The 122676-nt window shown below is 50.3% G+C and overlaps 3 protein-coding genes and 2 non-coding genes across 11 annotated transcripts; 4 read left to right on the forward strand and 1 right to left on the reverse strand.

Moving 5' to 3' along the window:
* Window positions 1–9278: 9278 nt before the first annotated feature.
* Window positions 9279–31390, forward strand: FBXO47 (F-box protein 47). Of its 7 annotated transcripts, XM_025186191.2 has the most exons (13): window positions 9347–9375; window positions 11559–11596; window positions 12465–12489; window positions 14253–14290; window positions 14913–15083; window positions 18708–18784; window positions 20136–20213; window positions 22528–22636; window positions 23747–23923; window positions 25519–25665; window positions 27642–27784; window positions 28222–28381; window positions 31150–31390. In XM_025186191.2, the coding sequence occupies exons 5-13, from the start codon at window positions 14927–14929 to the stop codon at window positions 31260–31262; spliced, it is 1161 nt and encodes a 386-aa protein (XP_025041976.1). In that variant the 5' UTR covers window positions 9347–9375; window positions 11559–11596; window positions 12465–12489; window positions 14253–14290; window positions 14913–14926; the 3' UTR covers window positions 31263–31390. The 7 variants fall into 7 exon arrangements, with proteins under 7 accessions (XP_025041973.1, XP_025041979.1, XP_006126273.1 ...); XM_025186188.2 differs by lacking the exon at window positions 11559–11596 and having other exon boundaries at window positions 9279–9375; window positions 14253–14459; XM_025186194.2 differs by lacking the exon at window positions 11559–11596 and having other exon boundaries at window positions 9291–9375.
* A 10833-nt stretch (window positions 31391–42223) lies between these two features.
* On the reverse strand, window positions 42224–105018 carry LASP1 (LIM and SH3 protein 1). Its single transcript, XM_075911465.1, has 7 exons — window positions 104861–105018; window positions 97272–97366; window positions 68999–69083; window positions 56348–56455; window positions 47361–47511; window positions 46978–47078; window positions 42224–46233 (listed from the first exon to the last, which is right to left on the reverse strand). Exons 1-7 carry the CDS (start codon window positions 104927–104929, stop codon window positions 46060–46062), a joined length of 783 nt encoding a protein of 260 aa, XP_075767580.1. The 5' UTR covers window positions 104930–105018; the 3' UTR covers window positions 42224–46059.
* A 2407-nt stretch (window positions 105019–107425) lies between these two features.
* On the forward strand, window positions 107426–107497 carry TRNAC-GCA (transfer RNA cysteine (anticodon GCA)). The gene has a single exon. It is a non-coding gene; the product is annotated as a tRNA-Cys (tRNA).
* A 7944-nt stretch (window positions 107498–115441) lies between these two features.
* RPL23 (ribosomal protein L23) lies at window positions 115442–120810 on the forward strand. Its single transcript, XM_075911262.1, has 5 exons — window positions 115442–115573; window positions 117195–117278; window positions 118383–118511; window positions 120291–120404; window positions 120679–120810. The coding sequence occupies exons 1-5, from the start codon at window positions 115561–115563 to the stop codon at window positions 120759–120761; spliced, it is 423 nt and encodes a 140-aa protein (XP_075767377.1). The 5' UTR covers window positions 115442–115560; the 3' UTR covers window positions 120762–120810.
* Window positions 118193–118325, forward strand: LOC112546305 (small nucleolar RNA SNORA21). The gene has a single exon (XR_003089968.2). It is a non-coding gene; the product is annotated as a small nucleolar RNA SNORA21 (small nucleolar RNA).
* Window positions 120811–122676: the final 1866 nt, after the last annotated feature.

Raw genomic sequence — 122676 nt, forward strand, 5'->3', positions numbered from 1 at the left:
TCATGATACCATCTACATGTTTTGTTAGTCTATAAAGTGCTACCAGACCATTTGTTGTTTTGAAATAAAAACTTGAGCAATGCTGAGTAAATCTTCTAGTAGAGCATAAATGTGTACTCAGTCCTCCAAGATGCAGGCTTCAGAAATGGAGACAGGCAGCTGCTCAGAATTAGGCACATGACAAAACATAGTTGAACAGGAACCTTGAAACAGTAGTGGGGCAATTTTCTTTAATCTTTATGACATTCCTTGTTGTTATTTTACTCTCTCGATTCAGCATTTTTAGTATCAAGATCCAGAGGACAGGTTCTCTTCTGCAGCCTCATTGGTGTACTTCTCTGGAGTTTCCCTGTGGTAATGTGGAGAATCTCCATCTGGTTCCATGTCAGACTATGAGAAACTTGGGTTTATAATGAATCAGGAGCCTATTGTTCAAGTTTTGGAGTCATGAGTGTATGATTGGAGGGGGTGGAATACATTTAATTGTTAAGAAGTTACATGATAATTTCCTCCTCCCTTTGTTATTTACATATCAAGAAATCCTTCAGGAACTCAGTTTTTTCTGTATCTCTAGAAAACTGAAATCCTACCCCCTTAGTATGAAGATCGATATCCTAATACTTCTAGGATTTGGTGTTTTTTTTCACTAAAAAGGAACATTTCAAAATCAGGTGGTTTCCTGCAATCCTGGCTCTCCCTACCTTTCACTGGAAAATGTAAGATATTTTAACAATTATGTTTAGGATTATCACATTTTTACAGCATCTTTCATTCCAAAGGATACCAAAATACACTACAAATGTTAGATATAAATGTATCACTGAAATGCATCAAACTCTGATGTGGAACATGACAATTGCTTCATTGTGCAAAGCAGCATTAGACAATAATTCAGGGTAGGAGTAAAGAAAACTGCCAAGTTAGTGGGGATTTAGGTTTTCAAAATGCAATCCCCCCATTGGAATTTGATAACGATTGTAAGGGGTAGCATTCTCACTTTTGCAAAGAATGCCATGGTGCATTTAATCACTAATGTAGTCAGCTCCTTGATTTTCTATCACCATCCAAAGATCAGCAACCACAAGATTTCTTAGCTAAGTTCTGTGTTAACGTTCTGTAAAGACCTAGAGACAAAATCTCCAGGCTCCTGGCCAAAACTTTGGAACAAAGAAAGAAGAGAGACTGCTGCTGAGAGAGATCCCTTCTGCAGTTTATTGCAGTGCTGCCCAGATAACACACGCAGTGCCGACATGATCTGTACAGCTCATAGTTACATACCAGGCTGTCAAATCTAAGTGCTTTGATATATGGAACGCCTACTGACTCACCAGCAATATTACCTGCAGAAACAAGATTTGCCTTGGATATGTGTCAACAACAACGATCAGGTCTACCAACCTGCCTAACTTGGGACAGTGAATAAGACCACAGGCCATGATGGTAATGGCTGCAGTAGACTTTTTTATCTGTCGAGAAGCTTCCCATTCCGTGCAGGAGTGATTATCTTCTCCATGTAGTGCTGATACCGGTTCCTGTCTGTTTAAGAGTTGAACGCTGCATCTTAAAAAGCATCAGAGAAGGAAAGAGCAGCTGTTACATTTTGGCAATCATGCTTAAGACATCCAGAGGAGTTTGATTGGAGAGGTTAATGAAGTCTTAATGTCTCTTTCAATCTCCCACTTTCTCCACTGAAATATCTTAGCGTTAGGGACAAAGGACTCCTGGATTACCTGTTACATGATGTTCAGGAAGTCAGCCTCTCTCTGTTTCACTTTGGGCACGTCGACGCAGCAGGGCTAAAGCCGAAATAAGCTACACAACTTGAGTTACGTGGATTGCGTAGCTTAAGTCAAAATAGCTTATTTTGGCTTTTGACACTGTCTACACAGCAGGAAATCCGAGTTAGAGCACTCTTCCTCCGACTTCCCTTACTTCACATAAAATGAGGGTTACAGGAGTCAGAGTAAGAAATCCTCCAGCTCAACATTATTTCGACATTATGTCGACATAACTGCTTGCTGTCTAGACACGGACTATATTATTTTGGGATAACATCAGTTATTCTGAAATAACGCTGTTGTGTAGATATAACCTTTGTGTCTTAGGGTATGTCTACACTGGCTCATTAATTCGAGTTAGGTAGGCAAATGAGGTGACCGGAGTTGCAAATGAAACCTGGGATATTTAAATTTTATTTGCATGTTCCCATCTGGTGGCCATTTGAAATTTCACTAGCCCGAACTCTCTGCTGCGCGGCTACACGTGGCAGTGAAATGTTAATTTGAACTAAGTCATTAGTGAAATGAGTAGTAACAGTTAATTTAAATCCCAGCCATCATTTTCAACTCTGGTAGCCTCATTTGCCTACCTAGCTCGAATTAATGAGCTAGTGTAGACATACCCTTACTTACTTCCCAGGGAGTGTTTGAGGCTCTGTTCAATATATCCATAGCATTTAGAGATCCTCAGATGAAAGGAACTTCAGAAGAACAAAGTATTATTAATATCTAATAACTCTGATCACCTTCAGAAAAGGTGGGAGAGATCATTAATTCCATTTCTGCTTTCCTTTAGACTCAGTCTCTCTTCTGCACTGGTGCCAAGAGGAATGAAGGACATGGGGAAACACCTTTAATTGCCTGCATGCTGGTGAACATCCCATTATGTCCTTCTGATGCTTTGAGGTTGCATGGTGCTTCAAAAGAATACAGCTCTGTTCTGCTGCTGCAGAGGGGACCAGCAGTAAAGGGATTAATATAGCACTACAAAAACCAAGATTAGGAACACTACTGCAAGGGTTAACCTGATGTAATGATCTCCATGAGAGGCCTACACTGGAGGACCAAATGGATCTTCAAAGAGGAGATTAATGCTTTGTCTTTCCCTCTAATTATTTTGTGCTTAATTTTCCATGGTTTTTTATTCCTCCTACTGCATCTGATTCATGTTTCCCTTCTTTCAGTACAGCAGAGGAAAAGCAAAAGCATGGTATGGAATTTCTGCTACTCAAATATACCAGGAGTCAGACCTTTCTTCCTCTGAGCACATTATCAGGACTTAGCTGGTGTTTTCTTTGAGCGCCAAAACCTGGGTTCTGTGGACTCCTACTCCCTCTTAGATCTGAGCCATACCACTGATCTCCTCTTCTTACACAGGAGACTCTGGCTATATGGAAACTCTAATCAACTAGAACATTATACTTCGATCTTGAGATCTCATTAAGGTGATCGTATGAGGCAAAATAATAACCTTAATTTGTTCCTCATGCTAATACAATGAATGGCAGAGCTGATGCTGACACAATCTAAGGCTTACTGAAGATTTCCGTTGTTGCATAAAAAGCTTTAAACTGCTCTGTTCAAGTGTCAATGAAAAAAGACATTGGAACAGTTTAACAGCATCACAGAGTTCCATTTAAGTCTCAGGAGAAAACAAGTGTTTGGCAAATGAAGAAGAATTTTGACTTAGAGTTAAAATAAGCACTGAGAGGCATTTAAGGTTATTTAATGCCTCTCGAGCCTCTGTGTGGAATGCCATCAATAGGTGTATATTCCGTTCTTTCTTCCAGGTGTTAATCACTGTTATTTATTTTCATTGTGGTGGTGCCCACAATGAACTGGGTTCTGTGTGCACATATAGGAAGATACTAACCATGCCACATATCATTTTATTGTGAATTTGACCATATGTGGTATTTTTCCTAAAGCCCCCACTCATGGAGTCGAGACCATAAGAGAATCTCAGCTTTTTAGCTTTCTGTTATGATACAGCTTTCTAGCTATTCATTAAATGTAGAGTCCTCAGCTGGGATGAAAGACATGAAAACATGAAACGAGTGTACCTTAAGAAGGCAAATAAAAATAATGCTTTTCATCTCATGATTTTTGACTGCTTGGAGGTGGCAATATTTCAAAGTCCATCCCAAAGCAGTCAGAATCTAGTGATAGGGCAAGCCAAATCAGGGATGAAGAGACGTAGAATCTATGGTCACAGAAATTCTTCCCCTGAAAAAAATAAATGGTGCCATTTGCTAATTTGACCTATGTAACACCGACTAACTAGACTGCACATTAGTTTCACTGAACCTATAATCAATGCCGGCCCACAACATTTTGGCACCTGAGGCGGGGAGCTCAAATGATGCCCCAATGCCCCCTTTTCTCCTGCCTGCCTGTTATGTCTCTTGTGCCCTCCTTCCTCCAGCAGAGCACTCCACCAGCTCTGTGCATCTAGAGCAGAGAGAATACAGATGCACCAGCAGCAGACACAATTTTCTACACTCTAGGTCCTAGTGGCACCCCTCCCTGCAGTCTGGCATCTGAGGCGGCCACCTCAGTTTGCCTTATGGTAAGGCCAGCCCTGCCTATAATCATCTGGGTTGGAAGAGACATGGAATGGCTCCTCTAGTTTATCACACTGTATCCTAGAAGGCTGACTTTTTTTATTTGTACACCATTCCTCACTGATTCGATGACAGCTCTTAATTCCTTTTCTTCCAAGGTAAAGACCCATGCTAGTTGAGTTAAACCTATTTGCTGCTGCTGTAGGAAGGTTCTAGCATGTTTTCCCTGAGCAGTATAAAAAAAGATTTTTAGTTTCTGAGAACTGTGAAATCGTAATGGTGCTAAAAATCCAGGTACCTGTCTCTACTGTCCTTGCAGCTGAGTTTAACAACCGCACTTAAATAAGGTTGTAGCTACCCTTATTTCATAGAACAGTGTTTCTGAAAGTATACCACAAAATCACTTTGAGAAAACACATTAACTGGCCTCCCCGGTTTGTTTATTTACTGGCGCCGTGGCCATGGAGCCTCACGGCTCCCACTGGCTCCGTTTCATCCTTTGCAGCCAAGGGGCACCGCAGGAAGTGATGGCTCAGCCCACGCCATTTCCCACAGCTCCCCTTGGCTGCAATCGGGGCTGGACTACGGGGTGGGCTAGCCGGGCAGCTGCCCAGGTTGCCAACTTACGGGGGCTGCCCGGCGCCCGGCTCCCGGCGGGCTGCAGCGGCCGCCCGGGGTGGGGGGGCCGTGTTAACCCCCACAGCACTGGCCAGCAGCGCCCTGGCTGCAATGGACAAAACTGAGTGAATGGCAGCCGTGAGGCTGCGGTGCCAGTACATAAAAAAATCAGGGCAGCCAGTTAATATGTTTCTCAAAGTGATTTTGCGGTACACTTTCAGAAACACTGTCATAGAACACTAGAACTGGAAGGGACCTCGAGAGGTCATCGAGCCTAGTCCCCTGCCCTCATGGCAGGACCAAATACTGTCTAGACCTTCCCTGATAGACATTTATGTAACCTACTCTTAAATATCTCCACAGATGGAGATTCCACAACCCCCATAAGCAATTTATTCCAGTGTTTAACCACCCTCACAAAGTTTTTCCTAATGTCCAACCTAAACCTCCCTTGCTGCAGTTTAAGCCCATTGCTTCTTGTCCTATCCTCAGAGGCCAAGGAGAACAATTTTTCTCCCTCCTCCTTGTGACACCCTTTTAGATACTTGAAAACTGCTATCGTGTCCCCTCTCAGTCATCTCCTTTCCAAACTAAACAAGCCCAATTCTTTCAGTCTTCCCTCATAGCTCATGTTCTCTAGACCTTTAATCGCTCTTGTTGCTCCAATCATCCAGTGCATGCAAAGCACCTAGCCCGTCTACATACTTTTGAAAATTCCAATAGGCATCTTTCTGTATCTTTAGGCACCTAAAATAAGAATATAAGAACAGCCATACTGGGTCAAACCAAAGGTCCATCTAACCCAGTATCCTGTCTGTCGACAGTGGCCAATACCAGATGCCTCCCAGGTAATCCTCTCATGATTCCTCCCCTGTCGCCCACTTCCAGAGAAACAGAAATATCTTTGAAAATCTCACTCTGTGTTTTTAACCTAGACTTTTCGTCTTAAAACTTCCCACTATTGATAGCCCTGGTGCAGCTCCACCAATAGTAGGATGATGGGAGCACTATGTTAGCCATCTTGCTTGTATTTAACCACAAAACCATGCAACTTTGCTTACACATACAAAAAAAAAATAAAGCAAGACAGATTAGAAATATAACGGCACTCATGTGCAGCATGATATACTTAACACTTCAGTAGGATAAAGACTTTTCTGTCAAGTAACTTGCCTGATAGAGAATAGCATAGGTTGCTGTAATAAAATCATATGACCAGCAAATGTTTAGTATTTTTAATTACGTTGATGGTCTCATAGTGCACCTTTGCTTATAATATATATATATATAAGGATTATACTTTGCTTTCTTTAGCAACTTTCATCCAATTATCTCAAAGCAGTTTACAAACATTAACTAAGATTTCAGTGTGATTTCAAAGGAAGATATGAATAGGCATCATCCCTTCCTCCATGGGAATGCAGCTATCTCTGGGGTGGAGCACAGCAATATAAAGGAACAATTCACACTAGTACAGGAAGTGGGGAGAAAAAGAACAGTGCACAATTGAAAGTGCAAGGGGAATTTAGAGAGGAACACTATAATTCCACCAGGTAAAATTTAGTCAGAATACAACGTTAGCAATTTCACTCTTCGGAAAAGAGCTATGGGGTATTTAATAAGCACAAGTGGTTAGGATATTAATCAAGAGAGAGCTGGCTTGCTGACAGCAGAAGGCTTAATGAGGTCCCTGAACACAGCAGGTGGGAAAAGTCAAGCTGCAGAAATCCCTAAATCTTCCAATTCTTTACCTTCATTTGGGTCCTTCGTGCATTACTCCCTGCTGCATCCCAAGTGAATGCTCTCCATGCCCCATCAAACACAGCAGTTTATAGTATTAGCAAAGCCTCTTTTAGAGTGAGGGTAAACACACGTTGCCTTTGGAAGACTCCAGAGAAAATCCCAGCTTTCAGATGTAAGATTTGCTTTTAAAGTGCAAGTTGTCAGCCTACTTTAACTATACAGACAGTGCATATGGCAAAATATAAGAACTACTAGTTGTTTTTACATTATCCAGTTTTCTTATGCAGCAAAATTTCTGCATCAGAGTAGCATCATCATGGCATTCCCATTCTATGGAGTTGATTATTCTCTTCACTGGACAGCTCTCAGAAGCCATTATGGTTTGATTTTAGTTTTTGTATTGTGCTTCAATTTCTAGGAGAATAAAAACAGAATACCACCCCTTCCCCAAAAACCTCCCACTGACTTTACAAACCTATTGAGGAAAGCTCTATAAAATCTACTGCAGCCCTCTATTGCCATCTTCTGGAGACTTTTTTGAGAGCACCAGCTGGTATACCAAGGAGTTTATTTGGAAAATCAGTTAATAGTGATTTTCATTAGAAGCTAAACCAGTTGCAGCTGGAAAAAAACATTGTTTTTAAAGTTCATTTTTCCAATGGCTTAAACCTAATTACTAGTCCTATTAGTTTTTCTTGGCCTGTTCAATGTCTCATATCAACAGTGTGACTTTGTTTTACAATGTCTCAGAGGGGTAGCTGTGTTAGTCTGTAATTTTAAAAATAACGAGTCGTCCCATTTTTTAAATAACAAGTAGGCACCTTATAGACTAACAAAAATATATAGTATCATGAGAACAATGAAGTGGATTTTACCCATGAAAGCTCTCTCTATATATTCTCTCTATATATATATTTTAGTCTCTAAGCCCTGGTCTATACGAGGGAGTTATTTCAAAATAACCCCCCCTTATTTTGAAATAAGTGGAGCGTCCACACTACCAAGCCCGTTATTTTGAAATAACAGGCTAGTTATTTTGAAATCTGTACTCCTACTCTCCTTGGGGAATAATCTTATTTTGAAATAGTTATTTCGGGAGTTATTTCAAATTTAGTTATTTTGAAATCATTTCCTAGTTGCAGATATGCCTTCAGGTGCCACAGGACTGCTCATTGTTTTTGTTTTACAGTGTAAGGACTGTGTGGCAACTTGTTACTTCACATTGAGGCACAACTTCCATTGGAAATATTCTGGGTTTATGTGGTTCAATGCCTTTGTTGAACAAAACGACAATATTGCTTCAGGACATTGATATTCTGTGCCTTGACATTGTGGTGCAAGAACCTTGTACAATGACAGAATGACCCTATCTCATGCAGCCCATTAAGTTATGTCACTACAGACTGACTTTGCATGGCATAGTGTTCATCTCTATTGCTAGTGTTCATATTGCCTTACATCAAAGTGCAGTAATTGTGTGCAGCAATACAATTTCTGAGATAATCCTGTATTTATGAAAGGTAACCAAGTGCCTGTGTTATGGGGACATTTTGCAATGACAGAGTGACCTTACATCTCTGGCCAACTGATGGCTTATAGTGTCCCTGACCTAGTGCTTGCAAGATGATGATGATGTATTGTGGTGTCACAGCAACCCTATAACCATAACATGGTGCTGTCTCCTGGAGACTGTGTGCTTGTGACATTGGACAATGTTTTTTCTAATCTTTTCTAACCATGTGTGCATTTTTTTGTCTATGTGCAGAATAAATTTTGTATGTGCACTGCAAATCTGCACCACCAGTAGAAATAAAAAACCTAGTTGTCAGAGCTCTGCTACTCAGCTGGGTAGCATTTGAATGTCTCCTGAGTGGCCACACAAGCGCACAGCTAATGCAGCTTGTGGAGTCACAGTAGTCTTGCCCCTGTGATGCGGTAGTGCTTCACGGTGCAGCAGTCAGCTCTCTCCTGTGGCATCATGATCTCTTGCATTGCCATGACAGCCATGCACCTGTAACATTGGGCTGGAGCACCCTGCTGTCTTTTGCTGCCCATGGCAACCGGGTGCCCTTAAATTGATGCTGCCTCGTGGTGACAGGGTGACACCCTGCACTGCCATGGTCACTATGTGTGATGTGGAGCTGCCTTATGGTGACCTGGCCAGGTCGCAGCCCTGCACCAGCCCACAAAGCTGGGTAGCTGTAGGTGTGGTAACCAGTATGGTAGAGGCACAGCCAACTGAGGGGGGGGGAGGAACCAGGCATGAAGGGCTCCCACCCTCCCCCTCCCATTGCTGGGCTGGGGTGACTCCCCTCCCCTCAGCCAGCAGCCCTAGCTGAAAGGGAAGGTGAGCCTTCCCCCTCATTAATTATTCATAAGGGGCGGGGCTGTTCAGTGCAAGTCGCGGGGATTCCAGGGAGGGAGGGGCGTGGTTCTCTGGGTTGGAACCCGCAACGTGAAGGGGGAGGAGAGGTCTCGTTAATTATTCATGAAGGGGGCGTGCCCTGAGTTTGGCGGGCAGCCTGTCTCGAGCCTTATAGCCTCTCCTGTCCCGCCCCCCTCCCGGCGCTTAGGCTGACGGGCACCTCCCCCCAAAAAGGCGGGAAACGTGAGGCGATTTAAAAATGGGCAGTTAACAAACATGAATAAAGCAGCTCTGAAAACCCCCTGAAGTAATTGCCACCAGCATAAAATGTTCCTTTTCTGTGGTAACTTCCTGCCTGCAAAAATGTACATTGGCCACTTCCCCCTCCCAGTGCCCATGAATTAATTAGCTTATCAAATGAATTTATCAAGTATGGCTGGGATGAAAATATGTTATCGCTGTCACAATTCTATATAGAGGGGTTCCTGTTCACACACATACCTAGATGTTTTCCCTTGAGGAAAACTATTAAAGCCTCAAACCAAATGTGGTACATTAAAAAAAAAAGCCAACCCTGTATACAACATATACTCTTTCCTGAAGTTTATCAAATTCAGCCAATTTAATGCATTTTTTTCTGTGGTTTCTTGATTGGTTGTTTTGTTTAGGGGAAGTGGGTGCCCTAACAAATCTGGAGAGCAGGGTCTGAGCTCCCTTTTTTTTAATTGTATCTATATGGTTGTGACTATTTTCTTCCACTATTTGATCGGAGGAAGTGGGTCTGGCCCACGAAAGCTCATCATCTAATAAACCATCTTGTTAGTCTTTAAAGTGCTACATTGTCCTGACATCTGTCAGGGATGGTGTAGATGGAGCTTGGTCCTGCCTTGAGGGCGGGGGGCTGGACTCGATGACCTCTTGAGGTCCCTTCCAGTCCTATGATTCTATGATTCTATGATTTTGCTTGAGCTCCCTTAGTTTCCACCACGCTCCCAGGACTTTCCCCAGGGGTGAAACAGGGTTTATATCTGTTTGATATCAAATGGATATAGAGTTATTTGGAGGCATCAAATCATTTTTGTAATCTATTATCATTGAGGTGTGGCAGGTTTTGGAGAGGAAGTGCATAGAACGGAGGTCAAAATATAACCCATAGAACAGTTCTCAACCTGGGGTACGTGTACCCGCAGGGGGTACGAGAAGCTTGTCAAGCGGGTATGGGGAATATTTTGTAAATAACTAGATTATCCTAATTGAAATATTCCAAAAGTAGTAGTGTTAGTGAAAAAAGTTGTGGATTCTAGAGTCTAGAATTTATTTCCTTTCATATTGAATAAGGGGTACAGGAAGCTTCGCCAAGGGGGTACGGGGACCGAAAAAGGTTGAGAACCCCTGCCATAGAGTCTTATCATCCGGCCAGAGGATTAACTACAGCCTAAAGTGTTTATTAGGACTATGTATACACTACACAGCTTTTAGCAACAAGGCTGTTTCAATACAGCCCTGTCACGAAAAGTTGGTGTGTGAGAACACTTGTCAGCACTTTTGCCAACAAAATACTTCTAGCTTTCACGAGCGGATTCGGCTTTGTCGGCAGACAAAACTGCATTCATATTTGCACTTGCCACAGCTAAATTTCTGTCATTATGGGCGGGGTGTGTTTGAACCCCTTGACGGACAAAAGTTTTGTTGATCATCTGCAAGTGTAGACAAAGCCTAAGAGAGGCCCAAGGTACAAATGCAGCCTAAGGGGTGTGCAGTGCAGCCCAATGATCACACCGAGTCAACAGAGTCATGACATGCTACCCAAAGGCTAGTAGTGAGTGACACAACTAAAAGGCCATAGATAACCCATAGTGGTTTCTTACAGGTGGCCAATGGGGCAAACATAACTTGTATGATAACAAGCAGATGTTAACATCCCTTTCCTGGGACTGCAGCATGGATCAAAGGACATAAACTTTGGCATGAAGCCAAAAAACCAATGCCTTATAGCACATGGAAACAAATAAGTGCAAATATTAAGATTATCAAGGGCGGTTATTTTTTAATCTGTAATGTTAGGAGACTTATGTTATTTTAGATACCTTTGGGACTTATTCTCATTTCCACTAAGACCTTTTTACACCACTCACGCAGTTAAAAGCATCCTTAAAACGTAAATAAATCATACTGCATTTCATCTACCTTAAGGCACTGCAAATCTGGTGTGAAGAGGCTTTAATGTAAATGTGAATCAGTTCTCTTTAATGGCAAATTAGGTGCAGCCTATGGGCAGCTGGCATGCTGCCACTTCAGTCACCCATATCACAATCTTTGGTCACTCCTCCCTGATTCAGAAGCTTCCATATCTTTAAGTGTTTGCAAAGGGAAATGGAGTCACCCCTGATTAAGAAATTCCCATATCTTTACGTGTGTGGAAAGAGAAACAGAAAGAAAAATCCTATCTATGTCCATGGTAATTCATTTATTTATTTGTGAAATGCCTAGGGGAGAGAGAATACAAAGTCCCAAAGCTGCAATCTGAGGTAAATAACTGTATTATATAATTAGTAAAATGATAATGCAAATCCCAGAAAAGCTGTAATGATTGTGAAAAATATATGGACTATTTATAGATAGAAAACAGCATAGAAAGAATGTTGATTGCTGATGTCTTCTGCCCTATAAATAAATATGCACAGAGTAATTAAGAAAAAATCACTGTTATTAATTATTATAATTAATTTGATTTTATATGATTAACATTTCCATGTCCCTCTTCCATTCTTGGTAAGTAATTTTCCAGTCAGGAGGGATCCACATATAGGTTCGAGGCTGAACAAAATTGTTAAGTGAAATTTAATCTGATCATGTTTTTGCTGATCTCCCTGAGAAACATGAAATACATTAAACTTAAAAAAACAACAAATAGTCTGGTAGCACTTTAAAGACTAACAAAACATGTAGATGGTATCATGAGCTTTCGTGGGCACGGCCTGCTTCTTCAGAGAACCAAAAATGGAAATTAAACAGAGCTTTGAATAAAGGGCTCTAAAATGTGGTCCATAACGTAAAACTTCTGTCACCTGCTCAGTTTTTATTTAAATTGGTCTCTCTCTGTCCATTGTGAAAATAATAGGTTTACCAATGACTTTAATGGAAGCAGTGTTGAGTGCTTTTAAAAATCCCACCCATCATGTATAAATGACTGCTTCTGTACACACTATTTCAGCTGTGCTCTAAAATCCTGTTAATTTTAATGGTGCAGAGTTAGACCAGTGCTGACTGCTTTCAAATAAAAAATACCCTGAGATTGTAATTCTATTTAGGTTTGAATCAGTAGAATGTATTGGACTTAACCAGCCTTGAAAGATTTTTAATGGTAAAAGTTATATTTTTCTTTTACTAAAACAGGCCTTTAACTGCCTTTATGTACAAGGTAAGGCTTTTTATTTCCCTGCACCTGCAGTTGTCTACATAAAACTCTCACTGACTTCAACTGTGGATTTCAATGCTTTTCAAGGGTGCAGTTATATACATCTGTGATGTTATTTAAATGAATATTTTTGTTACTTTTAAATTACAAGTATCAAATTCATTTTCTCTCCCTTCTTGCTTAAGTAGTTGAAAATTGAGTAAAACACTGTAATTTTAAAAGTAATTAAATTTGCTCATAAGCCATGTAAAAAGTTAAGCTATTGCTTTTTCCAGATAGCATGAATTATTTCATAACTAATTTAAATATGCATTTTATAAAGTGAAATTCCCTCTCGTGAACAATTGAAACATTGTCTTGGGCACAGAGGAGAAAATACTGTTCATTCAAACATATTTGTAATGCTTTAATTAAATGGCTCATAATTTGTTGAATTCACTCAGTGTACACATCTCTTCCATTGGGATTGTATTAATTCACTATATTATGCAAAATGGTTCAGTGTTAGAGAAATGTGGCTTGTTTGCTTGATGTTTTCAAATTGTTTTTTGCTTAGGTTATGTAAATGTAACCTGTCAACTGACTAAGGCACATCAGCACATTTTCAGTGCTTCAAACGATGAGTATAATTCCTACTGATTGTAACTGATACTGCATTGATGGGAGAAAGGAGTCCACTTGTGTTGTTACCATTGTTGCCAACACTTACAATTTTACTGCAGGTCTTGCAACATTTGGTGATTGCCTGAAAGCCTCAGTTGCTAGAATCAAGCAACTGCATTAATATAAAAAAGAAGAGATTGCATTAATTTAAAAAAAGAAGTTACTAGCCCTCACAGTTACAGAGAAAAGCTTTAACATATTAAGCAACTATACCATAAAAGCTCAGAAACCAGAAGGAAAATATAAGAACACAGTGTTTATTATTCTCTTCAATTTAAGAGCCAATCTTAAGAACGTTATGAGACTTTTCTCATGATTTCTAAACTCTTTGAAGTTGGCAGCAATGTGCCATGTTACAATGTTTTGCATATGCTCTACTGCGATATTTGTTATTATCAGGAATTAAGCTACCGTATGCCTCAGTTTAAATACTTCAGGGAAAGTGCTTACTTACATTACTTTTAATCTTTTTATTTTTATTGTCATGTACAAGAATACATATAAGTAGAGAGCTTCGGACAGACAAGAGACATACAAATCTTTTGAATGGCCTCCTTAATTTTTAATGTTGTTATATGGAAGGGTAAAGTACCATTAGGGTACTGAATGTGTTATAATAGCTCCTTAATACATTTTGAAGCATTTCATATACCTCTTACATTTTTTCTTAATTATCTTTCAAACCACCTAAAGCCCTCCTCACTGCACTACTAGCCACTACTATCTCCACCCTCTCTTCACTTTTATAACTTGTAATCAGGGTATTTTCTTCCCCCAGCACTGAATTAGAAAGCAAAAATAATTTCCCAAACACACAGTATATGTACATTCTCTCTTTTTGTACTCTGTGTTGTGGGGGGAGGAGGGGAGATTGGCTTTATTGGTTATATGGAAAAGAAAAGAATTATGGAACAGGAAACTATGAATATGTATTTTGGAATGTATTTAGATGACACTTTGTTACATTTAAAGTAAAATTGATCCTTCTTATCTATTTACTAAGATTTTCATATTCCATTACTGTATCACTCGTGAGTTATTTCATTTTATATCCCTCATGGGTTTAATTTCCTCCCCTGTATGCCTTCATGTTTTCTCTCTAGGAAATATTTATGGGACTAGTAGAAAGATGACATCCACTGTAAGTACCAGCTTCACCTTGATTCCCAACCAGAAATACAGACGCAGTAGCCGTCGCTCCAAACCATTCTGCCACACTGTGGACACAGATTCTGAGTCACTGTCCACGCTTGGGAATTTTAAAGCATTGCCATTAGAGATCTTTCAAATGGTTTTGAAATATCTCTCAGGTGAGAAACTGAGGGAAATTATGATACTGTCTATAAATGAAAATGATCACAGGCAAAAATTCTATTTAGTTAAATGCCAAGTTGAGGCCTCTGGGCCTGACTCAATAATGCTTCACTTTACTGTGAATTTAAGGGATTTTCATTTGGTTTGTTCATTTTCAACTTGGGTTCCTGAAGAACCTCATCAACAAAAAAAAGGAATGATAGTACTTGGGGAACTCTTTGAATTATTCTTCTGCTTGCCATATATACAGATTGCAATTTAACAAATATATGCAAAATCCAGAATGACCATAATTTGTTGATAAAGGAGTCCAAAGAACTGATACTTGTCCTTGTTACTGAAATCTCTTGGCCTGCTTGTACTGAGATATATAATAAAGTTCTTAACTACTGATAAGTAGTGTTTTTACAGTAAAGGTTTACAGATAATATTGGGTTTTGCTTTTCCAGTGACGGATATTAGCATGCTAAGCATGGTATCGAAAGCCATCAGCAACCGCCTTATTAATTACATCTCAACCTCATCAGGAAACAGAAGGCTTTTACTGCAAGATTTTCATAACCTTGAGATATCTGGCAAGAGAGAAGGATCCTGTATATTAGAACACTACAGATCTCTAGGTGACATTATAATAAGAACAGTAACAATCAGTAGAGAACTAAGATTGATTAAAGAGATTCTACTGTGATATTTAGTGATTGATAGCAGTTTAAAATGGTGAAGATGTTTTCTGAAATGTATAGGTGTTTGACTGTCATTGAGGCTGAAATTCATTCTTGTGCAAAGAACCAGCAACAAAGTGCATATCCACCTAAATCTCAATTAAGCTCTGCATTAGGTGTGTTTCATCCTGAAAGAATTATTTCAACTCCTCTGAGAATTCTTTTAATCCTCTAATAATAATTAATATATATTATATAAATATACACAAGCTAGCAGATGTTTTGTTTCTTCCTTGTTTAATTTTTAAAGAATATAAAAAGGCAAGGTGAATGAATATCTCATGGGCATAATAATGGGATAAAAGGAGAGTATTTCACCTCTATCAATGCTCACATCTGACCTAATTCTGGAGTGATCAAGAATCATTACCATCAAAGACCTGATTGACAATTCACTTCACAGAGTATCTTGTTCCAGTTCCTAGATGGGAAGTAAACTTATCCCAAAAAGCACCATGACAACTGCCACTGATTAACATTCTCCTTGCCAGCCTTATATCAGAAATGAAGAACTGAAGTGGGCATGATGAATAAATTTTCCTCTCATCCGTAGGTCAGGGTTCAGATACAATGCAAGAAGTGTGTTGTTGCTGCCCTATTCTCACCTGCACAACTATGTCATGGCACAGCAAAAAATAAATGTAGGTCAAAATAATGTGAGTAGTGAGTAACACTGCATATTTTCATTTAAAAATAATTATTTTATTTTTAACTTTTGCACTAAATTACTACCAAATCTTGGCAGCAAAATTCCCCTTTATCTCCCTCCCTGTCTATCAAAAGCAATGCAGTGTTTCTTCCCTGATGCCACTTGGACTATCATTTATCTCCCTCTCTTCATTCTTTGTAATCCTTCTAGAAGAGAAACAAATGAAATCCCAATTTGAACAATTAATAGTATAAGCCTCCTTAACTGATAAGGTCTCATAATTAAATTGATCCTGACAATAAAACAAAATTAAGTCAAGGTTATATTCAGGAGTTAACTTTAAATCAAAAGATTCCCAAGTTAAAGAAACAATGTCAAAGTTATTTAGGTCAAATGTGAGTTTCCTTCCCATTTACATGGATTGTTTACTATATATTATTGATAATTTCAGTGTTTATTTATTTTAGCTATACAATTAAATCTGGCTAACTAATTTTTTTGCCAAAAAAACAGTCAGCACAATTTTGCACACTGTAATAACAAACTTGGAATTAGAAAAGACAACTGTTATTTAACTACAGCTGTATGAACTCTTTATTATAATAAGTACAGTCATTAAAACATGACATACTTAGATATTTGGACTGACTTACATTTTACTAAATTATAAAATATGAAAGGGCCCAATCCTGCGCCCATGAAAATCAATGCCAAAATTCACATGCACTACATCAGGGACTGGCAAGATCTGGCCTGCAGGTCGCATTTGGCCTGCTAAGTTTTTTTGATCTAGCCCACACCTCACTCTTGCAGCAGACCGTAGTGCCAATCAAAGCAGCAGAGCCGGTCCTAACCAATTGGCAGCCCTAAACAGGGGAAAAAAAAAAAAAACGCCTGAGAAAATTTGTCTAACAAAAAAAAAAAAAAAGATGCGGGAAGGATTCAGGAGGTTGGGCTGACATGCGGTCACGGCCTACCCCTAAGGCCAGCTCTGCAAAGCAGCTAGCTGCTCTCTGTGGCTCTCTGCACTGCTGGGAGGAGGATAGAGAGAGAGGCTTCAGCACATTGCCCTAATCCCTAGCAAAATCTCTCAGTTCCTATTAGCCAGTTTCTAAGAGATTTTTCTATGAGCAGGGACAGCACATGAAGCCTCTCCCTCCCTCCCCTTTCCCAGCAGTGCAAAGAGCCACATGTACAGCCAAGCAGCAGTCTGGGGCTGCTGGCAGGGAAGCCTGTCTGAGAGTGTTGCTGGCTGGGAGCTGCTTAGGTAAGCATTTCCTGGCCAGAGCCTCTTTCTGGCACTCCAGACCCCCTCCAACTTCCTCTCACACTCTGCACCCCCTCTAAAACCCTCCCCCAGGTGAGAATCCTCTCATGCACCCATGCCCCTGCACCCCAATCCTCTGCCCCAGGTCACAACCACCTCCTTCACCCAAACCCATTCTCAGACCCCACACCTTTCCTGCACCTCAGTCCTCAACTCCAAGCTCCCTTCTGCACCCAACCTCCATCCCAGACCCCGCATCCCCTCCATAGAAAAGTGTGGTTCTTGACCACTTACCAAAGTCTTGGAGTGGACCCCATCGAAAATTATTGATCATCACTGAACTACAATAATGGCAAGTCTGGACTCTATCTACACAAAAGTCAATTTTTCCTTAGATAGCCAGCACAAGGCTTATCCACTGCATTAATCTCACTTAAACACACACAGTAAAATCCTGGCTACATTAAAATCAATAGCAAAAACTCCCATTGGCTTCAATGGGACCAGGATTTTTCACCCTCGGTGCTTAAATTGTACTTGGGTAACACATAATTTTTGTGCTGCCCCTTTGCTTTTATCTAGTGTGAATTTCTCCATATAAAAGCAGGCCTAAACCTTTGCACTGGTAATAACAATCATCTGCATGTTGATGGTGACTTTACTCATGTTTGTATTCAGACATTCATCTACTCTTTAGGAGTCTGATCACAAGTCCCAGTCAATAGAAAGTTGATTCTTTGGAGCTTTGGATCAAATACCAGCTTAATAAAAAAAAATCAATGTCTGTCATTTAAGAATGTTAACAACATACTTCTATATTGGGAAAATAGTCCATTCAAAATCACAGGAAGTATCTAAAGCACTTTCTGACACCAAGGAAATAACATGATATTTAGGAGATACTTAGAAAATATTTGAGTACTCTTCTGTGGATTTCTTGCATGATTAACAAAGAAGGGTATATATAATATATGTTGTTCTACCAGATGTTTTTGAGGGGAAAGATTTGTAACCCTTTGGCTTTCCAGTCTCATAGAAAAACAAATAGCTGTTCTGCGGTATAATGAACTCCAGCCCTTTATATCATAAGCTCTTCTCTAGCTTTGAATCTCATGTAGAAGAAAAAAATTCTGCCTCCTAGCTATGTTTTATATTATCATCACAGTTCAGAATAACTTCTGTTTGACCATGTGGTTGGCTTAAAAGATGTTGGAGGCTCAGCTTTTGACGATGTAATTAGAAAACCAGTGTCTCTTCAAATGTTACTCTTTGTGCCTCTATTAATTGAAATATTTCAACAGCTGTAATTCAAAAAACAATATAATAATTTTGCAGGGCTCCAGCTGTGATTCGCATGGAGTTTAAAACAACTTAGTAAACAAATTATATCATGAGAGCCTTATGCACTCCCCATCATGCTTTCTGACATAAAAGGCATCTCTACTACAGAGGCTAGCCTACCGTTTTCCAGTGCACAGCCCACTGTAATGTACCATTTTCTTCTCTTGAGGAAATAGCATGGTATTGCACTGCCTGTGTAGTGTATGCTTCATCTGGCCAAATTATTTACCTCACCTGAATGATTACATATGTGTTTCTGTTTCAGGTTTGTTGCTTAAAAGGTGCACGCTATTACTGCCCACAAAAGACAGGCTAAAGTACATACACAAGATACTCTCAGAAGTAAGCTTACACTCATTTCTCTGTATTTAACACTTCTAGAATTTTGTTCTGAAGTATTACTTGCACCTATATTAATGTTTCAATAAAACAATTTTGTTAATGTAATATATGTAAATTAATTTATTAACGCATCTGTGATGCTCATCAGTGTAATACGAATTTAGTAATTTGGAATCAGTCTCTTGGTTAAAATTCTTCCTTAGATATTTAGGCTATGATTTCCAATCTTGAGTACCTGAAATTAGGCATTTAAATCAATAAGTGGTTTATTTTTCCAAGATGCTGAGCCCCCACAGATTTAAACTGAAGTCAAAGTGAGTTGTAGTGTTCAGAACCATCTCTAACTTTAGGCACCCACTGTTTGAAAATTATGGCATACATCTAGGATTTTCAAAGGATATCTAAAGGGGTTAGTTGCTCAACTCCTATTGAAAATAATTTCCTTCAAATGTTTTTAAAACTCCACTCTTAGGCCTGGTTTACACTAAAGGGGAAGGTCAACTTAAGATATGGAACTCCAGCTACATTAATTACATAGCTAGAGTTGATGTATCTTAAATCACCATCCACACAGTGGGAGGTCAACGGGAGTAAACGCTCCCATCGGCTTTCCTTACTCCTCATGAGGTGCAGGAGTACCGGTGCCAACAGGGGCACCCTCTCAGTTCAAATTAGTGGGTCTTCACTACACCCACTAAATTGAATCCCAAAAAATTGACCTCGGTATTGTTGATCTTCTGCATAGTGTAGACATGGCCTTCGTGAATATAATCTGCTATAAAAATGTCTTTTATGTTAATTTTTAAAGCACATCACTCAGCACAAATAATATTTGCCACTTTGTAATAAAATGAATGTAGGTTGAAATTCAGCCCCATGAAGAGATCCTATAGAAGACCTATATCCCACTTAAATTCTGCTTAGAAGAGAAAGTGGTGCATAATGCCTTGGGCAGGCTCTCTGCACAGGGATAAAATTTTAACCATAATTAATTCAAAACATTATGTTGTTAAACTGTATTGGTTTCTGAAGGGCTAAATGATTATGTATAACAGACATTATTAATAAAATATCACATCTGTCTGAAGACTAAGGTGGACTGAGTGAAAGTTCTGAGAGGACCAATGGCCGCATCATAAAAACACAATCCAAATTGGCAATTTTGTCTCAGAAGAGATGCAAGGGTTGAGTGAATGTAGTGTAGAGAAATCCCTTATTTACCTTGGAAAATAGCCCCTTGGGTCTGCATTGCTGTAGATCAGTGATGTGGGAAAGCTTCAAGCATAAAAGTGAATTTATTTCCAATTACTCTACATTGATTAAAAGAAGCAACAATGTTTTGTCTTTGCAGGTTTCCTGTTTTAAACTCAGTGGTTGCCCAAGCCCATTGCATTGCTTGGGATTACAGTGCTATGGTGTGTTTTTACAGGTATGGTGTATTTTCTCAAAGAGAAGGCAGGTATCATTAGTATAAGAGAAACCAAAGTTTGTCTTTTTTTAAATCTATCAAGGCTGAAATACTCAGCCTTTTTAAAAAGTGCAGATAAACATAATCACCATCCAACTTAATTATACTTTGAAAAGCAGTGGGCTAAAACTGCTTAGCAAGACATTTCAAAGTTTAACATGGCTTTCAGGTCCCAGACAATGCATTTATTCAGTTCCGCATTTCTTTCTGACTTTTTAAAAATATTTAACTTAACTTTAGAGAATTTATAATTCTGGATCTTATTATTAGCAAATTTATTACCAAAGAAGAATACATATATGGCCTTTTCATTACATTACTTCAAATATCAAATTCTCAACACCCTAACCAGAGATTCTCTGATTTAAAGGCAATTAGCCCAAGGTCTTTAATTAAATGGAGGAATTGTTCTAGCTATTTGAGATGCAAAGAAAGAAATGACAAATCTGTTATTTCAGCAGTCAACTGTATTTACTATAATGACTACCAAGATTGCAAATATGTTATAAGGGACAAGGATAGGGCTTCTTTAATACTAACTGAGGATGGTATTTCATTGTCAAATGGATAGGATCACCATTATGGGTCGCTTTACTTGAGAGCTGCTTTGTCTAACTTCCCGAAAAAAGCTTATATTCTTTGTTGAAGAACAAGCATTTTCTGAACATTTTAAATTAAGCTACATTGTGTTTTAGAAGAACTTACTTGTTCAGACACTCTCTGGAAATATACCATATGAAAATATCTTTAGTAATGACAAAGATACTGTTCAGAATCGCATGATTGTCTGGTTTATTCCCTGCCCTAGCTAACTATTATAGATAATTATTTGCATCAGGATATTCATGTTGTTAGCAACTGTCTCTTGCGTAGTCACGTCCAAAGATCATAAATTATCTTTGGCCAGAAGGTGCAACCCCAATGCAGTTCAAATTTTGAGCTATACAAAGGCCCATGAACCCCTTTGTCAGGGCCATCTTTTGGCATATGCAGAATATGCAGCTGTGTAGACCACCACTGAATTTGGGCCACCACTTTGCCCTAAATTAAGTTGTGCCCTATGTTGCATATGCCCCAGTCGAGGACAGTGTGAGCTTAAGCAGCCCCAATCCCCCGCTCCGCTGCTCCTGTTCCGCCTCCCAGTCCTGGCAGCCCAAATCCTCAGGTTTCCCACTTCACCTCCCAACCCCAGTGGCTGAATCCCTCAGTCCCCCACCCCCTGTTCTGATGGCCCTTCAGTTCCAGTGGCCCCAATCCTCCACCTCCAGGTCTGCCTCCTAGCTCACAGCTCTGGTGTGCTGCACTGTTTCCCCTTCCGCCTGTTCCCCATCAGTGTCCCTGCCTTGTTCCTGCCCACACAGCTCCTGCCCGCACAGCCCTCTCCTGCAGAGTTGCTGCCCCACTCCCCAGCAGGGGTTAGGGGATGCAAGTCCGCAGGCTGTGCAGAGTACCCGAATTCATAAAGACAGCCCTTCCCTTTGGTATGAATTAGAGAACCCTTCATGGCAGCTGAAGCTAATGGTGCTGGAAGGCTTTGCACTCAAGACACTCTCCCTCTTCCTCTCTCTCTCCTGACACCATCAGGAACAGGGGGCTATGGGCTTGTGTGTGATGCGTAGGGTTGCCTATGTCAGACTTATGCTGGCCCTGCAATGAGGAAATTCCTCGTGAGTCATTTCACTCACTTTAGATCACTAGAGTTCCATGAAGAAACAGCAGCAGGAGCAGAACTCTCCTCCTCCTCTTTTTTCAGAATTTTCATGAGTTGCTGATATGAGACCATCTGTCAAATAATGACTACTGATATCAGTTACACATGTAGAAATCTAGAGCAATTCCAATCTGTGGGATTATCATCTAGCTCTGTATTTCTAAACTGCTGTGTTTTGTTTTGTTGAGCCGCTATGTTACTGCCCAAAGTGTCTGAGGGCCTGATAGAATAAAAGAGCTTATATTAACATTTTTGTTTTCCCTTTTAGACTTAGCAAATTCCTTTATGCAACAAGTGTGTGTGACATGATTATTTCTGATTTCAGTGACATATAGATATAGCCACTGGGGGGAGAGGAGGGCATTTATAATAATAATTTGCACTTTGCAAGAAGTCCATTTTGAATGATAAGGATTAAAATAATACACAATAGTTCAGATGCACTAGTCTCTGCTGAAATGTGTCCTTTCCATAAATACTGAAAAATTGATTGTACTTTTATGGCTATAATAACAGGCATTGTGATTTAATTCTATATATCTGTCCTTCATTTGGTGTTGTCAGACCCTGACAGCAGGCTGGGATGAATTAGAATGCCATCGTGTTTATAACTTCCTCTGTGAGCTGAGCAATCTACCCCGCAAAGTACAGACAGTTGTCAGCAGCAAACCAGGTGAATACCTGAAACAAAAAAATCCTAGAAAATACAAATGATAATGAAAGAAGCTGTCATGGTAGTTATAGCATTCTTTTGCTGCCAGTTCAGGAAATGGATTCACACTATTACAGAGAAAATGCACCCTAGATTCAAGGATGATTTGAGCCTTGTGATCCCTGCAGCACTTGATCCTTCCTTTATCCATATGTATGGTGCTTTAGCTGCAGACATGCCAAAAATGAGTACTCTGAAGTTGGTAACATGTTGAATATAACTGAAGGAAATCTGCACTATTAACTGAATTTAGTTGTTTTCTGATGAGAACAAGCAATTGACTTATCTTTGGGTGTTCTGTGTGGCGAAGTGTATCTCTTTGAGAGGCAATTGATTTTGTTGGATCTTATCATTTCATTATCAAATGTATATATAATTTACATGCACTAGGCCTAATTCTCCTCTGCTTTACACCAAAACTTGTGCAATTAATAGTTACACCAGTATAAAACTGATGTGGTACAGTAGAAAATCAGGACTAATATTTTATGCATATCCTGAAGCATCACTCTAAAACCAAATGTAGCCCCTCCAGAAATTGTCCAGCACAGTACTCAGTATTTCATTGGAAATGTTCACATGTGGGTTCCCACCTAAGAGGTTGTAGAAGGCAAGCATGCAGTCAACTTTTTCTACTTGTTCCTTTAGGCACCATTTAATAGAATTACTGGCAGAAAGAAGCACAGCAATGCCAAAAATAATGGCGTGACCCTGAAACAGAGCATGAGAAGTGGCAAAAAATTAGCATTGGGCAGGCAGATAGAATCAGTGGTTTGAAGCAATGCACGAAACTAGTGCAAGCATGGGATAGTTACAGCTTAGAACTTCGGACCTTATGGTCTGAGTTACTCCAATTTGACACTCATTCAGTGGGAGTTATGCATCTGGAATCTCTAATATCCTAGTAGGCACCTATCTACATCTGTAGGGAGTTTAAATACCTTTACAAATCTAGCATTATTTGCCAATATAACCTAAAATCCTTTCTCCCTCTCTCTACCAATCTTTATAAATATATTAAAATTGCCAAAGTGATTATGGATTCATAATATACAAATTCTCTTATCTTAGGAAGCGCCCGAAAGCTGGAATTACGGATAAGGTTATTCTGTCGCAGTGTCCTGCTAAATCACTGGATTCATCGAAGTGATTCTGCATTTTGGCTGACTCGTATCTTAAAACCGTGGCCAATGGTTAATCAAGCCCGGTTGTTATACATCATTTTTGGCCCAGTCTCCTCTATAAATGGTGTGTAGATTTAACATAATAGCCTGTTTTCTGAGGGAGAAATTCTGATCTATGCCCTTTCAGGAGAGCAATGCAAGGGTTGTGTGGGATGGATTCCTCCTCAGTCAAGTGGTAGGATTATATATCTGAGATGTCTGTGGACACAACTGTAGACCATGAGTCATAGTCAGAACAACAACCTTTTTACCCATCATTTTGAGCTTTTGGGCCAAAGCATACACACAAGTAATGAACCTGTTGTTCCCTCCTCTGGTACGCTACTGCCTGCTCCACAACAGCTCTTCTGAGTTCCTATAGAGAGAGTTGCTGTGGAACTTCTTAACAGTGTGCAGGGAGCTTTGGGTGTAGATTCTCTTTGTAGATTCTCTGCTTTGTAGCTCCATGTATGGCAGAAACTCTGTGGTACACTTTGTTATGGGCCTTCCATATGCCAGGAAGATTTCGTTCCAGGTGGGAAAGCACTTTGTGCTTATTGCATTTCTCTTTTTATAAGGGAACATTTACCTCTTTGCAGACTTATCATTCCTAATAAACTTATTCTTTTTCAAGATTTGACCACACCATTCATATTAATTTGTGAAGACTGTAAACTTCCAGGTAATTGCTTGGACATTCTACTGAGAATGCTTATATTGGTGCTCATTACTCCTAATTTACACCAGTGTGAGAGGGGAATCAAGCCAACTAATCTCATAAATGAAGGACATACAGAACATCTTAGCTATTTCACAATACTTTTTGTTTTGTTCCAGGTGCAGCTATATTACTGTAAACTTTTGAAGACAAAAACTCTGACTTTACTTATTTATGTGCGGCCAGCAGCACCTCTAGAAAGCAGGCCTTTTCTAAATAATAAAGTATAGGTTGAAACTCTGTAGTCTGGCTCTCTCTGGTCTGGCAACATCCGTGGTCTGACATGATTTTAGCTAGCTGGCTGTCCCCTTATCATGAGTGTGGTCAAGTTTTCTGTGATCCTATAAAGTTTGTTTACGGCCACAGGTCCTGGCACTCAGTGTTCTGTGCTGTTATTTAGCTTTAATTTACCCCTAAATGTTTTCTAAGAGCCCAGTAAGCAGTGGAAGTGTTGGCAATGCTGCTAGACAATATTGACCTCCCTTGGTTTGGCAAATTCTCTCATTTGGCACTGGTCAGATCCCGAGGGTGCCAGAATAGAGAGGTTCAACCTGTATAATATTTAGAATAATTGACCCCTTACCTGTTTAACATGGACCTTCTAAAGAAATTACAGAGGCAATGTTTTTCCTCTGTTTGCCTACACCCGTGGTGTGAAGGTCGCCTCAGCATTGAACCACAAGCAAGTGTATCACCCTCTGAAATCACACTGTTTTCCTCACTTAAATATTAATTCTGTGTTTCCCTAAAGTACCCAATAATTCTAATTCACATTGTAGTCTACACTGCCTCTTCTGCCACAAATGAGATAAAATAAAATGCTCTTGTGCAAATAGGGACTTTTGCTTTTGCCTGAATCACCTTTTCTTTTTTCAAGCCATCCTTTGAGGCCCCAGTATAATTCTTCCTTATTTAGCAAACTACATTGTTATTTAGTGGTGATTGTGACTAATGTTACCCAGGACATGTGGTTTGGCAGAAAATGATAGACGGACCAACTGATGAGACCAGTTTAAAGGGTCTAGCTGATGCTATTAAACTACTGTATGACACAGAAGCTAAAGAGTGGACAGCAGATGATGTTATCAGTCTTGTGGATGAATTGTCAGGTATATTTATATTTTATATAACTGGAGGTTGTGCAGTAGTCAGAGATAGAAGATACCAACACGGCTTATAAAAAAAAGTAAAATGTTTTAAGTAATAACACATGAAAATCTTCAAAAATAAGTGTTCTGTTATCAAGTGTAAGGGACACTGAGGCACAGTTCAGGTCCAAAATTTAGGTTTTGTCCAAAACAAAAGTTTTACAAAATTACCATAGTAGTACAATCATGTTTTCATGATTTTTTTTTAAATATCCAGGAGACTCTATCTTAGTTTGATTTTTACCATTTTTCCTATAGTGTTTGTACCCTGGGCATTCTTATTCTTGGGGTTGAGAACCAAAAAGTGATAAGCAGGAAAAAAGAGAACTTTCCAATGTATTTGCTCTCAAGTACAAAAAGGATAAATAGGAAGAAATACATTTGATTTTTTTCCAAATCTAATGCATGGGGGTTATTGATAATCCTGATAAAGATAATTTTTGATTATTAGCAACACTTTCTCCTGAACTAATGTTAAAGGTATTTGGATATTAACTGATTGATGTGTCATTTTTATTGGCACCTTTTTGGAAAAGAGGTTCCACTTGTAATGAATTTGTTGTTGTTGAGTCCTCAGCCTGTATAAGCTCAGGGAGTGGTACTCCACTGTCCCTTGGGTCCTCCGTGTTCCCTATAGAAAGCCCATGCTGCAGGCATGTTTATAGGGATATAGCCAGGGAAGGGAAACACAGGGATGTGCTGGGCTCACCATCAGTGTCAGGACAAGACATAGCATAGAATGTGTAGAGAGTGGTACTGAGCAGCCTGGCAGGACCTGACTGCTCTCTCCCCATGGAAAGCCCTGGCTGCAGGGATTCTGATTGGGGCTTCCCATTAGGCAAGGATGTTAGCATCACAGCCCATTATTTCCTGTGTGGGCAGTAGGTTCTTAGCTGCCCCATGCTATTGTCTCAGGCAAGGGCCATTTGTTTATTACTGAGAACTTTTGGGGTACGTCTAAACTACATGGTTCCGTCGACGGAGCCATGTAGATTTGTTGTTTTGTCAAAGTCAAATGAAGCCACGATTTAAATGATCGCGGCTTCATTTAAATTTACATGGCTGCCGCGCTGAGCTGACAAACAGCTGATCAGCTGTTTGTCCGCTCAGCGCGCTAGTCTGGACGCTCCCCTGCCGACATCAAAGCCCTTTGTCGGCAGCCCTGGTAAACCTCATCCCACGAGGAATAACGGGGCTGCCGACAAAGGGCTTTGATGTCGGCAGGGGAGCGTCCAGACTAGCGCGCTGAGTGGAAAAACAGCTGATCAGCTGTTTGTTGGCTCAGCGCGGCAGCCATGTAAATTTAAATGAAGCCGCGATCATTTAAATCGCGGCTTCATTTGACTTTGCCTATGTGTCTAATCTACATGCCTCTGCCAACAGAGGCATGTAGTCTAGACACAGCCTTGGATAGTGGAAGCTTTTAGTTGGCAACCAATAATTTGCTAATAACTGGTATCCATTGTAGTTTCATTTTTAATCGTCTAAGCCTTTGTTGGAGCTATAGGTAAGTTTTTGATGTGTTTTTGACCTTTTTAAATAGAAAGTATGGTGGCCTTTACTGGGAAAGAAGCTGGTCTCTGGAAAGGAATCCATAATTTGATAGTGTTATACTTTAAGTTTGGTTGGAGTTTGGAGAGATTGTATTATACATTTTATTATCATCAGCCTTAACACAAACAATTCCCATTGGGACCATAGTAATTCTGTAGCTCCCAGCTGTGTTGTAGGTGTGTTTGAATGGGCTTTCCTCTCAAGCGTGTCAGATGGCTGTCAAATGCAGTGATTCATAAATTAAAATACATTCAGAATTTTGTTCAGATAATTTTCTTTTAGTTTAATTGTAACCTACATTTTCTAACCTATATTTGACTAAATTATGTACAGTGTGTTGAATCATAGGTAATGAATAATCCTTTGTATTTGTATTATAAAAGTGGTTCCCCGGGAGTGGCTCATGGAGAATAATGCTCGCCTCCTCATATTGAGTGGAAACAACATCTGCTTCACCTTCATGGCTAGTAAAGCTGTGAATGGGCGGGCTGTTGAGTTGGCCAGGCTAGTAGTCTTTCTGGCTTTGGTGAGTATCACTGAATAGAAGTTTTTGGCATTTTGCCACTAAATCTGCATCTCTGCTTTCTCAGGGCTAGGGCCTGATTTTCCTTACACTAAGAACGAATAACAACATTGGGCAAAAGAGAGTCAGGCCCATTGATTTCAAAGGCCCCTATACAGAGCTTGAAGGTATCAACTCTGTCCCTAGGGGAAAATAATTCTAGCATAAAGTGGAAATGGAGTTCTCTCTCCTTCATTGCATGGACAGAACAGCTCTACAAGAGCATCCTCTCACATAGGCCCTGGAATAGATTCCACAGTAAGATTAAAGCCCATTGTATTGTGGAATAGTGCCAGAATTGTCTACTATGAATTTTAGTACATCAACATGTTGTTTTCATGGGATTTTTTTAGCTCATCTCCACTATGAATATGTATTGTAATATTTCTTGTATGTTCTAGGTCTGTGAAAAGGACCTATACTGCATGGATTGGGCAGTAAAAATGATGCAGAAAGTCTGTAAGGTTTTCAGCACTCCCGGCGAAAGGAATAACTTCCTGCAGAGCGTGGAAAATGCATTTGCTCACATGATCATGGACATGTTACAGTCAGTAATGTCTGGTGAGTATCTATGCCTGTCTGCAACAGGTGAGCTCTTTCAATGGGACATGCCCACTAGCCAAGACTCTAGCAGAACAGGGGATGGGCGCTCCTGGATCATCACAGCTCCAGCCAGGCCCCCTTCCTAATCAGTTAGAGCTACCCTTGAAGGGAATTAATTGAAAAAGATGGGATATTCTTTTTATAATTAATAGTATTACCCATCCTGTTGTGATGGTAGATGTACACTCAAGTTGGCCTGGCGCGGGGGGCAAAAGCAGACCTGGCTGTCATCTAGCCTGTGAAGGACCTGCTGCTGTCATGGCCGTGTCCCTGCTGCTCCACCCCCACCTTGCACCATCCACACACGCCGTGTACTCACACCCACCAGAGAGCGCCATGGGCCTCTGGAGTCCGTCATCCAGGTGCCAGCAGGCTGGGTCCTGACCAGCCTGCCCGGACCCGCTAGCCGAACTCCCTGCATTTCTGGCGAGGTGCAGCCTCCATTCCACACGCAGCCCATGGGCCACTAACTCATTCCCTGTTTGGAGCAGCAGCTGGCTGCCATATGGGAGTGACTGTTACAATAAATAAACCCTGTTACAGACTCTGGAGCTGGAGTTTGGGAGTCCCTGCTCTGCAGGCAGAGTTCTGCCCCAGTGGGATCAGCCTGGGGCAGGGCTGGTCTGGTCTCCTGTCCCTTGTGGCCTGGCCAGAGCACTGGGCAACCCTGTCCCCAACATTGTCCCCAGCTGCAGGAGAAAGTATGGCTGGGGACGGGGTCCTGGGAGCTGGGATCTGCCCAGAGCTGGCGGCGGGGTGGCACATTGGGAGCTGTCTTGGCTGCAGGGAGAGGGGAGCTGGGAGGAGCTGCCCTGGCTGGGGCAGAGGGAACAAGCTGGGCACTGTCCCACAGGGAAGACGCTGAAAGCAGGGAGTGACATGCTCCCTCCACCAGGATTGGTAGCCCCATGTGCCAGTATCACATATTGGGATCTGGAGTCCTTTTGGGCTGTCCTTCCATTCAAGATCAGAGTGGCTGCATCAGGAAATTTATTATTATTAAATTCCTTGGGCTGCATTCCCTCCATGGTCCAAACTCTGTCACCTCTGATATAAACTCAAGACTGTTTTATAATTGCAAGAAGTAAAGATGAACAGGTTGCTCAGTTAGGACAGATTTCTATCTTAAAGCAAGATTGTTCTTGTTCAATCCTGGACAAACTGTTTATGAGAGTCTGTGATGTTATTTCATAGCTGTCCCACCATCAGATTCTATATCTGATGTCTAATAGATCTAAATGGAAGTAGTTAATTTGGTGCCATGCTTCCCAGTGGTATCCAGGGCTGTGAGGCACCTCACTACCACCAGCTCTTAGCGTGAGGACATCTTGTCGGTGCTTACCATGGGTCAAGTGCCTGACTCCACCATCCACAGGCAGCACAACTAAATATTCACCTTTTGGCCTAAGCAGGCTCTGCTGTCCCTCGTCAGGTTAGCAATAGACAAGCATACCCCAAACCCTGAGCCATCTAATCATCTTCCTGGAGTAGGGTTGCCGGGTAGTATTTGAGCTTTCTGTTTGGGAAACAAATTGAGAAAATATAAATGTCTGGTATTTTCTAAATTAGATATAATATAGAATGTGATGTCAAGTGTGTCCGGTATTTTTGTTGAAACCATCTGGCAACCCTATCCTGGAGTGTCTAGCCTGTTTCATTGGACACTCACAGTATTCCTACAGTCACTGCTCCCAAAGAAGCAACGCACTCCAAATGATCAGTTACACGTTAGATAACCTAAGTGATCCATTTGACATGCAGCATTTAGCTATGTTCAGAGTGAAAACAAGCAGACATTTATTTAAAAAAGAAAAGAGATTCAAATGATAGCAAGTAGAAGTATTGGACACAAATGACTGCATATATAATAAAATCATAACAGACATTCTAGAGTGTAGACTTGCTTAACAAAATACTTTCATGGCTGATAAAGTATTGCTCAGCAGTGCTTTCTAGCCTGGCACGCTATGATCTCTTTTTCGTGAAACAAGACATATTGCCAACTTGCCCCTGCGGTAAAGGATACAAGTGTGTTGTTCTGACTTCCCAGAAATAAAGATATACAAGTTCCTTCATTTGTCTTCAGAAATGTGATGCCCCCACGTGTTGTTTTCCCTTTATACTCCTTTCTTGCAAATTTTCGATTTGCTTGTCAATTTTTCAATCTTGATTAGACAGTGGCTCAGTATGTAAATAGACTTACATTGAGAGAGACACAATACAGAGCCAGAAAAATAAACATCTGCTACAGCTTCACAGGTGGTTAATCATCCCTGCCCAGTCAGTTAGCTCCATGCATGGAACATCATCTGTGATGCTGTGCTGCTGAGCAGCTTAGGGAACACTTACCATCTACCTGAAAAAAATCTGTCTAGTATATCACCTCTTGGTGATGTGTTTTTAACACCAAGGCTTTAAGAACATAATTTTCAGTACAGTATAGATACATAACGTCTCAAATATTGTCAATGTATATATTTCAATGACTTGTGGGCTACTAGCTTTTTGTAATGATTTTGCATGCCATGCTTTGGTGAATTATTGTGGGTATCTAACATGGGATCCCTGTTAAACTCTATTCTCCCCATCCCTCTGCCATTTGGTGTCAGGAGGTACCTGAGTTATACTTGGCCTCTGCTAAAATACTAAGTAGTTTCTAAGTTCTTCTTACAGATGAACCCTTTGTTTTCATTAGCTATTTTTAATGTTTCCCTTCTGGTGCTTAGGAGATCGTGAGGAAGAAGACAGCAGCTTTTTGAATTTATTTCACCTGGTGAATGCACAATCTAACTTCCATAAGGAAATTCTATATCTCACCATGAGAAGTACCTCTACTTAAATACTCACAATTACTACAGTGATTCATATAGGTGTCCACTTATCTTTTAAATTCATTCTCCAGCAGCTTCTTGCCAAGTTTTAACAGCTACTGATCACACTATCAAAAATAGAAAATATAATAACCCGTTAAATCTGGAAGTATAACTTTTGCAGAAGCAGCAGAAGGCTGACGGGAGATGCTAGTGAAATACAAAGCAGAAGAATTACTTAAACCTATAAAGATGTAGTGAGGCAACTATAAGAAACTACAGCACAATCTGTGCAATAAACTTGCCAAAGAGTGTGTGTCAAGATGTGCTGAGGAGCCCATCTGTGACATTCCATGGTTTGACTGTTATGGGTGGGAATACACACTGCATTCTTCTCCCACTGTGTATGTTTGGATACAAAATAAAAATGACATGGTGTTGAGATTTGATGTACAACCACAAATTAAAGAATGTTGTTTTAGTTCAGAACAGAAAATATTTTGCTCTTTTAATTTTGTTTTCTCTTTGGAATCCATTAATTAAAAACCAATATAATGAGAAAGGCATTGCCAGGTATCTCCAGTTCAAGTTACACTTGGGTATCTATAATTCACTCTGATATTCTTCGCTCCTGAACTCTGCCGTAGGTATCTGCATGGCTTGGGCATTAAGTTTCAGTACAAAGGCTCTCTGGAAAAAGCCATAGTTTTTTAAGGATGGAAGGTTGGTTTTTTGTTTTGTTTTTTGTGGTTTTTTTTTTTTTTTTTTTTTTTTTTTACAGAACATGCTTTTCATCTATAAAGCAGAAGAAACTTCAGAATGCACCTTTGTACTAAATATAATAACTGAATAGTTAAAAAAATTATGTCTGCTAAGTTGAACAATGTTTAATGCATGTAGATATTAATTCATGAAGATCACTGGTTTTTATTAAAGTACCAGATATGTATTCTAGTCTAAAAAAATTATATTTATGGTACATTGCTTTAAAAAATGAAAATATTTAATATGTGCTAAACAGTATTTATTACATTTTGGGTTATTTATAGGATGGCTATTTTCTTCATATTATTAAAATACCTTTTCCCCCAACTGAAATATTTATTAATTATTCAAATATGTGCCAAATTTTGCCCTCAGAGACTGTTATTCTTCTCTGAGTGTTTGTTCATGTGCATTCCAAATCAGACGTTTGTGTGCACACCTGCATGTTAGCCAGAAGACTTTTCCCCTAGCAGGTAGTTGTAGGATTGGCCAGGGCGCCCACTGGAGTCATGCCTCCATGGCACTCAATATAATGCCCCGCCAGCCACCTTTCCCCTTTCAATTCCTTCTTACTGCCAGTGACAGTTAGCTGGAACTCCCTGTGTTCTTGCTCGCAAGTGCAACAGCTCACACAGTCACAGACAGAGATCAACACCTGACGGAATTGCTCATGAGGCAGCACTCCAACCTCAGCCAGACCACACACTGACAGACTTGGTACCAAGCATTCCTTTCTCGGTGCATGGTGCTTCCATGCCGTCAACTCAACCTCAGGCGCCACCTAAGGACTTGCAGCACCTGATGGGCTCATCTTGCAGCATGCATTGGCGATGCCATTCCCAATCCACCAGTGCCACAGAAGAAGATACCAGATAGAGGGAGGACTCCTATAACCAAGTCCAAAGACAAGCCTAGGATGAAACCCAAGTTATCACTAAGCTTTGGTACCGGCACCTGAATTGGGAGGAAGAACCCAGGAGCTGAACACCCCACCACCAGCCCAGTCAGCAAGGGACATCGTCATGCCTTTCCTGCCTGAGGCTTTTCAAGTAGCCCAGGATTTGATGTACAGTACACTATGCCCCCCTTTTCCTCTTCAGTACCAGCTCCACTGAGGGTGCTGTTGAGAGGCAAGCCAGCCATGATGGTTCGATGCTCACCCTTGCCAACACACTGCTCACCAGCACTGCAATGGGATCCAAGGAGTAAATCATCGCACTGAAATTCAGTGCCTAGAAATTCAGTTTCTTCTTGGCTGTCTGTATGGACACCTCAGAATCAGAGTCCAACTGAGCAGATCCTGTCGGCGCACGAGCAAGAGATGAACATCCACCCATGATTGGCTCTGCTTTTTGGCACCATGTCCCACTCAGTGGCATTCCCTGGCCCATTGGCCCTTTTGGACTCCCTGAGTTTGTCATAAAGCCAAGGTTAGAGCCAAACATCATGGCTGTGTCTAGACTGGCCAGTTTTTCTGGAAAATCAGCCGCTTTTCCGGAAAAACTTGCCAGCTGTCTACACTGGCTGCTTGAATTTTCGCAAAAGCACTGATGATCTCATGTAAGATTGTCAGTGTTCTTGCAGAAATACTATGCTGCTCCCATTCGGGCAAAAGTCCTTTTGCACAAAACTTTTGCTCAAAAGAGACAGTGTAGACAGCTCAGATTTGTTTTCCGCAAAAAAGTCCCGATCGCGAAAATGGCGATTGGGACTTTTTTGCAGAAAAGCGCGTCTAGATTGGCATGGACGCTTTTCCGCAAAAAGTGTTTTTGTGGAAAAGCGTCTGTGCCAATCTAGATGCTCTGTTCCGAAAATGCTTTTAACGGAAAACTTTTCCGTTAAAAGCATTTCCGGAAAATCATGCCAGTCTAGACATAGCCCATCTGTGGTATTAGTCATCTTCGTTCCCCCACAGATGCTACCAGCTGCAGTGACAGTTGAAGTGGTAGAGCCTCCAACCCCTTCAGCCATCATGCCACATGTAACTGTTCCAGCCTCAACACCATTGCCAAATCCGACACCACCGAGAGGGCTGACTTCGGCACAGATATCGGCACTGGCATCAATATTGATACCTGCAACTTTGGCACTGATATCGACACTGGCACCGACACTGGCACAAGCATCAACATCAGCTCCAGCACTGCTTCCGGCACCAGCACCATTGGCACCGTCTTAGGTGCTGTTAGTATACTCCGGTATTGGAGTACAAACAGTTATCCAGGCAGGTCCTATACAGCAGGAGATCCAACAGTCGATAGGCACCTTCTCCTCCTTTTCCCCTGATGACATGCTCATGGGCTCAACACCAGCCCTGTCCTTGAAAGATGTAAAGTCCTCCAACAATTCCTCAGAAGGGTGGCCCAGGTTCTCAATATACAGGCAGAGGAGGTGGTAGAGGATATTGACCCCCTTGTAGATGTACTGTCTTCCTCTGCCCCGACTGTATTGCTTTGCTGTGAGCAAGACACAAGAAGTCATTCTTCCACTCTACAGAGGCTGATTAGGCCTCAGTTGGAGTACTGTGTCCAGTTCTGGGTACCACATTTCAAGAAAGATGTGGAGAAATTGGAGAAGGTCCAGAGAAGAGCAACAAGAATGATGAAAGATCTAGAGAACATGACCTATGAAGGAAGACTGAAAGAATTGGGCTTGTTTAGTTTGGAAAAGAGAAGATTGAGAGGGGACATGATAGCGGTTTTCAGGTATCTAAAAGGGTGTCACAAGAAGGAAGGAGAAAACGTGTTATCTTGGCCTCTGAGGATAGAACAAGAAGCAATGGGCTTAAACTGCAGCAAGGGAGGTTTAGGTTGGACATTAGGAAAAAGTTCCTGTCAGGGAGGTTAAACACTGGAATAAGTTGCCTAGGGAGGTTGTGGAGTGCTGTTGCCTGAAATGCTGGCTGTTCCCTCTGGGTGGCCCGTGCTGCATGGGGAGTGCGGGGCCCAAACGGCCGCTTGCTCCCCCGTGGCGGCCCGGCTGAGTGGCACAGAAGTCAGCAGAGTGCTACGGCAAGAGGCGAAGGGAGGCGGGGTGGCGATGTTCACAGCCAGGGGGCAGGGCCTGGAGCCGCTGTCACGCCGCACGTTATCACACCGCCCCCCCTTCGCCTCCCACCGTGGCACTCGGCTGACTTCTGTGCCGCTCAGCCAGGCCGCCGCGGGGGACCAAGCGGCCGTTTGGGCCCCGCGCTCCCCATGCAGCACGGGCCACCCAGAAGGAACAGCCAGCATTTTTCAGGCAACAGCACCGCCCAGAGGGAACAGCCAGCATTTCAGGCAATAGCGCCCCCCAGAGGGAACAGCCAGCATTTTGGCGTTACAGACTCTCAGACACTGGGCTACTATATATATGATGTGGTGTTCATGTCCATTCCAATAGTCACTTTCCTACTCCTACTCCTCTATCAGAGCAACCGGCAAGAAGAACTGAAAGCAGGGGGGGAGCAAATGGAGTGCTATATTGCGTGCCATAGGGGTGCAACTTCAGTGGGCACTCAGGCCAACCTTATGGCTAGCTGCTTGGGGAAAAAAATCTGGCTAATGTGCATGTGCGCGCACAAACATCTGATTTGGAATGGACATGGACAACACATCTTGAAGAATAATAGTTACAAGAAGATGAGTAACCGTTTTTTCATCTCCAAGAGGCAAATGATCATCAGCACACCTAAATTGTGGGAGCTGACAATTCGCAGGAGCTGAAGATCTGCACCCAGCCAATTTCACTAGTAACGAGCTGGTAATGGCCCCTAATACTTTCCATTTAAAAAGTATTTTTTTTTACATGTATCCAAGATCAGAATTTGACTGCACGTACGGGTGGAGGTGTAAGGTGAGAGATTAAACCATTCAATTAAAAACAGAATATTAAACATACTAATACATTAATATTGTTTTTTAAATTGATGCTTTGGATTTTAAACAATATTTTAAAGATACATTCTTGTTCGTTATCCCTCACTGTTATGAGTAATAATTATCACTCTCTATATATATAAAAAAAAAATTTCCTGCAGGATGACAGTGTGACATCATCACTCCTTATCACTAGTTTATTGATATCAAATATACAGACTCATGAAACTGAGGTTATTGAAAATTTTATTTATATTGAAGAAGTTCTTCCCATAACATTTAGAGTTTCAATTTCAGCTATTTGGAAGGGGTAAGAGAAGGGTTCAGTTCCTCATTTTGGGTCTCACTCTTTTTTAAACCCTGACAGTTGGACCATGGCAGTTGGTGAGCTGTATAATACAATTTGGACTAAAACAGATGTACTGCAGGGGGAGGACAACAATTTGGATCCACAGGCAAAACTACACACACTGCACTTCTTCCTCAGGAAATGTTGTACTAACAGGAAATTGCACTATGTCAAGTACTCAGTTTGCAGTGATAACCATAATTCCAGCATTACTGAACTTTTAGCGTGCCCTTCTTTATGTAAATATTTTTGTAGATGTCTTATTAACAGATAACAAGTAACTCTTGCCACTTGTATTCCAAAAGTGCTTATCTAAACCACAAACATTACTATTCAGAGTAAATTTCCTCCTAATCACACTAGTGTCATGTGAGTTAAGGATGCATCACAATTTTTTCCATTACAAAACTTCTGTGCCAGGGATTTATTTCTTACCAGCAAGATTTAAATGCCGGAGACCAGCCATCTTACCTTCTAGGAGGATTGTTTTCATTATACAATACAATCTGAAATAAACATTACATGTGATATTTGTTACACAATAGTGGATGATTAAAACTTTCAAGCTGTTGATTTTCATTCCATTTCTAATTCCAGAAAACTGCCTATATTTGTCCAAAATAAAAAGTGTCTGCTATAATCCAGCATGCAGATAGCAATCTGGATGATGAGGAAGAAATAAATATGATGACTGCAGTGCTCAGGCAGATATGGTATGCTTGCACTGTTCACAGTTGCACAAAAGGGATGGGCCTACCAGCATTTTTACCATAATTCAAACACTGGCAGTGGGGCAAATTTTGTGGAAATAGCCACAAATATGGACTGTCCAAATGGTCCAAGATGGGCACCAAAAGTGGCCACTTTTTAAAAACTTAATGCTAGTGTTTGGGCCTCTGTTCTCTTTCCCACTAGTTAACTATTCCAGACCCCTCCTGGTCCTACACACTGAAGGGCTGAGCAAAAGGGATAATACAGAGTCTGATCCTGGTTTCATTCAGGATCACAATGGCCTACAGGGAAATTTCCCAAAAGGTCCCAGATACCCTTGCTCAAACCTCTCCAAGTAGTGGTAAATTAAGCTCTGCCCTCTCATAGATCTGACTCCTGGCTGGGTACAGTAGGAGGTTTAGACACATAACTCACTATGGCTTTATTTGGAGCTGTGGAGATGCCCACCCTCAAAACAGATGGGCCCATACTATAGTATCATACACCTTCCAACCAGGATTCTCCCTGCACATGATCACCGTATGAGTCGCTGACTATCTAATGGTTTGTGAAGCTAATCTGACTTCTGGTTGGTGCCCTGTCTATATAAACTGGGCACTCGCATTCCCAACTGGTTTAGTGGCAGAAACATGTTTTAAAGCATTTTTCAAACACAGAACCATTTGTCTTGATTAACTGGACAAGACGGTTACCCTCACATCTTTCATATGCATAAGGATTTTCCTTTACAGTCCTTGTCTGAAATCCCTGCTCCCATTCCTGAAGCATGCTAGCTCCCATTCCTGAAGCATGCTAGCTCCACCCCAGAAGCAGCTGCATGTTAGTAATGCCCCATGAAAAGCAGTGAGTGGCCAGTTAGAATGAAAGCAAGGTGACGTGCTCACTTAAGATACTATGATGACAATCAGATTATGCTCTCATTTTCTTAGCTTTTTAATTTTTTTTCTGTTTTTTTTTAATTAAAAATATATTTATACTTTCTAAAACTAAAAAACAACAACTATTTTGCCAAGGATCAGGGTAGCTATGCAGCTACAAAACAATGAACCGTTACATTTCCTTAATACTGTCATGGCAAACGAAACAACACATTTCTCCATAATGAGGTTTCAGTATAACGCGCTCTCACTCTCGCTCTGTTCCATCTTGCTGCCATGTTGCTTTGTATTTGCTCTACAGCTCAGACGCTCTGTGAAGGGCATTTATAAGTCTTGACATCTGCACCGTCCAATGGCTGCTCTTCTTGGCGCTTTCCTCTCTCCAGCTGCTTGGGAAGCAGGTTGCTTGCAAAGGGTTAACTCTTTCTCCAGAAGGCATAGCTGCGGCTGCCACTGCGGATAAGGTGACACTTGGCTGACCCAGGCCTGAGAGCTGCAGAAACCCCAGACAGGCTTAAGGAAGGGAAAACTGAACATATATAAACACAAGTGACAAAAGGCATTGGATTTTTATCACCTGGGCAGAGCAGACGGAATGTGTGGTCTGTTGCTAAAATGATGCACAAGAATGCTAGATATTGCAAGACCCATCTGCCGCCATTCACAGCATGCAACCCGACTCACTTATTTGATCTATAACGTTATATTTTACTTCTTTCTCTTTGGGAATAGAAATCACTAGGGCATGCAGCATGGTTACTAAAGGCAGCAGAAAGCCCTTGAGTGCGAGCAACTGGTAGCTGGAGCTGGAGAAAAAATAATAGATTTGTATATATTTATTCTAAGCAGCCTGATTTAAAAAAATGTTTCTTCTCCCACATCATTTGCTGAGCAGGACAGGGCTACAGCATCGCCTGCAGTATGTCTGGGTCAGAAAGCAGTGGCTGAAAACAGCATTGCGAACAAACACTAACCATTGCTTTATTCCCTGGCCGTTAAAATGGTCTGTGACAGGCAGGAGCAAATCCTCACCTGGAAGATGTTTTGATTGGCAGGATGGCTGGCTTCCCAGGCTTCATCTTTCCTCTGCACGGCAGGTGGGGCTCCTAGAGCAGGTAGATGATGTAGGAGAGGATCACCAGGCCGATGATGGCAAAAAACATTAAGATGAAAATATCCAGCATGGTGGAGGTGGCGGAGGCAGGGGCACGGACTGCCTGTTTGGGCTGCGGAGTTGCAGAGGCTGCGGCAGTGAAGGAGGCAGGCAAGCTGGCTGCAATGGCAGAGAGGAGGACTAGCCCAGATCTCCTTCCCCAACCCCCACAGTATCTCCCTCCTCTCTCAGCTGGAGGACAGAGAGCCATGCCCAGGACCGAGTGCAGATGAATTATCAGATTGCACTGTAGCTTTTAATCAAGGCTGAGAGTAGAGTTAAAAGGGAGGGGAATGGAAAGCGAGGGTTCAAACTGGGGAGGAGGTGCCTAGCGCTGAAAACCAGGCTCCTAAGGATCTGAGAGTACACAAAGGGACTCAGCCAGCAGCGGAGCTAGCAGTAATGAATGCTGTACCTGCAGGAAGTGTTGCTCTGCTACCCGCTGTTTTGAGCAGCCCAAGTCCCAGCTGGTTCAGACAGCCCATTTGTGGCTGATTTTGTCGTGGCTCAGATTTTTCCTTCTCTGGGTGACGTTGGGGGCCTGCAGGGGTGGGGCTGACTTATAAACATCAGCCATCACTCCAGCATGTCTGGAAAGTTTGGTGCCTTCCTGGGCATCCCAAGGCAGGCGTGGGCTGTGCCGTTAGGGCATCACTGCAGAACATGGGGCTTGTTGTATGTTTGCATGGCTGGCTGGAGCGGCACAGGGATGATGAGGCACGTTCCAACACAGCAGCAGTGACCATGGTTTTCTCCTCAAAGCCAGCTGTTTATAGCCTGATCCACACAGGGCTCCGCTGTGATGTTAGCAGCAGGTGGGAACAGGCTTAATGGTGGACTGAGGCTTTCTGCCCATAAAACAGTAAATAGGTTCTTAGCTCAGACACACGTGCCCTGAGCCCTGTGGAAGGGTGAGCTATATGATTATGAAAGTAACACCTAGAGGCAGCAACCCAGAACAAGACCCTGTTGCACTAGATGCTGCTCAGACGCATCATGAGACACAGAGTTAGATGAGTTCTTTGAGACTAGATCCCTCGGTTGCTATTAGCCAACATGGGAAGGGAAGAAGCCTTATGCTCTATTCTCCTAAACCTATGCTAAAACCTGGATGACAGGGGATGGATCACTCCATAAATCACCCTATTCTATTCATTCTCTCTCAAGCACCTGCCATTGGCCACGGTCAGAAGACTGGGGCAAATGGACCAATGGTTTGCTCAGTCGGGCCAGTACTGCGTTCTTACATGCCTGCCCCAAAGTGCTTATGCTCCAGACAACCAAAGACAGACTTATCTCCAGAGGGGAAACTGAGGCACAGAGCTTTAAGTGGTTGCCCAAAGCCACGAGGGAAGTCTGTGACAGGAGGAGAAATGGAACCCACAGCTTTGCAGTCCACCTCCTGGCTACAGGCGTATGTTTCCCTCTCAGTGGCTGGGGGAAAGACATAGAGCACAGGAGTGGAGATTAGCAGGCTAACGTGGTTCCAACAGGGCAGGGGGTAGGGAACCGTTTTTGGGTCGGGGGGCTGCTGACCCAGAGAAAAATCAATGGGGGGGCTGCACACAAGTGAGAAGAAAAAAAATCGAAGCCCCCTCGCTGACATGGTCCCTGAGAGGGAGAAAGACATGCCCCACATTCCTCTCGCACACCAGACCCTGGGGGGTGGTGGGCTAGTAGATTTTGTGCACTCTGTCTCCGTGGTAGGGCAACAGGCTTGCCAATGCTGGAGCAGAACCCTGAGTCTCAGGGGCTGCATCCAGGCAAGCTAGGGGCCGCATCCAGCCTGGGTTCCCCACTCCTGCAATAGGGGATGCTTGACATGCTGGGAAGTGCGGGGGGGGGGTTCTTGCTCACAGGTGGCTACATTGGAAGCTGGGAGGAGTCAAAAGGGCTCAAAGATGCAGGGGGGTGAGGACGTGTCCAAACACAGCAGGCATCGCGTTGCCATGAAAGCGAAGCAGCAAGTCCATTTGGAAGGAGTGAGCCAAGCTACCGTTAGCCCTCGTACACAGAACCGGCCTTAGGGCTCAGCATAGACCCTGAGCTTGCCCGTGGTCTTTTCTCCAGCATCCCCTGCACTGGAAGCCAAAAGCGGTACCTGGCCGAGCTCAGTCAGCGGTACATCCTTTTCAGCCCTAGCTCTCACAGGGCTTTATAAAATAGTTCCATGAGCCCCTTTGTAGCGGTGTGGGAAATGGAGGCAGAGGAGGGGGAAGTGACTCTCTCAGGCTATGTCTACACGGCCAGCGAAAACCTGCAGCAGCGCATCTCAGAGCCCGGCTCCAGTCTCACAGCCCGTCTAAAAGCAGCTGCGACAGCCATTCTGAGCCCAAATGTTTGCACAGCTCTCCTTAGCACTGTAGCACACACCCTGAGTCCATAGGCCCAGCTCAGATGCACTGCCACAGGTCAGGACTTGCAGCGGACGTGTTGCCTGTGATGCTAGAAATAGCAGTAGAAATAGACAGCCCCTGCTCGGAAGAGTTGATACTTTGTCCTGAGTGTTTATACTATGTGAGGGGAAACAAGTAGGGAGGGTAAATCATCCCATAGTTAATTCCCTGCATGGTTAACAAGGCCTGATTACTGCATGGCTGTGTCTACACTGGTGCGATCTTGCGCAAAAACTTGCTGCCTGTCTACATTGGCAGCGTGTTCTTGCACAAGTAAACTGACGTTCTAATTATTAAATCAGGGCTTCTTGCGCCAGAACTCTGACGCTCCCGCTCAGGAATAAGCCCTTTTGTGCAACTGTTCTTGCACAAGAGTCCAGTGTAGGCAGGCAACATGAATTTCTTGCGTAAGAAAGCCCGATGGTTAAAATGGCCATCAGAGCTTTCTTGCACAAGAGAGCGTCTACACTGGCATAGATGCTCTTGCGCAAAAGCACATGCCAGTGTAGACGCTCTCTTGCGCAACTACTTAACGCAAGAACTCTTGCTCTAAAGAGTTTTTGCGTAAGATCACGCCACGTTAAAATCTGCCTGGTAGCAGTTACAAGAGTAGTTAGGAATAGGCTAGAAGTATGCATGTTGATTTAGTTCCCACAGACTTCACTGGGTGTCCCACTGCCCCCTCGGAATCCAGTCACTGCAAAATCTGGATTACAAAAGGCAAAACAAAACACTAAACCTTTGACTCAAACTAGTTTCCTTTTTCTAACTTACTGCTGTCTCCCTTCCAGCAAAACTGGTAGCTTGTTTAAAACCAGAGGAAAATTAAAAACACAATTAAGACCAAAGCAGTCAGCAGGTAAAAATTATACTTTTATTTTAAATTTGAATAAACCAGAAAGCATTTGTTGATTTGTTCCATTTAATGGTTCAGTTAAAAAGGCCAAATAAATTTCATTTTCTGGGGGGCCCATCGGAAGAAATACAGACAAAAAATCCCCCACCAATAAAAAATGATCTAAGCCCGGCGCTGAAATGCAACTCAGAAAGCTAAGAGGTACAAGACTTGTTTAAAAACAAAACACATTAATGAAATGGTTACAATGATGCAATTTAGCTTTTATCTTTTTTTAAGATTTTACTTATTTTAAATACAGGTTTAGGTGCTTTTTCAGCTATGAAAAAAAGGCAAAAAAGTGCATAAGTCAGAGAGAAGGCAGAAATCAAGCAGTAAAATGTTTGTTTTCCATGGCAGGAGAAAAAAAAGGGGGAGGGGGAGAGAGGAGAAGGGGAGGATAAAGACAACAGTTTCAAGGTAGCATTAAAAAAGTTTTAGGCCCAAACTTAGTCACCTGTGTTTTTATTTGGTCCGTTACAAAAGGTTTATTCACATTGTTACGCCCATCCCCCTCCCCAGATGGTAACTGGCTAGAAGAACAGAGTATGAATGATCAGGAATGTGTCTCTCCCCATTCCCTCCACCAGGTCTTGTGCTCACACACTTCAGCAGCACCAAAGATTTCAATTTCCCCAACCCTGCCACTTTTATGCTCTGCCCAAGGCTGATCACATCCCCTTTCACCCAGGCCCACCCCATCTCCCACAAGCCCTTTGCTGAACAGGAAAGGTGAAAAACCAGAAGGTTCACTATTATCCCCAAGCCCTGCTCCCAGCTGGCTCTTCCAGGGGGATGGACCGTTCCTCACCTCTCTTAGCTCAGTACATCGATCCGAGGACAGAACATCAGAGACCCTCTTACCCATAAAAGCCTCCTCGCTGTAGCGGCTACCAGAGAGAGACTTGGAAGTGACAGGTTTTAAGGGTCCCTGCTGCTACCCACCCGTTAGGCCCTAATGCTGAACCATTTCCACCTTCAGTTCAGTGTCCCTTAGGCAGCGGTTCTGCATCACCATTGTGCTTTTGAAAAGTGAAACGAGTGTGAGAAAGAGGAGGTGTGTGCAAAGCCCTCTTCCATGTTTCAGGGGTGGCTTCCCCATTTTAAGAACCTAGCTGCCGCTTTCTCCCTTCCCCGCCGAAAGGTCAGCGAGAAAGTCAAAGTGTACGGAGGGGAAGTGGGCTGAGGGGGAAACCCGGAACAGTGCAGCACCATCGAGCAGAGGTCTCCTGTGCTCTCAGAGCAGGGGGAAGACTCCTGAAACTGATGTGCTGCCCTCGAAGCCAGAGATTAAACCATCGAGCTGGGCCTAGAGCTTACAGACCACCTCACTGCATGCACCTGCCGTGCAGCCTCAGGTCACCCTCCTGGGATAATGAGAGCAGTAAAAGTACATGGAATTCCAGTTGAGAAGGAGAAAGGCACAAGGAGTGCCAACCCAGAGGGCAGCCGGGTTGATCCACTGGGAAAACGCCCCCTGGATCAAGGCAGAGAGGGTTCACAGCCAGCTCTTTTCAATACTCGGCTTCCTTAACCAAGTGTCTTCTTCCCGGCATACTGATTTCCAGTTATAGTGACCCCTGTGCCCAAAATATGGGGGGTGGGGCAATGTGCTTTAAAGGTTTGGTCCACGATGCGATCCAATGTAGGAGCCGCCTGGAATGTCTGTCACCAGCCTGGATCCAATGAGACAATGCAGAGAAAACGGGGCCGGGTGTGTCTGTTCATTCCCTTCCTGGTCCCCTTGCTGTGGACCCGAAACAGGCCAGTTCAAAGTGGAATGGAATTGGGACTAGAACTTGCCCTGCTGCCCCTGGGAAAGGGGATGGAACTGGCTGACCGCTGGGGTGTGTGTGTGTTTCTGCCTTTGTTCTACTTCCCTGCCCCCATCCGGCTTTTCAGAACCGCAGTCCCAGGAGTGGCACCTGCAGAGCAAGGCATGTGCCGCCGTAAAGCAGACGCGCTGGATCTCAGCAGAGCCACCTCCTGGTCTTTGCCCAGATGAAACACAAGCCACCTCGCTCCTCCTTCCCACTCTCTCTGCCAGCCATCGCGTTTCCCCCACGCTCAGCTGAGCTGGTTCATGGCCATAGGACGAAAGCAGACCCAGACTGAGCAGGCAGTGGCTCCAGCCAGCGCTGGGGGAGCAGGGGGGGCAGGCTAGAGCCTAAGACCCCCCCGGACTCTGCTCCACATGGCCATGCGGAAAGCACACTGGTCCAGCAGCGGGGAAAGGAGAACGAGCAGGATCCCTGGGGGAACGTCTACACCACAGGGCTAAAGTCGAATTAAGATGCGCAACTTCACCTCCGTCAATTGGGTAGCTGAAGTCGAAAGAGCTTAATTCCACTTTTGGCGCTGTCTACACAGCAGGAAGTCAGAGGAATACGCTCTTCTGTCGACTTCCCTCACTCCTCGTGAAACGAGGGTTACCAGGAGTGGGAGGAAGAAGTCCTCCAGCTCACCGTTATTTCGGAATAAAGGCTTGTAGTGCAGATGCACAGTTTGTTATTTCGGAGTAACACCAGTTATTCCAAATTACGCTGCTGTGTAGACGTACCACCAGTTCGCAGCAGCAAATTGCTTGGTAGAAACTGACTAGAAGGCACAGGAGCCCTTCCTCTCCTCGCTACTGGAATGGTATTTGGTTCTAGAAGGGTTGTGGGTATCACTTTCATTCCCAGCCCCCTGGGGGACTCCTGGATGACCATGGGGGAGGCAGGGAGGCACCATCTGCCCCGCCCCATGGCTCAGACATAAGCAGTCCCTGGGCTACTCCTCACTCCCAAGACAGCAGCAGTCACGCCCCAGAGCCTAGAACTGGCCCTGCAAGGAGTTGGCCCCATTCATGGTAGCTCCAGTGGCCTGGCCAGGCCTGGGTGATGCTGCTTTGACCCTGTTTGCAGGACCATCACCCCCCTCCCCCACACTCCTGCCTCTCTCCGGCCCCAGAAATCCCAGCCCTCGGCAGGCAGTAGCACAGCCCCAGGAAGCCAATGAAAACCTGAGAAGAACAGCGCGAAATAGACACTTCAAAAGGGACTGAGCTTCGGTTCTGCAGCACTCGCATTTTGCTGAAGTTTTGACTTACTATGAAGGTTTTTAGAGGAAAAAATGGGAAGAGGGAGAGAGACGGGGATGGAAACATTAAGAGAGGCAATGAGGTGGGAGAGGCAACCGAGGATGGCCCAGTACAAGGTCCCTGCAGGCAATCCGGGTGCCAGCTAACCTCCCCCCCAGCTGGCTCCAGAGAGGGGGATCCCCACTAGCCCAAAAGACAGCGTTTCAACCCCCTCCCCTAACCGGGGACACCTAATCGTTGGTCCCTTCTTGCTTTGCTTCCAGTTGCTTGGCTTGGTCCCCAACAGAGAGGGAGGGGTTTGGTCCAATCAGGCAGGTCAGCTGAGATCCTGTCTTAGCGCAGGATCGCAGCGATTCCAGTTGCTTCCCTCATAGTCCCTGGGGATGGAGAGCCTGGTAGCTAGACTCCTGCCCCCAACCCTTCCCCAAGATGGGGGAGAAGGGGTAAGAGATTAGCGAGGAGGAAAGCTGCAAGGCTGGGGCCCGGGACAGGTCTCCCACCTAGTCCCATTAGAGCTGGAATAGCTACAAAACAAAATGAAATTGGCAAGAGAAACCAGGGCCCGGGGCAGAGTACTGACGGGCGAGGGGTGCAGCTCGGAGGGAGGAATGGCAGAACGCGGCAGAGAAGGGATGCTGGACAAGAGAGACAGGATGGGGGACCTCGTGTGAGCTGGGGGCTTCGGGTTCCACTCCACGCCCCCCCCCCCCCGCCAATGCTTAGATGGCCTCCACATAGTTGGCAGGCAGCATGCCGGTGTCCCCAGTGCGCTCAACCGTGCCGTACATCCAGCCGTCGTCGATCTGCTGCACGTTAACGATGGTATCCCCATCCTGGAAGGAGACCTCGTCTTCATCGGCAGCATTGTAATCGTAGACTGCGCGGAACCGCTTCTGGGGGGGGGGGGGGGCAGAGAAGTGTCAGACACATGGAGGCGGTCCAGGTCCCCTCCCACGCCCTGCTCATGGCGGCTGAGCCCACCCGAGAGCGACTGAGCTTTCCATGGGGAAAGTTTGTGATTCAGGAGAGCTGAGGGGCACGGAGCTGTGAAGGGGCCACTCCTGGGCTCTCCAGAGGGCAGGGCGCCATGGGGCTGGGCCCAGCTCACAGCCCAGCAGTGCCTGCTAATAGCTGCAGCAGGAGAACCCCGGGGGGGGGAGGGGGGGAGAGAGGATCTGTGGACCCCTCGCCCCCATGCAAGTAGAGGAGCTGACAGCCTGCATGGATCCCTGAACAAGGTGTGTGGGGGGAGTTCTGTGCTCCGGGAAGGGACGTGGCCTAAGCCAGAAGGGGCGTGGCTTGAGCTGGAAGGGGCGTGGCTTGAGCCGGAAGGGGCGTGGCTTGAGCCGGAAGGGGTGTGGCGGGGCAGCCAGCCATGCTGCCAGGAGCACGTCCCCCGCCCCACCCCTCAGAACCCAGTGCGGCGCTCCAGCTGTGATTTAAAGGGCCTAGGGCTCCAACTGCTGCCGCCCCATTTGCTCTCTGCCCGGTCAGCAGGCCTGCATGCAAGGGGAGCTGCAGCAGCTAGGGCAGGCTGCATGACCGCAGCCAAGTGCTGACCGTGCTAGCAGCCACTCCGGAGACCCCCACCTAGCATGAGCACTGGGCAGGCTCAGCGCCACTGGGGCTATACTCACTCCTCCTCCTCCTCCTCCAGACGGGGCGTTACGCTGTGTAGAGACTGGCACTGCAGGCTCCTTGAAGCCAAAGGACTGAGATGGAGGCTGCTGCTGGTAGCCTGGGAAAGAAACACGCCTGGTTAGCTGTGTCAAGCTGACCGAGTATGGGGTTAGAGAGCCCCGGAGCAGCATCTCAGGAGAGCCGTGCCGCGGCTGAAACCAGACGTGTTGGGAAGAAGTTCTGCAAGGCGAGGCATGCCCTTCAGTAGCCCCACTGAGCCCGAGAAGCGACGCCTGGCCTCGGTGGGGCACCGGAGTCAGAAGACGGAGGGAGGAGGCGCACGAGACGGACTGGGACCTGTTTAACCAGGGCTCCCTTCCCAGAGCGTGGGGCTCCTTACCAGGGCTGCTGGGCTGGGCCGGAGGTTGCTGATGCTGTTCCACGGGTCTCCTGTAGTTGGCGCCGTCCTGCGAATTCCTGCGTTCCGGTTCACCGCCCTCGCCGCTGCTCGGGCCCATCCTGCTCTTCTCAAACTCTTCATGGTACTTTATCTGCAAGAGGGAGAGGCGGAGTGAACCCCTGGCTGGGGGCTCCTAGGGCGGAGGGGAGGCTGCCCGGACCAGGCACAGCTCCAGGAGAGTATGGCCCTTGATGGACAGGTTTTAATCCATTCCGAGTCTCCTCCTCCCAAGCCAGCTGGATCACACCCATTCCTGCAGCAGAGACCGAGCCAGGGACTTTACAATCCCCAGGCTTGGCCCCGGCAGGAAGCTGCTTCATCTGGAGCAAACCTCAGTGAAAGGCTCTAGGTCGGGGTGGGGAACTTCAGGCCCTGAGGCCAGATATGGCCCCTGGCTTGCCTGGATCTGGCCCTCGAGGTTCAGCTCCCTCCCCCCAACATTGGGGAACCCGCACTGGTGGAGCACACAAAATCTCCTACGCTGGGCCCTATAGGCTCCGGGAGAGGTATGTGGGGAGGATCTTTCTCCTTCTCGGTCGGGGGCCACGGCAGTGAGGGGTTTTTTGGTTGGTTTTTTGCTCCTCACCTGTGTGCGGCCCCAGACTGATTTTTCTGTGGGTCAGTGGTGCCCAGCCCAAAAAAGGTTCCGCCCACCCCTACTCTAGGTGCTGCAGCTCTCCTCTAGCATGCCCAGTCCCTAGCACAGTGCTTCATGCAGCTGGAAATGTTATCGATCCCACAGCCCTTCTCACCGGGGGCAGCTGGACTCCAGCCAGGACGGGCTATTTACCTCCCGCCCACCTACGAGGCCACCAGGCAGTTTCTACCACGCAGCCCTCCCGAAAGGCCACAGCATTAGCGTGATGTTAGGCACTTCTCTCCCAGCCCCGGGCTGGCGTGCAGGGAATCCCCACCCACTACTGGAGAAAGGCAGCGCTGGAAAGCGACTGGCGCTGCTCACGCTGCAGGCCGGCAGGTGGCACTGCAGGCTCTTGGCAAGTCCAGAGCCAGCGGGTGTCGGGGGAGCGGAGTGGGTGGCTCTAGTCCCCTCTGCCCAGCCGGAGGTTTCAAAACCACAGAAGCCCAAGCCTCTGCCCACCCTGCGCTTGGTCTGGACAGATTCGGGCAGGTGCCAGCTGCCAGTTTCCTTGCCCAGCGTCAGCTCTGAAAAGCAGCTGAAGACAGAGGTTGCAAATCCCTCCCTGGCAGCAGTTGGCAGCTTTCTGGCCAGCTCAGCACAGAGTTTGGCGGGGGAGGGTGCGAGGGATGTAAAATCCCATGTAATGAGTTAACCAATGAAAGGTGACGTTTAACCAGTTAGCCAATTAAAGGGGGGAGTGCTCCAGCCCTTCACTCCAGCCCTGGCCAGGATGTAGGGACCCCGCCATGGGCAGGGTCCCCCTGCCTGGCCAGAGCAACCCCTGCTTGAGATGTGCAGACAGGGGCAGCTCTGGACGCCCGGAGCAGCCTGTGGGGGGCCCCATGGGTCTGGAGCAACCCCCTGCCCATCCCACCGGTGAACTGAAACTGGTCAGCATCCCTAGCGCGAGTGAGTGAGAGAGAGAGAGAGAGAGAGAGAGAGAGAGAAATCTGCTACAGGAGAGCTGTCCTAACGGCAGCAAGGGCAAGGAGGGAGCCTCTGACGGGACATGAGGAAGCCAGGGGAGAGCAGCCAGTTTGTGAACTTGGCCCCCTCTATTCCAGTCCTAGAATCCCTCCCACATTTCTGCCGATACCCCTCCCCCATGCCAACGCTCTTTGGCCTGGTATCAGAGAGCACTAGAACTGGAAGGGCCCTCGAGAAGCCATCGAGTCCAGTCCCCCGCCCTCCCAGCAGGACCAAGCACTATCTAGATCATCCCTGGCAGGTGTCTGTCCAACCTGCTCTTCTATATCTCCAGGGATGGAGATTCCACAACCTCCCCAGGCTACTTATTCCAGTGTTTCACCCCCCTGACAGGCAGGAAGTTTATTTGGATCCGGCTCATTCCCACTTGGATCAAGGCAGGGTCTGGAGCCAGGCCGGCAGAGGAAGGCCAGTCAAGAACTACCTAGCACCAGCCTCTGCTTCGGCCCCTTCTCTCGATTCCCCTCCCCCTGCATCCTTGTTCCTCGCCGAGAGCAGCGGGACTCCGTCCAGCCACACAAACGGGAAGCGCACGTGTGGAGGGAGGAGACCCCCGCCGGGCTCTCTGCGCGGCTGCTGTTGACAGCCCTACACCATGGCAACGAGCTACAAGCCTGCAATGTCCCCTGGAAAAGAGGCCTCATATCGTCCCGGTCTGCCCGCGGCTGCTGAGGACCAAGCTAGCTGGCCCTGCTTCAGCCGTGTTCCTCCTGTGAGGACACAGGTGCAGAGAACGCAGACAGCCCCGTCTCCAGTTTGCTCCACAGGCGGGAAAGAGTCACACGGTTACCAAGGCCCTGGGCCGCTCCTGCCGTGTTTCCGCCAATGCTCTCAGCTCAGCAGCCTCCCACCAGGCCGCAAATAAACGGGCTGCAGGCCACGCGCTGAGTAGCCCTGATCTCGACAGTGCTCGGCCCTGCCGTGAGGGCAGAGGACGGGACTCGATGACCTCTCGAGGCCCCTTCCAGTTCTAGGGTTCTAGGATTCCATGACCCCTGCTAGCAGCAGCTGCTTTTAACAGCTGGTGCGAGAATGGATCTGAGGGCTGGGCCACCCCCATCTTCAGGCTGCTCTGGGAGAATCCCCTGCTCCTGGCTTTGGCCTCCGGAGCAGCTCAGCCTCAGATCCCTGGAGCTGGGAATGCTCCCAAGCACCAATTAGGGCTCTGGAGCTTGGCAGCCAGCGGGGAGACTGCTGTCCAGGAAGTCGCAGGGCAATTACTCAATTCAAATGCCTGAGTATTTGTAACAAAAAGAGAGACAAACAGAGGGGGTGGGAGGGGAATCCCAGCAGAGGATCTAAACAGAGGGCTACAGATTAGAGTCATCTCACCACACCTCCTCAGTTAGATTCCCCCCCCACACACGCCCCAGTAACCCTTCGAACGCTGGCTCTCAGCCAGCCAAAAGGAGATTATCTAGCCAGCCTGGAGATGCTCTGCCGGAAAGAGCAGAGGAGACCCCATGATGTTAACTGCGACAAGAGCCCCCAACCCACCCAGACTAGAGACGTAAAAGCCACCTGGAATGGTTAACCGCTTGGCTGTGGGAGCTGCTCCGGGCCCACCACAGCCCTGCCAGTTGGGCTGCCTTGGGAGGAGGCGGCTCCGGTTAACCGGTTAGCTGTAAGTATGCCACTATGGCACATGCTTACCAGTTAACCTCTTACCCGGTTAACCTTTACCATCCTTAACTAGACAGCACATGGAGGGCAGAGCCAGGTAGGCGGCAGAGAGGCAGGGCTGGACTGAGAACACGGAAATCCTGACCCAAGTCAGATGCTTCAACAGGGCCTCTCACACCGCCCTTCCCATCAGAGGGAGCTTGGCACGACTTGTGTTCCCAGCTCTTACCCACACCAACACCACAGGCTGGGGGCAAATCTCACCAGCCCCATTCAACTCCCTCTCCAAGCACTGAGCACCTGGCATAGTGGGCGCTAGGGCTTATAAGCAAGAACAGATTGCTGGCCCAAGAGCCAGCGAGACAGAATTTGTGCTTCCCGTGCACCGACATCCTGAGCTGCAAAGCCCCCCTCGCTAGTCCAGCCCTGCGCCTTTCCTGCTTATTTGTGGGCTGCTCGGCGCTTGAGCCAAGTGCACCAAACCCACCTCCCATGGGGGCCGAAGCAGATGTGAAACCAAGATTCTATGAAGTGAAAGTGAAGCCCGTTAATGCACGTGTCAGAGACCCCGCCCTTCCCAAACCGGTTACTGCAGAGACCCCCCTCCCAAGCCAGATGCCGCATGCTCTGCCGAAAAGCACCAGAGGCAGCCCTGGGGGAGTGGAGGAACAGGCTGGCAGGGACGAGGCCAGTAGCTGTTCTCCCCTCACTGAGCAAGTTCCACAATGGCAAATCCTCAACAGAGCCCTGAACTGTTAACAGGGCCAGCGAGATTGCTGGGAAGGAACCAACCAGAGGGGACTGATGCATCTTCTAGAGGCGAGAGCGAGCCCCCCTGCCCATTAAAGCAAGGCCGGCATGTTCCTCCCTTCTGCTCAGCTTCCTGGGCCTTCACGGAAAACAAGAGACATTCCCACAGCAGAGAGTCCGTGAGACCCCAGGAGTCCAACTCCCAGCCAGGCCGGGACCCAGCCACCCCAGATGGAGCCGTTGGCTGCACTCAGCGGTAGAGTCCTGTCTACCATAGCCGTGATGCAGGAGAGCGACCGCATTTTAAAGCCGCAGTCTCACTCGGCTATTCTTTCTGGGGCCTTGTCTACGCTGGCATGTTCTGTCACCCAAACCTGCCTTTTGGCAACAAAACAGCTAGAGTGTTTTTGCTGCCCTGTGACTTGTCAGGAAAAACAACCAGTTTTGGCAACAACAAACTTCCAGCCCTGCAAGAGACTTTTGTCTTTTCCCCTCCCTTTGTTCTTGACAAAGAGCCAGTGTGGACTCTGCTGCTTGTTTTGTGGAGAGAACTGACTTCCGCCAGTATCCCACAATGCTGCCCTGATGGCTGTGCTCAGTATTTCAGGATCTCTGCTGCCCTGCAGGCATGGACCCCTCCCCTTTCCAAGCTCCGGGAAGTGTCTGACAGCGGAGTGAGCTGCTCCCTCTGGGGAACAAACAAAGAGCAAATCACTGGGATGCTCCTGTTCTGCCCTGTTAGGAACCCAGCGGCGGGCAGGCTGCTGCTGCAGGGGGAGGGCTGGAGAGGCTGCTGTGCTGCTTTGACATTCCCCAGCATGGAGAGCTCAGAGCTACAAGGGAATCCCAAGAAGCGCAGCACTGCCCTGTGGGATGCTCCACCACAATGCTTTGCTCTGTCTGTCGACAGGGGAGCCAGCCATGTGGCCATGAAATGTCGACAACAGGAGGCAGAAAAACCGGTTTGACTGGTTTTCGCTGTTGCCTGTTGACAGCACTTTGATCACCAAACCCTCCCGGTGTGGACGCAGCCGGGGACAACAGCTCTTCCAAGTCACTGATGGATCTGAACAGGTTGTAGCAACAATGGAGGTGGGGGGGAAACACCCTACTGCAAAGAGGGGCTCCCGGGCCACCTCTCAGCTGTGTGTCCCAGGCCCTCTCTACACGGAGCTGCCCCGGCTAACGGGGCCGGGGGGCGTTCAGGTCCTTGGCAGACCTACCCTCAACATCTTTGCAAACTGGCAGAGCGAGCTCACGGATGTGGGTGGGGGTCAACTGACCACACAGACCAGAAATAGTCCCTCCGCCCCCACAAGCTCCGAGAAGGTGTTTAATGCTCAACATTCGGCAGCAGAAAAGGGCTCCCGCCTCCGACGCTCTTGCAAAGGGGACGTAAAGCGGTACAGGGGCACTCTGGGAAGTCTTACCCAACATGCTCTGGGGCTAGTGGTCAGCTGACTCCCCGGCTACCTGTCCACCTTGTAGCCTGCCAGGCTACAGCAGCGCTGCCCAATGCCAATTAAAGAGTTTGGTCTTGGAGTCAGAAGGGTCCTAATCACAGAAGTGAAGCCACCAACGACCTGCAGGCTGCACACAACAGTCCCTCCCAGCCATCGCTCTGGGCAATCGGTTCCTGCTTCCCTCTTGCTCAACGGGCAGGCCAGGAGGGCGAAGGGTTAACAGACAGCCTGGGCAGGAGAGTGCAAATTAATAGCTACTCCAGTTAATGAATACCCAGCCAATGAGAAGACACCTGCAACCCATTTGTTGGCTGGTTAAACAGTTATTTACAGCAGGGCACTAAGTGCCCGGCAGGAGAGAAAACCTGGCCCAGAGTTCAGCTGCTGGGAGGGAAACTCCCCAAGCAAAATATGCTCTGTGAGGCAGGGAAAAACTGCAGCCCACTTCTCCTTCCTGGAGGTGGAACTTGTAACCGGCGGCCACCATGGCCGGTCGAGTGGTCAGAGAATCAGGACTCTGGGTCTCTCCCTGCTCATTCAGGCCGTCTGCCTGCCCCAGAGGGTGTCTGGAGCAGTCGGTGTTTGCCGGATTGTAAGTCTCTGCAGAGAGGCACAGGAGAAAGGCCAGGCTGGAGAGAGACAGAGAGCTGAGACGCTGAAGGGCGGGGGAGGGCAAAGAACGGCATTCGTCAGGGGCATCCCTCCTCCCCCCACAAAATTAAGAGAAATAAAATTCAACACGCCGGGCCCCTCACAGCCCAGGGACCCCCTCAGCTAAGCCCAGCCTGCTTGCCCCCAGGCTCTTCATTGGGGGGGAGGGGCTGTATCTTTATTTAATAACGAAGCTTATCAGAGGCATGGGGCTGCACAAGGGGGACACCTCCCAGGCCTGGGGTGGGGAGGGTGGTGGAGGGCCCTGTGTGTGAGGGAAGCAAAAGTGAACGGCCTGGTGTTGCCTTCCTGAAATCCCCAGCAAACCGCACTCCGTGTCAGGAGCCGGACTGAGCCCCCCGGGCAGAGATGAGCTGCCGTAGACTCCCTTGGTGCCGCCATGCGGCTCTGGCCCCTGGCTGTATTGACTGGAACCTGTTGCCCTCCCTCTGGTCCTGCCCCGAACAAAGCGATGGTTCCTCTTCTGTGGTAGACACAGCGCCCCGCACCACCCCAGCCCCAGCTGCTTCCACAAGGCACAGCCCCCGCCCATGCACCGCTGCAGTCAGCTGGCTGACGGAAACACACATGCGTGGTATGGGGGCCCTGCTAGCCAGGCCTCTGGAGAACAGCCACGCATCAGAGTGCCCCAACCACATGTAGAGGAGAGGCCCAAGGCTCCATGAGTATTCGGTGGCAGGGCTTTGGGGGTCTCTTTTTGCCAGCCAAGTCAGCACAGAGGGCGCCAGAGAGCCCCCACTGCCTAAAGAAAGGGCCGGGACCCCATGGAAGCAGGTTGTCAAGCGGAAAGCTGGTGAGATCATGTGCGGAGCTGCAGCCTTGCGGGTTGGCTTGACAGGCAGCCGTTGCTGGCTCCTGCCCTCGTCCGCACCATGTTTTGCAACAGCCGCAGAGTCCGATAAGTTAAATACACACAGGGCAGCAGCTAAAGGTTAGTTTTCTCAGTATCTCGCCCCTGCAAAGGCTTGAGAAGCAGGTGCTGGAGACCCAGCACTCCCTGCCCCAAGCAGGTGCCGCACCAAACCACGTGCACTGGGGTGTGGGGTGTGTGCGCCGAGCTGGCCCTAGGGACAGTAACCCACTGCGACTGGAGGCCATGAGCCAGGCTCGGGAACTAACCAGTGCACAGAGACCCAACCCAGCCCCTTTCAAGGGGGATGAATGGCCGGGTTCCGTGGGTCCCCGAAGTGTGAGCTTAGCTTTTGGCTCAAACATGAGCCTTATGTTTGGATGGGGAGAGGGGGAGGAGAAGAACAATTAAGGGGGGCCCGGATGCGGCCCCTGGCTCATCAGGATCCAGCCCCCGAGGCTCAGGGCCCTCCCAGCACTGGGGAGCCCGCACTGGTGCAGGGCTGGAGCACATATATCTACTCGGGAATGTCTCTCTCCTTCTCAGTCGGGGGCCACGTCAGTCGGGGGCCACGTCATGCCACTCGTGGTCACATTTTTCTGTGGGTCAGCAGCCCCCAACCCAAAAAAGGGCTCCCCAGCCCTGACTGAAGGGCTAGTTAGCGAATCAGTGAGCAATGGCCCAGGGCTGGCCGGGGTTTGTACTCCTGGCAGTCGCCGGCTGGATGGGGCAACCACAGGGCTCGCTAGAGCACCCCACTTGCCATCCAGCTGCCTTGCTGGGGGCAGTTGCTTTCACTGGAGGGCAGCTCAGAGGTGCTAGGGGCGAGGCACTCGGCGCTGGGCCCCGTTTGCCATCATGTGATGAGGCTACGGACTGAAGCCCCTTTAAGACATAGCCGGGGCCCGAGGCTGCACTCTGCGAGGCCCTAGAGAAGGTCCCTTTGGAGGGCTGTGTCCAGCACGGGCCAGCTGGCAGCTTTGCCCTTGGTCCTCGACAATGCCAGGTAGGAAACTGAGCTGCGGCCCATCCTGCTGGCGAGCAGCAGGTGCCAGGCTGAGCTTGGCTACGGCCTCTCTTCAGCCCAGGCCAGGTCGAACAGCTGCAGCGAGGTTCTGCAGCAGCCCAGCTGCTGGAGCCAGCTTTGGACAACTGGAGGCAGGGTCCAGTCAGGGGAAGCTGGTGGAGGACACCGCGCAGCTGTCTGAGCCAGAGGCAGCAGGGGGAAGAGATGCACTGGGCTGAGCGCTCCCGAGAAAGCATCCAGGCTGAAGAAGTTACGCGTGTGTCATTTTGCCTGCCAGTATTCCCACCCTGAGATGCGACTGGGTACTCAGACAGCTCTCCTACAGCCTGGGGAGTCAGCAGCTGATGTTAGGGCGTGGGCAGAGCTGAGACCCACCGGGCCAAGAGCAGCATTCCCTCTAATTTTTTTTGCACGTGCAGAATAAATTTTGCTAGGTGCACCAAGGCACGTGACAATGTGCACCACCAATATAAACACGTGCTGCCAACTGGGAGCTCTATGGGCGCTCTGCTATCCACTGGGCGGAACCTGACTCTCCTGGGTGGCCACCCAAGTGCACAGCTTACAGAGAATGCTGGTTGACAGCTCCCCCACCCTATCTGTGGCATAGTCAAGACTCGCCCAGTCCTGCCAGCTATCGCCGCAGCTCCCGTCACGAGGCCTCTGCAGGGAACATACAGGCTTCGCATTCCAGTTGCACTAGCTTCCAGAACGGGCGTGCATGAGCAGGAGAGCGGCACCCTCAACTATCCTCGAAAGAGCCAAAAGTGGGAGCAAACTCAAAGCAGGTTTTCCCAGCCGCAGCATTTGCAGGGCTGCTCCTCGGTCCCCCGTTCCCCCCCCCCCCCGTTCTTAAGGGGAGTCCCCAGCAGAGAGCCCCGGGCAGGGCGGGCGCACGGTTCAAAAGCTACGTACGTTGCTGATCTGGTCCTGAGTCTTCTTGATTCTCTGCAGCTCGGGGGTGTCGGCCACCACGCTGAAGCCCTTCCCTTTGTTCTTCTCAAACTCCTCCTTGTAGCGAATCTGGGCACGGGACAGAGAAAGGAAACATGCTGCTGTAGGCACCGGGAGAATCCTGCCGAGCCGCGGGGGGCAAGGCACCGTCTCTAGGGGCACGTCTCCGCTGCATGCTCACTTCGGAATAGCGCATCTATACGGCAGGGGAGCCTCCAAATCACTCCGGGGCAGGCTCCCCTCATGTAGATGCACGACCTCCATGTAGAGCCCCAGGAGGCACTGGGGAGGAATAACGCAGAGTGGCCCTGGGCGGCAGGAGCGTCTACACACGCCTTACTGCGAAACAGCTATTTCGGAAGAGGCGTTATTCCTCGTGGAAGGAGGTTTACAGATTTCGGAAGAAACCATCCGTCATTTCGAGACTGTTTCGAAATAACGGAATGGCTGTGTAGCCGCTCGCTTTGTTATCTCGAAATGACAGTGCAGCGTAGATGCACCCTACGTGGCACCCCCTCCCTTCTTTCAGCTTTTCATGTGGCCCCCAAGGCAGCCTTTTCCCAGCCGACATGGCAGAGTGGGCTATTGCCCGACAGACACACCAGCCCTCCAGCAACAAACTAGAGAATCGGCCACCTCTGGGGTGGAACACGGTTAGGACGATCCTCACCAGGTCACACGGCAGGGGGAATTGTGGGAAGCAGACCACAGTGACCTCGATTTGTATTGGGCTAGTACATGGGGATCAACAGATCTGTTCCTGGGGGGCGGGGAGGGGGAGTCCGTCGTGTTTTAATTTTTCAAAGGCTCTGAGTCAGAGGGACCTGCCTCATCTCTCCTCGGGGAGGCAGCCGTTTCAGCAGCACACAACTGCGTTTTACACCCAGACCTATCGCCTTGAGCTAATGCCACCCACAGGGCTTGCGGGGAACCCGCTTCCCCCCCCACTACAGTTTCACCATTCCCCAGAAAGTCAGCCAGAGCGACAGTGGCTTGTACAGAGGCTGAGACGCGTTGCCTGACTTCATCCCTCCGGCGAGGAAGGGACGGCACGAGGAGGCAGGCTCAGCTGCCGGCCACTTGGCTAGCCGGCCACCACTGTCTACACACCCGTCAGCAATAGACCAGATCTCGCGGAGCAGTAGCAGGCCAAGCAGCACTTCCCAGCCTCCGTGTGGGAGGCGGCTGCCTGCCTCCGGGCCTTCCCTAGCCCCCTCGCTCAGCGGCCACGGTGTCCCACAGGACGGGTGGGTGACTGGAGAGCTCCAGGCTAGGGAGAGAGTCACTGTGACCCCAGGCAAACAAGCCCAGATAAGCCCCCGAGCACGGCCATTGCTCAGTATAGCTCTGCAGGCAAGGCCTGGGATTCTCAGCCTCAGAGACTCCTCTCTTCGCAGGACGGCCCTGCTTTACCTGTGGAATATTCAGTTTCTGGGGGCACCGCTGCGAGGGTCAAATCCAGGCAGATTGCTTAGAACAGGGGCTCCCACCTTTTTTACACCGCAGACCGGCAAAGCCATTCACACACTTTTGGCAGACTGGTAACAGTTACATTTTCGCATATTCGTTATGTAAATAATAAATATGCAAATAATGTTACCAGTCCACCAAAAGACGTCCCCCAACGCAGCCCTCCGAGCCGCCGCAAACGGCCGGCTTCAGCTCTGGCAGCCCGGCACCGTCCGCAGAGCAGGGGTTGGGAACCGCGGGCTTAGAACCAGGGCTACCGACAGCCCAAGACTGGCAGGCACCAAACCAGCCCCAACAGAGACTTCTTTGAATGAGCTGCCCAGAAGCCCCGCAAAGCTCACATGTTCTGCCCTCTCCCCTTGGGATCCCACCTTCACTAAGCAAGTAAGCCCAGGCCTGGAGCATTCACTGGTCACCGCACACCAGCCCTGGGAAGGCAGGCCAGTAACTTGACTCAGCTCTGAGCCCATTGTCCCCCGAGGGACGGGCACCCTGGGCCACGGCCCCCCTCTCGACCGGGCTCCTCCACAGTCCCCGCCTGGCCCCACGTGAAGCTGGGGCACTCTGGGGCAGAGCGCTCTGGAGCCCTGCTGCTGGCGGCGAAGGGAGGAACCGGAGCAGGAGTCTCTACCCAGAGAGGGGGCCGGGCGGGCAGGAGAGCAGGAAAGGGCAGGGCAGGGGAGCATGTGGACACCTCGCTCCTGCCCACGGACTCCTCTCCTCAGCTACCTCAGAGCCGGAAGGGAAACGCTGCTCTAAGCAGCTGCCAGACTCGCTGGTGTCTGGCCAGTTCCATCCGTTTCCTGTAACCCTGCCCCTCCTGCAGCCTAACCGGAGCACTGCAGAGGCCGAATCCCAGCTGGCCAGGGAAGGGTCCCAGGGAGCAAGCCCCAACCCCTGCCTGGACCAGGCCTTCAGAGAGTTGTCCACGCACGCGGCACGGACTACCTGGGCGAAGACCCTTCCGCGGGCCAGCCACATGAGCGGGGGCGGTAGGAGAACAGGTCCCTGGCTTCTCTCACCCGTGGCCCAGGCAGATTGCAGGCCTTGTTTCCTCGGCCTGGTCCGCTGCACACCACGCAGAGGGAAAGCCTGGGGACCTCCCCCTTCCCTCCTCACCACCCCTCGTTCAGCCTAAACCCAGACTCTTTCAAGCGGTCTGGAGAGAACAGATCCCACATTCCGCAGAGCAGCGGGGCCAGACGGCTCCTACGCCTCTGGAAACTGAAGCACGGGAAGCAACTTGCTCTGCCGGGGCCAGTTTCCCTGGGCCTGGGCCGGAATGAAACGCTCTGGGGAGGGCAGCGAGCGCCTTTTAAAGTGCAGCGTGGCCAGGCAATGGATGATCTAACACGCCCAGCCGGCCAAGCCCCAGGCTCCCTCTCAACCAGCCTCGCCCGTCTACAAGAGACTTTCTGCAGGGCTCAGTGGACACCTGCTAACCAGCAGTAGCCCAGCAGCCCAGCTGGAAAGCCCCCCAGGGCCTCCAGTCAAAGGCCAGGAACCCGTGGCACTCCACGCTGTATACACCAAAGCGCAGCACAGTGCAGCGGTGCACGACACAGCTGCTTCGCGTGCAAGAGAAGCGGAGGCTAAGGAGGCTGCTGTGGGGAGGGTTTCTCAGGCTCCTCCCAAGCAGGAGGGAGGAGAAAGCACAAAGGCGTTGGTTTGAAAGTCAAACAAGCAGGTCTAGGAAGCCGGCTTCATTGGCCACTGGCTTACATCAGACTTGGCGTTTTCTAGATTCCGAGGCCAGGCCTGGTACTGACGGCCTCTCCTGAGGAGTCCAACCGGGCGGCCCCAGGACCTGCCTGAACCGGCACTGAAAGAGGCAACAGCTCCAAGGGCCGGGAGCGACCAGCAGTTTAATTTGACAAAGCAGCGTGTGCGAGACTCTGGGCGTGGCCGGCCTTTGCGCACGTGCCTTGAAGTCGGAGGCCAAGCCGGAAGCTGCTCCCAATCCACACGTTTTGCATTGCGTTCCAGGTCTGGTTTCACCCGCCCTCCTCCCCCCGTGGAGCACTTGCTCCACACACCAGCCCCCCCCCCCAGAGGCTTCCATTCTGCTTTCAGGGAGCAGAACCCCGTCTTGCAGTGGGCCACAGGCTTGGGGGGTCCCTCCTTCCCAGCACCCCCCCCCAGCCTGCCCCTGCATCCTACACCCCCTCCCACACCTCACAGCACCACTCCCTCCTGCACCTATCTTGTCACAACCGGTGATTGGCTGGTGGTCTGCGGAAAGGTCTGCGCTGAGTGGAAGGGGGCCATGGCCAAAAAGTCTGAGAACTGCTGCATTATATACAGGGTCGGGGGACACTGACCCACAGAAAAAACCCCAAACCCGCATGGCCGTGACCCGCGACTGAGAAGGAGAAAGCCCCTCCCCCGATTCCCCTCGCACACCAGAGCCGTGGGGGGCCCAGGCTGGTAGATTTTGTGTGCTCCCGCCCCAATGCTGAGGGGGGGTCCCAAGCTTTGGGGGCCGCATCCAGGCCTTCCGTTCCCCACCCCAGGTTTACAGTTTGGTTCAGTGGTTCTCAGCACCCCCCTGCACTAGAAAAATTGTTCCGGCCCCACCCGCTCACACTGCGAACTCAGGAGCACCGGCTCACAGGGCAGGAGCGCGCAGCCACATGACTCCGAGTGAGCCACGGGCCGTGGGGCGCCGACGATGCCCTGCAGTGCCGGAGAAGGGGCGTGGGGCTCTCTCAGGACTTCGCAGAACAGGGGAGTCCGGCCCTGACGCCCCATGGTCCCGGCACAAACAACCTTCCAGGACCTGGGAGATTCCCATGCTCGGGGCGAGCGCCGGGAGGGGTGGAGAGAGGAGACCCGGGCATGGCGGAGCCAGCTAGGATACAGACACCAGGCCTGGCACGGCCTTACGTTACCCAAGCCAGAGGGGGACGAGAGCAGGAGTGTATTCCATGCACAGCCACGGGGAAGGGGGTGCAGCAGCAAGGGGGAACAGGGAAGGGGCGCCCCATTGAGCCATTAACAATTTGGCAGGGGTCCTGGGGGGCCGTGCCCCTGCCGGGGGCTCCCACGAGTGGCCCCGGCAGCCAAGCTGCGGCGAGCCTCGGGCCGGGTGTCGGAAAAGCAGCTTCTGCGGAGGCCGCACAGAGGGTTAAGCAAGGCGCAGAGAGGAAGTGCTCACACAAGGCAGCCTTTCAGCTCTTTCTGCCCTTATATGGGCACTCGGCGGGAGCCGGCTGCTGCCTGCGGAAGGCCAGACGGAGTCAGGCGGCAGACCGCTTTCCCATGCACTACACTGCACCGGGCGCGCGTGGGGAAGGGCAGCTTGCACCCTGGGGGCAAGCCCAGGCCCTCTGACCCACAGGCCGGCTCCACTCCTCCCCGCGGCAGGAATGCCCTTCAGTCCCCTGCCTGTAGAGCAAGGGCAGGGAGAAGGAACCACCCTCCCCCCCTCCCAGATCCTCACTGCCGTGCCCCTGACAGACAGAAACTCCCCACATTCCCCTCGCACCCCAGAGCCTAGGGGGGACCAGGCTAGTAGACTGTGTGTGCACCAGCCCCATGGTGGGGCAGCAGGGAGCTTCAGCCCAGCGCAGGCTCCCCAACCTCAGGGGCTGGGCCCTAGCAAGCCGGGGGCTGCATCTGGCCCCTGGGCCATAGGTTCCCCACCCCTGCTTTAGAGACAGTGCCCAGGAAAGCACCACCATGGAGAAGAGCTAAGGAAAGCCCTCAGCCTGGGATTTCCAGCTTGCCTAGAAACTGGCTAACTTCCCAGGGCCCTGGGCTCTGTGTGTGTGTGCGCGCGTGTGCGCACACTTGGCTCCGCCCCAAAAGGGGCAGGGCCTCAGGAAGAAGGGGCGGAGCTAGGGATAGCCAGGCTTCGGTGCCACCTGGACAGTGCCACGCCCGGATTAGCACCATGCCAGACTTCGGTGGCAATTTAAAGGGCCTGGAGCCCCCCGTCCCTTTTAAATTGCCAGAACCCGAGGCAACAGCTCCCTGCGCCCCGTCAGCAGCGCTGGCCTGAGGTCTCCACCCCCCCGCAAGGTGCATATTGTTTGCATAGTTAATGCAGATGCAGGAACAGAGGGGGAGTGACTGCCACGCCCACCCCAGAAGTTAGTGACAATGCCAGACACAGAACCAGGAGATCTGACCCTCAGCCACCCCCCAGGCTCTCAAACGGTGGGTCGCGGGGCTCCCAGCTGCATTCGGGTGCTCTGCACCCGGGCGGGACAGGCTGCCCAACTAAGGAGTGGCTGGCAGGCTTGTCTTCACTAACTGGGTGGCTGGACCCTGGGCCGTCACCTGTATGGGGAGGTGGTGGCTTAGGAGGGAAGACGGGGGGAGGTGAGGAGGCAGTGGGGTGGGATTTGGGACACGCAGGGCTGCGGTGGCCAGAGAAAAAGGCGCGCGCTGCCTACAGCCGCAGCGCTGGCTCTGGGGGAAGACCACCTCCTTCCCGGCCTCAGCTCTGTAGCAGGGGAGAGAGCCCTACTGATGTGAAAACACGACCTGTGCCCTTTTACTCGCACGGTTTCTTTTCTCGAGCCCTGTTAGCGAACGGCGCAACTACCCTTCGGAGAGACTGGCAGGCGGGCCGGCAAGACCCGCAGCCACTTTCCCCTGGGCCGTGGAAAAGCTGGAGACCCACCGGCCGAGACAATGCTCCGCCCTGGGAGAGAGGCTGCCTCCCTGTTGGATCTTGATCTCCCCTCCACCAAGTCTCCTGACCATTTGCGAGTCAGGCCCTGGCTCTCTGTGCAGCTGGCCGGGTCTCCCTGCTGCCCTCCAGCAGCTGGAGGCGAGTGGCAAGCGGGATGTAGCATCCCATCCAGTTCGAATCTCCCCCACCCCACGCACCGTTCACAGGGAAACCAGTTCATTCAGGAGAGAAGACTCCCACGTTCTTGAAGCAGGCGGCAGATCTGCAAACTGCCATAAGGAGGGATTTTTATTTTTTTGTAAGTTAGCAAGGACTGACAATTTCAGCGGTTACACACGGGTGGGGATGGGGGAGCTCGTGGGAACAAGAAGCCGGCTTGTGTGTGTAACCGTGAAGGTTCACCGATAGGCCCAGGCTCAGCTGTTCACCGTTTAACCCTAATCACATCCCCGGCCATAACACGGTACCCATGTACCCCACCAACTGCCTAAAGGCGGACACAGAGGAAAGGCCCCTTTGCTTTACCCCACCCCAGCAGTGAGCCCTCACGTCCAGCAACGAGCTGGTGTCTGAACGTCTCTGAGCTGAACGGACTCTCAACGAGACCGAAGCTCGTCTCAGAAAGGGGCACATGGAGCAAGGTCAATGCCACTCCGGGACAGGAACGGCAGCATCCAAACAGGAAAGGCGGCATCCAACTATTTCCCCCAAGGTACCAATTTTGAGTGTGTGGGAGGGAAGCTGCGGGCTGGACACCCTGTGATTTTTCTGGCCCGGGTGGGCAGCAGGCCGGGCGCAGAGGCGTGAAAGTTGTCACTCTGCGGGCCTCGTTTAGCTGCAGGAGCGATAATCATGGGCTTCCGAGAGCGACCCGCCCAAGAGGCGCCTTCTAGGCCAACATAAATAGAAACCCAGAGCCGGGAGGGAGATTGTAGTAACTGGTAACAGCAGGGTGCACAGCTCGGTCGCAGCTCCCCTGGCCACAGGAAAGTTCCCACTGGGACTAGCCGGGGTTTCTACTCAGAGTGCTGGTTTGGGGGACTAGAAACTGGCCATCCACCTCCAGACATGGGAAGTCACTCCTGTTGGCACTACCATGCACTACTGCAGCATGAGAACCGATGGGCCGGAGGCCACCCCCACCCCCCCCAAAACAACACCCGGGTACAGGAAGTTAGAGCCAGAATTAGAACCTGGCAATTAGCACTTCCCCGCTACACACCTCCAGTTTGAAAACCCACAGCAGAGAGACGGGGCTTCCCAGTCTCTGCCAGCGGCGCTCCGCCACGCCCTCTAGGAGCCGGGAGAGGGAGCTGAAAAAAGCTGCAGGTGCCGAGTGGCCAGCTTGGGCTGGGACCTTTTTTAAAAGTGATGTTTTTGCCCTAGCAAACCTCCTCGCGTCACCACCGCCCTACGAGCGCCCTTACGCCAGCTGGAGCCAGGTTTTGCCCAGTGTCGGCCTCCCAGATTTTGCCCCACCGGACGCCAGGCACCAGGTTCTAGGCGGTGCAAGGTTTGCTCAGCGCTGGGCAGATCTGGCAGCTCTCAGACTTGGAGGCCATTGTCAGTGTAGATAAAGGGAGCTGCACTAACTAGAGAGCTCTGATTTGGTGCTTGGAAAAGAGGAGACTCCCTTTGTAAGCAGAACACAGGCAGACGGAAGATGCGAGGAATTAGGATCTTATCTTACGCATGTTTGAGATTTATCCTCCCTGCAGGGCAGGGGCATTTCACTCTGGGAGTTTTCTTTGCTCCCCTCCCCTCTCTTCCTCTTCCAGCTGCCATCAAGTTCCCTTGTGGTTAGTTCTGCCAGCATCCAGCAGCAGCCTCTCCTCCCTCAGGCTCAGAAGTCAGAGCCTGTACGTCGCTTGGGCCTGGCCGAGATGCTCCAGGCAGAATGGGTTAAAAAAATCCCTCTCGGAAGGCTGTCCGTGATTCTCGTGTGAACACAGATCTGCTCGGCTGGAGGAGCCCGTCATATGCTTCTGCCCTGCCCATTTCCCACCTGAACATGCTCCTGATCCCTTCTCTCCAACAGAGACAGGGGGAAGTGACGGATTCCTCTTCAGCATCTCCTCTGGGCACAGCGTCCCCGCAGCACAACGCCAAGCCCAGTCTGGCTCCATCAGACCAACAGCGTCTGTCCGTGAGTGGTCACTAGCAAGGCCATTCACTAAGGATATTAACAGCCAGGTAGTTGTGTCAACGTGTAAACGGGGGGGGGAGGAGCCAGCTTCAAACCAGCTCCCTGCGAGCACTGGCTCCTGCCTGCCCACCCCCGCTGTCCCTGGGGGATGTGGCTCCGCGGAAGCTGGCATGGACAGAGAGCCAGCTTAAAAGTTGACTCCCCGCGTGTGCCCGCTCCCACATCGCCCCCCCTGCTGCCTCTGATACAGAGGCAGCAAGGGGCGGGGGGGGGGGGTGACTGCGTGAAGTTAATAGGATTAACTGAGAAGGCCAGATGTCAAGTCGACTGCACGGTGACATCCCTGCCGTTCCACAGGGGGCGGTGGCAGCAGAAATCGATTCTCTGCCCACCTGAGCAGGGCGTGAGAGACAGCCAGGAGCCAATCCCATTGTTCCACAGGCAGCTCCCTGAGCCTGCAGCCATAGGCAGCATGTAAACAAGGCTGGAGAGAGGGCGTTCGGCGCATCCGGCCTGCCACCTTTCTCCAAGCTGGAGGAACTTCCTATTCCAGGGAGAGCGGTGCCCTGCCCAAGGCAGGACAGGGGACAGTTTGGGCAAACGTATGGGGTAGATACTAGCACCACTCACTGTGGGGCAGGATCTTAAGTGGGGGGAGGCCTCTGAAAAGCCAGCGGGAAGGGATTCAGCAGATGGGCACCTTTCGACTCTGAGTCAGAGGAAGGGGGCAGGGTTTTCCTTGCTCGGAGGCGCAGGCTTATGCAAGAGGATTTCAGAAGTGACCAGTGATTTTGTGATTAGCCAAGATACACCCCTGGCCAGACATCTTACACTGGGCACCCCCCCAAGCGGGCACTTCATCGTGGACACGCGTTCTAAAAATTGCTTCATGATCCCACACAACCGAGGGAGCAATGTTCCCTCCAGTGTTTTCCATCCACGTGCGGAATACATTTTGTCAGGTGCACCATCAGAAGAAACCGCTCCTGGCGGCTGTGGGTGCTCTACTAATCAGCCGAGCGGCAACTGAATCTCTCCTGGGTAGCTGCGAGGGAGCCACCCTCTTCATCCAAGATATGTCTGAGGCCTCCCTCCCCGGCAGCCCTGAGCAGAGGGGCAACTGAGGCACAGAACAGATGCCGGAGGTTGCACAGACTCTGGCATCACAGGGAACCAAACCCAGGGCTCCAAGTGCTAAAGGGATACCCCAGCCACTGGACCATCCTTCCTTGCTCAGCTCGGCCTGGGCCATTTCCACCGGACTCTGTTTCCTGTCAAGAAGCATTGCTCAGTGCTGCCCACGGCTGCCTCCTCCTACCCTGGAGGTGGCACTTCTGGGTAGGAGAAGCAGAGCCTTAGAGAGATTGCTATTTGCCAGAGGATTAACATGGAAACTGCTGCACCAACGGGCCTATTCTAACTCAGCTGAGCAGCAAGCCTTCTCACAATGGGCCCTGCACCAGTGTTCCCTCTACATTTTCCCAACTATGTGTGGAATAAGTTGTGTTATACGCACTGAGGCTTGTGCACCACCCACAGAAACACACACTGCTGGCTGTGGGGGCTCTGCTAATCAGTCCTGGGTGGCCGCCCAATCACTCAGCCAACAGGGAACAGTGCCCGGCACACGTCCCTGGGGCAGGGAGTGGTTTCTGAGCCTCCCAGTACCATGGGAGAGGGGGATGCTGCTCTAGTAGGGACGCCCTCTGCAGCTACGACTGCGTGGGGCATTGACCCTTTACTCTCTCCTGGGCCTAGCTATCTGGGCCCAAACAGACTCCTCAGAGCATACAGTTTGGAGGAAGTGGCACGAGCTAGCTTCCTGTTCTAGCCTCCTAGAGAAGTGAAAACAAATATCCCGGGCCCCAGCCCTTCAGCGGGAGAAGCAACATGCCAGAGAATCTGGCACCCAGCGTGCCTGCCACACGCTGCCAGGAGCACAGCTTTGCTATGTGGCAAGGGGGTGGGGAAGATAAAGGAAAAAAACCAGCCTCTGACATTGCCACGGCACAATTCACTCCAGGGGTCCTTAAGATGTTTAGCTACGTCCACAGCCTGGCAAAACAGCCCCCTCTGGGTCGGAGGGCAGCCGCTAGCCAGCAGACTAGGAGATTCCTGGGAGGAGAGTTGTAGGATCCTTCCTATGTACACAAGGAAAAAGTTCCTCATTAAGGCCTCCCACCTCCCCCATAAACCGGCATGGAGATTTCCCGGTAGAGTCTCAGGCAGCGTTCCCTGTAAGCTGCGCGCTGGGGCAGCCACCCAGGAGAGATTCAGGACCTGCCCAGCTGATGAGCAGAGTGCCCACAGGCACCAGCATGTGTGTCTACTGGTGGTGCACATCCGCACGTGTGTCAGTGCACGTAAAATTTATTCCGCCCATGGACGGAAAAAAAATTAGCGGGACCATTGGTCTCAGCCCATTTGAAATGGAAAGATTTGGATTTATGAACCCGGGGGAGGGGGGGCGTTTTAAACCTAGAGGTACGTAGCCAGCCCCTCCAGTGGCTGGGTCCAAAAAGTTGCCCCCGGTATTCAGAGCATTGGCATCAAGAATGGCCCATCACCGCCCGGATACCGTGCCACCGCGGTGCCCGCCGGTTACTAACAAACATCCTAGATGAGATCGGTTTTTAAAATGTTATGGACAAATCCCAATCGACTGCCCCTGCTCACATTCCCTTCCAGATCCCCCCACTTCCCTCCTGAACCCCAATCTTTTACCCTGAGCACCCCCACACCCTGCCCCTCCTCCATCACAATCATGAAAGACCCTGGCCCTTGACCAATTCTTGGAGTCCTCCCCCCCCCAATTAAAAATTGCCCATCCCTGCTCTAAGTGGGGAGCTGCGGAGACACCAGCTGCACAAGGGTCCTGAACAGCCTTTGTGCCCCATGGGGATCTGCTGAAATACAGCCCCGGGCGGGTCTCTAATGTAGCCCGGCTCTTGGGCTCTCAGTGCCGAGCTATCTGGCCTGGGACCCTGCAGAGGCAGCACCTGCCTCCCCGATGGTTCCAGGGCAGCCCTGTCGGCTCAGGCAGCTGCCTTGGTGCAAGGCGGGGCTGTTGAGAAACATGCGGCAAGGAAGGGACCTTACAAAAGCAGCTGTTTCAAAACAAGAGCTGCAGGGCCCCTCCCAGGAGAGAGCCCAGCAGCCAGCATCTGCCCTTTCGCCCCGGCACGTCTCCGTTCATGGGGGAGAGGAAAGGACGGTCCCCATGCTCTTCCCAGCACAGTGGAGAGGGGGACACACTGGTCCGGAATGAGGCCTGCTCACCCTGGGATCAGCACCCTGGCTAGTCCCATGGGGTGAGGGAGGGCACCGCCTGCCTGGGGCTTTCCAAGCCCAGGGGTGCCTTGCAAAAGCCAGGACAGCTTGCTTTGGTGAGTCCCATAAAAGCAGGCCCTTTTCACTGGGGGGGAGGGGGGAGAAATAAAACTAGATTCTCAGCACAATTGCCACATCCTGTGTTCTCATGCAACCAGTGACAAGCAAAAATTGTTCCTGGACGCCTTTTCCAGCCCTGGCAGAGTATTCGGGTCACTCCTCTGCGTTCCTCCCTCCCAATCAAGGACAACCAGAGAGTTCTCTGAGCAGCCATGAGATCCAGGCCTTGAGCTCACGTCCGGCTTCAACTCCCTCCCCACGGCCCCGCTCCCTCCCCTCAAACCTCAGCCCAGCCGAGGGATCCTGAGAATTCACACGCCCGGCGCTTGCCAAAGAAGCGACGCCCCGTTTCAAGGGAACTCTGGCAGATCGAGAGCGAAGTGCGGCTCCGGGGAAGGAAGAGACCTTCTTGGTCCGCCTCAAGCGCTTCATGGCTCGACAGCCAAAACCCATCCCCACTGTGCCGCCAGAGCCAGCTCAGAGCTCTGCCTAGCAGCCGGGAGCTTTGCAGACCCGGTTCCATCTCTGGGAGGGGGCTGTCCAGACGTGGCCACACAAGCGCAGTGATTTGTCGCCGCCCCCCCCCCCCTCGCCCTCCTGGAGACTTTCACCGGACCCATCTCTTTGCTCCCCTCTGTTTGTTTCTGCCTCTGCAGTGACATGTCCAGGGGCAACAGCTGTACATCAGGCTTCTGGTCTAACCAAGAGCGGGGGATGCTGGTTTGGGACCGGAGAGCAGAAAAACCAGACGGGAGAACACCAAGGCAGCTCGGCTCACCAGAGCCGAGGTAGTGGGGCCAGGCTGGTCAGAGGACTGGCCAGGCTTTCAGACCCATGCAGTATTTTGAGACCCACCCCCGAGCTTGGCTCGCCTCCTTCGGAATAAGCTAGAGACGGAGGGGCAGAGCCCAGAGCAATTGGCGAGCCTGGCCAAGGGGCGGGGAAGCCTCGGGCAGCGTCTTACCTGGCTCTGCAGCTCGCTCTGCTGCTTTAGACGCAGGTTCTCCGGAGTGTCGGCCACCATGGTGAAGGACTGCTTCGGGTAGTGTCTGGGAGGAGAAGCAAGAGCCGTTACCAACCCAACGCCTGGACACGCGGAACAGAGCCCACGCACGGGGCCGCCTGGATGGACCTGCCCCAGGGACACGTCAGCCCCACTCCTAACGCCACCCCTCCAGTTCAGGTCTTTGTTTCAGCCTGGAGCTCACCAAGGATTGCACAGGCTCCTAGAGCCCAAAGGCCTTTAGTTCCAGGACAGTTCCCCGGCTGCGAGTCCGGCTGCAGAGTACTGCGAAAGGCAGCAGGAGCAGCGGAGTGGCCAGAGGGCCTCCCAGCAAAGGCTGCTAACGGAGCTCGCTTACAAGCAAAGAGCGTTTAACTATTCAGAGGAAACCCTTTAGTACCCCTCCCCTTCGGAGAGGAAGAAGAAAGGCGCAGATTTCTGGGACCAGCCCAGCACGCCGTCCTGACACCCTGCAATTGTACAAGAAACAGCATTCCTGAGTGCCATGGCCTTCGCGGCAGCGGCTGCAAGGACCGGTCTACGCAGACTGTTGTGCCGGCTTCGCTGTTTCAACGAAGGGAGTGCAACAAAAAAGTTTTGTTTTGTTTTTTTAATTCCAGCAGGTAGAAACATTAGTCAGCTGGTGCCGACGCAGTCCTACTGGTACAAAGGGGTCTCCTTCCAGTATAGCTAACCAGCACTGCTCCCGCTAATCTTCCCCATCCCTGTGTGGAGTATGAGCTGAGGCAGGTGTGAATGTGCACCCTCAGGAGAAACAAAACCTAGCTGTGGGCGCTCTGCTCATCAGATAGGCAGCACTGGAATATCTGAGCGGCTGCACGAGCGCCCAGCTTAGAGGGAACTAGGGATGTAAGAGACTAGTTGACACGTGATGTGACTAGTCACTTTCCCCCTCTGCCTCCACCCTGCTGCCTCTATCAGAGAGAGGCAGCGGAGGGAGGGGGAAGCAGGAGCCCGTGCTAAGGGGGAGCCATCTTAAAAGCCGGTTCCCCCCAGCACTGTCTCCGCAGGGGGGGGATAGAGGCACAGTGGAAATCAGTGCAAGCAGGGACTGACGCAGTCTCCTCGCGCCACTTCTGCTGTGATTCTGCTTTTGTACACTGGAGCTCTTGTACATTTCAAAAGCAGAAGCTGGGCAGCCAGCAGGGGACTCCCTTTTCAAAAGGAAGCGGGGGGGGGGGGGGGGGTTCCCTTTGGAAATCTAGAGCCCAGCTCTTGTACATTTCAAAGGCTGAGGCACGGCAGGGAGCATGGGACCAGCAGGGCTTCTGCTTCTGAACTGTAGCAAGAGCCCTGGTACAGTTCAAAGGCGGAGACGCCCTTAGAGACTAATCAAATCGACGATGGAAATCCCATCAACTTTTCGATTCGTTAATCTAACTTTACGACCCCTAGGGGAACACTGCTTATCGGTACAGCAATAAAGCCATTTGGCCGCATCCTCCCTGCGGCTTGTGCTGCTCAGCTATTCTGGGGCAGCATTAGCATTACCACTGGTTTAGAGGAGTCCCAGGAACTCACACACCCAGGGGGTTCTGTACAGCCACAGAATGCCACCCACGTTTGGCAGCACGCCAATCGCTATGTCCCCAAGTGCCACGTGGATCGGAGCAGGGAACCTTTTTGGGGTCGGGAGCCACTGACCCACAGAAAAAAAAATCAGTCGGGGGCTGCACACAAGTGAGAAGCGCAAAAAAATACACCTCACTAAGGAAGTCCCCAACTGAGAAGGAGAAAGACCCTACTCCCATTCCCCTTGCACCCAGAGCCTGGGGGGGCCAGGCTAGTAGATTGTGTGTGCTCCAACCCCATGGGGAAGAGTGGGGGGGTCTGGAGTGCCAGCACGTGCTCCCCAATGCTGATGAGAAGCCCCGAGATTCAGGGGCCAGATCCAGCCCCGGGGCCTGAGGTTTCCCACCCCTGATGTAGAAGCATGAGAACATCGCATGCAGCCATTGCTGTAGGCAACACAAATCAACAGTTAGAGGCACCTGAGTACAAGTAGCAAAGGCTGGATCCTGCAGCTGGAAGACAAGAGGAGGTTGGTAAGTGAGATGGAGACTCTCCGTCTAGAGCAGGAGAGAGTTTGCACAGCCCTCTTTATCGAGGGAGTCAAGGTAGGGATGTGAAGGACTAGTCGACCAGTCGCTTCCCCCCCCCCTTGCTGCCTCTATCAAATAGAGGCAGCAAGGGAGGGTATGAAAAGGGGGTACTTCAAGGCAGCAGCGCTGCTTGGAGCCTGGGGCCAGACCCCGGGCTCCACACGGCGCTGCCGCTTTGAAATGCCGCCTGCAGCCCGGGACCAGCTGTTGTGTCTCCAGGCTGCACGTGGCGTTTCAAAGTGGCAGTGCTGCGTGGAACCTGGGATCAGGTGGTCCCAGCTGACTCCGGGCTCTACATGGTGCTCTCTCTGGGTATGTCTACACTACCCTCCTAGTTCGAACTAGGAGGGTAATGTAGGCATACCGCACTTGCAAATGAAGCCCGGGATTTGAATTTCCCGGGCTTCATTTGCATAAGCGGGGCGCCGCCATTTTTAAAACCCCACCGGTTCGAACCCCGTGCCCCGTGTAGCCGCGCTCGTTTCCTTGCCTCCAACCTGGGGAACACCAAGGCCCAGGAGAAGGAAGTGCCAGGAAAGTTGTTTCTTCCAATTTCAAGGCAGCTTGAGGTCACCTGCAGTCTTAACTACTCATGCCCCAAACTGCCCGGGAAGACGTGCAAGGGAAATTCAAGCCTTAGACCTGGTGTAACTGCTTTGTGGGATGGCACCAGCGAGCAGGTCCTAATGGACAGCCGGTAACATAGGCAAGGGAAGGCATAGCCTTCCCAAAATTGCCTACACACCCCCGGCGTGAGGCTGGAGCCAGGGCCCAGGCTTCAGCCCGGCAGCTCCAGCCCTCCAGGTGGCCAGGAAGGATCAAGCTGGACATGGGTGGGGCTTGGTACCAGGGGCGGGGCCTTAGGTGGAAGGGGCGGGGCTTCCCCAGCTGGAACTTCACCCGCCGTCAAAGCCCAAGGCAAGTGACCAGGCAACAGATTGAAAGAGCTGCCGCCATGCAGTCGAGTAGGAGGGCTCCTGGGTTGGATGGTAGAGCAAGGCGCAGGAAGCCGGGGAAAGCCACTTCCTGTTGCAGCGAGGCCAGTGGAGGTGGAGGGTTGAAACCCCACCTTACGCTCCCACAAGGTAACATGCTCTGAAACCCATGAATGAAGCAGAGACCTCCAGCAAGTTCTTTGCAAACTCCTGTTTTGCTGCTGTCCCCCGGGGGGTCACTTTCACCTTCCTAGCTTGGGATGGAAGAAATTGCTAAACTCTCCTGAAAAGCCACAGCATTGAGATGCCAGCCAGCTGCCTGTGTTTATTATGTGAAACACTCCACTCCTCCACGGCGCGTTAGCACCGGAAAGGAGGGCACTGTGTCTCACCAGCCCACTCCGGCTCTGTTCGGAGAACAGGCTGCCGTCGCTGAAGGAAGACCCAAGCAGGAAGGAGTAGGTGGTCTTTCTCTAAGGTTCCTTTTGGAATTTTAAGCCTTTTCCTTGAAATCAGGACATTCCCAATCCAGGGAAGGGAAAGAAAGCAAGTCTGGCATAGCACTGAATGCAGGCCTGTTTCCGTAGCCTCTAGCCAAAATGCCCTACACCAGTGGTGGGCAACCTACTGTCCCTGGGCTGCATGGGGCCCACTGGGACTCCACCATTGGCCCACAGACCCCCTGGCTGCCCCCTCCCCAAGCGCCTCTCACACACCAGGGCATTGGAGGCCTGCAGTCCCTATGCCTCCCCCTCCCTCCCAGCACTTCCCCATCCCTGCCTCCTGCCCCCCTCACCCTCACCAGCTGAAGGCAGCAAATCAGCTGTTTGCAGCATTCCAGCTCTGGGAGGGAGGGGTTAGGAGCAGGTAAGTGTGGGGTTCTGGAGAGGTGTGGGGGAGACGGCAGACCAGGGGCCTGCAGGTGGAACCCCAGGGGGCCCCGAGCTGCAGCGGCCCACGGAGGTGAAGGAGGACCACTCATGCGCCCCCTCTCCACTATTTGTGGTTGCCCATCCCTGCCCTGCACTATAGCCAGCCAGGTCTGGGGTTAGGGTGTGTGACCCCTTCCGCAAGGAAAGCAAACATTTGGGCCACATTTAGGTCCCCACAGAACTGAATTAAGACCCTGGAGAGTCTAAGTATCCCTTTAAGAGGATACCCAGAATCCCACCTACACTTAAAACACTGGTTTGGGGGGGCAGGAAAGCCTGTTTTCACCTGTCACGGAGACTGGTGTCATCTGTAAATACGCAGGGGGGAGGGGAGGGGGCTGAAGTGACAGGCAGGGGACTCAGAGCACGAGCAAGGCTCTATGCACAACACCTCCCCCCAGCCCCACCCCCGTTCACACCTCTACCCCAAATGGGCCAACTGTGACTCAGTGGAACAAGTCAGTCTTAGGGGTGAGCCACACAGTCGGGCAGCGGCGTCCTAGCTGCCAGCTGCTGCTTCTGCACAGCTCCGGCCTGGTGCAGGACAGCAAGCACCCGGCCGCAGGCCCCGGCTCCTCTTCCTGCAACAACCCCTACCTGTGAGCAAAGCAGCCGTGCAGGAAATTCAAGGCTAAAAATAGGCCCCTGCCTCAGTACTTAGCAAAAAAAAAGCCCAAACCCCTTTCTAGAAGGAGAGCAGCCACAGCATGCCGCCGTCTCCCCTCCCCCAATCCTGCAGCGTGAGCACGATCCCCCTCCCCCAACCAGAGGAGGGTGGCAGCGGGCAGGCCCTTCCGTTCCCCACCCCCTGCCTTGCCTGCACAAATTCCTAGCAGCAAGGGATGTTACAAACAGGCTGCGTCCTGGCTAGGGCAGGGGACACAGCTGTCTAGTCCCGGGGGGGGGGGGGGGGGGGGGAATCTGCTCCCACCTTCAGCCATGTGTAGTTGCAGGAGCCGGAAACTGGCAGGCAGTTGGGGAGACTGACACACACACACACACACGCACACCGGGGTGTGGAGCGGAGACACAGCCAGACAGGATAAACCTGCTCATCCCTGCGTGGCCCCCACCAGAAGTCTGGCGAAAGGAGAGATTTAGAAGCGGGTGGGAGCCAGTTTTGCAGCAGCGACAGACCACTCACGGCTTAAACCACGTTTGGTTGGGGGGTTTTTTTAGAATTCCAATTCAGATTAATCTGATGAGCCCGGATTGAGATGACCCCGCTGGGCCCCACATCTCAGCGCAAGCTACGGAACCCTACAGATGCAACTCCGTACCCACACCGAACACAGGAGCAGAGGGCTGTCCAGTGACTAACCCGGCCCGGGTGGCTCAGCTCCCTGCCAGAGCCAGGGGGAGCGGCTGGGCACCGCCCTACCCGCCACACTGGCCACTTCAAAGAGAGCTGGCCACCTGTTTCAAAGTCTGGCCATCAATTCTAGCCAGCAGGACCCGCAATGTGGCTAAACAGCTGCCGTTTTAGCCGCCCCCCCCCCAACATCTACGCTCGCCCAAGGCAGAATTACAAGGTTTGTTCAAAGTACTTTCCTTTTCCTCTCCAAAAATCCACTGGTCGGGAGCAAGGCTGCCTCGAATTTTTTCCATCCATGTGGAACAAATTTTATGTGCACCAAGGCATGCGCAGTTGTGCACCACCAGTAGGAACACATGCTGCCAGCTATGGGGGCGTTCTGCTAATGAGCGGGGCGGCATTGGACTCTTTCCTGGGTGGCCGCCCAAGCACTCAGCTTACAGGGCACACTGGTCATTAGTCTTGTGGGGAGAGCTCGCTTTTGCTGGCACAGATCTCGGCCCATCTTTGGATGCTGTTAACAGCGTCTAGACAACTTCCCTGCGCTTTGTGGATGAAGGGTTTCCCTGAGGGAAGAGTTCTAAGGTGGCTTAAGAAAGGGTAGAGCGCAGCAATGAGCAAATACCGGTCTGGCAGGGTTAGCTCCTGGGTCTATTTACCTGCACGGCCATAGGTACCAGCAATCCTTGCTCCCGTTGGCCACAGATGGCTGTTCCGGGCCAATGGGAGATGTGGGAAAACGGTGTCCCGCTCCACACCCATTGTCCAGGAACGGCAACTGCCGGACCTGCGGCGGCGCAGGTAAATAGGCGGCAGCTCGCCGGGGACTAACCCTGGAAAACCGCTGCCGGGTTACAACCCGCCCCTGGGGTAGCTCAAGACCCCGTCCAAGGACCATGAAAGTCGGGAGAAGATGAGGGGAAGCTGGTGCAGAAGCAGCGAGCCTGGAGCCGCCTATTAAAGCGGTTTAGATTGAACACGGAACCAGGCTACAGAGAGCACGGCTGTATCCCGATGGTTCCCCGCCATCCATCGCGCCCCGGCTCCAACGCGCTGGTTGAGAAGGGCACGGATTCCTCCAGTGAGGACAGCCGAGACAGGACCAACCGTCCCCCACGCAGCGCAGAGGCAGGAGAGGTGGCCCCTCCGTAACAGGCTGCAAGCCCACTCCGGCGCTGCCTGGCATTGCAGGGCACTGCATCTCCGATACCCCGAAGGGATGGGGAGGCTCTCCCCGCCCCCACACTAAGTCATTTCCTCCTCCCCTGCCCACCCCCACCTCGTTTCGTCCCTGGAAAGCTTCCCTGCCTGCAGCAGAGCCCTCGTTTCATCTGGCGTCTCTGACTGGAAGCGACAAGGCTGCATTTCAAGGAGAAGCGGGCCATTGAGACGCTGCCTGCCAGTGGGAACACCCCTGGCCTCTGTTTATTGTGGCAGGAGAGGACGCACGGGGTGTGGGTGGGGAGCAAACCTTGCTCTCCTGCCCTTTCCTCTCATGGCCCCACCCGAAGCCCCCTGCAGATTCTAGACAACTTCCCAGGCCAAGCTACACTTTCCCCAAGGCCGACTCCCTTGGAACAGTAACAAAGGGCCGTTTGAGAACCTAGACCTCTCTGGGAGGCCACCGCCAAGCCGGGTTCTCTGTCGGTGGGCGTGAGAACCAGAGGATTCAAGCCCACCGGGCCCCACTTACCGCTAGCCACCTGCAAGGCATTGGGTTGCCCCGAAGGAGCACGTCCGAGCAGGGTGTGAATGGTGAAGCAATTAGCACCCCTCTGAACAGGTGATGCTGACCGATTCTGGGTAACTAGTGAGGTCTGGAGCAGCTTCCAGCCCGCTGTGGGCATCTGGGGCAGCCCCAGTCCACAGCAGGCTGGAGTGGGCGGGGGAGAGGGGTGCAGACGGCCTTGAACACCCCCTGCCTTATTTTGGTTAAGGGTCACGGTTAACTGGTTAACCGATTAAATGGGATTTCACATCTCTCAGTCTGGCACTGCAGTTGAAATGGATACCAAAACTTGAATAGATCCCCTCTTCTCTCCCCCCCGCATGACACCAAACGGGACCCCACTGTCTCCAGATCAATGGATATATTTGTATGCACCAGACACACCTGCCTAGTGAAGGGTGTGAGATCAGGAGCCCTGCTTCTAAGCGCTCGACTGGGCCTACGCTTCACTTTCGGAGTGGGAAGCATCCCCTTCCCTGTAGGACTCATGGAGATGTGGAGGGAGGGCAGACATCCCTGACCCCAGAGAAGAGAGACCGTCCCGCATGTGGGCTCACTCAGGAGGCTGCTGCACTGCAGCAAGAGAGATGGGGTTGATGAAGGGAAAAATGCAATTTTTCAACTCTTCTCCCGCCGCCCCGGCATGGCGCCGAGCTGCATTTCTGGTTCAGTCACGGCCCAGGAGCTCGATGCAATCTGCTAGTGCTGAGAGCTAATCATTAGGTTACTATGGTAACTGCATCCGATGCGCTGGGCATGCTAATGCAAGAGAACCAGGACTCCAAGCCGAGCCTCGGGGTGTTGGTGTGAGAGGCGCCCACTGTGGTCACAGCGCTGACAAGCCAAGCAGGAGACAGAAAAAAAGCTTTTATCTGGTGATGGAATTTAAAATTCTCCTCAGGGAGCTGAGATATTTGGGGAGGGGGGATGCTGCTCTGGTTAGACTCAGGGGCCTTCCTCCACCAGGACGCATAGAACTCAAGGGTGCGATTTACACAGATCGGTCAGGTTTAGGGATGTCAAAATCCTGTTTAATCAGTTAACAGGTTAAACCTAACTAGTTCACCAGTTAATCGGGATGGGGGGCTCCCGGCTCCTGCCTTGGGGTGGCTGGAGCAGTCCTCTGCCTCCAGGGGACCCTGGGCGGGGGCGGTTCTGTCCTGGGCACAGGTTAACCACTACCCAACAAGCATCACCTGGTCAGGGTGATACTTACCGGGTAACCGCTCATATCCCTAGACAGGTTCTATCACCCCTCCCCCCCCCAAAAGCCAATTTGTTTGCTTGTATCTCAAAACATTCTTAAAAACAAGACTGTCTGAGCGGTGTGACAGCCGCGTGCACATTCAAACAGCAGCCACCCCAGTGTATTTCAGAGACGGCTCATAGAAGAGGGCTCATGAACGCAAGAGGCCGGGGCACCAAGAAGTCCGGTGTTGTGTGTACACACCACACACACACACACACACAATTCTGCCAGCCCTAAAATGGCGAGAGCCCTGAAAATCCACAATCATCTGCTTTATATCCATGGGGACGGATGCAGTACAACGTTGGTATCTAGAACCCTGCACAGGACTAGAAAGCCCACGAGCGCGCCCACGTCCGCGGGGAAGCCATCCGCCCGGATCAGACGGGACTATACAAAAGAAGAGACGAGCACTTGAACCTTTTCCCTCGATTTTCCATCCCCGCATGCCTGCCTGGAGCGTAAGCAGGAGACAGAAAGACTGGCTGAACAGGAACAGACCTTTAAATCCTTCGCCAGTCCAGAGGCGGGCAGTTACTGACTTAGAACCGTGGCCCCAGACGCAGGTCAGCACAGGAGCTTGGAACAAGGCAGGGAGAGAATCAGTCACAGTAACAGGCACCAATAAATTCAGCCTTAACGAGAAAGCCGGAGGTGAGTGGCCTTGGCTCAGGGAGAGAACACAAGGCAGCATGTGTGGGAATGCCATCTCTGCTCCCTCCTCCTCCGCCCCCAACAGCTGGACAGATTCCCAGGGAAGACAGGTCGCTGGCATACGAGTGGAGGGCTCCGGGTGGGACGGCAGAGGGCTGAGGTGTGTTCTTTGGCAGAGAGGGCTGAAATCCCAAACCAAGAAAGGCCTGCCGGGGTCAGCGGCCTGTCCTAGTCTCCCCCCCATCAGCGAGGCCCAGTCTTGGCAGGGGAGGCTGCCATCGCCCCAGAGGGAAGAGTCCCTGCCTTTCTCTTCCAAGGGACAAGCACGCAAGCCCCCCGGAGCACGGAGGCCAAGTGGAGATCGGTGCCTAGCAGATGCGCATGGAACATTTGGGTTCTACTGCATCACCTGCTGGGCCGTGGCGTCCCCTCCACATGGGTGTCCTAAGCAAAGCTGCAGCATCCCCCCCAGAAGAGGCCACACTACAAGATACACACTGTGCCCTGCTGTGAGGCAGGCGATTCTTCTCAGGCCCAGTTCTCGGCACCAATGCAGCAGCGCGGCTAAAAAGTTAACCCTTTTCCGGGCTAAGTTGCACCTGGCTTTTGGGAAATTGAACCCTTCAGAGCTGAGGGGAGGCTGGATTCTCCTCCACATACCTCCAAGAGGCTGGAACGCCGCTAGGCAGAGCAAAAGGGCCGCGGCGAGGTGCATTGGAAAATCAGGTAAAGAGATGCACCTTGTGGTTACGTCTACACTGTAACACAAGGCACAGCATGAGCTGACCTACCCGACTCTCCTTAGCTGCATTAGACAGGCTAGCAGGTCCACGCCTAGGTCCCTGGTGTGTAGGTGTAACCCATGCACCTGGTGGGTGAGGTTCACTGTCCCATGCAGTGGCATGTAGACCACATAGAGGGAGCGAAAAGAACAAGGCAGCTCTACAGCCATAGCTGGGAGCCAGCTGGCTTTATAGCTCAAGTTGTAGAGGCTCCTCCACAGAGGTCCCAGGTTCAAATCCACCCCATGGTGGTTACGTAGGGATGTGGCTGTTTAATCAATTCATGTTAACCAGTGGGGGCTGGTTACCCAGACATCACAGGAGCCCCTGACTGCAGCAGGCCTGGGGAGACCACCGCAAGCAGAGGCTGCTCCAGCATCAGGAGGAACCCCTGCCTGGAGATGGGGGGGTGGGTGCTGCTCCACCCCTCCCTTTAAACAGTTAACCAATTAAACAGAATTTTACATCCCCGCTGGCTGTTCTCCATGCTGCTGCATCCACACTGCTATTTTCAGCTGCGCTAGCAGGGATCGGAGGTGCGGGAGGTAGCATCCCCTCAGAGGCAGAGTCAAACCAGAAACCTGGCTCCTTTCTGTGCGTCTTCCCAGCTGCTAGGAGCAAGCCTGCCAGGGGACCAGCCCGTCTCACGCATGCACCGTAAAAAAAAAAAATTCCAACGTGGAGGTTGTGACTCAGTGTCTCAAGCCCACCCTGCCTCTTCATTGAGGAAAAACTTCCCCTGGTCGCTGGGAGGGTGAACGCAGGGAAACTGTTCAATCGCGTCGCGGTGACTAACCGTGGGGAACTCATCAGTCCTACGCATCTGCAGAGGTGAGGTTTGCACAGAGTCTGTTGCTAAGGATAGCAATGCAGACAAAAATACGAACTCTTCATTAAGAGACAGCCCCCAGAGGGCTTACACGGGTGCGTCTGCAGCTACGTCTACATGGAGGCGGAAGTCCTGGATTCAACCCGGACTGCCAACGCCATGCAACCGTGAGGCACGCCACTTTGTCAGCTGAAGACGTGTTGGAAGACACCGTCTCTTGTCCGAGGCTCCGGGCATGCAGAAGGGGCCGAGCGTGACGAGGGGACTGGAGGCGGCGAACGGAGCCTCACACGTGAGCCGTGCAGGGATCACAGAACGGAAGCCACATTATGACTTTCGTGGGCCCTAGGCACTTTTGCCTTCGTGGGCCCCTCCCACCATAATAATATCAATATTAAAAATTATTTTTGATATAACTTTAAATACGTCAACATTCTTTTTTCTGTTTTAGGCAAAATTGAATAGATTTTCATGGGCCCTAAAAGTTTCATTTTTTTCTGATGTGAGAAAAAAAATGAAAACATTTTCTTCGACCCTAAAAGTATCGTGGGCCCTAGGCACTGTGCCTACTGGATAAGTCGGCCCTGCTGGTGCCTCCAGTTCTGGACTAGTCCCTGCAAAGCTTAAGGGCAGTAAGAGCCCAAGAGCAAATTGGAAAAAGCAGGGAGGGCAGACACCCACATCTCAACAACTGTTTTAGCACTGGACAGAATTTTAAACAACTGCCCACGCCTGATAAGAGGAAACAGCCGAACAGAGGGAGATGAATTCACCTTACGCTTCATGCCTCTTGGATGGAGGTTTACTGCCTGATTAGAGTTTAATGAATTGACAAATGGGATGTCCTTCCCCCAAATCCTCACCACAGGGGGGCTGCTGTCAGATTAAGGGTTTAAGTATGTGGGGCAGAGAGACATGTGACCAAGGAGTAAAGCAGACTCTAAACAGCCTTGTGCACGGCCAACAGGAGAACAGGCTCTTTAATCCACAACCCCCTTGGAATCGAGGGTGATCACATACAATGGGAGAGATGGGCCGTCCGTTAGAGCAGCCTATCTAGCACACTAGGTGTCATCAACTCTGCCTTGAAAAGTGCTTTTCTTTGTAAGCAAGAGGGCCCGTCGGAAGCAAGACAGCAGCAGACTCCTACCTTAGCTGATAAGCCCTCCATACAGACCTCCCGCAAAAGGGTCTTATGGGGCTATCACTAACTTCACTGCATCAGTGGGAGCCCTAGGATAGACAAGACTCTGGGACCTAGGGCTACGTCTGCACTGTTTTCCTCGGCAAAAAATATGCTAATGAGGGGCTCATATGCATGAGCCACGATCTCATTTGCATATTTTCTGCCACTCTGTTTTTGCACGAGGGGTTTTTGTGCAAAAACAGGCAGTGTGGATGTTTTCTGTTTGCACAAAACCCCCTTTTTCCGCAAAATCGGTATACCTCCTTTTTGGGGGCATAAAGATCTTGCAGAAAAAGGGGGGATTGCGCAAAAAGAAAACAGCCACACTGCTAGTTTGTGTGTGCAAAAACCCCAGCGTGAAAATGGATCGGCAGAAAATAAGCAAATGAGATCGCAACTCATGTAAATGAGCCCCTCATCTGCATATTTTTTGCCAAGAAAACTCTTAGTGTAGATGCAGCCTAGGTGTAACTGACATGATTTAAAAAACAAACCCTGTGCCGAGCTATGAAAGCCCGCTGATTCTGTTCTGGCCCTCGCAGTGTGGTTCAAGTGCTATCGGCGTGAAAATTTGCTTGCGGCTGTTACTTTCAAACCCTCGGATTACTTGAAGAGGTTTCTACATTTTTTCTGTTTACTTTGGCCTGAAGAGCACTTTGAGATGCTAGATGTGCCCTTTCCCTGGTACATAAGAATGGCCGGACTGGGTCAGACCAAAGGTCCATCTAGCCCAGGAGTCTGTCTGCAGACAGTGGCCAGCACCAGGTGCCCCAGTGGGGGTGAACCGAAGACAATGATCAAATGATTTGTCTCATGCCATCCATCTCCAGCCTCTGACAAACAGAGGCCAGGGACACCATTTCTAGCCCCTGGCTAATAGCCTTTTATGGACCTAACCTGCATGAAATTATCAAGCTTCTCTTTAAACTCTGTTATAGTCCTAGCCTTCACAGCCTCCTCTGGCAAGGAGTTCCACAGGTTGACTATGCGCTGTGTGAAGAATAAGTTTATTTTATTAGTTTTAAAGCTGCTACCCATTAATTTCATTTGGTGTCCTCTAGCTCTTCTATTATGGGAACTAATAAATAACTTTTCTTTATTCACCCTCTCCACACCACTCGTGATTTTATAGGCCTCCATCATATCCCCCCTCAGTCTCCTCTTTACCAAACTGAAAAGTCCCCGTCGCTTTAGCCTCTCTTCATATGGAACCCGTTCCAAACCCCTAATCATTTTAGTTGTCCTTTTCTGAACCTCTTCCAAGGCCAAAATATCTTTTTTGAGGTGAGGAGACCACATCTGTACACAGTATTCAAGATGAGGGCGTACCATAGTTTTATACAGGGGCAGTAAGATATTCTGTGTCTTATTTTCTATCCCTTTCTTAATAATTCCTAACATTCTATGTTAGGAATTATTAAGTAAGGGGTAGAAAATACAGACAATACAAGGTACAGACAAGTTTCTCCTGGCTTTCACATCACCACAGAGGGGAAAAAAGTTGGCGGTAGAAGTGAGGTCCCATCCAGGACCGGTCTCTGAACGAGGAATTGTAAAACCCCTGCAAGCTACAAGAATTAGGGATGTTAGAGTGTAAACAAATAACTGTTTAATAAGCAGAAGGGGCGGAGCCTGGGATACAAGGGGCGGAGTCTAGGACTTGCCTCCTCCCAGAATTGTCTGGGATGGGAGGCTTTGAATTAAACACACAGCAAAGGGCTCCTGGCTCCAGGTCCTGCCGCTACTGCGTTGCCTAGCAGCCACCCGGGGTTACTACGGGTATTTAAAGGGCTCGCAGCTACAGCCTCTGCCGGGGTAGCGTCGCGACTGGGAGCCATTTCAATAGGATCTGGCTGCCTGGAAATTCGATGGCACCGCCAGCAGGCTATAAATAGAAAGCAGCCCGATGCATCGCGTGCCAGATCAAAGCATTAGGGGGGCCGGATGCCAGCCCTGGTGTAAGCTCTGAGATTTTCAGCAGTTACACGGTTACCCCATTACACAAGCTTCAGCTTCCCTACCAGGAATAGCCACTTCCCAGTCGGGAGAGCAGCGATAACCCTTTCAAATTTACCCTTCTGTTGGTTTAATTTACCCTTCAGGTTTACTGGGAACTCATGAACCAGAAAGGACCCAATTGGTTTTTTTTTCCATACCCAGGTCTGTCAATCTGCAACAGCGGAGAACAAGTTTATTTTGAATTCAGAGACTGAACTGTTCTGTCCCTTTCTCCAGACAGACCTGCCCTTTAAGACCAATGTATAAACCAGGAAGCAGGCTTCCAAAAGGTGGAAGCCTTAACCGTGTCACCCGAGATCCTCAGACGGTATCTGGGCACCTCACTCCTCAGAAGAGATGGAGGTAGGCACGTAACTCCCTTCGGAGCATCCAGGCCGCCCTGGCTGCTGTTCAAGTGATGGGAACAGAGCAGAACGTCGTTCTGAGGACTAGTTCGAACATGACTCGTCCAGACAGCAAAGCAGTTAGAACCACAGTTGTTTGGAATGGGACTAACACACCCGCTACACAGGGGTGAGGACCCTTTTTTGGGTCGGGGGCCACTGATCCACAGAAAAATCAGTCGGGGGCCACACACAAGAGAGAAGCGCAAAAAAACCCCACAATTCTTGTTGTGGCCCCCAACTGAGGAGAAAGACCCTCCCCCACATTCCCCTCGCACACCAGAGCCTGGGGGGCAGCCTCTTTTGTGGGCTCCAGCTCCCAGGTGGGCAGCAGGGGGGGAAATGTAGCACCAGCACAGGCTCCCCAATGCTGGGGAGAGGGCCCTGAGCCAAGTGGAGGGCCGCATCCGGCCCCCGGGCCTGAGGTTTCTCACCTGAGCTACATAATGGTGGGTGCCTTGGACAGATCTGAACAGCAAGCTGATTGGGGGGGGGGGGGGGTAGTTCCCTTGTTACCCACAGCTCCAGGAGACTACAGCATGCCTCCCCTCTGAGGGGACCCGAGCCCCTTTTCACAGCCATATCAAGGCTCGCGAAAGAGTTAACGGAAGTAACAGGCTGCGGAGTATTGGCAGAGCAGAAATACACATCCTCCCTGGCAGAGTGTGAGTTGCTAATTCTTGGGAACCAAACAAAACAAAAACCAAAACAAAAGATCCCCCCCCCCCCCAAAACGTAAAGACTAATTTATTTTTAAAGACACCTCCTCCGCTCTGCAGCAGGCCTGTAGGGCCCTAGCGCACCGGGAGCTGGCGCTGAGGGGAAAGGAGGTCAATTCCTCAACAGCAGGAGTGGGGAATGTAAGGCGGATGTGGGCCCCGGCTTGCCTGGATCCAGACCCCAGCATTGGGGAACCCGCACTGGCGCCCCAGGCCTCCCCCCCGTTGCCCCACCGCAGGACTGGAGCGCACAAAACCGACTAGCCCAGGCCCCGAGGCTGTGGGGTGCGAGGGGAATGTCTTCCTGCTTCTCACTCGTGTGCGGCCCCCGACCCTCAAAGATTCCCCACCCCTGCTCCGAAGCATTCCAGGGAAAGGCTGCCGTGCCCGTCTCCATGGGTAAAGCCATTTGCAGCCTCCCTACGGAACTGGATTCAAATTAAGTAGTTGAGAGAGGCAGATTCCCACCTTTTCCCTCCCACCACACACCCCTCTTCGGGATTCGGGCCAGCTTAGCCTTAGGGCAGGAGGAGGGGGGACCCCGCCACAGAACGTCCTCTAACTCAGTGGGACCCCCTCCCCGTGTTCCTCAGAGCGGGAACGAATCCCCCCTCCTGTACCAACGACAATACAAAGGCAGGCACAGAATCCTTCCTGACGCGCGTCAAGGGGAAGGGAGTGTTTTTTCTCTGCACCAACGTGCCCTCTGGCACCGAGGCATGTGCGGACGTGCACCACCCGTAGGAACACGCTGCGAGCTGGGGGCGCTCTGCTAGTCCGCGGGGCGGCACTGGAAGCTTTCCAGGGCAGCCGCCCAAGAGTTCAGCTCTTCTGCGCAGTCAGCCGGGTTCTAGCCCCCGGGGGAAAGACCCTCCAAGTGACTTTCCCCTGGGACGGGAGCAGGCAGCGCGCTAGCCCCGCCCCACCCGAGTCCCAGCCTGCAGCCATCCTGATGGATTAGGGGTAACCTGGCCCCTGGGCAAAGGGCACAAGCCCCCCAGCCAGGCAGGAGAGAGTAACTGCTTCTCTGCCAATCTAGAGGGTGGCTCAAATGACTTGTCAGCTAGCGCCAGCCAAACACCTTTTAGCACAGGGATGGGGAACCTAAGGCCCCAAAGCTCACGGCTCCCCCTCCACTCAGCAAGGGGAGCCTGCGCTGGTGCTCCAGCCCCCCAACCCCACCCCCACCCCACCCCAGGGCTGGAGCACACAAAACCCACTAGCCTGGGCCCACTGGACTTTATAGCTCAACCCCCCAGACTCTGGTGCGCGAGGGGAACATGGGGAGGGTCTGTCTCCTTCGCAATTCTGGGGGTCACGTCAATGAGGGTTTTTTTCTTGCTTCTCGCTCGTGCGCAGCCCCCCCCAACTGGTTTTTCTGTGGGTCAGTGGCCCAACCCCCCAAAAAAGGTTCCTACACCCCCGTTGTAGAGGCTGATTCATTCCATAATTTTGGAAAAAGGAAAGGTAGCCCAGGGAGCCGTTTGCGCTCACCTCAACCCCCACAGTGTCCAGGAAGACCTGTAGCAAACAGCTGAGGAAAATGGCCTGCAGGAAGGGCCACCCCCACTCTCATCCCCACTCCCTTTTCATCATCTGGCACCACTGGGCGCCCTCCCCAGGGAGACAGCAACGAGTGAGCGGGTGGAACAAAGCCAGCCTGGGTGGGCCTCGGCGGGGACTTGTGGGCACAAAAAGGGAGCCGCAGAGAAGCTGGATTTTTCCAGGGTTGTTTTGGCACCAGGGAGGCCGAGGTGGGTAAACACGCCAGGAGACGCGCCTGCACAGCGGGTCCTGGGGAAGGGCCGGGCTGGCCGCAGGAGTCAGAGTTGTGAGGTGGAGGGTGGGGGAGCGGTTACAAGCAGGTCTGCTGCTCGCGGAGGAGACCTGGGAAGGGCAACGCTCCCTCGACTTTCCGGGGGGAAAAGGAGACCCCTCCAGGCTCGCGTCAGTGCAGACGGGCGCTGGGCCCTCAAAGCTGGGACGGGGAGCCGCTTGCGGGCCGGAGAGAAAGGCTGCTGCTCAGAGCGCCCAGCAGACAAGTCCGTTCACACGCCCCGGTTCAGGGAGAGAGTTTGCTAGGAAGCAAAGCCAAACCCGCCCCTCAGGCTTGGCTCTGCCTGCCTCTAGTTCACACTGCGGCCGGCCCCACCTGCCGCCGTGCTCCGACTGAACTGGGACAGCCGAGCCAACGGACCACCGAGGGATAGGCCCGGTGCCCCCACGTTGCCAGCCTGGGAGTCCTCTCCCTGAGGGGAAAAGCAGCCAATTCCTGTTCCACTCCCACCGCAGGTTGCCAGAGCAAGCGCCTACAGCTCCCCTCACCCACGGGCACCAGTTCAGAGATGCTCTCCCTCAAGGAGGGCAGCAGCATGTTCGGAGCCCCTTGGGCCAGGCGACCTGAGGGCCCAGCCTGCGGGCAGACGCGTCGGGCCTCGCCAGGGAGCAAGCGGGGATCTGAACCACCAGCAAGTTCTGCCGGGCTTCACAGTGCTGCTTTACGGCATTTCTACGGTGTCCTATAGAGAGCCAGGGCTACACTCGTGACTCTGGTGATAAAACTCCCCCAGCAGAGGCGAATAGACACATTCGGGGAGGTTATCTGAGCCGACCCCAGAAAGGTCAGTTACGGCAGAATCCCACGCCTGTGCCATGCAAGCTTCCCAGTTTCTTCCCACAGACACAGGCCGGCTCCCCCCCCCCCCAATTCAGTAAGGAGGCTGAGGGCTTTGACACTAGGGAGAACAAGCAAGGGACACAGAGCCGGCCCTCCTGGTACCTCCCTGTGCAGAGCCATGGCAGCTGGGGCCAGTGGCGTTATCAGTGAGGAGTCTGACTCCAAGCGGAACAAGTCGTTCCCACGCTCTTTCTATAAAGCCACCCCCAAAAAGCTCCTCCACTCTTCAGCTGTCGCCCCCAGCCACTAATCCAGCCCAGATTTCTAATCCAGCCCACAGATTGCTTTAGAGGAACGTCTGTCTACCACCTCTCCCCGCCACCCAGAAACCGATGCACCAGAAAATCCCCACCCTGAACTTCTACTGCAAGAGGAGGAAGGGAGCTATTCTCGTCTGCATCCTTCCACTCTGCGGCCGCCCCCACTCCGTGCCAGGTATAGCGGCGTCTTCCCTTCCAACAGCAAACCCAAGTGCCAGCTCCCATTTGCAAGGAGACAGAGCGCACTTGTTCGGAGCCACGTGGCTATGCAAAGCTAGCGACAGTTACTCCGCTCCAGGAACTCAGCAAAAAGGCATCACATCAACACCTGGACTGGGTCCCAGCCGCACTATTCCTCCCTGCCTCCCCACCCCCAGCTTGGAAGGGTCACGGTAGCGTAATATGCTGCTACCAGATGGAGCGATTAGGAGTGCCAAGAACAAAGATCGTTGGCTTGTTTTGAAATTCAAAGCAGTTCTGCTTTTGCCTGCCGCTTACTAACTTTTTCCAAGAGGGAAGCTGGCCCGAGAGGTAACGGCCCGTTTGCGCTGAACGGAAAGGGAAAAGAAAAAGTGATCAAATTAGAGATTTTTCTTTAGAGGGAATCTCAGACCTGTCTTTGCAGTTGTGCCCTGGAATCAGAGAACGTTTCAGACATAAGGACACGGGTCAGGCATGGGATGGAGTGTTAACGTGGGCCCCGCCGTGGCACCTAAGCCAGCAGTTTTAAAACGTATTCTCTCATGACCCAGTTGAAGAAAATGGTCGATGCCACAACCCAGCACAATGTGACTGGTGTGTGGGCTGCGGGGTGGGGCGGAGGATGGGAGCTTTGGGCTGTAAGGGGGGGGTCAGGGCTGGGGGGCAGGAGGGTCTGACTTCCAGTGGCTCCCAGTCAGTGGTGCAGCAAGGGGGCTAAGGCAGGTTCCTGCCTCTCCAAGCACCCCAGACCAGGCTGTGCCCCAGAAGCAGGCTCCCAACCAATGCGAGTGCAAAGCTAGTGCTTGGGGCACTGCATGGAGCCCTGTGCGTTCTCCCCCCACACCTCACCTAGGACCCAGGCCTGCCTGCAGTTTGCAGTGCCAGGACAGGTAGGGAGCTGCCTCAGCCCCCCCACAGCCACAAGTCCCAGGACCCGACCTCCCACTGCTGGGTGGCAACCCGTCATTGGAAAAAAACCCACTGGCCTAGATTTGAATCCCCAGCAATAAGGTTCCACGTATGGTGCAGCACAGCCAGCTGGATTCCGCAGAGACGGCTCGAGCCGGAGAGGGTTTGGATTTCCCACGCCGACCAGCTCCAGAGAGGCAGGGCAGCCAACCCGGCTTTGCAGGGAGCCAGCACCCCCAAACAGTGCAGCGGGGGGGGGGGAGATACAGCTCTGCCCCACCTCTCACCCAACACCCCACAGAAGCCGCCCCCCCTCCCCAGCCCACCGTGGCTGAGAAACAGCTTGTTTGGGGTGTGGAGGCGGAGGGGAAGCCAAGACCAGCGAGCTGTGCACACGAGCACTAGGGTTTCCTTTGATGCTCAGGTCAGGAGACTCGGTACTTTGGAGGACTGCAGCAAAGGTGGAGAGCGGCACCGTCAGCGCCAGCGTCCCTGTGCAAGTTCAAAGGACACTGTGTGCTCTTCCCCGGGGGGGAAAATTGCTGAGCAACTAGGCCATTAGCTTCCTGCCAGCTACTTCACAGCAGCCAAGGACTAAGAGCAGCCAACTCAGTAGGGCAGACAGACAGCCCCTCCGCTTAGCCACACTCAGATCCTACCCAGGCGGATGCTTGTTTGCACTGAACCTTTGGCCAGGTCTGATGCCAGGGAGACTGCTTAGCTTGTTACATCACTGCAAGCCCAAATCCGCCCCACGAACCCCAACCAAGAATCAGGGCTTGCTCCTTTCATAGGGTTAAGACACCCTCCCTCAGAAGGGGCCCTGCCTTGGCTGGCCTGGGATTGGCAGAGGAAGGGACTTTGCAGAGACAGCGACGGGAGACACAGAATGGATCTGACTAAGGATGTATGCAGCTCAGCATCACGTGCACCCACCGATGGAGCCCAAAATCCCTCCCCCTCCCCCCGCATTTCCATATCCCAGGGAGCAGAGCCATGCAAGAATTCCAGGCAGGGGAGGCCGCTGTCCCTCCCGCTACTTCCAAGGACCACATATACACAGCTGAAGCCTTGAACAAGCAGCTCTCTCCAGGTCCGACCAGTGAAGGCAGTCGCACAGCTGGGAGCAGGGGGAATGGCCCCAGCAAAACACGGACCCATCCCAGCAGATCCGAGCTGAGCCTTATTCTGCAGCGACACCAAACCTACGACCTGGGACTATGGACAATAAGCATGAGACACCTGCAAGCACGGGGGCTTAGAACAGGGGTAGGCAATTTTTGACTGGGGGGGCCACCCCGGAAGGGGTGGGGTCTTGGGGAAGGACCAGGATACTTCCATGCTTCCCCTCCTACAGACCCGGACTGGTCTGGGGGAGCACAAAGTCTTTGCCTCCCCGCCCCCAGCTGTTCTGAACAGCTGGCAGTTCCCTCGAGGTGCCTGTGGGCCTGGTGGTGCGAGTAGACTTGGCATGCTCTTCTCCCCTCCCCCCACTCCCTCTAAAAAAACATCAGGGCTGGGGGAGCACATGAAATCTCCTCCCAACCTGCCCCCATCGACATGGAGCCTGATTGAGAAGCAGAAAAACACACAGCCCCTCGCCAAGCAGAACTGTGGGGGGGCTGGGCTAGAAGATTTTGGGGGGGGGGATGGAGGGGAGCCTCCAGGCATCGTTTTACTGAGCCAGCCAAGGGAGGGGAGGGCAGCATATGGAGTCGCTCCCCTCCCTCACCAGGCAGAGCCCCAGATCAGATCCAATTGGTCTGACCCCTCCCCACACAGTCGGGAGGCGCTCCAGCCCCATGGGGTGGAGGGGAGAGAATTGCGAGGGGGAGCATGGGACTACAGCACCAGCATGGGCTCCCTAATGCTGGGGAGAGAGCCCCAAGCCTCAGGGGCCAGATCCAGCCCCCCCAAGCCTTAGCTTCCCCACGCCTGGCTTAGACCCCTGGCAAATATTCAGCTTTAGGCAACACCCTCCTCTGTAGTTCTTACAGAAACCCCACTCTGGACAAGATCTTACTTCAAAGAAAAAACCTAAATAAGCCCCCCCCCCTCCCCCAAAGCCACTTCCATTTGCGTTATGGTATGTAACTGTACAGAGCTTTGACACCCCCAGGCGTGCGTGAGACCCAACAGAATGCCACGGGGGCGGAGGGGCAGGTCTGGCCTAGCCTCGGAACGGTTTGTGTCGGTGGTTCTCGCGCTTTGCGCCAGAAGCCAATGGAGAAAGAGACGCAAAAGGAAGTTTAAAAAAAAAAAAAAAAAAAAAAGCGGCCACTCAAGTTTGCTGGGAAAATAAAGGATGTGGAAGCACACGGCTCCGTCAGGGCGGGGAGGGGGAGGGGCTGCGTCCAACAGCCAAGCCTTTTCGGAAGGCGAGGCAGCGATTTATTACGGAGCAACAGCAGATCGCGCGGCAGCCCGGCCTTCTTCCGAACTGCCTTGGCCGAGAGAGACGCTTAGGTGCTGGCAGGAGGCCAGCCTGGAGGCAGAGGGGACGTCGGGTTTGGAAAACGTAGCCAGTGTGTGTAAACGTCGCTTTTCTTTCCCTTTGGCAGACCGAAGCTGCTCCCTTCGCGGCTGTCGCCTTGATGGGGGCCATTTAGAAAAGGGGCCCCCCCCATCTCCCAGTGCCAGAAACAGAGTCACAGGGAGGCAACACTCACCTTCCTCTGCCACTCCCTCCTCCCCAGAGCACCCTGAGAAAGCCACGTAGCTCCTGGGACGTGAAAGGCAGAAAGCGAAAGCAGGAAACAGCTGAGCTAGATGGAGACAGACCTGGCTGGAGCACAGATTTAATGGCAAGTGTGGCCCTAGATGCAGGCAGCTTTGGTCCACCCTCTGGTACTTGCGTCTCGCACTACCATCGTATCCAGCCACCCTGGTGAGGACGACGGACCCATTTCACAGACCGCTGACTGAAGCAGAGATGCGGTAGCCTCCACTGCCCTCATGCGATCTTGGTCAGAAGAGGACTGAGCCCAGGTCTGACTTGTGCCAAGTCCCATTACCCCAATAAATAAGGCAAGATGTTAGAGCAGCCCTGAAGGCCAGTCTTGAGGCAGAGGATGGGGTAACGGGCAGCCTAAGTGAGTCACTAAGTGCTTCATGCAACACACAGTCAACCTGCGGAACTCCTTGCCAGAGGATGTGGTGAAGACTAGGACTTTAATAGGGTTCAAAGAGAGCTAGAGATCCACTGATGGACCTAACCCCCATGAATCTATTAGCCAGGATGGGTGAGAATGGGGTCCCTAGTCTGTCACAGGCTAGGAATGGGGGACAGGAGAGGGATCGCTTGAGGGTTCCCTGTTCTGTTCCCTCCCTCTGGGACATCTGGCATCGGAAGACTGGACGCTGGGATGGATGGCCCTTTGGTCTGACCCAGTGTGGCCGTTCTTATGGGGATGGCCTTGGTGACTGAGCACCCAGACACCCCCCCCCCCCCAATGCTCCAGATGCAGGGCACTGGGCAACTCTCCTGGCCCACCCCCACTCTACGCTACCCTGGGGGGGGGAGAGAACAGAGCAGGCTGGGGCCCCCCCACTTCAGTGAAGCAAAGTGGCCCAGCTGGTAGAGGGTTGAGCTGCTTCACTTGCTGCCACCCCTTCAGGGTGGGGATGGGTGGGAGGGTGGGTCCTGACTTCTGCTGCCCCCCCCCCCCCGCCAGGCTCAGGTAACCCCCAGGCCACCCCATGGTCTGTAGGACAACTGAGGTGGCTGCCATGGGGCCCCACCCCACAAAGGGCATGGCATGGAGCGGCCACCCTGAACCCTCCCACACAGAGCCCAGCCCCTGTGGAGAGGAAGGTTCATGGAGCTGGAAGTTCAAGGTTTAGGGCAGCTCATTGCTTTGTTCCAGCCTCTGCATCCACCCGAGGGACAGCGCCGCTGCCTCTTCTGCGCAGACCATCTCCTCGGGTCACCACAGGGTTAAGATTCCAGCTCTGCCGCCGAGGGGGGTCTCTTGAGCGGAAGGGGTTGAGAAACCGAGAGGGGAGAAGGTTGCGCACAGGCCTTGGAATCTCAGGAATTTCCCACCATTATCCCCACTTCCCTTTCACCAGCGGCAGGGTGAGGGGACTCCGGGCCGTTCCTTCTGCTCAGAGCAAAAGCAGAACTCTGGGGGGCAGGCTCTGGTTCTCACACACCCCACTGCCCCCACCCCCAGAGGGTCACATCAGGAGTGTGAACGGCTTACGTGGGTAAGGCAGGCGGTCTCCGCTTTGCAAGATCAGACCCCCTCCTCAGCAGCATTTCCCAGCGGAGGTCTGGCTATTGACTGAACCTCCCTGCACGTCCCAGTCTCACACACAGGGACACCCAGGGCATGTCCACACAGCAGGGCTAAAGCCGAGATGAGCAGTGCAACTGACATAGATCAAGTCAAAATAGCGCCAAAACCCGAGTTAAGCGGTCTGCCGAGCAGGAAGTCTGGGATAGAGCGCTCTGCCGACTTCTTACTCCTCATACAAGCAAAGTTACAGGAGTTGGAATAAGTCCTCCAGCTCGACATTATGCGAACGAGCAGTTGACGCGGACTTTGTTATTTCGGAATAACACTGCTGCGTAGACATAGCCCAGAAAGCTGACCCTCCTCGGAGCGGCTCAGCTACCGCTTGTAAAGCCAGGACCCTGCCTCCTAGGAGCAGCACTGCATTAAGAAGAGAGAGCCCATGAAATCAGCAGTAATGCGATCGCACATTAGGCCTCAAGACCCGAAGGGCTGGGGAGGGCTCAGCTCTAGAAGTGGAGACTATTAGGTCTTGGATGCAAAGGAAGGAGCTATTCATTGCTTTGAGGTCTTTGTTTTTAGAAGAAAAAAAAAAAAAAAAAGAGCGGATCCTGTATCTTGTATTTTTGCAGCATGCAATGCGCCCAACACTTCTGTGCGGCACTCACACCACTCAGTCATCGGGCCGTCCTACCCACTTCCCTCTTGTAACCACTAAAGGGTTCTTGACCACAAGAGACCCAGCAAAGACCAGGGGGAAGGGGGAAAAAAGGGGAGAGAGGTTGCTTATTGGAGACTGACAGCAAGCACAACCCTTGAATAGAACGTCCTTATCTACTAGAGTTTAGCCATGGACACCTCAAAGAGCTTTGGGGTGCATCTCCACAGCATCCTAAACACCAAGTAAGAAACACCAATTGCACATTTTGCAGTTTGGCACGTCTACACAGCGCCAAATTTCAAAACGATGGGCTATTCTGAGACATCCCTTAACCCCTGTGGAATGAAGGTTACAGGGATGCCAGAACAGCGTGGCTGTTGTTTTGGGGAAAAAAAAGTGTAAATAATGGACAGGCTTGTTAAGACGCGAGGGAGCTATTTCGGGAAGCCTCCAGTATCCCGAAATAGCCGTGCAGTGTAGACGTACCTCTGCTGCCATTAGAACTGGCTTGTCAGGACAGAGATAAGACAGGGGCTCTCAAACGCTTTGGCCCACGGCCTACCCCACTCATAGAATCATAGGACTGGAAGGGACCTCGAGAGGTCATCGAGTCCAGCCCCCCGCCCTCAAGGCAGGACCAAGCTCCGTCTACACCATCCCTGACAGATGTCTATCCAACCTGTTCTTAAATATCTCCAGAGAGGGAGATTCCACCACCTCCCTTGGCAATTTATTCCAATATTTGACCACCCTGACAGGAATTTTTTCCTAATGTCCAATCTAAACCTCCCCTGCTGCACTTTAAGCTCATTACTCCTTGTCCTGTCCTCAGAAACCAAGAGGAACAAATTCTCCTTCCTCCTTGGGACACCCTTTTAGATATTTGAAAACCGCTATCATGTCCCCCCTTAATCTTCTTTTTTCTAAACTAAACAAGCCCAGTTCATGAAGCCTGGCTTCATAGGTCATGTTCTCTAGGCCATTAATAATTGTCGCTCTTCTCTGTACCCTTTCCAATTTCTCCACATCTTTCTTGAAATGTGGCGCCCAGAACTGGACACAGTACTCCAGCTGAGGCCTAACTAGTGCAGAGTAGAGCAATTCCATGCAGACCTTTCTGGGGACCACCAGCCAACCACCTGTGATGATGAAATGGGTGCAGAAGGGGGTGGGGGTAACAAATCTGGGCAGGAGGTGAGGTGCAGGTGGGGGTACAAGGTCCGGGCAGGAGGGAGGGTGCAGAAACAGTGTGAGGGGATGGGGGGCCCTTACCTGGTTCTGACACCCCCGCTGCTCTCAGGCACTGCCCACTGCTGCTCCCATTGGCTGCAATTCTGACCAATGGGAGCAGTGGGAAAAGCCTTCAAGCAAGCGGATTCCTCCACTCCCATTCCCCCCCAGCGGAGGGAAGGGGAGCAGCAGCACATGGAGCTGCTTTCTGTCCCTGCAAGCCAGATCCACCTTGCCAGGCCTCCCTGCACAGCAGGAAGCTGGTATGGCACTCTAGCCTGGCAGGGTGGGAGGGAAGAAGGGGAGGGGGGGGGGGAAGGATGAGGCTAGAGCAGGGGGAGGAGCACGGTGGAGGGGTGAGCCCCAATCTTGCAGCCCAACTGCAAGAGGGTTGCAAGCCACGACAAGAGGTTTGGGATGTCTCAGGGCTGAGATCCAGCTGGCCTGTCCTATGGCTGGGCCCGCATCCTGTCCTGCATGCCAGGGACAACTTGTTCACCCAGCTTAACTATCAAAGTCCCCACCTCGCAGGCGGCTGGTCACCAAGGTGACAAATTCAAGGCAAGAGCCTGCAGGACCCCGATTTGATGGCACTAAACAGCCAGTCTCAATCCAGCCTGTGGTCACCGTTCTACCCCTATTGCTATAGGCCACAGGGTTGTCGACAGGGGAGCCCTTCTTTAGAGCAACAGGAGTGGCCTTACACTGGTGTAACAAGGCTGGTTTTCTCCCAGTTCTGCCCTAGCCCCATTTTAGAGCTCTGGAGGGGGAAACCATTCTTGGAATAAAGTGGGTGTCGGGATTAAAGTATTTTGTAAATGGAACATGCCATCCAAATGCTAAATAGCTTTAGCTTAACAGCTCTTAGAAAGAATTACTTGGTGTATGAAAAGCAGCTATAAAAAAAATCCCTTGATACAAGCTGCTTTACAGTCATTAGCAAGACACCCCATGTCAAACTGACAGTCCAATTCCTACTTGTGAATTCAGGGGGAGCACGATGGCTCCCCCAAGGGTGCAGGATCCGGCCACGTAACCCCAGAAGTGGGCAAACAGCCAGATTCCTCTCGATTCATTTAGCTTTTGCACATCTCAGCTTGCACAGAGAAACCACAACGATCAGTTTTACGTGTGTGTCTGACGCTGAGGATTTTTTTTGGGGGGGGGGGGGGGAACCCATGACTAAGGGAGACTGAGGATTATGAACAGGAAGAGGGGTTTACAGTACAACTGGAAATAGGGCTTCCGCAAAAGGCTTCCCTTGGTTTGGCTCCAAAAGCTTATCACTGGTCAGCTAAAAGAAGATTCACCAGGGACCCAGTGTTAGCGCTTGCTAGGGTTGCATTATGCCGAGGACTCCAAATGAGGCGGCTCAGGAGGAAGGGGCAACCCTCTCTAGCGACTGAATTAAGTTGAATGGACACAGGACGAGGACTGGAAAGTCCCTTTGGACAGCAGCAAGAGGGCGAGAACAACTCAGAATGCAAGCCTGGGGCCGTGTTGGGCATTCGACAAAAGCCCTGGCGGGAGAAGAGACTCATTTCAAGCCTTTCCTGTCAAAGTACCCGTGGTCAGAGCTGTGCTCTGCTTTCCAGTCCCTCTGCTCACTCCTTTCTAGCCTCCCTGCCCCCCATCTCTCCCTGGTCATTTCAGTCCCATTACTGCAGGGTTTAAGCACCAAAAGGGTGTATTTGTGACTGCAACGTCCTTGCTCAATAGGGAAGTGCTATTTTCCTCTTCATTTTACACGTGGGCAAATTAAGTGGCCTTTAGCAAGTCAGGAAACATATGGCAGTGCAGGGAATTGAAACTGGATCTCTCAAGACCTCACTAGCACCCAATCATTGGGCCAGTTTTCTTCTTTGCATACAGAATTCTTCCCTGCCCCTTTCCCTAGGCTGAGCACGGACTCAATGCTCAAGACATCCTCCCTGAAGAGATTTTGCAGAAACTACTTAAGGCAGCGGTCACCAGCCAGTCGATCGGGATCTACTGGTCGATCTTGACAGCCTCTTGGCCAAACCAGTCAGGATCCCCTGTCAGAGGTCCAAGTGCAGACACTTCAACTGCCCCTCCCCCTACTGCTGCACATCTCCTGCCCTTAGAGCTGCCCCCCGCCCCCTCGTGCAGGGCAAGGCAAAGAGAAGCACTGATGTCAAGGTGCCCCCTCTATCTCCACAGAGCAGGGGGGGGGGCAACAGGGCTTGGGATGGAGGGAGTTTGCTGGCTGCTTTTGGGAGTGGTGCAGGACCAGGGCAGGGATGAGCCTGCCTTAGCTCCAATGCCCCACCACCCAGTTGGAACCCACATCCTGAAACCCTACCCCAGTCATGAACCCACTCCTGTACCCCAAGCTTCTGCCCTAGCCCTGAACACCCCTGCATCCAAACACCCTCCCAGAGCTTGCACCTAGAACGTCCTCCAGCACACTGACTGCCTGCCCTAAGCTCAGCGCCCCTCTCGCACTCCAAATCCTTTAATCCACGACCAGAGCCTACACCAACCCACTGCCCCTGTGTGGTGAAAATGAGAGAGGATGGGGAGGGAGGCTGGAGTGAGCAGGGGCGGGGCTTCAGAAAAGAGGCACAAAGGAGGTGGGGCCAGGGTATTTGGGTTTGAGATAGATCTTGGATTGCACTTCAATTCAAAAAGCGATCTTGTGCTTAAAGAGGTTGGAGACCCCTGACTTAAGGCAAAATCCACACCGATCACCACAATGCATCCATGTGGTGAGGATTCAGACATTTCCCCAAAGTACAGCCACCCTGTCCAGGGACCCGGAATTAGTCTTTAAGTCAGAGTGGATGTTTGCTTTCCTGTCTGAAGAGTGCTCCACTATGGAACAGAAGATAACTAACTTGTCAAAGCTACACAATTCAAGACGATGTCAGCTTACCACTGAGAGGTGACTGGTCTCTACCCCTCAAATAAGAGCAGAACGGGAGCAGTCAAGAATAGTTTTTGGTGCACCCAAGTTCTGTAAGAGCAAAAAACGGGGGGAAGCAAATTCCAGAATCAAGAGACCTTTGCCAAGAAGGTCTCCTGCATCCCCGGGCATCAGCTCGAACCTCCTGGCAGTCAGGAAGTGCCAAAGCAAAGTTCAAGGGAGCCAGAAACCAAGCCCTGCAAAGTTTTGCAGATCCAACACAGCCCGAATGACATTTCCAGCATGGCACTTTTTAGAATGAGGAGCAGAGACTTACGCATTGCAATACGGCTTCTTCTCATAGCCCTTGTAGTTTTTCATGTTTAGGGTCATCTTGCATATCTCGCAGTGGAAACATGCTTTATGCCAGAACTGCAAACAGACAAACAAGGACACAGTTAGCCGTGGGAAGAATTGCAATTCTAACAGCCCAAGATTCCTGTCCTCAGAAAGGCCATTCCTCAAAGCAGCAGCTTTGAGTGCTTTTTCAGAAACGCCTGCAGTCAACACAGGATCCTTCCAAGGAACATGCCAAGGACGAGATTAGATGAAAGTGTTCCTACCAGCCTAGGACCTGAGCAAACCTGGAGTCCATTACACATAGACAGGACGGGGAGAAAGCGGGCGAGGCATTTGAAACAGTCCCCCACAACAGAGTTGACAATACACACACAGGAGACAAAAGCAAGAGGCTGCAATTTACCGACAGCGTGAACAATGGTTTCAATTAGGGCCAGGCTTAATTTCGTGCCAAGAGGGGGTGGTTATTGGGAGGGAGTTTGCTGACCAGACACAAGAGGGAGAAGACATCTATGGGAGGGGAGAAAGACCGTGAGGAAATAGAAAACAGAGGGGGGGGGGGGGGAAGCATGAATGGCAGATGGAGCCAGGCTGAAACCAGGCAAGTGAGGGAGGGAACAGATGGGGAAGAACGTCTAGAACAGAAAAGCAGCGATAAGATAAACTCAGCAACCCAAAGGGCTCCAGGCATGCTTGGCCTCCTTGCAGCAGTTTTGCCTGAGCTGATATGGCTGGAGAGAGGCAGAGCGACTTGAAACCTAGCAGGGAAATCCTCACCCCCTTGGGGGGGCATCTTGGATCAGCTCCACTCTCCTCCTCCTCCCACCCTACGGCACAGCTGCAGTTAGTTGTTTTCTCTCCTCTCCTGCTAGCCGAGTGTGACTGGCCCTGCCAGAAAAATCAGTCCTACCGCCATGCCACAGAGAAGAGAGGCAGTAGCGGAATGGCTCGTCTGCCCGACAAGGCATCATTTAGCTAGGCTGAAATCCCGGAGGGAAACATCTCAGGGAGGGGCCCATAAGAAGTGGGGCAATACAAAGGCTGCCCCATCCTCCTGCTCCTGCCAGAGGCTTTCGTCTCCCCCTGCTCAGAGCCGAGTGACAGCCCCAGCGCCAGATGCTCCCTTATGGGCACCAAATGCACAGTCCGGCACTTAAATGGAGGCTGAAATCCGGTGCATGACTCACACGTCTAACAGGCCAGCAGTACAGGTGACTGGCCTACCCTGCCTTCAAGGCTCAAAGATGCTGCTTAGAAGTAGCCAGGTTAATGGTTAATCAGGGTGAGACTTAACTGGGTGAGGCATTATAGTTAGCCAGTGACAGGCTAGAACAGGCCCCTCTCGCCAGGGGCAGGAGTCTGCTCCAATCCCCCAGGGCCTGGTACCTTCTGGGCCGGGCCCAACGTGGACAGCCCCCCCTTGCCCTCCCATTTAACTGGTTAACCGGTTAAACATATAGCCAGTTCACTACTTAAGATGGATTAGAAAGAAATATTTACACTTGTTACAGCTCAGGGAGGTTGACGAGTCCTGACAAAGTTCTAGCACCAGTCCAGAAACAATCCAGACCCCCCCCCCCTCCTATGGTAACCTTGAAACCAACGCCTGCGGCCCCGCCACCCAGCGGGGCTCCTAGAAACAGCCACAAGTGCTCAGCGTGCTGGTCACCCGAAGGGGAGCTGCCCAGAGACTTTGCAGGTAGGGCAGGAAGTTAAAAGCCACCCCAGAGCTAACCCCACCCAGGCTAGCACAAGCTTCATTCCAGGGTCAGATCACCCTCCTCCCCCCCCGCTCCCCACACAGGGGGCTAAAGGGGAGACACTTGAAAACCTAGTGGAGTAACATGTTTGAGAGAGATCCAACAATTTCGACAGCCCATCATGCAAGAATCTTTAAGAAACAACCCTATGCTACAAGTCACTGCTAATCTACATAGCTCAACTCCCAACGCCAGATAAAAATCTGCAAGCTCAGCATGGACAGCTGCTGAATTTGCTGCTCTGCTGGGGTGCTAGCATTAAGCTTCTGAACTCCCCCCAAGCCCCGCTGGTCCAGCACAACAGGTGAAGTGTTTTCGAGAGGAACCATGTGCAGACCAGGACGGAGGCAGCGTTACCTGCCTGTGGACACCACACCCTGGTGTATCAACACAGCTGCAGCCCAGCAAAAGAGCGAGGATGACTCAGCAGGAGCAGAGGGTAGCGGCCTCACTTCAGTTACCTAGAGCAACCTCTTTGTCCTTTCCCCACGCAGGGCTGGACCGAGCCATTCCAGCGCCCCGGGCAGACAGTTTAATTGTGCCCCAAGTTGGGGGGGGGGCGCATGCACGGCCCCGCTCCCGCCCGGCGCGTGGGGGAGGGTGCGCGGGGCTGGCGGCAGCAGGACGCATGTGTCCGGCCCCCGCCGCTGGTGCGCAACCCAGGGCCGCCCGGGTCGGGCTGAGCTTAGCCATGCAGAGTCCCGTGGCCGCATGGGTAAGGGCGCTGCTGGCCGGCACCGTGGGGGTTAACATGGCCCCCACCCCAGGCGGCCACTGCAGGGTGGCCACTGGGAGCTGGGCGCATGATGGCAGCTGTAAGGGGCACACAGTGCCCCTTATAGCTGCCATTAGGTTGTTCCCCCCCCCCCATAGGTTGGTGCCCAGCTAGCCCATGCCATAATCCGGCCCTGTCCCCATGCATATCCATATCATAATTCCCCCACAAGTTTTCACCACCAAGTGGAAGGGGGCTTTCTTTAGCAGCCGGTCAGGTTTATCCCTCTTGACTTTGGCTCCTTGCCCTTGGCCATGGTTAGCCTTGATTCAGCTAAAACCTTGGTCTTCCCACACCCCGGACACGTTTTCCTCCATCCTTAAAAAACAAACCCCAAGAGCATAGATGATGTAGTGGTCAAGATGCAAGGCTTGGACAACTAGGTGTAATTCCCTGCCACCAGGCTCCCTGTGTGTCCTTGGACAAATGGCTGAAGGGCAGAGTTAAGGATATTTAGGTACTTTTACCACCACCACCCCCATACCTATGTGCATACCTTTAAGGCTCTAGCCCAGGAATGGGGAACTTTTTGGGTCAGGGACCACTGAACCACAGAAGAAGAACACGAACACACACACCGATCAGTCTGGGGCCACACACAAGTGACATGGCCCCCAACTGAGAAGGAGAAGGTGGAGAGGGTCTCACACCAGAGCCTGGGGGGGGCCTCAGCCTAGTAGACTGTGGGCTTCAGCCCCATGGGGGAGCAGCAGGGGGGCTGGAGCACCAGCACAGGCTCCCCAGTACTGACTGGGACCTGAGCCTTGGGGGCCAGATCCAGGCAAGCCAGGGGCTGCATCCAGCCCGTGCCGGAGATTCCCCAACCCCGCCTCTAGCCTTATCTTTGTGCTTCTGTTCCCCACCCATACCGTGGGGGGAGGAGGGAAGGAAAAACAGGCCTACTTTCCCAGAGCTGTTGCTAGGCCTAGCCTCAGGCTTGCAAGGCACTCCACTACCAGGCTAGCGGGGGATCATAAATACCTTGGAGATCATGCCACAAATCTTTGGAGCCAAGCTGGCAGATAAACTGATCCTCCTCTCCGAGGAATGCTCAGCCTTCTCCATCCCTTCTGGCTGTTGAACTCCCTCCTGGCTGGTGCTATCACCCAGCCAAGAGGCAGCCTGGCACAGCACGCATCAGCGGTAGGTACCCAGCTTTTCTATAGCTGCATTTGGGGTGTTTCCCCAGCCACTGTCACCTCAAACCGATTGCAACCTAGTGCTGTTTGCCATGGGCACTGCTACAATACCCCACTGCAGGAGGAGGCATCTGGGTGGTCTTAAACAACCCAAAGAGCTTACGCTAGCATGGAAAGTGGGTGGAGACAGCAGCACCGCATGGGTCACCTATGCCAGGCAGATATCGCTAGGTTCTCAGCAAAGCGACCCCTTGCCAGCTAGCTGAACAGGAGAGGAGTCCCACAAAAGCAGCTGTATTCCCGTGACATCCTCCAACCCCCTTGGTCATCATGGCAGAGCAGATTCTGGCTGTAGCTGCATGATACAGCGCGCGCCACGACACAGCCAGCTGCATCCCAAGCAGGTTGTGCCTGGATCCTCAGGAGGACTACTGCAATTTGCTAGTTCGTAGACTGTTGGGGAACCAAGCAGTTCTGCTTGCCTGCCCTAGAACACGCCTTGAGAAGAAGCATCCACTCAAGTCAGTTAGCCAGGCTGGGGATCAGTGTTCCCTCTAAGATTTTCCAACCATGAGCGGACTGAGTTTTGGCTTGTGCACCAATATGGAGGTCACATGGGCTGGTCTGGAGGTGGGTCACCATGGCACCCAATTTATTAACACACGTTCCCCGGAGCAGACCTGCAGCCTCCCAGCCAGGTGGCATGTCCCATTCCTAGCCGCCAGAGTAGACACCCTCTGTCATGCTGCAGGTCCCGTTGCTGGCCCCCGCCACATGGCGGCCCCAGCTACATGGCCATGGCAGGTCCTGGCCTCCCACCCCAGTGGCTCCCTCACCACCTTGCCTCAGCCAGCCCTGCCCTCCAGAGCAGCCGCCTGCTGTGGGCGACTCTCCAGAGGAGGTGGGTGGGGGAAGAATTTGTTGTGCACGGCCATGCAGGCACGGGCACCTTAGCGGGAACTATGCTGGTGGTGTTGTTGACAGGCCCTATGCAGGACGGGGAGCGGCTGGGCTCCAGGGACCACAGAAAGGGGCGGGGACTGAGGTCAGCCAGCACCACCCGGACTGTGGCCCATGGGGCTCCATCAGCAACTCAAAGGACCCAGAGACCCAGGCCTTTTTGAAAACTGCTGCGTCTGAGGGCAACTATCCTCTTTGCCCCCCCCCCGCATTGGCAGCCCTGACAAGGGCAAGCGGCTATATAGCTCCCCTAAGCACAGCTGAGTATATAGCACCACCACTAGCATCATTAGCCCTTACTAAAGCTGCAATAAAGCATTAGTATGTCCCTGTGAGACTACTGCAGAGACCACACACCCCACCGCAGACGGTTTGAAACAATCGTCACTGAGTGTGCAAGCAGGTTCTGGGTCAGCTGTTTAAATCCATTTGAATGAAAGCAAAAAAAAAAAAAGTCAGAACCATGAAGTCACCCGACGCCAGTTTTTTGGTGGGTTTATTAACTTAGCGACGGCAGCCACAACTGCTAGACCATGCCACACTTGCTCCCCTTACGAGTGGCACAGGACAGATCGTTCCCACAACGGAAGTTGCAGCCACCTCACCCGACACTATATCTGGAGAGCTGATAGGAGTCCATGAACGAGGGGGTGGGGAAAAGAATAGAAGTGAGCGGTTGATGTTTGTTGCAGATTTCAGCTTACATCAAGCCAAACACAGAGAGGCAGCATTAAAAAGATCAGCATAGATCCTGCTAGAACACCCTACATGAAGGTCAGCATTCGTTGGGCAGGCTTGGGAATTTGCAACTGCCAGCTCAGAGGAAAACAGCATCCACTGAGCCAAACCTGCACCCATGGATGCAGGCTGCACAGCAGAAGGAATAAAAAAAAAATTCCTTCTTGCCTTGTAGCTACAACTCCAGCAGGGATCACAACTATTCTTGCACTGGATCTTTAAGTCTAGAAGAAGATGTGGTCACAACCCAATTAAGACCCAACACAATGGGAAGGAAGGGGGTTTGGGACAGGGAAGTTATTTAGTTCAGCTTGAAAAAGAATGATTCATGAAATCGGCCAACTGCAACATCATGTGTTAAAAATGTGAGCAACAGGGTCCATTGTGACTCAGGAATGCTGTAGCGAGAAGTCAGCTCTCTCCTTCCTGCCTAAACTGGTCATCCCAGGACCCTGGCCGGGATGTGGTGGGTGGAAAAGAGGGTGGAGAAAAGCACAGGGAAGCTTAGCCACAAGGAGGACTGATGGAAGACTTTTCTGGGGCAGTGACAAACAGATGCCAGTATTCAAGATTTACCCAGCTTGCCAGCCCTAGGCTGATACACACAGAACCCATCACCACAAGTCTGTATTGCAATCAGGTCTTTCCAAAACAAAATAAAGTCTATATAAAACTAACGCTTCTTTATCAGTATCCACATATTTTGTCAAGGCAGGTTAATTCTCTCAGTGCTGAAAGATCATTCCTGAAAAAGGAAATAATTCTACACCATAGCAGAAACCTCTTTCCTGAGGAAGGCATTAGAGGGAATAGATTTACTTTCTCTGATCTTTGCTATTTTTCTCACTTTGAAGGCTGGAAGAAAAAATAAGGGCAGAGCTTGTGGCTGGCTGGCTGACTGGCTGGGGGGGGGGGGGGGGGAGAAAGACATTAGTTCAGTCAATTTTCCTTATTAAGTGCTACCCTAGTCTGTACCCACCATCATGTAGCCTGCAAAGGAACAAAAGTCTCTATTGCTGGTTGCCAGACAGTAAGATTTTAAACTTGAATTTTGCTTATTTAAAAAAACCCTGAGAAATATTGCATTTCATTCTTTCAAAGTCCTAGAGGCACTAGGAGCAATAAATAAGGAATCCTGTGCTATAGGCCAGGATTATGTTGGAGCATTTTGAAATCTTGCTCTATATTTGTCATCTGAAGACATGGGTTGTGCACACAGAAGCTCATGATATTATCTATATAATTTTGGGGGGTTAATCTCTAAGGTGCTACAGCACCACTGTTGATTTTGTAACTAAAAAACAAAGTATTCAGATACCGTGGAGAGGAGAGCCATGCCAGAATCTATAGATAAGAGATGTAAATCTGGTGCAGTCCAGACATATCAGTTGGAACACAAGAATGAAAAACCCCTTTAACTTAAAACAGATGAGGGGTTCTCAACTTCAAGGGGAAACATTAACTGTTTCTTTCCATTTTATTTGTTTAGACACCCAGCTTCACTCCCAACACAAGAAGAAGAAAAAACCCCAGAAGAGTGGCTACGATTTCCTTCGCTAATTGCCTTGGTGCTCAGAATTGACTAAAAACATTACAAAACCCCAGCAATCGGCGATTGCATGCTGCCTGCATTTGCTTTTTCAAGCCGGCTCTTAGGAGAGCCTAATGAACAAAGTTGCTTTAATTCAGTGTGTCATTTCCAAACTAACTCCTCTGACCTTCAAACAGTCTGGCAAGAGTTTGCCTGGAAAAGAGTCGGATTCAGTAAATCCCAGGGCCGGAGTCAGCCCTTGGGGAGTGTCACAGAGGAGCCAGGAAGGTGTTTTTGTATCCAACTCTGAACTTGTTCTTCCGAGAAGAGCCCAGCGAGCAGGGCTGGAGCCTGACTTTTTAAGAGACACCCACAGACTCGGCAGAAAGTTGAGCACAATCTCCGGTGCCCTAAAGCGAAAGGGAAAGGTAGCATCCCAGGGGCGGGGGACGGGGCGTGGACCTGGGGCGATAAGAAGGGGGGGTTGCAATAGTAACACGCTCTGGAGTGCAACATCTTTGCACGGTGCAAGTTGCACCCCTCCCGCTGCTCCCCCAAATCCCCCGCGTTCACCACCCCGAGTCCCCAGACGCCCTGCTCCCCCAAAGACCTAGACCCCCCAAAATCCTACAGCCCCCCAAGAGCATCCCCCCGGCCGCTCACCTTGTCCAGGCAGTTCACCTTCTCGGTGGGGTAGACGATCTTGCCGCAGCGGGCGCAGTTGGGGTTCATGGCCGGCTCCGCGCGTCTCCCCGGGCGGCTGCAGCGGGCTCTGCCTCCGCCTCCGCCGCGGCGCCCTAATAAACCCGGGGCGGGGCCGCGGGGGCGCGCGGGGGGGAGGGGCCGGCGGGGCGCGCGCGGCGGCTGGAGGGGGGCCGCGGGGGCGCGCGGGGAGGGGGGGGCCGGCGGGCACACGCGGCTGCTTGTTCGCGCGCACACACAGTGCTGCGGATCCACACACACCCTGCGCAGACACACACACACACACACACGCACTCGGCATGCACACACCACACTGCCATTCTCATATCTACACACCCCAACCCCAACCCACAACTCCACACACTCAGCATGCACACACCACACTGCCATTCCCATAGCTACACACCCCACACACACCGCCACTGCACACACCGACACACTCATCATATACACACCCCAACCCCAACCCACAACTCCACACACACACACACACACACACACACACACACCCCAACCCACAACTCCACACACACACACACACACACACACACACACCCCAACCCACAACTCCACACACACACTCATGCACACACCACACTGCCATTCCCATAGCTACACACCCCACACACACCGCCACTGCACACACCGACACACTCATCATATACACACCCCAACCCACAACTCCACACACACACTCGGCATGCACACACCACACTGCCATTCCCATAGCTACACACCTGAACCCACAACTCCACACACACACACACTCAGCATGCACACACCACACTGCCATTCCCATAGCTACACACCCCACACACACCGCCACTGCACACACCGACACACTCATCATATACACACCCCAACCCCAACCCACAACTCCACACACACACACACACACACACACACCCCAACCCACAACTCCACACACACACTCATGCACACACCACACTGCCATTCCCATAGCTACACACCCCACACACACCGCCACTGCACACACCGACACACTCATCATATACACACCCCAACCCACAACTCCACACACACACTCGGCATGCACACACCACACTGCCATTCCCATAGCTACACACCTGAACCCACAACTCCACACACACACACACTCAGCATGCACACACCACACTGCCATTCCCATAGCTACACCCCCCCCACACACCGCCACTGCACACACCGACACACTCATCATATACACACCCCAACCCACAACTCCACACACACACACACACACACACACACACACACACACACACACACACGGCATGCACACTCCACAATGCCATTCTCATATCTATACACCCCAACCCACAATTCCACACACACACACTCGGCATGCACACACCACACTGCCATTCTCATATCTACACACCCCAGCCTACAACTACACACACACACACATTCAGCATGCACACACCACACCGCCATTCCCATAGCTACACACTCCCCCCACACATCTCCACTGCCCACACCGACACACTCATCATATACACACCCCAAACCACATCTCCACATACACACACACACACTCGGCATGCACACACCACACTGCCATTCTCATATCTATACACCCCAACCCACAATTCCACACACACACACTTGGCATGCACACACCACACTGCCATTCTCATATCTACACACCCCAACCCACAGCTCCACACACACACTCAGCATGCACACACCACACTGCCATTCTCATATCTACACACCCCAGCCTACAACTACACACAGACACACACTCAGTATGCACGCACCACACAGTCTCATGCACATCCCCCCCACAGACACACTCAGACACACCCCTTTTACACACACATCACCACACACTCATACCCCCCGCGCGCACCATGCATCAAAGCATATCGCCATACCCCTCACACAAGCACACCACCACCTATCACACACACCACCCCATCTCCACCTACAGTCCCCGCATTCCTCATCCAAACACACACCACACATGTAGGGGCACAGTCAGACACACACTCTCACACATGGGACACCTCCTCTCACAGTCTCCCTCACATACATGCATCTCCAAATAGTCACACACGCACACCCTCCAAAATCACCCCCCCCCACACACACACACACACCAGCTCCACATACAGTGGCACTCAGATACACCCTACACTACAACTCACCCACATTACGCACACAATGAATACATCTCCAGATATAGACACACACATACCATATGACTCCTCATCCCAGCACACTCCAACACACCACACAGTGTACAATCAGCCCCACCTAAACACACTTCACACCAAAGCCTCACTTAGCAGCTGCACACAGTCACACTCCAGACACATCCCTTTATAAAAATCTAACACACACTTCTCACCCAAACACACACACTTCCCTTCTCACGATGAAAAGCTCACACACTTAATATTCACATGCCGCTCTCTTTTGGCAGTGCATGACTGACACACACAATACACAGCACATTCTTTGCCAGTAGATTGTTGCATCGCTCTCAAAAAGCGTCCTAGAGAGCTGCTGTTCATCATCGGGGGTATAGCTCAGTGGTAGAGCATTTGACTGCAGATCAAGAGGTCCCTGGTTCAAATCCGGGTGCCCCCTTCACAATTTTTGGTGACTTTTTATCTTAAATGATATGTAAAAGAAAGCATAATTTTTGCACATTTTGGGCAAAAGGAAAAAAAACAAACCCTCTAGGTGCCATTACAAAAAGTATTAAACGTCATCGAGTGCGTCACTGCTGCAGAAAAGCCTTTTCAGCTTTCTTTTTTTGCCCAGTAGAGGGTGTATGTCTCAAAGATACACTATTTGCCTAGTGTGTGTAAAATTCTGAGTGCATTGAAGGAGAACAGTTTTTATTATCATAGAAAATAAGATGCCTATTGTCACAAATTTCCATAGCAGTTTACAAGCCCAGAGTAATGCAATTTATATAATTTGTGTATCAGTCAGGGGCATCATATCTTGCATTTGCAAGACAATTGGCTACATTATCCAATAATAATTTCTTTCTATAAGCTCAGGAAATTTCTGCTCTAAACTGATATGTTATTTTCAGTAAAAACCCCTTGGAGCTCCAAAATTGATCTGTTTGGAAGTGTGAAAGACAGATGCAAAAATTAGCATTTCATTCATGAGGAGGGAATGATCCAACTGGGACCCACAAAAATCAGAACCAATTCTCTGATTCACCTTACATTTGGGAAATTAGGCTAAAATGAAACCCAGACCCCCAGCAGTTTTGTGATTGTCAACCAAAGCTCCAACTGGCTAACATTTATCAAAACCCCATCAGTTGTCAATCCATTTTGTATCCTCGCAGGGCTCTACTAATCAATATCAACATCAACAAAACAAAAAACATGCTAGGCCTGAAACTAGGGTCATGAAATACTAAATAATGGATCATTCAAATAACCCATTCATGAGGATTAGTTCACAATAATTTAACCACCTTTTATTTTTTTTCTCTGTAGTTTTTCTTTTGCTGGGCATACGGTGACCAGCCAATCAGGCAAAAGGGTCAAATTATCACTCTATATCTGGAATTTCCTATTGTAGAAAACAGGCTGTCTATGGATCAGATTCAGTTTCCAAATGGTCATGCTCAGGCAGACAACCATTTCTGCAAACCCTTTTGCGTTTATTTGTGATCATTTGGAGAGACATGGATCTGAAACGCCTGAAAAAAATTAGGAAGAATGGCTCTTGAGCAAGAGAGGTTTTTTGCACAAAAAGGAGCCCTCTACACAGCTCCTTTTTGCGCAAAAGCCTCTTGCACAAAAAACGGTCCCTAATTAATTATGCAAATGCAGCGCAGCAATATGCTAATCTGCGCTTCATTTGTATAAGCTTTTGCGGAAGAGAGGTGCAGTATAGAACTCCAGAGTTGAACTCCAGAGTTGATCTGTTTGGAAGTGTGAAAACCCCCGGGAGACACTGGACCATCTCCTTGTCTCTCTATATAACCTCCCTGCTGTCGATACAAGAACTTTCTTCTCTGTATATTCTTCTCCCAATAAATGTTGGTCTTTAAGGTGCTCCAGAACTCCCCACTGTTTTTGCTGAAACAGACTAACACAGCTGCCCCTCTGAAATGTCTTTTCTATCAGGCCTGTAGGCAGGAACTTCTATGGATGGGTGCTTTTTTTGTAAATGTGGACCGCAAGTTTACCCCCTTATGGTCCCCCAAGTAAGCGTGCCTCCAGCTGGGGGGGGGGGAGGGAGAAGCTGGGGATGATTTCCCACCCTCCTCCCCCAGGGGCCCCGCCCCCGACCTCGTTCCTGGTGGTGGGGAAATCAGCCCCAGCCTTCCCTGGCTGGCCAAAGCACTGGGGAAGAAGGCTGGAGCAATTCGCCACTCCTGCCTTCCCCCGGCCAGCCAGAATCAGCCCCTTGGGGGACCATGGAGGACCAGGGGAGGTGCTTTCACACCCTTCGCACACACACCCTGCCACGTATGGGCCCGTCTATAGTACCTGTCATTGGAAATAGGTTGTATCTCTCTGCTTGATTAACTTAGAAACCACCTGAAAGCAAGTTTTTTATTTCTTGCCTCTTCACATCTCCTGATCTTTCTACCACTAATACATTGTTTTCAACAGCCTTGTAAAATTCTTCTCGTCCACAGACTCACGAGTGAGTCATTTTTTTCATGGGTACGTTAAAAAAAATCCTTGTTTCCATCTAGATGGCAAAGGGCAAACAGAGTCTGTGGGCCAGTATATTTCCATTACTGGCTTGCCAGGGTGAGGCCGTTAAGTGATAGTATTTTGGGCGACGGTTCCCACGCAAAGCATCGGACAAGATGAATGGCTAGAGCCAAGCCAAGTTTATGAATAGTGATTGAGCCATTGGCCAATGCACCAAACTATATTACGCTCAAAACTTAAAACTAAATCCAGAATTTTAAAATGTGAGAGAGAACATAAACCAATGAAACCATCCGCCTTCCTCTTTAGTGGTTGACTATGCAAATAGAACAATCGGTCAGTTCACAGATACATCGTCAAGTCCTAATCTACCATATAGTTGAGAGAGTTTATCAGATGAAGTGGGTTTGGCTCACAAAAGCTCATGATTTTGTTTAGTTTGACTAGTCTCTAAGGTGCCACAGGACAATTCGGTGTTTTTAAAGTTACAGACTAACACAGCTCTACCTCTCTGAGATTGTATGAAGGAAACAACCTCCACGCCGAGGTGTTTATTAATGACTTCTGATCTCAGCTTGATTAAGGATTTACATTTGTAAACTTAAATCTAATCATATTCCAATTCTGAGAAACCCAGTGAAAGCAAAAAATCTAACTAAGAAGAAAATGTATATGAAAAATCCCCGCCACTCCTCTAAGCATAGCTTTGGCAACCGTTGCGGCTGCATACTATGAATGCAAAGCCAACAATTTATATTACAGAAATGTGCATTGTATAGCATTTGGGCTGCGTTTCATTGCATTTCTCTCAGTTATTACAAACCACATGTTTATTGTCAGTGATTAATTCTGTGGCCATGAAAAAGCAAGATATTTGTTTGCTACTGAAGTTATTATTTTAAACATGCATTTCCCATTATTGACTTTTGAGCTGTCAAGTTATTTTGCTAGTGTTGTTCAGGGAGGGCTTGGAAGACAGGATAGATGAAATATTACATTCAAGTTTTGCTTGTAGCTCTATCTGGAAATTAGGTTTAGACAATCCCAGAATAAATTATAAGAATTTACTGCCTCTAGATGAAAATGTCTTTCACGTTTTGGCTAACATGCTTTGAGAGTCACAAAATCAATAGGACTGAAATATAATTTTAAGGGGGAAATGTACACATACAAGGTAGTCCCTTATGACAACCACACAAGGATTCTTTAGAAGCTCGTGTGTGACCCTCCTTGACTTTTTGTGTGTGCGTGTGTGAGCATGTGTTGCGTGTGTGTAGCAGCGGTGGGTGCATGGAAAAAATTTCCAACCAGGAATTGTGATATTCTGGGCCTAATCCAGTGGTCTCCAACCTTTTTAAGCACGAGATCACTTTTTTTGAATTTAAGTGCAATCCAAGATCTCTGTCACACCCATATACCTTTGCCCCGCCTCCTTCGTGCCCCTTCTGTGAGCCCCGCCCCCTGCTCACTCCATCCTCCCTCACTTTCACTAGTCTGAGGCAGGGGCGGCCCGTCCATATAGGCGAACTAGGCGGTCACTTAGGGCGCCAAGTTAAATGGGGCGCCAAATGGTGGCGCAATATCGTTGAGGGGTTTGGAGGTGGAGGCGCCGATTGCATGGTTTGCCTAGGGCACTGATTGCATGGTTCCCCTAGGGCGCCAGTTGCTGGCAGCCAGTCTAGGGCCGCTCCTGGTCTGAGGCAGAGGGCTGGTCTTGGATTAAGGGATCTGGAATGTGAGAGGGGCTCAGAGGTAAGCCTGGGGCAGCCAACTGAGGTTCGGGGGGGGGGTCTAGGTACAGGCTCTGGGACAGTGTTTGGATGCAGGGATGCTCAGGGCTAGGGTAGGGGCTTGGGGTGCAGGAGGGAGGTAACTGGGGTAGGAGTGTGGGATGTGGGCTCCAGCGGCGCACAGCTTACTTCAGGTGGCTCCTGGTTGATGGTGCAGTGGGGCTAAGCCAGGCTCACCTCTGCCCTGGCCCACTCCCTAAAGCAGTCAGCAACCTCCATCCCAAGTCCTGTTGGGCCTCCTTTCTACTCTGTGGAGATGGGCTACAAAGTGTGGGGGGGGCACCTTGACATCAGCGCCCTCCTCTCCCTCTCCTGCCCTGCAGAGAAAGCAGAAGGCTCTTCAAGGGGAGGGGCAGCTCCCAGGCAAAGCACAGCCCTGTGGGGAGGGGCAGCTGACGTGCCAGCACTTGGTAGCCTCTTGGCCAGACCAATCAGGATCACCTGTGAGAGGCTCCCAGATCGACCCCTAGATCCCGATCGACTGGTTGGTGACCGCTGGCCTAACCATTGGTATGGGCTAAATCTGCTGCATCTAGCAAGTCGCAGCCAAAAACTCAAAATTTAAAAAAAAACGAATGACTGTTGTGAATCCTGGCTAATTGGCAGAGCCCCTTCTGGTTAAACTTGTGAAATGTGTTGAATAACAGCCCCTCTCCGTGCACATGGGACACTGCTTAACCGCTTGTCTCTCTTCTGGGCCTGTCCTTACGGACAAATAAGGATGTTTCTACTGTGGGATAATGCACCTGCCTATTTGGTGGCTTGCTGTAAACAAAACCAAAGAGGAGGCAAGAGGGGTTTGGGTTTACTCCAAGGTAAACTAGGCAGAGCTGAAAAACCTGGGGCACAGCTAGGAAACCATTGAAAGACTTGCCAGAGACAGGCGGGCATGGGGGAGCTTTCTCGTTGCCCTAACGTTGTACTAATCAAATGAGGCGAGAACCCCCTCCCCCACTGCCCGAGAGAGGATAATTGCTGACGTTGCCTAGCTACCTCATGGTAATTGCAACAAGTAGCTTTTCTCTGCTTAGGAGTCTCATGTTTTTTAATCACACCGTGAAAACCAACCCATCCTTTTCAGCGGCAAAGACAGAGTCTGTGTAACCCACACACTAGCTATGTCTAGACTGCAGGTTTCTTTCGGAAGAAGCTTTTCTGGAAGAGATCTTCCGAAAAAACTTCTGAAAGAGAGCATCCAAACTGCAAAAGTGCATCGAAAAAGTGATCTGTTTTTACGACAGATAGAGTCCACACTGAGTAGACGCTGTCTCGCATGTAAGCTGTGATTACTATGGGCGGAATGGCCACCAGGGCACCTGTGCTTTTTCCTCTTTCCTCTTCTTTCGAAAGAACTCCCTCTTCCCCGTCCACACACACCTTTTTTTGAAAGAGCTCTTTCGCTAAAAAGGTTTCTTCTTCATAGAGGTTTACCAACTCCAGAAAAACTCCTCTGTTCTTTCAATTTACTTTCAAAAGAACATGATTGCAGTGTGGACGTTTCTCAGGTTTTGTCAGAAAAATAGCTGTTTTTCCAACAAAACTCTGTAATGTAGACCTAGTGTGGTTCACTGTACCATGCAGTGGCACTTAGAGTGAGAGATAAGAACAAGGGAATGCTACAGCCTAAGTCAGTGTTTCTTAAACTGTGTTCTGCGGCACACCGGTGTGCAGCGAGGCAGTCGGAGGTGTGCCACGGAGAACAACAGAGTTCAAAATGGCCACCCTTAAAGGGGCAGGTGACTTTTTTTTTTTTTTTTTTTTGTTCCTCATAAAAAAATTATTGTTTGATGTTCCTCGGTCTTAAAAAGTTTAAGAAACGCTGGCCTAAGCTGAAAGCCAGCTGGCTTTATCTCTGTAGTGACTGCTACACTAAGCTTCAGAGGTCCCAGTTTCAAATCTACCCGGTGCTGGATACATCTGCAGGGCAATATGGGCCTTGCTCCATTTAGGATTTCACAATGTGACTGCCAGCCAAGGGGAGGCAGGAATCAGATCCCCCGATGATCCTCTCATGGCAATGCTCCCCCCCTGCTCCAAGTGGCTCTTTCATCCCTAAAAGTGCCCCACCCATGACATATGGTCATATACACAGATTTTATCATGCTCCCCTGGTGGACACTCATCAGGCTGCTGGGCCGTACACTGCTCTCCCTTTGGCTTCTCCAGCTCCTTGGGTAAAGACTCCCTGTCTCAGTTCTCCTCCCCAGAAGTGACACACTATAATCCAGGCACTCTCTACCTCCAGCCTGCCTGTTCCCAGAGCCCGCATCCCCCAAAACTGCTCTGGTTTACAGTTTAAAGCTCTGGGGACAAGGGACTGTTACAACCAGGAATTCAGAGGCTTTGCAAAGCAACTACTTCAACACCTGCACACGTTATTAATAAAGACACTTAAAACCCTTCCAGTATCGCGTGGAGTGTTGTGTCCAGTTCTGGGCACCACATTTCGGAACAGACGTGGAGAAATTGGGGAGGGTCTAGAGAAGAGCAACAAAAATGATGGAAGGTCCAGAAAGCATGACCTGTGAAGGAAGACTGAAAGAATTGGCCTACATGAGGGACATTTTGCAGTGTTATGCTTGGGCCTGCCCTGCATTGGGTTAGAGAATATGGAGGTATGGAGAAAGTGAATTAGGAAAAGTTATTTACTTATTCCCATAGCATAAGAACTAGGGGACACCCATCAAAATTAATAGGCAATAGATTTAAAACAAACAAAAGGAAGTTTTTCTTCATGCAGCGCATGAAAAGTGCTATAGACGTGAAATGAATTATTACTTGAACCCAGAGCAAAGTCACATCTCTGTGCTTATGACATTGCTGCCTGCTAGTGTGGCCACTCATGCACTCCCACAATACTGGACATTCCAGTAATTTCCAGCACCGGTGTGGACCTGTCCCCATTGGTATGACCACACTGGCTGTCTTAGATCTGTGTGAGAGGTCACACATTCCACATTGTTAGCTCACTCAATGGGATCCTGAATGGGAAAATGTGACTGGAGGAGGCAGGGCAGGGAGGAGAAAACAAATCTATTTGATAACTGTCAATATTGCAAAGTGAATTCTGAACCCCCCCTCCCAAAAAAGCTTCTTTACAATCCATCATCATAAATGTAATGTGATATTTAGGGTCAGATTTCATCCAGATCCTGCACTATGGAACTCTGCATTGTGGAAAAATCTGTTTGTCTGAGCTGTTGACATGTTGCTCTGCAGGCAATAGATGTAAGCTTGATGGTATCTAGTTGTCCGTCCTGATGCTCCCACAGGTGTTATATTTTCCCTGTGATTATTTGCCATTTTTGGCCACATACTCTATTTTCCCGCAGTGGTTTTAATTTAAGTCTGCTCCGGTTAATTTCCAGCTCACATCCTGCAAGAGGAGAACCACAGTCGTAAGATGTGACTGTCTGCACTTGACCAGGCCAGCAACACAGATTGCTGAAACAAGTAGCCCAGCGTGGGATGAGTAGGCAGAGCCTGGTACAGATACGAAATGTGTATCCACAGTTGATCTGTAATCCACACACACGGTCAGTGGATATAAAGCTGATTTGCAGAGTTAGACCAATAGGGTTAGTGCCAACCTCTGAACTATTTGGCATTGGATTAAGTGGTGCTTGGATGGGAATAAAACAGAGGTCCTGCCCATCACAAAGCAATTTATACCAGAGCAAGCTGCCCTTGCCAAAATTCAATGCTATGAGCAATGTTCTCTATTCTAATGTTTTTCCATCCATGCGAGGAATAAATTTTGTTATGTGCACCAAGGCAGGTGCATATGTGCACCACCAAAAGAAACACATGCTGCCTTCTGTGGGCACTCTGCTAACCAGCTAGGCGGCACCTGCATCTCTCCTGGGAGGCCGCCCAAGAGCACAAATGACAGGGAACACAGGCTGGAAGGGGTCTGCCCTTGCAAATGTCCCATGAGCTTTGCTAAGCGATTGCGCTCAGACGCTTTACAGAAAGCAGCTGCAGTTCCCCATTTGCCCCCGTAGGTGGCAGTGTGGTGCACTGGGACGACCAACGGCTGCAGAGACCAGCCAGCCGTTCTTTATCACGTGATGAGGGAATAGCGCGTAACCCGTCACGTGCTGAGGCAGGTCGCCGCCTCCGCGCGCCTTGGTGTGACGTAGCAGGCTGTCGCCCTGCGCGGACTAATATCCCGGCATCCCGTGCGGCTCCCTTTCTCTTTTTTTTTTTCCTCGGCCCCAAGATGTCCAAGCGAGGTGAGGCCTAGCGAGAGCGGTTCCCGCTCGGGGAGGGGGGCGGGGAGTATCCGTCCCCATCCTCGGGTCACGGGGGCCGCGCGGCTCCCGGACCCGGGGGGATGGAACAGGGGGAGCCCGGGCTCCCTTCAGGACCGGGTCTGGCGGAGGGAAACAGTGGGGGCTAGGCCCGCTGGGGACGGGGACTGGCGGGTCCCGGGGAGAGGGGGTGGTTTGAGGCTGTGCAGAAGGGGGGCGTCTTAGGTATTGGGGGTTGGTGGACAGGGAGGGGGCATTGGAGTGTCCGTAGACGGGTTGGGGGGACTTTCAGGGTGAGGCTTAGCTTAGAAGGGGGGGTGCTAAGCCCCACGTGGATGAGAAATTAGGGTCGAAATAAACTGCCCCAGAGTGCAACCCCAGTTTTTTTTGGGGGGGGGGGAGGGGACTCTTAAGGATCGTCTCATGGGTGGAAACTGCTCCTTGTGCCTCTGTATGCAAGAGGAGCAACAAGCCCTGTAAGCGAGAAGGAAAAAGCAGAGAGATGCGCCGCTTTCCTTGGGCTGAGCCATGTGTATGATGCCTGTATGCAACAGGGAGAGGCGGATTAAAATGCCGTGGTCTGAACGGAGTGTTTTAAATGGCATTTTTTTAAATATGGCCGGTTTAGATGGGGATTGAGACTGCTTGGATAATTGTGCTACTGCAGGTTTAAATTAAAACTTTTATAACCAAATGAAAGGTCAGTCTCTGCACTCTTTAATAATACCCTGCTGGAAGGGGATTTTATTTGACTAAATCACTCCGCAATTCAAAACAACTGTGAGGGTCCTGATGGTGCAAATGTTTGAACAGGTGTGTAGCTTTATTTGCATGCATAATAAGCATTTGCAGCCTCAGAGGCTACGATTGTAGTTTCATTAAACATTTCTCTTTCTGTAAAATCTTTGCCATTATTATTGGTAGTGGTGGATAATTACTTGGAATTTCAGTATGTAAATAAAGCTTTTGTGAGTTTTTCTTAATACACCCAAGTGAAAATTAATAGCCCCAAATTAGGTGCAACTTTAAGTGCTTGTAGTTGGGATTTTCAGAAGCACCTAATAGATTTAGTAGCTTCAGTTCCTGCTGGAGGAGTGTAAAGTGGTCGAATATTCAGCGTACTTGGCTTGTTGGAGTCCCATGTATCAGAACGTGGTTTAAGTTACAAACATGGAACTGGTTATTTGCTTAGCAATTTTGTGTTTGGGTTTGTGTTCTCATAGTAAAGGTGTTAATATGAGGCTAGTAGTGATGAACAGTTTTAAGGGTAAAACTTAGTGGGGAAAATAACCCTGTAATTTCCACATACATTTCATCAACAGTTAGGAAAGTAAAGAGAAAAACCAGAAAACACACACTTTATATTATAATGGAGAAAAAGTAAAGAACTGGTAGCATGTAAGTAAAAACGTGATTCGCTTTTTAAAAAGAACTTTAGATAAAATCATGGTATAAATAAACCAGGGAAATAATTCATATTATCCCTGGCATAGGAAAAAAATCACAAATTTCAATTTGAAAACCTGTTAAATTCCATTCCGGATGGTCTTACTGGCTTGTGAATCAATGTTTAAAGAATATGTCTTTTCTTTTTAACCTACAGGACGTGGTGGTTCGTCCGGCGCGAAATTCCGTATTTCCCTGGGTCTTCCTGTGGGAGCTGTGATCAACTGTGCGGATAATACAGGTGAGTCTGTGGCTCCTTTCTGGAGTCAGTATCACTTCTGCTTCAGCATCCCTTCTGCCTTGTCTGTGTATCTGGTTAGCGTTTGTATAGGTAACTGACAAATAGAAATCAGGGCTTAGAAGTTGAAGCTAGACAAATTCGCACTAGAAATAGAGAGAGGTTTTAACTGTGATGATAATAAAACAACTAGGTGGACTCTCAATCATTTGGAGTCTTTAAATAAGACTGTCTATCTCTGAGAGAGATGCTTTAAATCGGTAATGGGGAACCTGCAGGCCACATTCAGCCTGCAGTTTGTCTTGATCCGATCCGCAAAGCTTGGGGCTCCCCCCGCCCCTTTCCTCCCTGGAAGTGGACCAGGTAGGTGTCCCAACCCCCTACTGCTTCACCCACACCTCAAACTTCTATGCCCTACCTCCTATCCAGACCCAACATCCCCAGCCAGCTCCCTAGCATTCCCTCCCATGCACTGAACCTCTTGTTTTTGTCCTCACCCAAAATCAGCGCAGGGGTGGGGGGGGTGTTCAAAATCTGTTCAGCCTGGTCCCCCTAAGCTTGAGGATAATGAGGTGAATGTCTTCTTTCCTCTCCTTTCCCTCTCACTCTCACTCTCAGTTGGGGGCTACATTGGGGAGGGATGTGTGTTGCTCCTTGCTTGTGTGGCTCCCAACTAATTTTTCTATGGCTCAGTGACCTCAACCCAAAAGGTTCCCCACTCCTACTTTAAGACAAAGAGAAATTATGGGCTTGACACAAGTTACTGGACTACCCTAGGAATCAGACTAGCTGATCAAGATGATTTATCCTGGCCTTAATGTCTGTGTATCGATTAACCTGCTTCTGTAGAATTTCAACTTCTTGCTCAATGGTGCTAAAAAATTGCATCCTACCTCTGAGGCAGCAGTAGCAGCTTCCCCCTTCTGAAAAGCACTTGCTGGGTCTGTGCTCAGTGACTCAGGGAGTTGTCGTGGAAGGGCATAAGAAAGGCATCGCTTTTGGGTGAGGTAGCAGCATGTGCTGTTCACTTCAATGAGTGATGGGACAGTGAACCGTTTGAGGACATCTGTGGTGAGTTGGCTAATTCAGGATGTTTTTCTCCTGTAGGAGCCAAGAACCTGTACATCATCTCCGTGAAGGGGATTAAGGGCCGCCTGAACCGGCTGCCAGCTGCTGGTGTAGGCGACATGGTGATGGCCACTGTCAAGAAGGGCAAGCCTGAGCTCCGGAAGAAGGGTGAGTGTTGGCATTGCAGGTAGCCAAGTTACATCCTGTTCACACAGTGTTCCAAGGACTGCTCTGTGGGTATTTTCTGTAGACATGCTATGGTGTAGGATTGAGAGCTTGCCCAGATTCCCCACAAGGCAGTGCTGCAAATATGATTTGTTGTGGGAGAGAGAGGTGGGAATACTTTCTGGACACAACTGGGTTTTGTTAGTCACAAGGTATGACACAGAATGGGCGCACAGAGATGGCTGTATGTGTGGAGTACGCAGGGTCCTAACCTTGGTGTAGGACAATCACAGCTTAGCAGTGCATTCCCAAGGCACAGTCTCATCAGGCTTCCATCCACTGTGGGACTTGATGGCTTCTTGTCATCTCCCCTTCCTTGTGGAGATGGAAAGGCAGCCTGTCCATGTGGGAGAAGCAAGGCAGTTTTCAATGTACCAAGAGGGATGCTAGAAGTCGGCAGCCTGTCTCTGAAGCAGCAGTTTCCCCCTTCTGAAAAGCACTTGCTGGGTCTGCTCCGTGGCTCCGTGAGTTGTCGTGGAAGGGGATAGCAAAACCTCACTTTTGGGTGAGGTTGGCAGCAACAAGTGCTGCTAACTTCAATGAGTGGCGTGACAGTCCTGAAAGTTCACATATTAGTCGTAAGTGTTTGGAGAAGGGGCTTCCCTGTTGGATGTTTCTGTGAGGAGTGACCTTGCATCTGGAAACGTGGCCGGGGTTCGCTTACAAAAGATAAGTGCTACTGAATATTGTATTGGACTAGCTTTTATTTCAACGTAATGATAAATCACACAGACTGACAGAGCTGGATTTTCTCTACCAGCACGACAAATGCATGCTCAGCAGAGAAGCGGTCTTAGCCCTCCTGAAACTGAATGTTGAAGACTTGAGATCAGCATAAGTGGGCAGGGCAGGATTTAAGGTGGAAACCTGCTTTAAATACTTGTTGTAAATGTAGTTCTGGTGAAAGGATTTGACTTGATAGGCTGGGAAACTTTGCTCACTGAGCAGACAATAGCCAGGAAGACTGCTCCCACCTGAACCCTACTCTTCACGGTTTGTTGCCCATCCAGACCTCGGCTTCTCACCTGAGGCTGTCAACAAAAACATTTGTGACCTGGATGCTTAGTGGTATGAGTCCCAGAAGCCAGTGATAGTATAAACTGTGACTGTGACGTAGTGGGGGTACTTGCTGGGCTGTGGTGACCTCTGCTGTCTGGAGCAAGACCCAGCCGGGAAAACCTTATTGTGCAAAGGTGACTCCATACCGGTTGAACCAGCCAACCCCCCATGGAGAGAAACAAAGGGAGGTGGAATGCTGTCCTGGCTGGGGGCAGGGCTGGGAGAGGGGGAGTGAGTTCCTGGCTGGAAAGCAGGGAAGAAGGAACTGGGGAGGGGGCTGGGATCCCCCCATCTAAAGGGGGCACTGAGGCCTCTTAGCCCCAGTTCCTGTAACCAGATTACATCTGTGCTGTGCTGTGTCCTGGAGCAGCAATAAACCACCCTCAATTCTACTGGCTGGTGGAGTCTGTTTGTGCCATTTCGGGGTGCAGGAGACAGGGGACCCTCAACGCACCGTCACAGTGACTAGTCCCATATAGCATGCAACCTTTACAGGGACCATAATCCCATATACCATCAAGGGGGTCGTTGCGGCTTTGCAAGAGTAGGGCTCAGATGAGGACTCTTACTTTTGAGCATGGAGTTACCACTTGGGTGATTTAATTTCTTCTTTTGTGCTGTTTTTGGAAGTTTAGGATCCTGAGCTTGTCTTTCTCCCTGCAGTGCACCCGGCAGTGGTAATTCGGCAGCGGAAATCGTACCGGCGAAAAGACGGGGTATTCCTCTATTTTGAAGACAATGCGGGAGTGATAGTAAATAACAAAGGGGAAATGAAAGGTACAGGCGGCAATCTATTATTACATTAGCCAAGAGCAAACTAGAACAGCCCAGCACAAATGTCTGCATTCCTGGATCCAGGGAGGGTACCGCTGTCTTCAGGCAGAAGAACCAAAACTCCCCTTAGTGCCAGGAGTGCAGTGCCCTGGAAAGTTGGTATCCTGAATGCTCCAGCAGAGAAATACTGGTGTTTCTATTGCTAATATGTGACATGCTGCCTGAACAGAGCTCTGACTAGTACTTAACTTCTCCTTTTTCTTCCCCGCTCTTACAGGCTCAGCAATCACAGGCCCTGTGGCGAAGGAATGTGCAGATCTGTGGCCTAGGATAGCTTCCAACGCTGGCAGCATTGCATAAACCTGCTCCATCCTCATTATCAAGATACAATAAAAGTGATTGCACCAAAGTTCCCAGTGTCTTTTTCGATACTGTAAAGCTTGGAACACCTTCCTGACAAACCTGTCTAGGGGCTGCTAGAATGAGTGTGGCTGCATAAGGAAAGTTTATCCCTCGAGCTGTAGTTCTATAGGTAAAAAGCCCATTGCAGACTTTTTTTGTTTAAACTCCTTCCTAAGCAACACAAACTGAAATATACGAAGTCTCTCTAGTACACCAGCACCTCAGAGTTACAACGCCAGTTACAAACTGACCTGCCAACCGCACACCCCTTTTGGAACTGGAAATACACAATCAAGCAGCAGGACAGACTGGGAGAGGGTGGGGAATAGCCAATACAAAATAGTACTCTGTTAAACATAAACTACTAAAAAAAGGAAAAGTCCAAGTCTTTTTTTATTTAAACAAGGAAAGTGTTTCTGTGCTTGTTTCATTTAAATTAAAATGCTTACATCGTATTTTTCTTCTGCATGGTACAAGTTTCAGGAGTGTATTAAGTCGGTGAAAGAGCAAATGTGACATTGTGTTCAGATTTACAAACACTTCAGGTTTATGAACAACTGCCATTCCCAAGGTGTTTGTAATTGTGAGGTTTTATTGTATCAGAATAAAAGTTTCTAGAAGGAAGTTATACTGGTCCCAGTTTAAAAACCAGCTCCCTTCATGGACCAGCTGCCTGCCACCCCAGCTGCTTCCTCTGGTACAGAGGCAGCAGCACAGGGTGGCAGCAGCTCCTGTCTGCAGGTGGTCCTAGCTCCCCTTGGACAGGGGCTGCTCTGTGGGATGTGGAGCAGCTTCTGTCCCCAGGGAGCTCAGACCACCTGTGAACAGGAGCTACTGAGAAGCAGCCTCTACCTGCCCCAAACCCCCGCTGCCTCCCCCCAGCACCAAACCTAAGCCTGGGTTTATCAGTTAATCGCCTAGTCAACTACTTGTTGACATCCCTAATTGCTATTTGCTTACAATCACACCTTGATATATACCAAGCTGCTTTCTTTAGACAAGACCTGAGGCTGCAATAGGAATACTGCAACTTGTCAAAAGCTGAGACTTATGCACCAGCAGGTGAAATAACTCATGACAGTGACTTCCTTTACACTTCAGCCCTGCCTGATTTTTGTAGGTTTGGCAATGTAAGATGTTCACGATAGAGAAACTTTGAGAAAAGCCTTGTTTGAATTTGAGCTACATTGGTTGGTTATTGTCTTGTGCTGATGGCAAGTTCACTCTGGAAAGGGACTCTCTGATTTAAGGCGCATGTAATGCGGCCAAGGGCACAGCAGAACCCAGCTCTGTCGGATGGACAGGTGCTATGAAGCTTGATGGTGAATGAAAATGCTTCTTTTGACAAATAATGTCACATCACACATAGGGATGTTAAAATTAGATTAATCAACTAATTGAATAGTTGATGGAATTTCCATTGACTATTTGATTAGTCAGTAAGGGTGCTTCTGCTTTCAAATGTAGCAAGAACCCATGTGGTGGCCCAGCAGGGGCTCTTGTGCATTTCAAAGATTGAAATGCCCTGTGGAGCTTGGGGCCAGCAGGGAGTCAGTCCGTCATCTGTCTGTTTCCTCCCTCCCCCCCTCGGGTCCCTCCACTGACTCCAGGCTCCAAGTGGCACCCACTTTGAAATGTACAAGAGCCCCAGTAGGGGCTCTTTGGTATTTCACAGGTGGAATGCTGCCTCTGCTTAGGGAGCTGGGGGGAACCAGCTTTTAAGCCAGCTCCCCCCAGCACCCCTTCTTCCTCTCCTCCCCCCCCTCTTGCTGCCTCTTTCTGATAGAGGCGGTGGAAGCAACCAGTCCATTAGTCACTTACATCCCTAATCACAAACAGATACAGGGAGACATGAATTCCGAATACCTTTGAA

This window comes from Pelodiscus sinensis, chromosome 29 (assembly GCF_049634645.1).
Source record: "Pelodiscus sinensis isolate JC-2024 chromosome 29, ASM4963464v1, whole genome shotgun sequence".
NCBI lineage: Eukaryota > Metazoa > Chordata > Testudines > Trionychidae > Pelodiscus > Pelodiscus sinensis.

Coding starts and splice junctions, on each gene's coding strand:
- FBXO47 (XM_025186188.2), top strand. CDS start 14,279: ATGACATCCACTGTAAGTACCAGCTTCACCTTGATTCCCAACCAGAAA. Junction 15,084..18,707: donor AGAACACTACAGATCTCTAG/GTGACATTATAA, acceptor TTTCTGTTTCAG/GTTTGTTGCTTAAAAGGTGC. Junction 18,785..20,135: donor TACACAAGATACTCTCAGAA/GTAAGCTTACAC, acceptor TTGTCTTTGCAG/GTTTCCTGTTTTAAACTCAG.
- LASP1 (XM_075911465.1), bottom strand. CDS start 104,929: ATGAACCCCAACTGCGCCCGCTGCGGCAAGATCGTCTACCCCACCGAG. Junction 69,084..97,271: donor AAGAAGCCGTATTGCAATGC/GTAAGTCTCTGC, acceptor TTCTCCTCCCAG/ACACTACCCGAAGCAGTCCT. Junction 46,234..46,977: donor CTGGAGGAGGAGGAGGAGGA/GTGAGTATAGCC, acceptor CCCCCCCCCCAG/AAGCGGTTCCGCGCAGTCTA.
- RPL23 (XM_075911262.1), top strand. Junction 117,279..118,382: donor CAACTGTGCGGATAATACAG/GTGAGTCTGTGG, acceptor TTTCTCCTGTAG/GAGCCAAGAACCTGTACATC. Junction 120,405..120,678: donor TAACAAAGGGGAAATGAAAG/GTACAGGCGGCA, acceptor CCGCTCTTACAG/GCTCAGCAATCACAGGCCCT.